Raw genomic sequence first — 144,179 nt, 5'->3', positions numbered from 1 at the left:
TTGGAAATATTTAGTCACTTTAACCTCCCAAAACAAATTTTAAACTTAGTTGAAAGGTCAGAACATACAATGTGGGCTATAATCATACAAAAAAGACATGTTTTTGTTTTTCAAGCAGTTTATTTTTGGCGTTTGTCCAGCCACCTTTTTAGTGTTTTGGTTAGGCAGAAATATCAATGGTAAAGGTTACTTCACATAATATAATAACATAAGTGTCCTTTTAAAACACTTACAACATTTGAGAACACATCATTGTGCGTAAAAGATAAATAAAATGCACATAATGTTTGGCACAATTACAAACTGACTAAAGACATCATAAACATCTTAATTGGTTTTACACACACAAAAAGAAAGATTTTTATTTTCAGTCAAATACTCCAATTGCCATAACAATCAATGTTGCATTTTGTTCAAACATGCTTGTTTCTGTTAACATTAAAAAACATCTTTGGAGTAAGTGACACAGTTACTGTGTTTTTTATTTTTTAAGGTCGAAATTGTATCTACATCTGTTGCCGTGTGTTTCTTGGTCTTGACAATTTGCAAATGTATGTAATGCCCCTTAAAAAACAAGGTGCAGGTTTTTATGGGGGTAGCCACAAAATATGGCCTGATTCTTGTTGTTTATACTCTGTTTTTCCAAAAACTACATTGTACACTAAATAATGTTGCCATTTTTGGCCTAGAGAAACAAATTTGTGGATACTTGCATACCTAACATTTAGAAAGACACTTTATGTTATTGTATATGTGTTAAAATTTTTCAAAATATATCACTCGACAGGTGCAACAGGACCTCCACGACTTGAAATATTCATGAAATATTCAATAAACTATGCGTGATGTAGTGTACAGAACATCCCACTCTATTGGAGGACAACTGCAAATCACAAAGGTAATAGAGCCCCACCTATACCAACCACTATGTTTTTTGTATTGTAGCTGATCATTGTTTGGAAATATGATTTGTGTAAAATGTAATACGGAAAGACATTAAGATGGCCACATTTGGCAATCATTGTGCATAAATAAACCCGGAGTATATTGTTTGCCAATGTTATGAAACAAAACATGAATGCCAACCCCAAAAAAGCACTTTAGTTTGTAAATACGCTTGGTGCATTCAATTTAGGGACAGATCTTTGTTCCAAATCTGCAACAATGAAGAAAGTAAAGCTAACATCCCAAAGAAGCATTGTGGGTTCTAAAAAATAAAATAACAAACTTTAAAGTGGACCATTAAAAGGGTAACACACAATAAAGTAGGCAAAGCCTTTTCAAGGTAAGCCAAGATACATTACTTGTAAGTCAAAAAATTTTAAGTTTCCTGGAGGCGACAAACTAACTGATCTGTTGTAAATCCAAAAGCAATAAATACTGTAATTTTGAACATTTCAGATACACACAAACTCACAATCAAGAAGAGGTGAAGAGGGACCCAGAGAAAACAAGACCACATCCGGACATCTTGGTGGTGATATTGTATGTTCCAAAGATTGTGGTGTCAAATGCCTCTTTTTAGGTGGAAGATTGGATGGACCTACAGAGCAACATTCACAGTGTCATTGTGACAATTACATGACTGTATATCTACAAACAACTAGTGGCTCTTAACTTACCAGCCTCCTCGGAGTCCTGATGCTGCTGTTGTTGTTTTTGTGGGTGCTGCTGTTGTTGCTGCTGTGGTTGATGTTGCTCATGGCGCTGATGGTGCTGATGGCGCTGATGCTCCCTTTGTGGTTCTGCTTTTTTGGACCTTTTTTTGGCTAGTTTAAAAAAGGATGAAAAGATAATCATAAAACTTAATAAAATGGCTTCAATAATGTGTGTTGTTGAGGATTGTACATCACCTTTACTTGATTAGACAAGCAGTGCTTTGTCAAGATAAAATCTACACTTGTATATCTTATATAGACATAATAAATATCAAATGCATTATTTGATTCTTACAAATGTGTTGTTGGAGTCTATGGGAGGTATTCAATTTGGTGTGAAAGGCCGTTTTCAGCATAAAGTATTCACCGATGACGTTATTTTCGCCGGTTTTGGTTTTACACCGTTTTCAATTTGGAAGACTTTTCTCCTAGACGGAAAGTCAATGCAATGTAATAGACGAATAAGGTTCGCCTATGAAAAGGTGGCAGAAAAAAGTGCAAATTTGGGGTTTTAGGGTGCAACGTTGCGGGAACACCCCTAAACCCTTCAGACAGTCCCCCAAAGGTAAACTGAGTCAAAAAAATGTTAAAAAAGAGTTTAGAAAAATAAAAAAAATCAGTTTAATTTTGGGGTCGAAAAATATAAAAATTGGGAGTCCAAGTTAAAAAAAAACTAACTTAGCTCTGGGGGGTGGGGGCAAGTATGCCCCAAGTGTTTTTTTTACTGCAGGTGTTTGTGGCAGCAGGATTTTTACATTTGGCAAAACATTACTTTTAAAAATGCTGACCCCCATTTTCAAGTAGGCCAAATTTGCTTGGACTACTTATTTTTTGCCATAAACCAACCAGAATACTATTCTTGACCACTTACTAAAAAATGCATTTTTGCAGCTATTAACCCGGTTCAAAATCACCAAATACCTTTAACAAGCCAAATTGAGGGGTACCATAGCTAACCTCCATGTCAGAGCATCTTTTGGGGGGTGTCAGGCTGGTTTCCTCAAATCTGACAGTGCTTTCCGCCTGTTCAAGTTTCGAGGGGCCCGTTTTCGCTTACTTTCAAATTGAATATGGGGATACGTGGGCACGCGCACTATACTTTTTCAACTGCAAACCTAGCAATGTTTTTGGAAACCCCGGGCCGTGAAAAAGTATCGCGGCTCGGCCAAATTGAATACGGCCTATATTTTAAAATGTACAACAACGTTTTTTTCTGCCATTTAAAAATGGCTAACCCATAAAAACACAAAATACACAACCAGCCAAGTGAAAACAGCAAAGACAATAATTTAGCTACTTGCCCACAGAAACTAGAAGAAAAAAAATGGTTGCTATTGGTTACCACATAACAAAATAAGCCAAAGACCAAAAAAACAAAACAAAAAAAACCTGTGGGCTCAGCAAATCCCCCGGGATTGATTCAAAAACACCAAAAAAGAGGAAAAACAAAGTTTACCAAATAATAAAAAAACAACAATAAGATACTCACAGCTCGGCATAGGTGCATCAGTGTCACGCACATATCTTTTGCGCACAACCTCAGGAGGAATGATCTCTTTCAGGGGTTCCTCATACTCCAAGTAAACGGATTGATATGGGGTGCCAGCGCCAGTACCCCTGGCATACTTCACTTCATCCACCATCTTCTCCTTCACATGCCGCTTAATATCTGAAAAGTGCTTTTAACAGTGGTTGGCATCACACTTAGTGGGACCCACTGCATTAACTGCATTGACTACTCCTGCCCAAATAGAACTTTTACGGCGGGCAGAGATGTGGACAGCCTGTCTCCCAAACAGCAAGTGCTGGTGCTTCCTGGTGCTTCATAACCTCAGCCACAAGTGCAACATTCTGGTCAAAGGAAAACTTGACATTTCTGCCTGTTCTTGTTTTGCCCCTGTAGCGTGCCTCTATCTCACTCTCCTCACTAGACGTGACATGAGGCTGGGTACCGGACACCTCCCCACCCTCAATCTCTCCCTTGCTCTCCTGTTGGGCAGACATCAGCATGTACACAAAAACACTGAAAAATAAAACACACACGAACACTAAAAACTACCACCAATACCAATCTACCACACACACACACACACACAGATGAACACTGACAGGACGAAATGAAAACCACTGTAGACAAAAATTAAGACAAATACACCAAACAAACAAGACTACAAATAGGCATTAGACAGAAAACACTCACCACACAGCAATCTATTATCCAAACTCCGCAATATAGACACCCCAAACTCCTCACTGACCCTCTCTCCACTAACTCCTGACACAAACCCACGAGGTACGGATGTCACAGGGCATATTTATATTATGTCTGAACATTCCAAAACATGTGAGCATTTCCACCAATCACAAACAATATGTTTGGAATGTTTACAAGCTAACCGGTGTTCACGGGCGAGTAATTGCACTAAATTAGACGCAACCGCCAAAAAACAAACATCCATTTCCGCCAAAAAACAAACTTCAAACAGAAGTGAGAATTCTCCCCCAAGTTAAAGAGAAACTGACATGAGAAATCTAGATTTGCTTCACCATCGGAAAACTCACTTTTTGCAAAACTCGCTTCTTAGTAAGACCAAAAAAAAAACCAGCCCGAGTTTAGTGGATGCAAATCGAGAATTTGCAACTAAAATCTCAACCAAACTCAATTCTTAGTAAATTTACCCCCAGTTCTTCCTTGTATTTAATGGTTGGATCACTCTTTAATAATGCATAAGTTGCTTCATCCTGTAACTGTCGTAGGCACTCCGTAGCATATGTAATTAGATCTTGGACAACTATAGATCCCCCTTATCCGCACTATGGATAATGATGTTCTTGTGGGCAGCTAATGATTGTAGCGCCATTTTCTCTTCTTTATTTAAATTATTGTGAGTTTTATATCGGGGCATAGGATGTTTGCCCTCCTCTTCCAATAATCTGGTAAATGTCCTAATAGACACGTTCTGTGTAGATGGATGAAATTTAGATTTTCTCTGTGTTTTCCGAAGCTGGAGTGGGATAGTTTCATTATCCGAGACATGTGTTGAAACTTTACCATATAGTCCTTCAGCCGAAGTGGTCTGTTGAATTTATGAGTATCAATTTTCCACTGAAACAGATCTGGATTGTTTGTGGGCACAGAGAAATAACCCTTTTACAGGATCCTATTTTATATTCCTTAGGGGAGTCTATGATAAATTCAATACTGTATTTTTTATTTGCATGGAGGCTTTTGCTTATGTTGCCTCGCCCTCCTCGTGTGCCGAATGGGGCTGTATGTTGTTGTACGGGTTTTTAAACCTAAAGGGAGTGTTCCCTCAGTGGATGTGGTTGGCAGTGATTCATTATCGCTGGCTGAGGTACTAGGGGTAATTATATCATGTGTAAATTGTCGTGGTTGTCTATATCTCTGTTGTGCAAATCAATCATTATGTATGTGCTGTTGTCCAACCAGGGGTAGACTCTAAGGTGCTCATAGTCTAAAATTACTTTTTGTTGTTTCATTTTGTAAAATTAATCAATTCCTTTGTATTTTGTTCCATTTGTAGTTGTACATGTATGAAATTGGGCTTATGTTTTTGTTCAAACTCCAGGAGTTTGTTTTTTTATCACATTAATTTCTCTGGTTGACTCTTCTATTACTAGCAGAAAGAGATCCATACAGCACTTATTAAGTAGGGCTATCCACTTTTGGCAGAAAGCCACATTATATCTGACAACCGTTGGCATATTCTTGATACGAAAGCCCCTTGGCAGTTGTTTGTTCTTGTAATAGTCTGATAGACTTATGCCGTGGTAGAGGAAGTTACATTCTTTTTGTTTGAGCTTTAACCATTGCCCATACATTACTTCCAGAGATGGAGTTGTTAAATCATCATCTAATTTCTGTGTATGTAGAATCCCTTCCGAGAAACTGAACATTTATTTGGTATCAATTTGTGCAAAATCAAATGCATTATCATTGTCTATATTAGAAGCTGCTATCATGGTGCAAATTGTAAACAAAAAAAATATTGTGCTTTGCTTGAGAAGTGTTTAGTGCAATTTTAAAAATAATATAGTCACAACTGGAACTATCAAATTGAATCCTGATGCATATATAACAGACAAAGTCAAATAGAAAAATAGGGTGCCTTGGTATAAGCAAAACAACAGTTCCTTACGAATCTGACGATATGCTCCATATATAACACATTCAATGCCCAGCACTCATTAGTAATGTTTCAAACAAATGATCCGGTGCCATCCTGGGGTGTTGGATAGCCCATCAATATGATACCAATGAAGGCAGCACTCAGGAGTCTGTTATTCGAGTGTTATAAAAAGTCCTTTAATAAGCCGATTTTTTCGGGAGTCACCCCATCATCAGAGACACAATAAATACAATGTGCATACAAACATATATATAAACCATCAAGTCTCAATCACACTAGTTCCCAATCTTACTCACCTGATTAACGCTGGTGCATGCCACCCCTCTGGTGCGTGCTGGGATCATGTGTTGCATCAGGATGACCTCACACATCAGTGCAACCAGTGTGAGCACGCAACAGACGGCTGAATATGATTACCTAGCAACTCGCCGTATTGTGATGATATATGGCACAACAGTAACAAACCAACAATTAAAAGCCACAAAATAAACAAGCACGAGTGATTAGTTGTTAGACTATAAGTAGCTAATACATATCCTAAATGGCTTAAAGCTCACAAAATATTTATAGTAATGAGTAATTCACATATTAACATATACAATAAATGTAATATCAATCGTATGAATATAAATATATTCCCAGTGGATCTCCAAACAAGGCTGTCTGATATATTTGCTAGATATATTTCTAACTACTAATATCCTAGTGTTCTATTTAAGTTTTTATCGCTAAACAGAGATATCAAATTACAGAACCTCATTATGTTCATTAATGTAAGCATTATTGGTTACTGACTGAATATATATGTGTCCAAAATCATCTTAAAGGGGACAGATGCATTATATCATAAAAAGCATTGGAGTCCTAATGTTTCGTTTAACCCCTTCAGAGCTAACGTATTTAATGTAAATATCCATTTACTTTCTTTTTGTAACAGGATTTTTGCTGTGTCTTCCCATCACTGAAGTACTGGAACATGATCAATCAATATAGCTCTTATGGTTGCCACCCCATGTTTGGCTACTAAACAGCGTGTTGTTTGTGTGCACATTGTATACATTGTGTACCTGAAGACGTGGTGACTCCCGAAACATCGGCTTACACTTGAATAACAGACTCCTGAGTGTTGCCTTCATTGGTATCATATACATATGTCATATATACAGTATATATAGAATAAACAATGCAGTCCGGCACTCCTCTAACTTGATATGAGTGGCCCAGGTGCCCTCTGTTCATTTTGTACATACTGTATTATAAGGGCACAGTCGTACCCTTATATTAAGGCTGCATCTAAAAATACGGATTTCTCCATAGAGAATTCCGGAGGGGGGCAGGGTGTTTTAAGGGGCTACATCTCAAAAGCTATTAGAGGTACGGATCTGAAATTTGGTTCGGCCGGGTAGAACTGTCACTCAGTGCTGCATGTCAAATTTCAAGGCAAAAACAAAAAAAATGAGGACATGGGAGTCAGGGCCGTAACTAGGGTAGTGCGACCTGTGCCATGGCAAAGGGCACTGCAAGACAGGGGGCACTGTTTGGTCCTGTCAAATTTCTGTTTATTATCATTCTCACGTGTAGCTTCCTCTTCTGTTATCCCCAGCATCTCCTGGCCTTCCATATCTCTTCCCTGGCCTTTCCCCATGAGGCCATGGCCCTTTTCAAGTGTGTTTCTTATGTCCCCTATTTGAAAAATGATGGGGGGGGGCACACCAATGCACATTCTGGCACAGGGCACCAAAAAGTCTAGTTACGGCTCTGATGGGAGTAATCTAAATGCTCAAACTGTCACTTTTTTCTGACATTCTCAGTTAAGACAACTTTTCTGCTATAGTCTATGGGGGATTTTTGGAAAGGCAAAACTCAAGTTAGAGGGCAAATTTAGGGGTTTGTTTTATTAGGTAGCTATTGTGCCAGGGTACGTGCTTTTGGGGTTCAGGTAAATTAGAAAGTTACAGTTTTTAAACTATTACCTCAAGAATGCGCCATTGAATAGATAGGACTTTCAACTTGTTGTGCAGCCGCAGTAGGAGCTTCCAGCGGGGGGCAGTATATACTGTGGCTTCATTGGGAACACAAACATGGCTGCCCAGCGATGACAGCGGAGACTCCAGGGCTATACATGTGGTAGGGAATATAGGAGCTCATTCAGAGTCGGTCGTAAGTGGCCACTTGGTCGTTAGCAGTCGATGTTCCCAAACCACGCATGCGTACGGTTAGGTGTGCGCTTGTGCGTACGAGGCCTTGCGATCCAATCTACTGTCGATCGTCCATCTTACGAGGAGGACGTGGCTTCTGAAAGTTGATTGACATGAAAGGCCTTTTGCGGGTGTTGACGGGAGTGGTGGTCTGCAAACGCAGGCGTGTCTGAGCGTTCGGACAGAGTTTTAGGGGCGTCCCTAAATTACCTGCTACGACCGACCTAGAAGGTCGCAAGTAGTAATACGTCACTCTGCGAGCAGGTTCGAGGTCTGGCTGATTGTACAGCTTAAGGTAGGGTACGTACTCCCGCAAGCCACACAGTAGAATCGATAGTAGCAAATGTAACTAATGTTAGGAGTGATGTATATATTTGGAACCACACAATGCAAGCAGCTATTAATCGTGTGTTGTAGCTAATAACACTACTAATTGGCTTCAAAATGATTTAGGTGTGTTTGCATTAGCGAAATTTTTAAATAAACTTTAATTGTTTGTGGATGCCTTAGTAAATGTTTGTTTTAGCTTAATTTTTATACAAATTGCATTTATTTGCAAGCACCAGTGATTGGAGATCCCAAGCTTTTTTAACCCTGTATACTTTGCAATGTAAATTACGGCACATTTTTGGTTTAAGGTACAAGTATTTTTTATTTATGTTTTTGCATTAAAGCCATGCAGATTGTGTTGCATTTTGAAGCATTGCCGAAAGGAATACAAAATCAGACATTTGTAAATATAATAAAATAAAAATAATTTCTAAATTAAATACAAAAAAAAAAGAGATGGAGACATTGGTGACAAGAAATATGGGGACTGGACATCAACAGGTGAGGGAAGAGAAAGCCAGGGCTATTTGTGCCATCTTGGACAGCTCGGCTGAAGAGGGTTGTTATGAACAGCCGACTGGCATGTAACTCGTCGACTGGCCTGGCCAGAGCTAGATGGAATTGGCTCTGGTCTAGGCATAGGGCTCTTCCGGAGGTGGCTGTTGGGCTGCCAGAGGTGGTGGTCCTTGGAGGAAGGGAGTCTCGCTCCATCATGGCAATTCAGTTTGCCTGCTCCTGGGCACCGGCCAAATGAATCTCGGCTGCAGCACAGGTCTCCAGGGCCTCCACCACCCTCAGCAAACTGCCATCTATCCTCACCAGAGTGATCTACATCCTCAGGAGAACAGATGTATTCTCCTGAGTTTGGTCGATCAAATCGGTGAGGAGAGACAATGCTGGGGCAGGTGGTGCCCCTGGAGTGGGCTCCACAGTGTCCGCCGATGGCAAAATTGGCTCATCCCCTGAAGAGTCTCCATCTGTGCTGGGCCCAGCCATCACCTCAGAAGCAGGCACTTTCTCCTCTGGGTCTGTAAAGAAAGAGGTTTTTTTGTTTATTGTTTTTAGGTTTTTTGAAGCACACGTTTATTTTTGTACCAAGCTTTTTTGCATTACATAATTACCTTCTATGCCATGTGGAGCATTAAAGTCTGCCATGTCAGTGTCCATAGTTGACACGCCGACTAACTCCTCTTCCTCCACACACCCCTAAGCCAACTCCTCCAAACGACTTAGGATGAGCACCTCAGGGATGGGTCCACCACCTGACTCCCCTGGCATGGTCCAACCTATTTCGTAACTTCCTCTTCAGCCGATATTTGAAGTCTGTCCATCTGTCAATGTTTACAGTTAATTTCGTGAGGTTAGTCCAGGAACATTTTGCAATTTAATTGTTAAACAACATCCACACTACCAATTCAGTACCTTTTGCGAGCCACATCAGTGCATCTGGGTGTGGTCCCCACAGCATTGACAGCCCTGGCTATATTCCTCCCATATGCTGTCCTTTTGTCCAGCCCCTATATTTCTAGGGGCATGGACAACATTGTCCATTGCCATTGACACCAATGTCTCCATCTCCGCCCTCGAAAATGGAGGCTTTCTACTCCTCCTCTGGCTTGGCCCAGCCTCCTCCTCAGCTGAAGTATCTTGTGTTTGGACACGTTCAACATGTTATTTTTAAATTTATTTTCTGATGCATGTGTAACTCATTAGCAATTTTAAAGTGTAATTTTCCAACCTTGTTAACCAAACTTAATTGCAGTGTTTTGGCTCTGGTTATCATGCTCCTTGGGATCCATGGTGCCAAAGATAGAGAAAGCATGAAGACTAGTGTTGTTTAGAGTTATGTTTATACATGAGAGCGCATCCGTGATTGGATGAGCTTCAATCCATGTTTCCCTATGCAGAATGCCGACCTTTACTGCATGAATCAATTACTGCGGGGGTTAGATGAGATGTGAGCGCATCCTAGATTGGATGGGCGTGCATCCATGTTTCCCTCTAATAATGCACACCTTTACTGCATGAATCAATTAATGCAGGGGTTGGATGAGTTGCGAGTGCATCCGTGATTGGATGAGCATCAATCCATGTCTCCCTACGCAGAATGCACAACTTTACTGAAATAATCAATTAAAGCGGGGGTTGGGCCCCTATTTAAAGGTAAGCTAAATGGTCCATTACTTGTGTGTTGTTGGTGGTTGGCGGTTGGCTGTTGGTTGGTTGGTTGGTTGGTTGGTAGCTTGGTTGGTGTGGTGAGGAGTTTTGTACAACACATCGTTGGCTGGAGAGTCGGGTAAGTGTGTCTGAGTCCGGCAAGTATCAGTCCATTGTGTGCATGACGTGTTGTGCCTTTTTTTTAAAGTAAATAGATAATTTTTTTCCCTAATTTTTATTGTGTTTAGGTGCATTCCTGCCCACTTTTTTGTTTTCCCAGGTAAGTGTCTCTGACTCCTGCTTGCTTCATTCCATTGTGGCCATGACATGTATTCATTTTGCAAAAATGTTTTTTTTTTTTTTATTTGGCCTAATGTAGTTTTGGTGTTTGCTTTTGTGGAGGTTAAGTCGTTTTCCAGCCCACTTTATTGTGGTTCCAGGTTAGTGTATGTTATTTTATTTTTTTTAAAATGTGCATTTTTGTGAGAAATATTTTTAAATGTTTTGACTATGATACTTTTTTTTGAAATGTAAATATATTTTTAATTCTATGTGTTTTGCAGCTATTTCATTTAATGTACGAGGGTTGTTCAAAAAATAATGCCTAAATGCTCACAACTCAAATTTTATTATAGATACAGATTTGAAAATTTGCAGTAAAATACTTTGAAGTCTTAGTAACAGAATGACTCTTCTCAAAAAATTCACCATCTACCCTCAAACATTTTCTCCACCTCTCAACCGAGGCTGTGAATCCACTTTTGAAAAATTCCAGTGGTTGGTGTTTGACCAAGGAACATATGGCATTTTTAACAACCTTTATGTCTTCAAAATGTTGACCACTGAGACAGTATTTGAGAGGGCCAACCGATGAAAGTCAGAAGGGGCCAAATCAGGACTGTATGGTGGATGTGGCATTATTGCCCACCCCATTTTGGCAATGGCCACAGATGTTGCCACCGAAGTGTGAGGTCTGACATTGTCGTGGTGTAAGATGACATTTGACAGTCGAATTGTTGACCTTTTTTTGTGGATGGCTTCTTTCAGCTTCTTAAGTGTAATAATGTATCAATCACTGTTGATTGATTGGGTTTGTTCCAAGTAATTGATCAGAATAACACTTCGGCAATCCCAGAATAATGTGGCCATGACTTTGTTTACGGATCGCTGTGATTTAAACATTTTTGGCCTAGGTGAACTTGGGTGTTTCCATTGCTTTGATTGGGCCTTTGTTTCTGGATCATAAAGGAATACCCAGGTCTCATCTCCTGTAATGACATTTTCCAAAAACGTCGTAGGGTTGGCTTCAAAGTTTGTCAAAAGGTCATTGCACACTTCCACCCTCTGGGCCTTATGATCCCTGGGTAATTGCTTTGGAACCCATTTAGCACACACTTTACGATATCCCAAATCATTGATTAGTGTTTCTATAGTGCCATGGCTACATTCCAGTTCATCACTGATATCTCTGATGGTCACACAATGGTCTTTCTGAATCATGGTTATCGACTTTGTGTCGGTTCTCTGCTGTCACTGCAGTTGATGGTCTGCCACCATGAGGTTTGTCGCAAATGGACGATTCTCCCGATTGAAAATGCTTCATCCACCTTTTGACATTGCTATAGTCAATTGTACACTCACCATACACTTTTTTCAGTCTTCTGTGGATTTCTGTAGCACTGCAGCCTTCTTTTTCCAAAAACTCAATGATGGCTCTTTATTTCATTTTGGATTCCATGGTATTTCTTGGACTACCTAAACAAAACTACATATATAGTTAGTAGACATATTAAACTACAAACTGACAAAGTTTCAAATAAATGTTGCATACTATTTCAGAGTTATGAGCATTTAGGCATTATTTTTTGAACAACCCTTGTATTTCCTTGATATACTGATGAGTTTTTTTGTTTTTAAACACATACAACACATGTAGGTATTTTGCAAGATGGCCCTACCAAACCCTGTAAGAATCTTCTACATTCTGACTAAGATAAGTGTTTTTTTAGTTTTTTGTGAAAGTTACATTATGTTGAACACTAATTTGTCCAAACACACATTTCAGAGAGACGTGGGTGAGCTCATCCTCGCCATGGTGCCACACCCTAACCTACCTCCTCCTCCTCAGCATAGGCATAGGAGGTGTGCAAGGCCCCAGATATATCGAACACATGTCACCCTTTTTGGAATGCTAGATGATGTGGTATTAAGTACTTACCACCTCCCAGCCACAATTATCCTAGACACTCTTTTATTAATAAAGAATGATCTAGAAAGTCAAATTCACATTCCTACATCAATACCACCACTAACACAGATGTTGGTGGTGTTACATTTCTGCCCTCACGGTCCTTCCAGACCACTGTGGGTCTGGTGGCTGGCATCTCCCAGCCATCATTCTCCAGGATCATGAGGTGTGTGATAAATGCCTTCTTTAAACTTCTTGCACAATTTATTAGTATGCTTTTGGATACGGAAGCCCTTGTTGTGGTAAAGCAGCAGTTTAGGGACATTGCTGGCTTTCCACATGTCATAGGGGTAGTGGATGGCACTAACATATTTTTTTGGAAACCAACAACACTTTTGCTGGATTGGACCACCATGTGACTGTACATTTGGATTAGTTCGTGATTTAGTTCATTGCAACCTTTGTTTTGACCTTGTGCTTGTTTAAATTGGAATGTTCTTTATGTGTTTTTTGGCTGTTTGGCAAAGCAAAAAATTTATTTTGTATACTTCACATACCAATTAATTTGTCTATAATGGGTTTTCAATTAGGTTCAACCCTAAAACCATGTTGTCCCATCTTTTGTTTGGCGTGTAATATGGTTTTTTAATAAAACACAAGTATGTAATTTTTTGTATATTATTTTTGTTGCAAATGTAGCTAACACAAACCAATAACCTTGCACACATTAAATGAAGGTTGGTAAGCATATGTGACATATTTCTGGAAATGGAACACTATGGAAAGTAAGGCAAGAAAATAAAAAAGGCATTTCAGACACAGGATTACACCGACAGTTATTGAAAAAAATGATGACTAAGGTAGTAAGTTTTAACAAATTTATTCCAAAAAACGATATACAATCTGATTATTATTATACTGCAAAATGGTCCAATGAGGCAATCATTCTGCCAAATGATCCATATATTTGAAGCAAATGGTGCCTCGATAACATCAGCTCCTCTTTGGATGAGCCTATGGGTATCTGTAGAGATGAGAATAGCAAATTTTAACAACCACATTTAAATACAGAATCCCACATTGTGAAATCCAACATTATTACATGCCCTACAAACTGTGGTGGTCAAAATTAAGTTGTGTGGTTTCCTATATGTAATTGTTACAAACCAAAAAAAAAACAAAAGGACATTTGTAGGCCTAGCAAATAAAAAAATGAAGCCCAGGGGGTTGGGCAAATTGTAGTAATGTTTGTTGGCTTGAGAACGCCAAACAATCATACAGATGGGTTATCCTAAAAAATGTACATTCAGAATGTTTGAGTTTGAAAAAGACACCATAAACGCTTTGCTACACTTAAAGGGGCACATTACACAGGGGACTGCAAAATATGTTGCTTAATAACTAATACATAGTAAAGTGATGAAAATTGCTAATGTTGCAAACAATATCACCTCCCCAAGGCCTGTGGCATGGCCTAGGTGAGAGAATATTCCATTTGTTTTTGGTCAATGCGAAAAGCTTAAAAGTTTGGGGACTATCAAAGAGTGCCTAAATCCACAAGGTATGAGACTTATGTGTGTATTAAAGAATAAAATATTATTTAGAATTGTTAGCCCAATTACAGTGTACACAAGAAAGTTGAGTCTACTAATATATAAATATTTTTTTTAAATTAGTTAAAGACATGAGGATGCTGTTGTCAATTTTAAAGGCCTATCGTTTAAAAATAGACACTGTATAATGTGTTAACAGTGATGTTACATTATGGGCGACTGTGTCGACATTTATGAAGTTTAAATTAGCCCCAGATTATCCCTTTGAATAATGCACTCAAAACAAAACCCACTACATGCAGGTAAACCAAGATTTGCATGACATTTGTGAAATCTATAAACACATTGCTGCACAGTGTTTTCATTTGGTAAACAAATAAACCATCATAAATCAGGAACAATAGGAATTTTTAAAGGTCACAGGATCAAAACCTAACATCAATATTATTGATACCGTTTGAACAGCATCGATATTAGAGAGATTTGATTGCACAGACCAGATTGCCCATACCTCCCATTTCAATATAAAATAACTTTGTCACACAGAAACAGTTTGCGGTTCCAACACACACAAAGGTACTATATTGTAAAAAGGGTATAATCAGCCTTAATCTATACAATGCAGCTATATACAGGATAAAGACAAAGATACAATTACCAATATTTTGCCATGCGGTCTGGATCCTAGACTAACAGCTGTCCATCAGGATTGCTGTGTGTTTCTTTAGGGTCAGGCAGAGAAAAAGGAAGGAAAGAAAGGGGTTGGGATCCAGACTGCATAGGAATTTATAGGTTTACAATTTCCTTTGAACATAAGCTGAATACTCAGAGGGGTTCCCTATTGGCCCTTTATTACTGAGTCACAATGGTTGTTGCTATGCATTGGTTAGTAGATGGTTGATGTCACTGGAGGTTGAACTGTGTTAGAATATCCCATTGTCCGAACATTTGGCATGCAACTCTACAGGGGATGTGTACAGTGATTTTTACAGTATAGAGTATAATTCTTGGCAGGTCTTCATAACTCGATAGTGATCCCTTCCATATTCATTCTGTTGGTTTCATATTCCTGTTGAGACAGAGGGAAATCGGTAGATACTACTCATGACCCATTTATCTTATTCCTAATCCCAGATATCATATAACTGCTATTTAACATGTAACATTCACTGTATACCTAATACTTAAAAGCTGGCTATGCGATTGAAACGCAAAACAGTATTTAAACAGTATTGCTGTACTAACTTTGTTATGTGTTTATGTAATGTAAAATGACGCTTAACCGTTGTGAGCACAGAAGCATGGCTCGCCATTCACAATATGGCGAGTTGCGGTGGCATGGGATGCGTGTGCATGTATAGCGAGCATGTGCAATTGCACGTGTGCAAGTGCGTGCGCGAATGCGGCGGGAGCGTGTGTTCGCATAAAATGGCCGTGGACGATCAAATCGTCAAATGGGTGTCGTGTTGCGATTCGTGCGCAATTAAGCGATCAAAACCTTTATACGGTTTCAACAGTCCACCCTTTGATAGCAATTATACGCTATCACCATACGCAAGCAACAATTAATAATTGGTTATCTGATTAGCCATACTATAAGACATTAGTTAATGTTATTGTTATGGGATGGCATGAGTTGTTAATTTACCCATCAATGAAGCGCTCTTGGGGGAAGGGGCATAAAACTAGCCTTATGTGCACACCACAGGCCAGACTGAAGAGGTCGTGACCATATGTTAGATGTGGGAATGCACCTAACCCATAAGGATAATTTTGAATTGTGTAGAGACTTCATTTTAAGATGTTTTGAAATAGCATTAATAACACTTTTATGCACTGCTAAACAAATCCAAATGATATCATTACAAGGTACGTGTTCTTATGGGACTTCTACAATCATTCGGATCTTATTTCATGTGGACACTGTATTATAAAGTATTGTTCAATGTTCTTAACGATATGATTCTGTGTGGTCATTTGAATCGTTGAATAATGCGCCCCTGGGGACATAAAGTAGCCCCTCGTAAGAATACCACGTGGACTCTAAGTCGAGGACCAATGGGGAGCTAGTGTGGGAAAGCACCACTCCATGGAAAGGACAACCTTGGAAGAAAGGGGAGATGAAGACTACATTTAAACTAGGGTGTTCTAAAGAAACATTGACAATACTTTATTATACATGGCAATATGCAAGCAAACATTAGATCGTACTCTCTAATTCAGGGTTATAATGTAGGGTATTAGTTACATTAGAATTCACAGCATCATGGGTAACTACCATCATGACCCATTTATCTTATTCCTAATCCCAGATATCATATAACTGCTATTTAACATGTAACATTCACTGTATACCTTTAAAACACATAGCATTGTGCGTATCTCAGTCAGTTTAGGGTTAAATGGGATATAAGTTTATTGTAAGGAAAGGCTGCTGTCCGTCGGGGTAAGGTTTCCGACAATAATACTTAAAAGCTGGCTATGTGATTGAAACGCAAAACAGTATTTAAACAGTATTGCTGTACTAACTTTGTTATGTGTTTATGTAATGTAAAATGGCGCTTAACCATTGTGAGCACAGAAGCATGGCTCGCCATTCACAATATGGCGAGTTGCGGGGGCATGGGATGCGTGTGCATGTATAGCGAGCATGTGCAATTGCAACGGGAGCGTGTGTTCGCATAAAATGGCCGTGGACGATCAAATCGTCCAATGAATGTCGTGTTGCGATTCGTGCGCAATTAAGCGATCGAAACCTTTATACGGTTTCGACAATATATTGTGTGACATGATTACTGTGCCTACATTCACACAGCCAAACTTTTTAAAAGGGCCAGTTTTGAAAATAATAGCAGGCCATTCGGAAGAAACACACCATGGAGACCAACACACATACATCCTATTTACATTAATTTACATATTTAAAATAAAAAAAAAATACCTTGACTTTGTGCAGGGGAAGGGGTAGTGTCGTCTTGAAATGGGGGAAGGGAGGGAGGGGAAAATGTTGCAAAATCAGAATAGGGAGGGGTAATTTGGGAGGGGGCTTCTGGGTCGGGAGGGGTGATTTGGGATGAGTGGGCAGGAGAGTGAGGGTTACTGGGGGAGTATAGGCCCAGGGAGGGAGGGTTACTGGGGGAGTATTGGGATGGGGAAGGGGAGGGGTTGGGTTCTTCGTTTTGGGCCGCATTGCGGCCATTTCTCTGGGCCCTTCTCCATCTCTGATGTTGGCTTAAACGTGAGATTTGCGGTTAGCATCTTCTAATTTGTTGCATTGTGTATTGTATTTTTATTAAAAAAAATATTTACTAAAAGTACACTTGACACATACTGTACAATAGGGTGAACATACATTACTGCTTGGTAACATATTTTACAAACTACAGAAGACGTGCTGAAATTTTATTGTTCAAACCTTAAAAAAAAGCAAAACCATACTTACACCTACGTATTTGCGCCCTTATATTTGCTAACATCACAGGCCGCCAGCGAAGGTCTGACCACGAGCGATCTAATTATGCGATGTTCCGCCGGTAGCCAACAGAACGAAGGGCCCTCCAGACCTCCGCATAGGCCTGTCGTTTTAATCAGTTGGAGATGGGGGGCTCCACATTTGTCAGTCTCCTATCGAGAATGTTGACCAGGATGGACAACTCCCGACGTGTGGATGCCGCGGCTCTCATGATGGCAATGGCAGGTTTTACAGTAAACAATAAATATACATGGGTGACATGAAAAATTATTGGCTAAAATATATACTGACTTTACATAAATTAAATTCTATTGGACAATGCTTTAATCATGTGACCCAAAATACCAAAAAATAAGCACATATCTGATTGGCTCAAACCCACAATGTGCGATTGCAAACTTAACAAGGCAAAAAAAACCCCCAAAAAATCATATAGTAAATTATAACATGCAATTAACAACAACAGAACATTTAGAAGAATTAAACATTATTTTATTTGTTTTCCTCTTAAAATAAACTCAAACAGGCAAACAACAGCATTAACGAAATGACATTTGAACAATAAAGTTTATTGACAAATTGCAAGATGGCTTGAAAAAAGAGCAGCAACACTTGAGCTCACTAATTACATAATTCACAACAAGCTAGTAACAAGCTGATTGATAGACCAGGGAAACATGACATGTGACCATCAATACAACACATACGGCCGCAACCATCATAACAAAATTAGCATACAGTGACTGACAGCGCCTGACTACGATTGACTCGATCACTCGCTAGCTAGAGGAGATGCATTGGTGACAAATGGGCATCACTTTGGTTGCAATCGACCGGCCGTATGATGGCTTCCATTTTGGATTTTATGATCGTTGGGCGTATGACCGAGCAGCCGCTTACGACCGACTCTGAATGAGGTCCATAGAGTGTAAGCTTCACTGGGGCAGGGACTGATGTGAATGGGCAAATACTCTCTGCAAAGCGCTGCGGAAAATATGTGTGCACTATATAAATAACCGGTAATAAATAATAAATAAAATAATATACAGGGCCAGGTCTGATGAGCCAGGAGAGCTTAGAGAAGGGCTCCCACCGCACCCCGCCCGGCGCCACAGGATCCCAATACCCCCTGCTGAGTGCCCCCTGAGTGCCGCCCACAGGGGACCCTGTATCCGGGGAGAGAGTGGGTAATGCTGGAGATCTGAGGCACCGTCCCTCCCCAGCAGCTGCCCTATGGGGGGGAAGCAGAGCTTGGCCTCCCACTCCCGGGCACAGTTTCCCGGGGTGTCCTGAGGACAGAGGACTCCTCTGATGACTCGGCCGTGTCCCCGGCCTCACACTTCGGAAATCCTGGCCACGCGGCGCCATGGGTCTGCATAGCCACTTGGGGAGCTACGTTCCCCGGCCTTGATCTCCCCATAGCCGGCCTCCCCTGTGGCCTCTACCGGGCTTGGAGAGCCGGGGGGCCTGTAACTGGGTCTACGGGCATCCCTCACTGACACCCTGCAGCTCACCCCGAGGTGGATCGGAGCACAGAGCGGTGAGTGCCTGGGAAGCCCTGTACCCCCCTACCCCTGTGTGTGTGACACCCTGTACAACCCTACCCCTGTGTGTGTGACACCCTGTACCCCCCTACCCTTATGTGTGTGTGTGTGTGACACCCTGTACCCCCCTACCCCTATGTGTGTGTGTTTGTGTGTGTGACACCCTGTACCCCTTACCCCTGTGTGTGTGACACCCTGTACCTCCTACCCCTATGTGTGTGTGTGACACCCTGTGGTGGAACTCCCAGAGACAATGAAGTAATTTGCCACCTGGCGCCAGCCCAGAAGGGGGCACCTGGCTCCATTGTCCCCCCGAAGCTGCATGGAGAAGGAGCGCTCTCCCTCCACTGGCCTAACTATGGAGGGTGCAGGGGTGCGGTCGCACCCCCTACACCCTCCATTTGCTGGGCACCCGCTGAGTGTGTTACCATCGGGCGCCCGGCTCTTGTTCTCCCCCGGGGCAGCAGCCGGAGGATGGAGCTCACTCCTTCTTCCGGGTCCCACAGTGCACTATGTGAGTGATTTCATGCCGTCACTCCCATAGTGCCGAGGAGCAGACACCACGGATGGATGGCAGCACAGGAGCGGGGAAAAAGGTAAGTGTTTTTTTCTTGTGGGGGGGCAACTACAGAGGGCTCATCACTACTGGGGGCAACTACAGGGGGCTCATCACTACTGGGGCAACTACAGAGAGCTCATCACTACTGGGGGTCACTACAGAGGGATCATCACTACTGGTGGCAACTACAGGGGGCTCATCACTACTCGGGGCAACTACAGGGGGCTCATCACTACTGAAGGTCACTACAGAGGGCTCATCACTACTGGGGGAAACTACAGGGGGCTAATCACTACTGGGGGTCATTACAGAGGGCTCATAACTACTGGGGGCAAATACAGGGGGCTCATCACTACTGGGGGCAACTACAGAGGACTCATCACTATTGGGGGCAACTACAGGGGGCTCACCACTACTGGGGGAAACTACAGGGGGCTCATCACTACTAGGGGCAACTACAGAGGGCTCATAACTACTGGGGGCAAATACAGGGGGCTCATCACTACTGGGGGCAACTACAGAGGGCTCATCACTATTGGGGGCAACTACAGGGGGCTCATAACTACTGGGGGCAAATACAGGGGGCTCATCACTACTGGGGGCAACTACAGAGGGCTCATCACTATTGGGGGCAACTACAGGGGGCTCATAACTACTGGGGGCAAATACAGGGGGCTCATCCCTACTGGGGGCAACTACAGGGGGCTCATCGCTACTGGGGAAATTACAGGGGGCTTATCACTACTGGGGGCAACTACAGGGGGCTCATCACTACTGGGTGTCACTACAGAGGGCTCATCACTACTGGTGGCAACTACAGGGGCTCATCACTTCTGGGGGCAACTACAGGGGGCTCATCACTACTGGGGGAAACTGCAGGGGGCTCATCACTACTGGGGGCATTACAGGGGGCTTATCACTACTGGGGGCATTACAAGGGGCTCACTACTGGTGACATTACAGGGAGCTTACTACTAGGGACTTATTACAGGTGTCTTACTACTGGGGGATTATTACAGGGGGCTCACTACTGGGGGCTTATTACAGGGGGCTTACTACTGGTTACTTATTACAGGGGGCTTACAACAGGGGGCTTACTGCAGGGAGCTCTTTACTGGGGGCATTACAGGGGGCATACTACTGGGGGCATCATATGGGGGCATTACAGGGGCCTTACTACGGGGGGCATCATATGGGGGTACTACAGGGTCCTTACTATTGGGGGTACTACAGAGGCCTTACTACTGGGGGCACTACAGGGGCCTTACTACTGTGGGTACTGCATAGGGGGACCACTACAGGAGGCACTGCATAAGGGGACCATTAATGGGGGGCACTACATTGGTGGGCATCGCATAGGGGGACCACTACTGAGGACAATACATAGAGGGACCACTACTGGGGCCATTGTATAAAAGGAACTGCATAGGGGGGTGTCGGCAGCTGCTGCTGGCATAGGTGCAGGGGGTTGTTCGTTTTAATTTGGGGGGGCACCAACAATTATCTTTCCTCTGGGCACCTAGGATGAAATTATGCCACTGTGTGACACCCTGTTCCCCAATACCCCTATGCCCCCCTACCCCTATGTGTGTGTGTGACACCCTGTAACCCCTATCCCTGTGTGTGTGAGACATCCTGTACCCCATACCCGTGTGTATGTGTGTTATCCTGTACCCCCATACCCCTGTGTGTGTGACACCTGTACCCCTGTGTGTGTGTCACCCTGTAACCCCCTACCCCTGTTTGTGATACCCTGTACCCCCTACCCCTGTATGTGTGTAACACCCTGTACCGCCTACCCCTGTGTGTGTGTGTGTGTGTGTGTGTGACACCCTGTACCCCCTACCCCTGTGTGTGGGACACTCTGTACCCACTACCCCTGTGTGTGTGACACCCTGTACCGCCAACCCCTGTGTGTGACACCCTGTACCCCCTACCCCTAGGTGTGTGTGACACCCTGTACCCCCAACCCCTGTGTGTGTGACACCCTGTACCCCCTACCCCTAGGTGTGTGTGACACCCTGTGCCCCCTATCCCTGTGTGTGTGACACCCTGTACCCCTGTGTGTGTGTGTCACACTGTACCCCCTACCCCTGTGTGTGTGTCACCCTGTTCCCCCCTACCCCTGTGGGTGTGACATTCTGTACCCCCCGACCCTATGTGTGCGTGACACCCTGTACCTACTACCCCTGTGTGTGTGACACCCTGTACCCCCTACCCCTGTGTGTGTGACACCAGGTACCCCCCTACCCCTATGTGTGTGTTTGTGACACCCTGTACACCCTACCTATGTGTGTTACACCCTGTGTGTGTGTCACCCTGACTACCACTACCCATGTGTGTGTGTGTCACCCTGTACCCTCCTACCCCTGTGTGTGTGACACCCTGCACCCCTGTGTGTGTGTGTCACCCTGTACCCCCTACCCCTGTGTGTGACACCTTGTACCCCCCTACCCCTGTGTGTGTGTCACCCTGTACCCATTACCCCTGTGTGTGTGTGTGAGAAACCCTGTACCCCCTATCCCTGTGTGTGTGACACCCTGTACCCCCTACCCCTGTGAGTGTTTCTGACACCCTGTAGCCCCTACCCCTGTGTGTGTGACACCCTGTACCACCTACCCTTGTGTGTGTGTGTGATACCCTGTACCCCCTAACCCTGTATGTGTGTGACACCCTGTACCCACTACCCCTGTGAGTGTGACACCGTGTACCCCCTAACCCTGTGTGTGTGACACCATGTACCCCCTACCTAGTGTGTGTGTATGACACCGTGTACCCCCTACACCTGTGTGTGTGTAACATCCTGTACCCCCTACCACTGTGTGTGTGTCAAACCCTGTACCCTCTACTCCTGAGTTTGTGTGACACCCTATACCCCTTACCCCTGTGTGAGTGACACCCTGTACCCCCTACCCCTGTGTGTGTGTGACACCCTGTACCCCTTACCCCTGTGTGTGTGTGACACCCTGTACCCCCTAACACTGTGTGTGTGACACCATGTACCCCATACCCCTGTGTGTGTGTGTGTGTGTGACACCCTGTACCCCCTACCCCTGTGTGTGTGACACCCTGTACCCCCTACCCCTAGGTGTGTGTGACACCCTGTGACCCCTACCCCTGTGTGTGTGACACCCTGTACCCCTGTGTGTGTGTGTGTGTCACACTGTACCCCCTACTCCTGTGTGTGTGTCACCCTGTTCCCCCTACCCCTGTGGGTGTGACAATCTGTACCACCCGACCCTATGTGTGCGTAACACCCTGTACCTACTACCCCTGTGTGTGTGACACCCTGTACCCCCTACCCCTGTGTGTGTGACACCAGGTACCCCCCTACCCCTATGTGTGTGTGTGTGATACCCTGTAAACCCTACCTGTGTGTGTCACACCCTGTGTGTGTGTGTCACCCTGAATACCACTACCCCTGTGTGTGTGTCACCCTGTACCCCCCTACCCATGTGTGTGACACCCTGCACCCCTGTGTGTGTGACACCCTGTACCCACTATCCCTGTGAGTGTGACACCATGTACCCCCTAACCCTGTGTATGTGACACCATGTACCCCCTACACCAGTGTGTGTGTATGACACCGTGTACCCCCTACACCTGTGTGTGTGTGTAACATCCTATACCCCCTACCACTGTGTGTGTGTGTGTGTGTCAAACCCTGTACCCTCTACTCCTGAGTTTGTGTGACACCCTGTACCCCTTACCCCTGTGTGAGTGACACCCTGTACCCCCTACCCCTGTGTGTGTGTGACACCCTGTACCCCTTACCCCTGTGTGTGTGTGACACCCTGTACCCCCTAACACTGTGTGTGTGACACCATGTACCCCATACCCCTGTGTGTGTGTGTGTGTGTGTGTGTGTGTGTGTGTGACACCCTGTACCCCCTACCCCTGTGTGTGTGACACCCTGTACCCCCTACCCTAGGTGTGTGTGACACCCTGTGACCCCTACCCCTGTGTGTGTGACACCCTGTACCCCTGTGTGTGTGTGTGTGTCACACTGTACCCCCTACTCCTGTGTGTGTGTCACCCTGTTCCCCCTACCCCTGTGGGTGTGACAATCTGTACCACCCGACCCTATGTGTGCGTAACACCCTGTACCTACTACCCCTGTGTGTGTGACACCCTGTACCCCCTACCCCTGTGTGTGTGACACCAGGTACCCCCCTACCCCTATGTGTGTGTGTGTGATACCCTGTAAACCCTACCTGTGTGTCACACCCTGTGTGTGTGTCACCCTGAATACCACTACCCCTGTGTGTGTGTCACCCTGTACCCCCCTACCCATGTGTGTGACACCCTGCACCCCTGTGTGTGTGTGTCACCCTGTACCCCCTACCCCTGTGTGTGACACCCTGTACCCACCTACCCCTGTGTGTGTGTCATCCAGTACCCATTACCCCTGTGTGTGTGTTAGAGAAACCCTGTACCCCCTATCCCTGTGTGTGTGACAACCTGTACCCCCTACCACTGTGTGTGTGTCTGACACGCTGTAGCCCCTACTCCTGTGTGTGTGACACCCTTTACCGCCTACCCTTGTGTGTGTGTGTGATACCCTGTACCCCCTATCCCTGTGTGTGTGACACCCTGTACCCACTATCCCTGTGAGTGTGACACCGTGTACCCCCTAACCCTGTGTATGTGACACCATGTACCCCCTACACACGTGTGTGTGTATGACACCGTGTACCCCCTACACCTGTGTGTGTGTGTAACATCCTATACCCCCTACCACTGTGTGTGTGTGTGTGTCAAACCCTGTACCCTCTACACCTGTGTGTGTGTGACACCCTCTACCCCTTACCCCTGTGTGTGTGACACCCGGAACCCTCTACACCTGTGTGTTTGTGACACCCTGTACCCCCTACCCCTGTGTGTTTGACACCCTGTACCCTCTACCACTGTGTGTGTGTCACCCTGTACCCCCTAACCGTGTGTTTGACACCATGTACCCCCTACCCCTGTATGTGTATGTGTGCGACACCCTGTACCCCCTACCCCTGTGTGTGTGTGACACCCTGTACAACCTACCCCTGTGTGTGTGACACCCTGTACCCCTGTGAGTGTGTGTCACACTGTACCCCCTACCCCTGTGTGTGTGTGTGTGTCACCCTGTTCCCCCCTAGCCCTGTGGGTGTGACACTCTGTACCCCCCTACCCTATGAGTGTGTGACACCCTGTACCTACTACCCCTGTGTGTGTGACACCCTGTACCCCCTGCCCCTGTGGTGTGACACCAGGTACCCCCCCTACCCCTATGTGTGTGTGTGACACCCTGTACACCCTACCTGTGTGTGTCACCCTGTATACCACTACCCCTGTTTGTGTGTTTCACCCTGTACCCCCCTACCCCTGTGTGTGTGACACCCTGCACCCCTGTGTGTGTGTGTCACCCTGTACCCATTACCCCTGTGTGTATGTGAAAAACCCTGTACCCCCTATCCCTGTATGTGTGACACCCTGTACCCCCTACCCCTGTGTGTGTGTCTGACACCATGTAGCCCCTACCCCTGTGTGAGTGACACCCTGTACCGCCTACCCTTGTGTGTGTGTGATACCCTGTACCCCCTACCCTTGTGTGTGTGTGACACCCTGTACCCACTACCCCTGTGAGTGTGACACCGTATACCCCCTAACCCTGTGTGTGTGACACCATGTAACCCCTACCCCAGTGTGTGTGTATGACACCGTGTACCCCCTACACCTGTGTGTGTGTAACATCCTGTACACCCTACCTCTGTGTGTGTGTGTCAAACCCTGTACCCTCTACACTTCTGTGTGTGTGACACCCTGTACCCCCTACCCCTGTGTGTGTGACACCCTGTACCCCCTACCCCTGTGTGTGTGTGACACCCTGTACCCCTTACCCCTGTGTCTGTGTGACACCCTGTACCCCCTAACCCTGTGTGTGTGACACAATGTACCCCCTACCCCTGTGTGTGTGTGTGACACCCTGTACCCCCTACCCCTGTGTGTGTGTGACACCCTGTACCCCCTAACCCTGTGTGTGTGTGACATCATGTACCCTTTACCCCTGTGTGTGACACCCTGTACACCCTAACCCTCTGTGTGTAACTCCCTGTACCCCCTACAACTGTGTGTGTGTGTGTGTGACACCCTGTACCCCTTACACCTGTGTGTGTGTGTGTATGACACCATGTACCCCCTACACCTGTGTGTGTGTGACACCCTGTACCCCCAACCCCTGTGTGTGTGTGACACCCTGTACCCCCTACCACTGTGTGTGAATCCCTGTATTCCCTAACCCTGTGTGTGACACCCTGTATCCCCCTTCCATTGTGTGTGACACAACATAATAACCTCCCCCGTACCCCCTACCCCTGTGTGTGATACCCTGTACACCCCTACCCCTGTGTGTGATACTCTGTACCCCTATAACCCTGTGTGTGTGAGACACCGTTTACCCCTACCCCGGTGTGTGACACCATGTAGTCCCTAAGCCTGTGTGTTTGTGCCACCCTTTACCCCCCTAACCCTGTGTGTGACACCCCCCTACCCCTCTGTGTGACACTCCGTACCCCCCAACACCTGTATGTGACACCCTATATGCCCCTACCCCTTAGTGTGACACCCTGTATCCCCCTAACCCTGTGTGTGACACACTGTACCCCCTACCCCTCTGTGTGTGTGTGACACACTGTACCCTCTTACCCCTGTGTGTGCCACTCTGAAATCCCTTTCCCTGTGAGTGACATCCTTTACCACCTACCCATGTTTGTGACACCCTGTAGTCCCTAACCCTGTGTGTGACACTCTGTACCCCCCTACCCCTGTGTGTGACACTCTGTACTCCCTAACCCTGTGTGTGCCACCCTTTACCCCCTACCCCTGTTTGTGACAACCTGTAGTCCATAACCCTGTGTGTGTGTGACACCCTGTAACCCCCTACCCCTGTGTATGACACACCTTTCCCCCTACCCCTGTGTGTGACACCCCGTATACCCCTACCCTTGTATGTGACAACCTGTACCCCCCTACCCCTTAATGTTACAACCTGTACCCTCCTACACCAGTGTGTGACACCCTGTATGCCCCTACCCCTCTGTTTGTGTTTGTGACAAGCTGTACTCCCCTGCCCCTGTGTGTGACACCCTGTACTCCCTTACCCCTTTGTGGGTGTGTGTGTGTGTGTGTGTGACACCCTGTACCCCCTTACCCCTGTGGGTGTGTGACACCCTATACCACCTAGCCCTGTGTGTGTGTGACACCCTGTACCCCCTACCCCTGTGTGTGACACCCTGTACTCCCTATCCCCTGTGTGTGACACTTCGTACCCCCCTACACCTGTGTGTGACACTAGGTCCCCCCCATACCCCTGTGTGTGTGTGTGAGACACCCTGTACCCTGGTGTGTGTGTGAGTGACACACTGTACCGCCCTATCACTGTGTTTGACACCCTGTACCCCCCTAACCCCTGTATGTGTGTGACACCCTGTATTCCCTACTCCTGTGTGTGTGACAACCTGTACCCCCTACCTCTGTGTATGTGTGACACCCTGTACCCCCTATTCCTGTGTGTGACACCCTGTACCCCCTATCCCTGTGTGTGTGTGTGTGTGTGTGTGTGTGTGTGTGTGTGTGTGTGTGTGTGTGTGTGTGTGTGTGACACACTGTACCCCTTACCCCTGTGTGTGTGTGACACCCTATACCCCCTACTGCTGTGTGTGTGACACCCTGTACTTCCTACTCCTGTGTGTATGACACCCTGTGGCCCCCTACCCCTGTGTATGACACCATATACCCCCCTACCCCTGTGTGTGACTCCCTGTACCACCTACCCCTTTGTGTGTGCGAGACAACCTGTACCCTCCTACCCCTGTGTGTGACACCCTGTACACCCTACCCATGTGTGTGACACCCTGCACCCCCTACCCTGTTGTGTGACACCCTTTACTCCCTAACCATGTGTGTCTGTGTGTGTGAGACACCGCGTACCCCCCTACCCCTGTGTGTGACACCCCATAACACCCTCCCCCTGTGTGTGACACCCCGTACCCCCCTACCCCATGTGTGACACCCCGTACCCTCTAACCCTGTGTGTGACACCCTGTACCTCCCTACCACTCTGTGTGTGTGACAACCTGTACCCTCCTACCCCTGTGTGTGACACCATGTTCCCCCTACCCCTGTGTGTGACACCCTGTACCCCCTTACCCCTTTGTGGGTGTGTGTGACACCCTGTACCCCCTTACCCCTGTGTGTGTCACACCCTGTACCACCTACCCCTGTGTGTGACATCCTGTACTCCCTAACCCTGTGTGTGACACCCCGTACCCCCCTACCCCTGTGTGTGACACCCCGTACCCCCCTACCCCTGTGTGTGACACCCTGTACCCCCCTACCCCTGTGTGTGTGTGAGAGACACCATGTACCCCCTATCAATGTGTGATACACCATGTATTCCCTACCCCTGTGTGTGTGACACACTGTACCCCCTACACCTATGTGTGTGTGTGTGTGTGACACCCTTTACCCCCACTCCTCTGTGTGTGACACCCTGTACTTCCTACTCCTGTGTGTATGACACTCTGTACCCCCTACCCCTGAGTATGACACCCTGTACCCCTTACCCCTGTGTGTGACATCCTGTACCCCCTACCCCGGTGTGTGACACCCTGTACCCCCCTACAGCTGTGTGAGACACCCTCTCCCCACTACCCCTATGTGTGTGTGTGAGAGACACCCTGTACCCACTACCACTGTGTGTGTGTGTGTGCGACATGCTGTTCCCCTTACTCCTGTGTGTGTGTGAGACACCCTCTACCCCCCTACCCCTGAGTGTGACACCCCATAGCACCCTCGGCCTGTGTGTGACACCCTGTACCCCCCTACCCCTGTGTGTGACACTCTGTACCCCCTACCCCTGTGTGTGATACCCTGTACCCCCCTACCCCTGTGTGTGACGCCCTGTACCCCCCTACAGCTGTGTGAGACACCCTGTACCCACTACCCCTATGTGTGTGTGTGAGAGACACCCTGTACCCACTACCACTGTGTGTATGTGTGCGACATGCTGTTCCCCTTACTCCTGTGTGTGTGTGAGACACCCTCTACCCCCTACTCCTGTGTGTGTGTCACACGGTGTAACCCCTACTCCTGTGTGTGTGACAACCTGTACCCCCCTACCCCTGTTTGTGACACCCTGTACCCCCATACCCCTGTGTGTGTGTCACCCTGTACTCCCTAAACGTGTGTGTGACACCGTTTACCCCCTACCCATGTGTGTGACACCCTGTACCCACCCTTCCCTCTGTGTGACACCCTGTACCCCCCTATCCTTATGTGTGTGACACCCTGTATTCCCTACCCCTGTGTGTGTGACACCCTGTTCTCATTAACCCTGTATGTGTGTGTATGTGTGACACACTGTACCCCCCACTCCTGTGTGTGTGACACCCCATAATTCCTACTCCTGTGTGTGTAACACCCTGTACACCCTACCCCTGTGTGTAACACCATGTACCCCCCTACCCCTGTGCGAGACACCCTGTACCCCCTACCCCTGTGTGTGTGACACCCTGTAAACCCTACCCGTGTGCGAGTGTGTGACATCCTGTACCCACTACCCGTGTGTGTGTGTGTGTGAAACCCTGTACCCTCTATCCCTGTGTGTGTGTGAAACACTGTACCCCCTACCCTGGTGTGTCACACCCTGTACTCCCTACCCCTGTGTGTGTGCATGTGACACCCTGTAACCCCTACCCCTGTGTGTGTTTGTGACACCCTGTACGCACTACCCCTGTGTGTGTGTGAGACACCCTGTACCCCCTTCCCTTGTGTGACACCCTGTACACCCTAACCATGTGTGTGTGACACCATGTACTCCCTAACCCTGTGTGTGACACCTTGTACCCCCCTACCCCTGTGTGTATTTGCCACCCTGTATTCCCTACCCCTGTATGTGCGTGACACCCTGTAACCCCTACCCCTGTGTGTGTGACACCCTGTACCTCCTACCCCTGTGTGTGACACTGTGTACCCATGCTACTGTGTGTGTGTGACATCCTGTACCCACGACCCCTGTGTGTTTGTGTGAGACACCCTGTACCCCCTACCCCTGTGTGTGGCACCCTGTACTCCCTAACCCTGTGTGTGACATCCTGTACCCCCATACCCCTATGTGTGACACCCTGTATCCCCTACCCCTGTGTGGCACCCTGTACTTCCTAACCCTGTGTGTGTGACACCATATACCCCCATACCCCTATGTGTGACACCCTGTACATCCTACCCCTGTGTGTGACACCCTGTACCCCCCTACCCCTGTGTGTGACAACCTGTACCCCCTTACCCATGTGTGTGAAACCCTGTACCCCCATACTGTGTGTGTGACACTCCATACCCCCCTACACCTGTGTGTGACATTAGTTCCCCCCCATACCCCTGTGTGTGTGTGTGAGACACCCTGTACCCTGGTGTGTGTGTGAGTGACACACTGTACCGCCCTATCACTGTGTTTGACACCCTGTACCCCCCTACTCCTGTGTGTGACACCCTGTACTTCCTACTCCTGTGTGTGTGTGACACCCTGTACCCCCTATCCCTGTGTGTGTGTGTGTGTAACACACTGTACCTCTTACACCTGTGTGTGTGACACCCTATACCCCCTACTGCTGTGTGTGTGACACCCTGTACTTCCTACTCCTGTGTGTATGACACCCTGTGGCCCCCTACCCCTGCGTATGACACCATATACCCCCCTACCCCTGTGTGTGACTCCCTGTACCCCCTACCCCTTTGTGTGTGCGAGACAACCTGTACCCTCCTACCCCTGTGTGTGACACCCTGTACCCCCTACCCATGTGTGTTACACCCTGCACCTCCTACCCCGTTGTGTGACACCCTTTACTCCCTAACCATGTGTGTGTGTGTGTGTGTGAGACACCCCGTACCCCCCTACCCCTGTGTGTGACACCCCATAACACCCTCCCCCTGTGTGTGACACCCCATACCCCCCTACCCCATGTGTGACACCCAGTACCCTCTAACCCTGTGTGTGACACCCTGTACCTCCCCACCACTCTCTGTGTGTGACAACCTGTACCCTCCTAACCCTGTGTGTGACACCATGTTCCCCCTACCCCTGTGTGTGACACCCTGAACCCCCTTACCCCTTTGTGGGTGTGTGTGACACCCTGTACCCCCTTACCCCTGTGTGTGTCACACCCTCTACCATCTACCCCTGTGTGTGACACCCTGTACTCCCTAACCCTGTGTGTGACACCCCGTACCCCCCTACCCCTGTGTGTGACACCCTGTTCCCCCCTACCCCTGTGTGTGACACCCTGTACCCCCCTACCCTTGTGTGTGTGAGAGACACCATGTACCCCCTATCAATGTGTGAGACACCCTGTATTCCCTACCCCTGAGTGTGTGACACACTGTACCCCCTACACCTGTGTGTGTGTGTGTGTGTGACACCCTTTACCCCTACTCCTCTGTGTGTGACACCCTGTACTTCCTACTCCTGTGTGTATGACACTCTGTACCCCCTACCCCTGAGTATGACTCCCTGTACCCCTTACCCCAGTGTGTGACATCCTATACCCCCTACCCCGGTGTGTGACACCCTGTACTCTCTAACAATGTGTGTGTGTGTGTATGTGTGTGTGTGTGTGTGTGTGTGTGAGACACCCCATACCCCCCTACCCCTGAGTGTGACACCCCATAGCACCCTCGGCCTGTGTGTGACACTCTGTACCCCCTACCCCTGTGTGTGATACCCTGTACCCCCCTACCCCTGTGTGTGACACCCTGTACCCCCCTACCCCTATGTGTGTGACACCCTGTATTCCCTACCCCTGTGTGTGTGACACCCTGTACTCATTACCCCTGTATGTGAGTGTATGTGTGACACACTGTACCCCCCACTCCTGTGTGTGTGACACCCCATAATTCCTGCTCCTGTGTGTGTTACACCCTGTACACCCTACCCCTGTGTGTGACACCATGTACCCCCCTACCCCTGTGCGAGACACCCTGTACCCGCTACCCCTGTGTGTGTGACACCCTGTAACCCCTACCCGTGTGCGAGTGTGTGACATCCTGTACCCACTACCCATGTGTGTGTGTGTGTGTGAACCCTGTACCCTCTATCCCTGTATGTGTGTGAAACACTATACCCCCTACCCTGGTGAGTGACACCCTGTACCCCCTACCCCTGTGTGTGTGCATGTGACACCCTGTAACCCCTACCCCTGTGTGTGTTTGTGACACCCTGTACCCACTACCCCTGTGTGTGTGTGAGACACCCTGTATCCCCTTCCCTTGTGTGACACCCTGTACACCCTAACCCTGTGTGTGTGACACCATGTACTCCCTAACCCTGTGTGTGACACCTTGTACCCCCTTACCCATGTGTGTATTTGACACCCTGTATTCCCTACCCCTGTGTGTGCGTGACACCCTGTAACCCCTACCCCTGTGTGTGTGACACCCTGTACCTCCTACCCCTGTGTGTGACACTGTGTACCCATGCTACTGTGTGTGTGAGACACCCTGTACCCCCTACACCTGTGTGTGGCACCCTGTACTCCCTAACCCTGTGTGTGACATCCTGTACCTCCATACCCCTATGTGTGACACCCTGTATCCCCTACCCCTGTGTGTGGTACCCTGTACTCCCTAACCCTGTGTGTGTGACACCATGTACCCCCATACCCCTATGTGTGAAACCCTGTTCCCCCTACCCCTGTGTGTGACACCCTTTACCCCCCTACCCCTGTGTGTGACACCCTGTACCCCCCTACCCCTGTGTGTGACAACCTGTACCCCCCTACCCATGTGTGTGAAACCCTGTACCCCCATACTGTGTGTGTGACACTCCATACCCCCCTACCCGTGTATGTGTGTGACACCCTGTATTCCCTACTCCTTTGTGTGTGACAACCTGTACCCCCTACCTCTGTGTATGTGTGACACCCTGTACCCCCTACTCCTGTGTGTGACACCCTGTACTTCCTACTCCTGTGTGTGTGTGACACCCTGGACCCACTATCCCTGTGTGTGTGTGTGTGTGTGTGTGTGTGTGTGTGTGTGTGTGTGTGTGTGTGTGTGTGTGTGTGTGACACACTGTACCTCTTACCCCTGTGTGTGTGACACCCTATAACCCCCTACTGCTGTGTGTGTGACACCCTGTACTTCCTACTCCTGTGTGTATGACACCCTGTGGCCCCCTACCCCTGTGTATGACACCATATACCCCCCTACCCCTGTGAGTGACTCCCTGCACCCCCTACCCCTTTGTGTGTGCGAGACAACCTGTACCCTCCTACAACTGTGTGTGACACCCTGTACCCCCTACCCATGTGTGTTACACCCTGCACCCCCTAACCCGTTGTGTGACACCCTTTACTCCCTAACCGTGTGTGTGTGTGTGTGTGAGACACCCCGTACCCCCCTACCCCTGTGTGTGACACCCCATAACACCCTCCCCCTGTGTGTGACACCCCGTACCCCCCGAACCCCATGTGTGACACCCAGTACCCTCTAACCCTGTGTGTGACACCCTGTAGCTCCCCACCACTCTGTGTGTGTGACAACCTGTACCCTCCTACCACTGTGTGTGACACCATGTTCCCCCTACCCCTGTGTGTGACACCCTGTACCCCCTTACCCCTTTGTGGGTGTGTGTGATACCCTGTACCCCCTTACCCCTGTGTGTGTCACACCCTGTACCACCTACCCCTGTGTGTGACACCCTGTACTCCCTAACCCTGTGTGTGACACCCCGTACCCCCCTACCCCTGTGTGTGACACCCCGTACCCCCCTACCCCTGTGTGTGATACCCTGTACCCCCCCTACCCCATGTGTGTGTGAGAGACACCATGTACCATGTATCAATGTGTGAGACACCCTGTATTCCCTACCCCTGTGTGTGTGACACACTGTACCCCCTACACCTATGTGTGTGTGTGTGTGTGACACCCTTTACCCCCACTCCTCTGTGTGTGACACCCTGTACTTCCTACTCCTGTGTGTATGACACTGTGTACCCCCTACCCCTGAGTATGACACCCTGTACCCCTTACCCCTGTGTGTGACATCCTGTGCCCTCTACCCCGGTGTGTGACACCCTGTACTCTCTAACAATGTGTGTGTGTGTGTGTGTGTGAGACACCCCATACCCCCCTACCCCTGAGTGTGACACCCCATAGCACCCTCGGCCTGTGTGTGACACCCTGTACCCCCCTACCTCTGTGTCTGACACTCTGTACCCCCTACCCCTGTGTTTGATACCCTGTACCCCCCTACCCCTGTGTGTGACACCCTGTACCCCCCTACCCCTTTGTGAGACACCCTGTACCCACTACCCCTATGTGTGTGTGTGAGAGACACCCTGTACCCACTACCACTGTGTGTGTGTGTGTGCGACATGCTGTTCCCCTTACTCCTGTGTGTGTGTGAGACACCCTCTACCCCCTACTCCTGTGCGTGTGACAACCTGTACCCCCCTACCCCTGTTTGTGACACCCTGTTCCCCCATACCCCTGAGTGTGTGTGTCACCCTGTACTCCCTAAACGTGTGTGTGACACCGTTTACCCCCTACCCATGTGTGTAACACCCTGTACCCACCCTTCCCTGTGTGTGACACCCTGTACCCCCCTACCCCTATGTGTGTGACACCCTGTATTCCCTACCCCTGTGTGTGTGACACCCTGTACTCATTACCCCTGTATGTGAGTGTATGTGTGACACACTGTACCCCCCACTCCTGTGTGTGTGACACCACATAATTCCTGCTCCTGTGTGTGTTACACCCTGTACACCCTACCCCTGTGTGTGACACCATGTTCGACCCCTACCCCTGTGCGAGACACCCTGTACCCCCTACCCCTGTGTGTGTGACACCCTGTAACCCCTACCCGTGTGCGGGTGTGTGACATCCTGTACCCACTACCCGTGTGTGTGTGTGTGTGTGTGAACCCTGTACCCTCTATCCCTGTATGTGTGTGAAACACTATACCCCCTACCCTGGTGTGTGACACCCTGTACCCACTACCCCTGTGTGTGTGCATGTGACACCCTGTAACCCCTACCCCTGTGTGTGTTTGTGACACCCTGTACCCACTACCCCTGTGTGTGTGTGAGACACCCTGTACCCCCTTCCCTTGTGTGACACCCTATACACCCTAACCCTGTGTGTGTGACACCATGTACTCCCTAACCCTGTGTGTGACACCTTGTACCCCCTTACCCCTGTGTGTATTTGACACCCTGTATTCCCTACCCCTGTGTGTGCGTGACACCCTGTAACCCCTACCCCTGTGTGTGTGACACCCTGTACCTCCTACCCCTGTGTGTGACACTGTGTACCCATGCTACTGTGTGTGTGTGACATCCTGTACCCACGACCCCTGTGTGTTTGTGTGAGACACCCTGTACCCCCTACCCCTGTGTGTGGCACCCTGTATTCTCTAACCCTGTGTGTGACATCCTGTACCCCCATACCCCTATGTGTGACACCCTGTATCCCCTACCCCTGTGTGTGGCACCCTGTACTCCCTAACCCTGTGTGTGTGACACCATGTACCCCCTACCCCTGTGTGTGACACCCTGTACTCCCTATCCCTGTGTGTGTGACACCCCATACCCCCCTACCCCTGTGTGTGACACTCCGTACCCCCCTACACCTGTGTGTGACACTAGGTCCCCCCCATACCCCTGAGTGTGTGTGTGAGACACCCTGTACCCTGGTGTGTGTGTGAGTGACACACTGTACCGCTCTATCACTGTGTTTGACACCCTGTACCCCCCTTCCCCTGTATGTGTGTGACACCCTGTATTCCCTACTCCTGTGTGTGTGACAACCTGCACCCCCTACCTCTGTGTATGTGTGATACCCTGTACCCCCTACTCCTGCGTGTGACACCCTGTACTTCCTACTCCTGTGTGTGTGTGACACCCAGTACCCCCCTATCCCTGTGTGTGTGTGTGTGTGTGTGTGTGTGTGTGTGACACACTGTACCCCTTACCCCTGTGTGTGTGTGACACCCTATACCCCCTACTGCTGTGTGTATGACACCCTGTGGCCCCCTACCCCTGTGTATGACACCATATACCCCCCTACCCCTGTGTGTGACTCCCTGTACCACCTACCCCTTTGTGTGTGCGAGACAACCTGTACCCTCCTACCCCTGTGTGTGACACCCTGTACACCCTACCCATGTGTGTGACACCCTGCACCCCCTACCCTGTTGTGTGACACCCTTTACTCCCTAACCATGTGTGTGTGTGTGTGTGTGTAAGACATCCCGTACCCCCTTTCCCCTGTGTGTGACACCCCATAACACCCTCCCCCTGTGTGTGACACCCCGTACCCCCCTACCCCATGTGTGACACCCCGTACCCTCTAACCCTGTGTGTGACACCTTGTACCTCCCCACCAATCTGTGTGTGTGACAACCTGTACCCTCCTACCCCTGTGTGTGACACCATGTTCTCCCTACCACTGTGTGTGACACCCTGTACCCCCTTACCCCTTTGTGGGTGTGTGTGACACCCTGTACCCCCCTACCCCTGTGTGTGTGTGAGAGACACCATGTACCCCCTATCAATGTGTGAGACACCCTGTATCCCCTACACCTGTGTGTTTGTGTGTGTGTGTGTGACACCCTTTACCCCTACTCCTCTGTGTGTGACACCCTGTACTTCCTACTCCTGTGTGTATGACACTCTGTACCCCCTACCCCTGAGTATGACACCCTGTACCCCTTACCCCTGTGTGTGACATCCTGTACCCCCTACCCCAGTGTGTGACACCCTGTCCTCTCTAACAATGTGTGTGTGTGTGTGAGACACCCCATACCCCCCTACCCCTGAGTGTGACACCCCATAGCACCCTCGGCCTGTGTGTGACACCCTGTACCCCCCTACCCCTGTGTGTGACACTCATGTTCCCCCTACCCCTGTGTGTGATACCCTGTACCCCCCTACCCCTGTGTGTGACGTCCTGTACCCCCCTACCCCTGTGTGAGACACCCTGTACCCACTACCACTGTGTGTGTGTGTGCGACATGCTGTTCCCCTTACTCCTGTGTGTGTCTGAGACATCCTCTACCCCCTACTCCTGTGTGTGTGTCACACGGTGTAACCCCTACTCCTGTGTGTGTGACAACCTGTACCCCCGTACCCTTGTTTGTGACACCCTGTACCCCCATACCCCTGTGTGTGTGTGTCACCCTGTACTCCCTAAACGTGTGTGTGACACCGTGTACCCCCCTACCCCTATGTGTGTGACACCCTGTATTCCCTACCCCTGTGTGTGTGACACCCTGTACTCAATACCACTGTATGTGTGTGTATGTGTGACACACTGTACCCCCCACTCCTGTGTGTGTGACACCTTATAATTCCTACTCCTGTGTGTGTTACACCCTGTACCCCCTACCCCTGTGTGTGTGACACCCTGTACCTCTACCTGTGTGGTTGTGACACCCTGTAACCCCTACCCATGTGCGCGTGTGTGACATCCTGTACCCACTACCCGTGTGTGTGTGTGTGTGTGTGTGTGTGAAACCCTGTACCCCCTATCCCTGTGTGTGTGTGAAACACTATACCCCCTACCCTGGTGTTTGACACCCTGTACCCCCTACCCCTGTGTGTGTGACACCCTGTAACCCCTACCCGTGAGCGAGTGTGTGACATCCTGTATCCACTACCCGTGTGTGTGTGTGTGTGTGTGAAACCCTGTACCCTCTATCCCTGTGTGTGTGTGAAACACTGTACCCCCTACCCTGGTGTGTGACACCCTGTACCCCCTACCCCTGTGTGTGTGCTTGTGACACCCTGTAACCCCTACCCCTGTGTGTGTTTGTGACACCCTGTAACCCCTTCCCTTGTGTGACACCCTGTACACCCTAACCCTGTGTGTGTGACACCATGTACTCCCTAACCCTGTGTGTGACACCTTGTACCCCCCTACCCCTGTGTGTATTTGACACCCTGTATTCCCTACCCCTGTGTGTGCGTGACACCCTGTAACCCCTACCCCTGTGTTTGTGACACCCTGTACCTCCTACCCCTGTGTGTGACACCGTGTACCCATGCTACTGTGTGTGTGTGACATCCTGTACCCACGACCCCTGTGTGTTTGTGTGAGACACCCTGTACCCCCTACCCCTGTGTGTGGCACCCTGTACTCCCTAACCCTGTGTGTGTGACACCATGTACCCCCATACCCCTATGTCTGACACCCTGTACCCCCTACCCCTGTGTGTGACACCGTTTACCCCCCTACCCCTGTGTGTGACACCCTGTACCCCCCTACCCCTGTGTGTGACAATCTGTATCCCCCTAACCATGTGTGTGAAACCCTGTACCCCCATACTGTGTGTGTGACACTCCGTACCCCCCTACACCTGTGTGTGACACTAGGTCCCCCCCATACACCTGTGTGTGTGTGTGAGACACCCTGTACCCTGCTGTGTGTGAGTGACACACTGTACACCCTATCACTGTGTTTGACACCCTGTACCCCCCTACCCCTGTATGTGTGTGACACCCTGTATTCCCTACTCCTGTGTGTGTGACAACCTGTACCCCCTACCTCTGTGTATGTGTGACACCCTGTTCCCCCTACTCCTGTGTGTGACACCCTGTACTTCCTACTCCTGTGTGTGTGTGACACCCTGTACCCCCTATCCGTGTGTGTGTGTGTGTGTGTGACACACTGTACCCCTTACCCCTGTGTGTGTGTGACACCCTATACCCCCTACTGCTGTGTGTGTGACACACTGTACTTCCTACTCCTGTGTGCATGACACCCTGTGGCCGCCTACCCCTGTGTATGACACCATATACCCCCCTACCCCTGTGTGTGACTCCCTGTACCCCCTACCCCTTTGTGTGTGCGAGACAACCTGTACACTCCTACCCCTGTGTGTGACACCCTGTACCCCCTACCCCGTTGTGTGACACCCTTTACACCCTAACCATGTGTGTGTGTGTGTGTGTGAGACATCCCGTACCCCCCTACCCCTATGTGTGACACCCCATAACACCCTCCCCCTGTGTGTGACACCCCGTACCCCCCTACCCCATGTGTGACACCCCGTACCCTCTAACCCTGTGTGTGACACCCTGTACCTCCCCACCACTCTGTGTGTGTGACAACCTGTACCTTCCTACCCCTGTGTGTGACACCATGTTCCCCCTACCCCTGTGTGTGACACCCTGTACCCCCTTACCCCTTTGTGGGTGTGTGTGACACCCTGTACCCCCTTACCCCTGTGTGTGTCACACCCTGTACCACCTACCCCTGTGTGTGACACCCTGTACTCCCTAACCCTGTGTGTGACACCCTGTACCCCCCTACCCCTGTGTGTGACACCCCGTACCCCCCTACCCCTGCGTGTGACACCCTGTACCCCCTACCCCTGTGTGTGTGTGAGAGACACCATGTACCCCCTTTCAATGTGTGTGACACCCTGTACCCCCTACCCCTGTGTGTGTGACACACTGTACCCCCTACACCTGTGTGTGTGTGTGACACCCTTTACCCCCTACTCCTCTGTGTGTGACACCCTGTACTTCCTCCTCCTGTGTGTATGACACTCTGTATCCCCTACCCCTGAGTATGACATCCTGTACCCCCTACCCCGGTGTGTGACACCCTGTACTCTCTAACAATGTGTGTGTGTGTGTGTGTGAGACACCCCATACCCCCTACCCCTGAGTGTGACACCCTATAGCACCCTCGGCCTGTATGTGACACCCTGTACCCCCCTACCCCTGTGTGTGACACTCTGTACCCCCTACCCCTGTGTGTGATACCCTGTACCCCCCTACCCCTGTGTGTGACACCCTGTACCCCCCTACCCCTGTGTGAGACACCCTGTACCCCCTACCCCTATGTGTGTGTGAGAGACACCCTGTACCCACTACCACCGTGTGTGTGTGTGCGACATGCTGTTCCCCTTACTCCTGTGTCTGTGTGTGAGACACCCTCTACCCCCTACTCCTGTGTGTGTGTCACACGGTGTAACCCCTACTCCTGTGTGTGTGACAACCTGTACCCCCCTACCCCTGTTTGTGACACCCTGTACCCCCATACCCCTGTGTGTGTGTGTCACACTGTACTCCCTAAACGTGTGTGTGACACCGTTTACCGCCTACCCATGTGTGTGACACCCTGTACCCACCCTTCCCTGTGTGTGAAACCCTGTACCCCCCTACCCCTATGTGTGTGACACCCTGTATTCCCTACCCCTGTGTGTGTGACACCCTGTACTCAATACCCCTGTATGTGTGTGTATGTGTGACACACTGTACCCCCCACTCCTGTGTGTGTGACACCCCAATATTCCTACTCCTGTGTGTGTTACACGCTGTACACCCTACCCCTGTGTGTGTGACACCCTGTACCCCCTACCCCTGTGTGTGTGACACCCTGTTCCTCTACCTGTGTGGTTGTGACACCCTGTAACCCCTACCCGTGTGCGCGTGTGTGACATCCTGTACCCACTACCCGTGTGTGTGTGTGTGTGTGAAACCCTGTACCCCTATCCCTGTGTGTGTGTGAAACACTGTACCCCCTACCCTGGTGTGTGACACCCTGTACCCCCTACCCCTGTGTGTGTGCGTGTGACACCCTGTAACCCCTACCCCTGTGTGTGTTTGTGACACCCTGTACCCACTACTCCTGTGTGTGTGAGACACCCTGTACCCCCTTCCCTTGTGTGACACCCTGTACACCCTAACCCTGTGTGTGTGACACCATGTACTCCCTAACCCTGTGTGTGACACCTTGTACCCCCCTTCCCCTGTGTGTATTTGACACCCAGTATTCCCTACCCCTGTGTGTGCGTGACACCCTGTAACCCCTACCCCTGTGTTTGTGACACCCTGTACCTCCTACCCCTGTGTGTGACACCGTGTACCCATGCTACTGTGTGTGTGTGACATCCTGTACCCACGACCCCTGTGTGTTTGTGTGTGACACACTGTACCCCCTACCCCTGTGTGTGGCACCATGTACTCCCTAACCCTGTGTGTGACATCCTGTACCCCCATACCTCTATGTGTGACACCCTGTATCCCCTACCCCTGTGTGTGGCACCCTGTACTCCCTAACCCTGTGTGTGTGACACCATGTACCCCCATACCCCTATGTGTGACACCCTGTACCCCCTACCCCTGTGTATGACACCCTTTACCCCCCTACCCCTGTGTGTGACACCCTCTACCCCCCTACCCCTGTGTGTGACAACCTGTACCCCCCTACCCATGTGTGTGAAACCCTGTACCCCCATACTGTGTGTGTGACACCCTGTGTTCCCTACCCCTTTGTGTGTGTGTGTGTGATACCCTGTACCCCCTACCCCTGTGTATGTGTGACAACCTGTACTCCCTACTCATGTGTGTGTGTCACACCCTGTACTTCCTACTCCTGTGTGTGACACCATGTACCCCTACCCCTGTGTGTGACATCCTGTACACCCTACCCCTGTGTGTGACACCCTGTACCGCCTAACCCTGTGTGAGACACCCTGTACTCCCTAAACCTGTGTGACACCCTGTACCCCTACCCCTGTGTGTAACACCCTGTACCCCCTACCCGTGTGGTTGTGACACTCTGTACTCCTTACCCACGTGTGCATGTGTGACATCTTGTACCCACTACCCATGTGTGTGTGTGTGTAACCCTGTACCCCCTACCCTTGTGTGTGTGTGACACCCTGTACCCCCTATCCCTGTGTGACACCATGTCACCCCCTACTCCTGTGTGTGTGTGACACCCTGAACCCCTTTACCCCTGTGTGTGACACTCTGTACCCCCAACCTGTGCGGTTGTGACACGCTGTACCCCCTAATCGTGTGTGCATGTGTGACATCATGTACCCACTAGCCCTGTGTGTGTGTCACACCCTGTACCCCCTACCCCTGTGTGTGGCACCCTGTACCCCCTAACCCTGTGTGTGACACCCTGTACTCCCTAACCCTGTGTGTGTCACACCCTGTGAGGACATGAGATGTGTGTTACAAATGTACTGGCAGCATCTCAGTCCTGGCAGGGATCAATTTACTTTTTAGTCCTTTTGTGTCCCCCATCCGTCGCCTAGTGTATGTGTGATCATTCTCAGGACACATATTTCCATTAGCATGTATATTATGTACTGTAATAATGTAAGTAATTGTAATGTTTAATACTGGATAAGCCTTGATGTTAGCCTGGTCCATATGTCTGTGTTATTCGTAACCACTAGAGCAAGGTGACACCTCCCAGAACAAAAGACCCTCTAAGTTAATTCCCACCTCCCCAGGGGACGCTCAGGATTTACTCCTCCTTCCATTTGCCTGTTTAGTGTCTCACGTGAATCTGGTAGCCCGAACGGAACCATCCCAGCAGGTGTTCGTCAGGGAAGTAATACCCAGAGGAGGTAGGAGAAAGTGACAGCATAAGGGACCCGCACCAATCAGGAAACGGTGCAAACCCCCCTGGGTGGTAACAATATCATGGGAAATTGGAAGTTTTCAAAAGAGGTCACCGAAGGCAACTCCAGATGTTAGTCGCTGACTTTGGCTAAGAGGCCTCGCTCTGCCAAGGTGCTAGTGGAATGCATCACCAGTTCTCTGTGGATTTATACTTTGGAAATTCTGCAAGGACCTATATGCTATTCATTGCTGTGTGTTCTGTGATTAGCTTCTACTGTATGGGGTCCTGGAAATGCTTGATTGTACCCAGGGACTATCACTGCTGTGTGATCTCTGATAGTTTCTATGTGTGGGGTCCTGGAAGCGATTGAGTGGACATACGCTATGCACTGCTGTGTGATCAGTGATAGTTTCTACTGTGGGGACTGAGGGTCTCTAGCTATTTTGTGGAATTGTTTTGGGACATTATACTCTATTGGGACTGCCTCTGCCTGGACTGCTACCTGTTTATTGCCCGTTCACTGGATTTACTGCTTGTCCTGACACATTATCTATTTCTGTGTGCTGTGGAAAAATAAACTATCACGTTGGTTTCATCTGCTCGGTGTCTGGGTGATTGAGAGAACCCCGTATCCTCACACACCCTGTACTCCCTAACCCTGTGTGTGTGATACTCTATACACCCTATACCCCCCTACCCCTGTGTGTGACACCCCCGTTTCCCCCCCTACCCATGTTTTGGACACCCTGTACCCCCCTACCACTGTGTGGTATGACACCCTGTACCCCCTACCCCTGTGTGTGTGTGTGTTACACCCTGTATTCCAACCATGTACCCCCTACCCCTGTGTATTTGTGTGTGTGTTACACATTGTCCCCCCTAACCCTGTGTGTGTGACACCTGTACTTCCTACTCCTGTGTGTGTAACACCCTGTACCCCTACCCCTGTGTGTGACACCCTGTACACCCTACCCCTGTGTGTGACACCCTGTACCCCCTACCACTGTGTGACAACCTGGACCCCCTTACCCCTGTGTGTGACACCCTGTATTCCCCTACCCCTGTGTGAGACACCCTGTACCCACTACCCCTGTGTGTGTGTGTGTGAGAGACACCCTGTACCTCCTACCACTGTGTGTGTGTGTGTGTGTGTGTGTGTGTGTGTGTGTGTGTGTGTGTGTGTGTGCGACACGCTGTTCTCCTTACTCCTATGTGTGTGTGTGAGACACCCTCTACCATCTTCTCCTGTGTGTGTGTCACACTGTGTAACCCATAGTCCTGTGTGTGTGACACCCTATACCCCCCTACCCCTGTTTGTGACACCCTGTACCCCCTTACCCTGTGTGTGACACCCTTTACCCCCTACCCCTGTGTGTGACACCGTGTACCCCCCTACCCCTGTGTGTGACACCCTGTATCTCCCTACCCCTGTGTGTGTGACACCCTGTACACCCTACCCCTGTGTGTGTGTGTGTGTGTGTGACACCCTGTACTTCCTACTCGTGTGTGTGTGACACCCTGTACCCCTACCCCTGTGAGTGACACCCTGTACACCCTACCCCTGTGTGTGACACCCTGTACCCCCTATCCCTGTGTGAGACAACTGTACTCCCTAACCCTGTATGTGTGACACCATGTACCCCCTACCCCTGTATGACACCATGTACCCCCTACCCCTGTGTGTTACACCCTGTACCCCATTACCCCTGTGTGTGACAACATGTACTCCCCTACCCCTGTGTTTGACACCCTGTACCCCCCTACCACTGTGTGTGACACCCTGGACCCCCTTACCCCTGTGTGTGACACCCTGTATTCCCCTACCCCTGTGTGAGACACCCTGTACCCACTACCCCTGTGTGTGTGTGTGAGAGACACCCTGTACCCCCTACCACTGTGTGTGTGTGTGTGTGTGGGTGTGTGTGTGCGACACGCTGTTCGCCTTACTCCTATGTGTGTGTGTGAGACACCCTCTACCACCTTCTCCTGTGTGTGTGTCACACTGTGTAACCCATAGTCCTGTGTTTGTGACACCCTATACCCCCCTACCCCTGTTTGTGACACCCTGTACCCCCTAACCCTGTGTGTGACACCCTTTACCCCCTACCCCTGTGTGTGACACTGTGTACCCCCCTACCCCTGTGTGTGACACCCTGTATCTCCCTACCCCTGTGTGTGTGACATCCTGTACATCCTACCCCTGTGTGTGTGTGTGAGACACCCTGTACCCCCTACTCCTGTGTGTGTGTGACACCCTGTACTTCCTACTCCTGTGTGTGTGACACCCTGTACCCCTACCCCTGTGAGTGACACCCTGTACACCCTACCCCTGTGTGTGACACCCTGTACCCCCTAACCCTGTGTGAGACACCCTGTACTCCCTAACCCTGTGTGTGTGACACCATGTACCCCCTACCCCTGTATGACACCATGTACCCCCTACCCCTGTGTGTAACACCCTGTACCCAGCTACCCCTGTGTGTGACAACCTGTACTCCCCTACCCCTGTGTTTGACATCCTGTACCCCCCTACCACTGTGTGTGACACACTGTACCCCCTATCCCTGAGTGAAAAAAAAATCTTGCAGCAGAGCTGTCATTCAGGTAGTGGTGTCCTTAGGGGACACTACTTATGTCCGTGGGACTGGTTAATTCATTTTTTTATTTTGCCAACACCCAGGATTTGCCTACTTTGGAATGAAGAGAACAGATCTAAGCCTAGGAGGAGGTGAGTATGGAATTTTTATTTACAGGTACACCTTTGTATTACCTAATGGATAAGAGGACAGATTGGCTTCAGGGATACTAGGTGAGTATGTGAGATAGTGTGTGCATGTGTGAGTACATGTGTGTGTGCATGTATGTTTTAATAAAATTATACTTTTTTATGGTGTGTCTTGTTTTTTTTTAATATTGCTTTTGTTGTGGAATACAGTTACCAGCACAACCGTAATGCCCCGCATGCTGGTACTTGTGGTTCTCCAAGTACCAGCATGCAGGGGGGGCTTGCTGGGAACTGTAGTTCCACAGCAAAAGCCAATATTTATATTTTCAAATGCACCACACTTGACATAATCAACCCAGCACCCACCGCCCAGGGGTGCTGGGGATAGACCCAGACTATCAGTCTGGGGTGCCCTGAGAAGGGGGACCCCTTTATTGGGGGAGTCCCCAACTCCCCAGGGATCCCCAGCCTGGGCTGACTAGCGGTCAGGGGTGATGCTGCTGCTGGGGGGGCCCGGTGAAAGGGCTTCCCTGACTGTGGCATCACCCCCCGGCTAGACAGAGTCCGCTGCTGGTTCTGGGAAATATGGGGGGGCTCTATGCCTTTTTTGCCCCTGTATTTCCAGAACCAGGACCGGCTCAGAGCTCTGTGCTGGTTGCACTCAAAACAGGGGACTCCTACGTCATTTGTTCCCCGTATTTTGGCAACCACAACAGGTTCTGAAAAGCCTGGTGCTGGTTGTGCTTAATACGGGGACCCCTACATTGTTTGTCCCCTGTATATAGCACAACCAGATCTGGGGCTCCAAAGCCCGGCGCTGGTTGACTTCTACGGGGCGGGGCTAAGCCTTTTTTTTTTTACACATTCAATTTTTCACAGATGCGTAGATGGATCTCACTGCTGCATTCATGCATCTGTGACTTATTGATTTGATTTTCTCAGGTGCATATACAGTACCAATGAGCCCTCTGTCGCTCACTGATGCCCCCTTTGTACTGCACCGCTGCCACTGCTCTGCACCACCACTGCTGCCGCTACCCCACACGCCTACAGCCGTCTCACACTCTGCACCTTCCAAACCAACCTCCTGTGTGCTATCCCCTCTTCTACCTGCGTTAGAGTACCATTTTATTGCCCTTCTCCCCTGCAGGTGGCCCGGTTTGCTACTCCAAACCCTGATAGTTAATACATTTTAAAAAAAATTCCATAGACAAAAATATTTTCAATATGTCCCATTAGGCTGCTTAGACATGATCTGAAAATTCCCAAAACCTAATGATTTTATGCCACTCAAACTTCAAAAAGCAATGAAATTATGATAATTAAGGCTGATGCGGTCTAACGTGCTAACATGCACTATTTATTTTTTATCTCCTAATTCTGTGTCTCTTAATAAATTGTTTAATATTTATATATATTTATATGCAACAGCACTTCATTTCTTTGAATCACACTATGGGTCTATCTATATATTTGACAATAATATTGATATGTGTCACACTTATATTATTAGTGCACTTTAGCAAACTGGTCGCTCTGCAGTCAACCAATTTGTCACACACATATATATATATTAGGGATGTGCAGGCTCGGATTTACTAGGTTCTTATCACCAGTTCGGATTAGTTTGGATTTATTTTATTGGCTATCCAAAACACGTGATAGCCGATAGCCAATAAATTGCCATTTTGAGATCTGAGAAAATTCAAGTAAATCCTAACCGGCTCAACTCTAATATATATATATATATATATATATGTATATACCAATGTCCGCACTCCAAGCCAAATCTAATCAACAATGTGGTACTCCTCAAGGGTCCAAATAGCTATTACGAATATAGAAAAAAACAGAGAGGAAGGGAACTCACCAGCTATTGTAGTAAAAAATAAAATCACATATTTATTTCTTATCCTTAAAACATAGAAAAGGTTGACGCTTCACTCCACATCAGGACTGTCTTCAGGACATACACACAAAGAGATTATGGGCCTTATTCAGACCCACTCGCAAGTGGGCGTACGTACGTTCGGAGTACGTAAAAAAAATATTTAAATTCAAGCACTCGCTCGTATTTTCGTACGCAGCAAAAAATCCGCCCCAAACTCAGCCGACCCCTCCTCTAACTAACGAGCGTGCCAAATAGCGAGAGTACATCCCCGAAATGGCTTGAAGGGAACGCACGCACAAGTACAAACCGGAAGTGGGAATGTCAGATTCCGATGACCTGCTCGTTTTTTCTGCCTACCTCCCTCAATCGTATCATGCCAATCAATGTATCAATTAGCTTAATTGTTTTTTTTTTTAACACAATGCAATAAACTTTAATCTTGTCCGTGTTTGTATTTGCTTGCAGAATACGTACGGCTGAAACCTTCGCTTTTATTGTTCAAAAGACATGTTAGCCCCAATTAAACAATTGTTCTATTTGTTTGTCTCCCCACAAATTTTCTGTGGTTCATTTCATAATTTAAATTTGCTTACGCATGTCACTGCATCAAGCCTATCATAACTCTCAAGAGATTTGTGGCCCTGTCAAACACATGACTCATACACTAACCAATAGAATTTGTCCTGTTAATTTCCCAAATACATTAGCCAATCAAATTTTATTTGGGTGCTTTATTAAAAATATTTTGCCAAAAAAACACCAATGCCATCATGAGATCCGCCGCATTCACCAGGCGCGAACTGCTGGTGCTGACGGAGGTGATGGACAGGCGGATCACCAGTCAGCCTCCACCCATCTCAAATAGGTGAAAGCGTTCCGCATATGCGGAGGTACGTCGCCGCCTGCGCTCCTTCGGCTCGCGCCGACATATTGGCCAGCTGGAGCGCAGGTGGTCGGACCTGCACCGGCGGACGCCCCGCTTGCTTGCATGCTTTCGCATGCAGATTGCGGAAAGTAAGTGTTCTGGACTGTGGTTTTCAAGTTTATCTTGTGGGCCCTAACTGCGTGTGCATGTTTTCATGTCTGTCCTATTGAGTCATTGTAGTCATATCTGCATGTGCATGTTTTCATGTCTGTCCTATTGAGTCATTGTAGTCATATCTGCATGTGCATGTTTTCATGTCTGTCCTATTGAGTCATTGTAGTCATATCTGCATGTGCATGTTTTCATGTCTATCCTATTGAGTCATTGTAGTCATATCTGCATGTGCATGTTTTCATGTCTGTCCTATTGAGTCATTGTAGTCATATCTGCATGTGCATGTTTTCATGTCTGTCCTAATGAGTCATTGTAGTCATATCTGCATGTGCATGTTTTCATGACTGTCCTATTGAGTCATTGTAGTCATATCTGCATGTGCATGTTTTCATGTCTGTCCTAATGAGTCATTGTAGTCATATCTGCATGTGCATGTTTTCATGTCTGTCCTATTGAGTCATTGTAGTCATATCTGCATGTGCATGTTTTCATGTCTGTCCTATTTAGTCATTGTTTTTTTTTTTTTTTTTTTGGATTCCTGTTGAAACTAACCACAATATTTTTTTCATTTTTTAGGGGCACAGCAAAAACTACGGCGGCATCGCCAGACAAGACGCCGGTCCCGGCCCCTCTCTCCAACCCCCAATTCCTCAATTACCCCCTCCTCCCCAGACCCTGTGGCCGACATTTCAGGTCTACTTCCCCTCCAGCCCAATTCCCCCTCTCCTCCATCTGTCCCTCCTCCAAATACCCCCTTCCAGGATTCCGCAAACACCCTGCCCCTAGGTTTGGGGAATGTAGCCACCTCCGAGGTGGTCCAGGGAGTTGTGGCTTCTGGCTTGGACGTTTTGGAGAACGATATGTTTTTACATTTTCTTTTGGCCACCACAAACTGTTTGTATGTAATCATGTGTCGTCCCCATTTTTGATGGCTTTCTGTCGCCTTAGGGTATTTTTGGGGGTTGTCTTTACCTGTTCCTGCTGATGTCACCATACACATATCACACCTGTGTGCATTTTTTTAGGGCCCTTGTATTTTTGGCCTATGACATTTTGGGGTGCTGGGTTTTATCCGTGTAATGTTTTTTTTGCCCACAAGCTTTTAAGTTTTGGTTTGCTTGTTTTGTGTTTTTTTAGAATGTTGCTTCATTATCGATTTATTAATCCCCAAACTTTTGTCACCCACAGAGGAACAGAGGCGTCGGGAACAAATAATTTATTTTTGTGGGCCGTATGCGGGAGCAGGTCGCCGGGCTTCTGCAGGGCCTTGACCATCTGTTGGTCCTCCTTAGGAATTAGTATTTATTTTATTTTTTTTTCAAATTGTTTCATAATAAATCAGTTTTAAATCAAGCTCTGTCTCATGCGTTTGGAGTAAATCCAAGATTCTTTACACTGACATAAGTAGACTCTTCAAGCAAGGATTGCCACAGAATCTCACTACAGATTGTGTGTTGTATTTTGAATGCAAACAGGCACAAGAAACACCTCCCAGTACCAATGTCATTTTCCTTTTTTGTGGTGGTCAACATGATAGTTTACACCATTTTTCAGGTTCCTATTTGGTGGCCAATCTGCTTAGGACAATCTTACGAAGGCAACTGATTGTACAGGATTCCTTGGTGTGTTGGTTAGTACCCCGAAAACATATTACATTTTAGCTCCACTTGCTTCATTACTGGGTTACCCCTTAGGTAAAATTAACGTTTGGGAGTTTGTTTACACTTGCTTCTAACGTGCCCAAAAAGGAAACAAATTACACTCTCCAAATATTTATTCACAACAGCAATCAAATTACAAAGTGGTCACTCACAAACAAAACACACAGTGATAATCAGAAATACACCACATACCAAAAACACGAAACAAACACACAACAAATCAAGAACTGGTTGACGAAGGCCCATGCCCACATGATTTAAAAAATATGGCGTTGTAATATCGGTGTCAGAATATATTCCAGAAGTTTCCACATAAAGGTTTTTGAAGGGTAGCAGGAAGTAGTCATCGTGGGAGTGCCAAAGATTATGCAAACAAACAGAAGATGGTGCAAGAATTAATATAAAAAAAGATGAACGCTAAAAAACTGTAACACATTGGGTATACACACTGTTGTTTGGTCAATAATTACCTAAAATATCGGGCCACCACATCATCGCGTATGGCCCCCCCACACACTGACCTCCGACCAACCTCGGGGGGCCATCCTCAGGTAAGGCATCATCTGGCTGCATTGGAACACCACTCCTTATGGCGATGTTGTGAAAGATCCCACACAGGACCACAATTTTCAAAACCATATCCGGCAAATACATGAGCTCGCCACCAGAGCGGTGGAGGCATCTGAATCGGCCTTTTAAAAGGCCGATACAGCGCTCCACCACTTGCCTGGTGGCTGTAAGTGCGGTATTAAACTCACTTTGTGGACCTGGTGTGAGAGCCAAATAAGGAGTGAGCAGCCAGGGCATGCAAGGGTATCCACTGTCTCCTGTGAAAAAGAATAGACAACATCAGGATCACTGTGTATCAAGCTTAACATTGTTATGTACTAAAGGTCTACACTTACCCAGAAGCCACGCATCACCAGCTTGGAGGTTGTTTAATTTGTGCCATATCCCTGATTGCCGGATGATGAAGGAGTCATGTGCACTTCCTGGTAATTTTGCATTCAGGGACAGGATCTGGAGGGAGGCATCACATACCACCATTACATTCAGGGAGTGATAGTGTTTTCGGCTGCGAAATATTGCCTCCAGCCGTGCTGGAGGCTGAAGTGGTATGTGAGTACCATCCACAACCCCTATGATGTGTGGGAAGCCAGCTATTTGGTAAAAATTGGCCTTGGCCACACTAAGGGCACCCATATCCAAAGGCATTTGAATAAAATGATGGAGGTGCTTGAAAAGTGCCTCCATCACTGCCCTCAGGATCCTGGAAAAGGAGGATTGTGAGATGCCCACCACTATTCCCACCGTTGTTTGAAACGATCCTGAGGCACAGAAATGTAACACCGCCATAAATTGCGTAAGTGGTGGTATTGCTGTTGGACTGTCAATTTGCCGCTCAAGATCACTCTCTATTAATGAGAGAGTGTCTATGATGATTTTGGGAGGAAGACGGTAGCATCTTAAAACCTCATCATCGGGCATTCCAAAAAGGGTGACACGTGTTCGAAATATCTGGGGCCTTGCACGCCTACGATGCCTACGCCTGGGACGAGATTGAGGTTGCTCGGCTTCCGGGAGCATGGCCAGAACAATCCGCCCAAGATCAACCAGAAATGGCAAGATTGGAATGTAAGGCTTTGGACCCACCCCAAAAGAAAATTAAGAACAACTTAGCTTGATGATACCATCCATTGCTGCTTACATGCCGGGGTATTGTCATGATACGCCCAAACTGAAATTAATCCCAAAAATAATTTAAAACATTTTAGTCTGTGCATTTATGTTTCTAAATTTTGTGCTAGACAAAACTTTAAATATGCGAAACACACATTTGGCCAAAGAGCAAAACGACATTGCACACAGTACATCAAAATGGGTGGAAATGTAAGCCAAAAAAGCGAAAGGGCAACCACAAAAAATTTTACAGGATTAATAAGCATTTAAAAATGCGCTAATTAGTTTGCAAATACAAGTTAATAAACAAACTGAGAAAAATGCGCTAATTAGTTCGCAAATACAAGTCCCTATACAAACAGAGAAAAATGCGCTAATTAGTTCGCAAATACAAGTCACTATACAAACAGAGAAAAATGCGCTAATTAGTTCGCAAATACAAGTTAATAAACAAACTGAGAAAATGCGCTAATTAGTTCGCAAATACAAGATAAAAAATGGGCTTACCAAGAGCAAATATATAAGATTCCTAATCAAAAGGTCTTTGGGTCCGAAATTAAAAAAATGCTAAAAGATATGAAATTATGGATCACAAAATTAATAACAAGAAGAAACACAATGAGACACCAATTGAACCAAAGTTAGACTTCACAAAACTTACCAAATCAAGAAACGAGGCAAAAAAAAAATATACAAAAAAAGCGAACGGAAAATAAAATCGCAAATCGAGAAAATAAAATAAACTCCAAACGCCAACTCCTTAATCCGCAAACAAGAAACTCCAACCAAGGTAACCTCCAACAATCCAAAAACGCCACCTCGACTCGAGACACACCAAGCCATAAATAGTGTTTCGTTTCCCGCACAAATTAAGGAGGGATCATAGGAACGCACAATCAATGATGCGGCCGCAAAATAAGGACGCATGTATAAATACGTCACGAAAACACATTTAAATTCTGGTGTATTTCTTGTTTGGACCTCAGACATGGCTACAGACCAGGGAAACAATGCCCAAGAGTCAGGCGGTAAGTCTTTCATGCATTTTGTATCAATGATTAATTTGAAACATAAGATTGGGCAAGTTGTGAATTAGAGAAATCTGAATATTTACACAAATAGGTGAGGAGGATGACATGGAAGAGGCTGCTGGGCCCAGTATTCCGGCCAAAGCTGCAAAAAAAAAAAGGCAGCCACATTTCACAAGAAAGGAGATGGAGGTTTTGATTCAGAAGTGTGTGGACATCCTGCCACAGGCAGACAGGAATGTGAGTATAAGCCAGAAGTGGAGAATGTGGGAAGAGGTAGCCGTTGCTGTCAATAGGGTGGGTGATTATGTCCGTCTAGCCCGGGATGTCAAACGGCGGTAAGTAAACACTTGCCCCCCCTAAAAACAAACACCATTTTAAACAAAAGGATAATGGCTTCCATTTTTTCCCACAGATGGGGCGACTTCAAATATCGCCTAAAGCAAAAACTCACGGACAGGGCTAGGCATGCAAGGGGGACAGGTGGGGGTCCCACCCCTGTGTCATTGGAGTTGACGGATTTAGAAGAGCTGGCACAGGGGTGTGTGCAGCCTGTGGAGTTGTTTGGCGTGTCCAACATGGATACGGACATGCCAGACTTTGCGGCTCCTCATGTTGTCCCAGGTAAATCTTGTGATGTCACCAACTCTGAAATGTTAGTGGGCCAATATGTAGATTCTAATGTGAGTCTTTTCTCATTTTTCCTAACAGAGACACAGGCGGATGAGTCTGCTCCAGAGGGGAGCCTTGGCCGCCGAATTTCTGCTGGCTCTGCAGGGGAGGAACCAGTACATCCGGCTGAGGACCCTGCAGAAGCCAGTCCAGGGCAATCCCCCTCGCAGGCAGTGGCCCTCCTCACAGAACTCAATTTCAAATCGGATTTCCATACGGAGATTCTGCAGAGGATGGACGCCAGTCTGCTACGGGTGGCTGAGGCCCTGGAGCAAAATGCTGCGGCCAACGGGACCATTGGTCAGGCCCTGGCGGAAAATACCAGGGCCAACATCCGCATCGCCAATGCCCTGGAGCAGCTCATTCGCCAGCACATGGTGGAGCCGACCTCCCTTCCTGCCGGAACATCAGGATCCTCCACCTCTGGCACAACATCAGCCAATCCTCCAAATGTGCCTAGCCCTGTGCCTAGTCCAGAGGCCACAACATCTGCCTCTGGACAGGCCAGCCTGATGACATCCCGGACCCGGTCTGGCGCCCTCCCTCCCCCAGCCAAACGGGTGAAAAAACGGTGACAGCAATGGCGACTTTTCCCACACTCCTTCTGTGCTTGGCTCATATTCCTTTCTGGTCAAAACTTCCCTCTCCTTTCTTGTGAATTGTTTTTAATTTTGTGTTCTACATTTCATAAATCTTTTATTTTGGCCCAATTATTGCAACTTTGGAATTGAACCCTGCAAAAAAACTTTGGCCAAAAATGTTTGAATTGTGATTTTTTCTTTGAGCAATAAAAAATAAATAAAAAACTGACATTGTATTCTCACATTATTGTCACAATGGATTACATTTAATCCTGGGCCAAAAGGCACAAACTGGCAAGAACCACATTTTACATGGCCCCCCAAAAAAGGGCTCTTTAAGAAACGTTTCAAATTTAACATATTGAGGCAAATTCAACAGGCCAAAAGAAAAAGGGAAAAACCAAAAAAAACATGATGACATTATTGTTACAATAGGCCCTAACCAACAAATTGAGCCCCAAAGAAAATACCACAAATGTACGTAAATTGATTGTGTAATCATCACATTAGCAGCTATGATTTCCACCTGCGTACGCTTTTGTGCTAACACAAAAAACTACTTTCAATACACATACCAAGCCGGTTTTCAATCCACCACTAATTGCTGTTCAGACCACCCGCGATTAATCGCAGCAACATCGAGGAGTGTCGGGATGGAGGTGAAGGCCATCGCCAATGTGGTCGAGTAATCCAGACCCTAAGCTGTGTGAGCATTTTGAAGGGAAAGAGGATCATCCAGTATGAGTCGGTCCGTACACATTTTACGCTCGCATCTGCTAATGTATGTACGCCCCAAAAACGCCTCGCCACGCCTGCGTTTTTCCATCTTCACCCCCGTCAACACACAAAAATGCCCTGTTCTGTCAATCACATTTGACATCACTTCCTGTATGCTATTTGACGAACGAGACCAAAAAAACTCGCAATCTGCCGTACGCACATGCGCAGTGTTACACCGACGCATGCGCGGTTAGTCAACATCGGAACGCAACGAGCATACTGCTGTTTGCGAGTGGCTCTGAATGAGGGCCTATGTATATGTGGAGAAATCTCTTGGTGTGTATGTCCTGAAGACAGTCTCGATGTGGTCTGAAACATCGACCTTTTCTATGTTGTTTTAATGATAAGTAATAAAGATGTGATTTTATCTTTTACTACAATACCTGGATTTTATCTTTTACTACAATACCTGGTAAGTGCCCTTCTCTTCTGTTTTATCTATATATGTACACACACACACATATATATATATATATATATACATATATATATATATATATATATATATATACTAGGGGTGAGCGGGTTCGGATTTCTGAAATCCGAACCCCCTTGAGCCCCCCCGATCCGAGGCCGATCCGAGTCCGGCTCGACTTTTTCCGCCTGACTCGGATCTGAAATCGAGGCAAAACGTCATCATCCCGCCTTCCGGGTCTCGCGGGTTTTGGATCCTATATAAGGTACCCGCGTCGGCGCCATTTTCTCTCTCGGCTGTGAACAGTGAAGAGGGAGGGTGGGAGTTAGGGCTGGCTGGGCTGTGTAGTGTAGTGTAGTGTTGTAGTGTAGTGTAGTGCAGTGTAGTGTTGTACTGTGCTGTGCTGCGCTGTGCTGCTGTTGTCCATAGGGGCTGTGTCCACTACTTCAAAGTCCATAGGGGCTAGCTGGACTGTGTTGTGAAGTCAGTTGTCCATAGGGGCTGTGTCCACTCCAAAGTCTTGTGCAGTGTCCCAGTCCTAAAGGGGTGCTGTAGTGTTGTCCAGGGGGTGCTCTGTCCGTCAGGGGTGCTCCCCCCAAGTGCTAAAAAAAATATATTTTTTCTGTGTTTGTGAATTGTGTGCACTGTGACTGCACGTGCATCAACAAAGGAGCAGCGCCAAGCGTGCGCCTGTGTCCCATAAGTAAAAGGCCGGCTCGCTTGTCCGTTAAAGGGTGCTGTAACCCCCAAAGGGCACTCCAAAGAAAATAAAAAAGTATATTTTTTTGTGTTTGTGAATAGTGTGCGCAGTAGCCGCACGTGCATCAACAAAGTAGTGCCAAGCGTACGCCTGTGTCATAAGTAAAGGGCCGGCTGGCTTGACCGTTAAAGGGTGCTGTAACCCCCAAAGTACACTCCAAACAAAATAAAAAAATATTTTCTGTGTTTGTGAATTGTGTGCGCAGTAGCCGCACGTGCATCAACAAAGTAGTGCCAAGCGTGCGCCTGTGTCATAAGTAATGGGCCGGCTGGCTTGTCCGTTAAAGAGTGCTGTAACCCCCAAAGTACACTCCAAACAAAATTAAAAAAATATTTTCTGTGTTTGTGAATTGTGTGCGCAGTAGCCGCACGTGCATCAACAAAGTAGTGCCAAGCGTGCGCCTGTGTCATAAGTAAAGGGCCGGCTGGCTTCACCGTTAGAGGGTGCTGTAACCCCCAAAGTACACTCCAAACAAAATAAAAAAATATTTTCTGTGTTTGTGAATTGTGTGCGCAGTAGCCGCAGGTGCATCAACAAAGTAGTGCCAAGCGTGCGCCTGTGTCATAAGTAAAGGGCCGGCTGCCTTCACCGTTAGAGGGTGCTGTAACCCCCAAAGTACACTCCAAACAAAATAAAAAAATATTTTCTGTGTTTGTGAATTGTGTGCGCAGTAGCCGCAGGTGCATCAACAAAGTAGTGCCAAGCATGCGCCTGTGTCATAAGTAAAGTGCCGGCTGGCTTGTCTGTTAAAGGGTGCTGTAACCCCCAAAGTACACTCCAAACAAAATAAAAAAATATTTTCTGTGTTTGTGAATTGTGTGCGCAGTAGCCGCAGGTGCATCAACAAAGTAGTGCCAAGCGTGCGCCTGTATCCCATAAATAAAGGGCCGGCTGGATTGACCACTAAAGGGTGCTGTAACCCCCAAAGGGCATTCCAAACAAAATAAAAAAATTTATTCTGTGTTTGTGAATTGTGTGCACTGTGGCTGCACGTGCATCAATGAAGGAGCAGCGCCATGCGTGCGCCTGTGTCCCATAAGTAAAAGGCCGGCTCGCTTGTCCGTTAAAGGGTGCTGTAACCCCCAAAGGGCACTCCAAACAAAATAAAAAATATATTTTTTTTTGTGTTTGTGAATTGTGTGCGCAGTAGCCGCACGTGCATCAACAAAGTAGTGCCAAGCGTGCGCCTGTGTCATAAGTAAAGGGCCAGCTGGCTTGACCGTTAAAGGGTGCTGTAACCCCCAAAGTACACTCCAAACAAAATAAAAAAATATTTTCTGTGTTTGTGAATTGTGTGCGCAGCAGCCGCACGTGCATCAACAAAGGAGCAGCACCAAGCGTGCGTCTGTATCCCATAAGTAAAGGGCCAGCTGGCTCATTTCTTAAAGGGTGGTGTAACCCACAAAGTGCACTAGTCTCCAACAAAAATAAAAAAATATTTTCTGTGTTTGTGTGCGTCTTAGCCGCACGTATATATCAATATAACATAAATGGAGGACCAAACTTTCTCCGATAAAAATAAAATAGGGAAAGATCAAGAACCACTTCCTCCTAGTGCTGAAGATGCTGCCACTGACATAGACGATAACATGCCATCAACGTCATCTGCCAAGGCCGGTGCCCAATGTCATAGTAGAGGGCACATACAATCCCAAATGACAAAGTTCAGGAAAATGACCTTGAAAAAAACATTTTAAATCATCTGAAGAGAAACGTAAACTTGCCAATATGCCACTTACGACACGGAGTGGCAAGGAACAGCTAAGGTCTTTCCCTATGACTAGTGGATCAGCTTCACATGACGATGGAAGCCCTCCTCCCGCTAAAAAAATCAAACGAGTTAAGCTGGCAAAAACACAGTGAAGAACTGTGCGTTCTAAGAAGATATCACAAGTCCCCAAGGAGAGTCCAAGTGTGGTGGCGGTTGCGATGCCTGACCTTCCCAGCACTGGACGGGAAGAGGTGGCTCTTTCCACCATTTGCACGCCCCCTGCAAGTGCTGAAAGGAGCACCCACAGTCCACTTGCTGATATGCAAATTGAAGATGTCACTGTTGAAGTACAACAGGATGAGGATACTGGTGTAGCTGGCACTGAGGAGGAAGTTGGCGAGGAGGATTCTGATGGTGATGTGGTTTGTTTAATCAGGCTCCGCGGGAGACAGTTGTTGTCCATGGGATGAAAAAGCCCATCACGGTCATGCCTGGGCAGAAGACCAAATATTCCACCTCATTGGTCTGGCAATATTTCTATCCAAATCCGGACAACAACTGTCTTGCCATATGTACCATACGTAAAGGTGAAATAAGTAGGGGTAGAGACGTTAACCACCTAGGAACATCCTCCCTTATACGGTACCTGCAGCAAGTTCATAAAAAGTTACTGTCAAGTTCAGAAACTTTGGCTAAGACCGTAAGCAGTCCAGGGACACCTAAATCCCTTTTTATTGTTTTATCCAAGGAATCGTTGGATGAGGAGGATGAGGACGACATCTTGCCTCCGTAGAGCCAGTTTGTGCAGGGACACATTAATTGCCAGCTTGTTTTATGGGGGCCCAAACGAACCAATCATTTCAACCACAGCCATGTGGCAGACCCTGGCGCTGAAATGATTGGTTTGTTAAAGTGTGCATGTCCTATTTATACAACATAAGGGTGGGTGGGAGGGCCCAAGGACAATTCCATCTAGCACCTCTTTTTTTTCTTTGCAGTATGTACTGTTTGGGGCCTAGTTTTTCAAATTGCCATCCTGTCTGCCACTGCAGTGTCACTCCTAGATGGGCCGCGTGTTTGTGCCGCACACTCGTGTCGCTTAGCATAGTCATCCATCTACCTCGGTGCAATCTTTTGGCCATAAAAACAATATTGTGAGGTGTGAGGTGTTCAGAATAGACTGGAAATGAGTGGAAATGAAGGTTATTGAGGTTAATAATTGCATAGGAGCAGAAAAACCCACAAATTCTGTGATTTAAGCTGTTTTTATGCTTTTTTAAAAAAAAATACAGATCCAAAACTCAAAACCCAGAACCCAAAACACGGAAGGGTGGTTTTGGCAAAACCAATCCAGATCCAAAACTCGAAGAAAGATCCAGATCAAAACCAAAAAACAAAACACGAAAAGTGGCCGGTGCACACCCCTAATATATACACATACACACAAGGAGCTATTCCTGTTAGGGCAAGGGATTGATAACTGCTGTTAGCAGAGGGATCCTGGTGACCAGCCAGCACCATAAAGGACAATATTGCCAGGTCTTCTGCAGGTCAGTGTCTGTGCCCTATGCTCCGGGTCCTCCACGTCCTGCCAGAGAGTAAAACTACAGTAACACGAGAAAACAACCAAAGAGGCAGATTGCTGTGGTGGGCCCTTGGAGATATTTAGGCTGAATATGTTGCCTTGGGACCAAGGATATTGCCAATTTTGCCTCTATCACAATGTGCTACTGCTCAGAAGGGACTGGGGTTTCTTCACACAGGTAATACATATGCTCCCATTACTGCCAACATTGGCAAGCAATAGCTGCTTTAGCCTCAGGCAGATATTGTATAATGTATACAGTTCTTATTTATTGTTTCACTATTTTTCATTTATCACAATGTTTATGCATTTTATCCACTTGTATAAAGTTTTGTGTACCGGCATATACATGATTAGTTTACTGTTCTTCTGAACTGTGGGTCTCATTCAGACCCACTCGCGAGCACTGTACGCTCGCAAGCGGGTCGATGGTGCCCAAGTGCGCATGCGCACGACGGAGGCTGCTCTGTTGTGCGCATGCACGAGACCCGGTGAGCGACGGGGAAGCCATCGCTCGGGGTCTCACACCAAAGGGGGCGTGCTGTCGATGGTGAGTGACCCATGGGAACGCCTACCGTCTGGGGCCGGCCCCACTGACATCATCACTAGTGATGTCAGTGGGAGTGCTTTTGGCTCAGATAGAGCCAAAAGCAATCCTGGGCTTGCGGCAGCGAGACCCTACCACAGGGTCTCGTCGCAAGCCCGATGGTCGTGATGGTCTTGACCATCGCGACCATCATCATGGCCGTTCGCTATAGCTGTGGGTGGCCACCCACAGCTATGCGAGCGGCCAGGAGGCCGCACCATTTTCAGCTAGGAAGGCCCTGATTCAGAACGAGTGCTCTGGTCAGAGCGTCCGGCCCTGAATCAGGCCCTGTGTTTACTTTTTACTATACTGTAAGCTTTCATTTTGACAAATTATATTTAAAAATAAATTTTTACTACTTACATTTTTACATTAAGAAATAATTTGTCACCCTGGTAGTGGGAAATCTAATGTAAGTTGTTTGCCCATTAATAAATTACCCATTTGCTTAGCTGTAAATAAAATAATGACAGCTGTCTGGTGTTGGACAATATTCTGCACAGAACCATTGCAGTAGAAGACCCCCAATGCCAATGTTCATGTAACTCAGTATTTTTTTGCATTTGCACAAGTGCAAAAAGTAGAGATGTGCCCTGACCCCCGTGTTATGGTTTTGGTTTTGGACCTGTGGCCCTGATTCAGAGCCGGACGCTCTGACCAGAGCGCTCGCTCTGAATCAGGGCCCACCTCCATAAATATGGAGCGTCCTCCTGGACGCTCGTATAGCTGTGGGTCACCACCCACAGCCTATATGAGCGTGCAGGATGATGGTCGCGATGGTCTTGACCATCGCGACCATCGCCAGTGCGAGCAGAAGCCTGCGGTTGAGTTTCTCAACCGCAAGGCCAGGAGTGATTTTGGCTCTATCAGAGCCAAAATCACTCCCACTGACATCACTAGTGATGTCAGTGGGGCCTGCTTCTGACGGTAGGCGTTCCCTTGGGAATGCCTCCATCTGGCAGGCACGCCCCCGGCACACCCACCAAAGGGGGCGTGCTGTCAATCAACATCGACAGCACGCCCCCTTTGATCAGACACAATGAGCAAAGGAAAGTCCTTCGCTCGTCGCGTCTCGCGCATGCGCACCATCGACCCACTTGCGAGCGGACAGCCGCTCGCAAGTGGGTCTGAATCAGGCCCTGTATCTCCTTGTGTTTTGGATATTGATTTTGCCAAAACTGCCCCTTGCATGTTTTGGTTTTGGTTTTGGATCTGTATTTTTTCTAAAAAAAATATGTATGTATGTGACCAATATACATAACTAATTTTTGTAGTAAACATATTCACACTTTATTGCACACATCCTGGCAGGAAGATGATCTGTGCTGCTGCTCATATTTGCCGACCCCATCAACTTGGTGGTTCTGAATTTTCTTTAAAAAAATGAAAGGGGCATACAGGAGATGCTGTCTGTGGCCATTAACATTTCTGGACATTCATAAACCATAAAATTAAAAATGTCAGGCAGCATGCCCCAAACAGCACATAATTCAAAAAAAGAGGTGCAAGATGAAATTGTCCAACCCACCCTTATGTTGTATATATGAAACTGGACATTCACAGTTTAACAAACCAATCACTTCAGCAACAGGTACTGCCACTTCTTGCTGAAATTATTGTTTTGTTTGGACCTCCATAAAACAAGTTGCCAATGCACAGTGGACATTGGTGGCAATGATCCCATACACTAACTGGATTTACAACACAGGTAAGATAAGATGTCATCATCGTCATCGTCATCATCATCCCCATCAGTGTGTACATCCTCTTCTTCACACAATATTAATTTGTCCCCGCTGGAAACCACCATAGGTGCCTCTGTATTTTTTTTTACTTAATTGCTGGTAAAGGTCTTCCTCATGGAATTTATCATTTATTTTGATGAACATCATCTTTTCCACATTTTGGGGAAGTAACCTCCTACGCTGATAACTGACAAGGTTCCCGGCTGTGCTGAAAAGTCTTTCAGAGTAAACACTGGAGGGTGGGCAACGTAAGTAAAGCAAAGCCAGTTTGTGCAAAGGACTCCATATTACCTCTTTTTCCTGCCAGTAGTGAAATGGACTGTCTTACTTACCTATTTGGATGCTATCCCTAAAATAATCATCCATCATACTCTGAATGGACAAAGTCATGGTAGACATGTCACTAATTGTAGGCAGTTATTTCAGACCCAACCAGATGTCATTAGGTTTTGCTGACTGATCAGCATCACCACCAGCAGTGGGTCTCTTAGGAAAATTTAGTTTTTTTCTGGCAGCTGCAGAAACTGAAAGAGGAGATGCTGCCATGTCATGTGCTGCTTGAGCTGACAATTTTTTCACCAACAGCTCTTTGCATCTTTTCATATTTATGCACATGGTATGGCTTAAACCTAGGATCAAGTATGGTCGCCAAAATATAGTGATCTGATTTCAAAAGATTGATGACCCTTGGATCCTGGAGAAGCAACTGAATGGCTTGATATACAAGTCTGACATACTTAGCAGAATCATTATGTTTCAGCTCCTCCTTCAGTTTATCCAGCTGATTAGGGGAATGACCTGACTCAAGCTGGCAATGTCTGAACTAACTTCACATGTGGCAAGTTAAAAGGGTTTGAGAACATTGCACAACATGGAAATTATTCTCCACTGCCCTTGACTAAGGTGCATTCCACCACCTTTCCCTATGTCATAGGCCGTTATGTAGCCTTGGATGGCCTTTTGCTGCTCCTCCATCTGCTGAAGCATATAGAGGGTAGAATTCCACCTAGTTACTACCTCTTGCTTCAGCTGATGGCAGGGCAAATTTAACAGTACTTGCTGGTGCTGCAATCTTCGACACGAAGTTGCTGAATGTCGAAAAATGTCCTGAAATTTTTTGGGCCACCAAAAGCTTCTCCTGTACGCCCCTGTCATTTTTAAAAAATGTTGCACCACCAAATAATTGTGTGAGCAAAACATGGGATGTGTTCGAATTCACCCAGGTGTAACACTCACACAATATTGGTGGCATTGTCAGAAATCACAAATTCCAAGGAGAATCCAAGTAGGGTAAACCATTTCACAATGATTTCCCTGAATTTTTCTAAAAGGTTCTCAGCGGTATGCCTCTTAGTGAAACTGGTTATACACAGAGGAGCCTGCCTCTGAATGAGCTGGCATTTGTTAGATACTGCTGCTGTTGCTGTTTGGACTGTTCGAGGCAACACATCTACCCAGTGGGCTGTCACAGTCATGTAATCTTTAGTTTGCCCTATCCCACTTGTCCACATATCTGTAGTTAAGTAGACAGTGGGCACAACGACATTTCGGAGGACATTAATAAGGTTTTTTTAATGTCCTTATACAGACTGGGAATTGCTAATCTAGTGAAGTGGAATCTAGAAGGGACATGGTAGCAGGGAAACAGGACCTCAATTAACTGTCTAAAACCCACTGCATTAATAAGGGATACTGGATGCACATCTAATACCAGCACAGCTGATATGGCATCAGTAATCCGCTGTGCAACTGGGTGTCTGCTGTCATACTTGTTCCCCAATGCAAAGAATTGTTTAGCAGTCAATTGCTTTGTTAAACTTAAAACACTTTCCAATTTTACGAATGCACTGCAAGTAACGTAACAGGGAAGAGGTTACTAGATGGCTAAGGTCCTTACCTCTACTCACTCTTGCTTGGCAAAGGTTACAGATGGCTTCAAAACTTTTGTCCGGATTTGGGTGGAAATAATTCCACACATGAGAAGTGGATTTCTTTGTCTTTTGCCCCGGCATAACAGCAATGGGCTTTGCCTTTTTCCTACCATGGGAAACAACTGTTGCCTGATTTACACAAACAACATCCTCTGCATCAACATCCTCATCATCATCATCAACATCCTCATCATCCTTGTTAGCACCAACTACAGAAATATCCTCCTCATCGCCCTGGTGCAATTCCACAGAAGCATCCTTGATTTTTACGTCAGCATATTGACTTGTGCTGCTCATCCAAACATTTGCAGGATGCAAACAACTGGTGGAAGGAGGATCCTCTTCAAATACAGTATTAGAAAGGTCAGGCTCACACATGGCAACTGCAGACACACTTGGACTCTCATCGGGGATCTGTGACTTTTCTGAGCACACAGTTGCTTCATGTGCCTTAGCGATTTCAATTTTTTTTGACACTTCTACAGGGAGAAGGGCTTACATCATCATAAGATGCAGAACCACCAGTAATAAATAAAGGCCAAGGCCTTATCCTTTCCTTGCCATTTCGTGTAGTAAATGGCATATTGACAATTTTTTCTTTCTCTGCAGCTAACTTAGCTTTTCATTTTTTTTTAACACTGTAAAACATTGCTTGTTTTATTTTGACTTAAGCCCTTGGACATTGGCCTTCGTAGATGACGTTGACGGCCTCTCATCGTCACCATGACTGCTTGCAGTAGCTGCAAGACTGGTATGTGGTTCCTGCTCTCCTCTCATTAGATCGTCCTCCATATCAACAAACTAACACTGCAGTCTGACTGGCAGTGTCACCGAACAATATTTTTTTTTGACAATGAGGAAGAGCACCCCTCAATGAGGCAGCAGCCCCTTGATGAACTACACAGACAGCAGCCCTTTTTGATGGACAACAAAGCATCCCTGCCATTGCAGACAGACCACCTGCAGAGTCACAAATACATGGACGATAAGCTATTAACCGTACAATAATAGCGCAGCCAAGTTGCTAATGCACACACACAAACAAAAAATATTTTTTTTTTTGTGGATTGATATTGATATTATTAATTTAATTTCACTTTTATTTTTTTGACACTGGGGAAGAGCACCCCTGAATGTGGCAGCAGCCCCTTGATGAACAACACAGATGGCACCCCTTTTTGATGGACAACAAAGCATCCCTGCCGAGTGCAGACAGACCACCTGCAGAGACACAAATATGTGGATGATAAACTGCAGCAGTGTCACCGTACAATAATAACGCAACTAATGGAGCGTACACACGGTCAGATTTGTCAGACTTGACAGATTTGTCAGATGAACGACTGAACGATTAAACGATTTGAAAGATTTGAACGATTTTACCAAAGTTTTGAACGATTTGAACGATTTGAACGATTGAACGATTTTTGACTGCATTAAAATGAATAGAATCGTCCAAGTCTGACTGCAAACCCATCAGATGTCAGATATCGTTATCTGACAAACGGGAACGCGCATCGTTGATCGTCCGTCGTTCAGGCATGTCAGATATGAACGATTTTCCTTCAGATATGAACGACTGAACGATTTTTAAATCGTTATCGTTCATATCTGAAGGAAAAATCTGATCGTGTGTATGCACCATAAGTTGCCAACGCACACATACACAAAAAAAATAACTTTTATTATTATTTAAACTGGGGAAGAGCACCATTAATTGGCAGAGCAGCTCCCCTGGACAACACTGCACCCATTTATGGACTGCAGCCCTAGCCTGATGGACAGGACAAAAACACAGCAGCTGCCACAGTTAATATACAGGACAAGTTACACAGCAGCTGCAGTACCCAATGAAGGAAGCCCCCCTTTATATACTGCAGCCTAAGCCCCTTTATGGACAACACAGCAGCAGCCTTCAGGCCGAGACCCCGACTGGACACACACACTTAATGACTGACAGTGACTGACTATGTCTGCTAGCTTTTCTCTCTACAGCCAGATTGAAAATGGCACCGATCGCGGGGACCTTTATATAATCCAAAACCCATGAGAATCTGACAGCAGGAGGATGACGTTTTGCCTAGCTTTGAGATACGAGTAAGGCAGGAAAACCGAGTCGGACTCGGTTCTCATCTCGGATCTGGAAGTTCAGGTGGGTCCATTTCTTAGAGAACTGGACCCGCTCATCTCTAGCAAAAAATTCTAAAAATTCCTCTGGTGCATGCATCACATGAGAATGTACACAAAGGTGTGGTGCGATCGAGACAGAATCTGAGATATTGTATAGAAGTGGGGGTCCATTAAGTGGGTGCATTATGGAAATGTTACGGGCATGTCAAAGCAAGCGGCTGCATTCTCAGACACACAGCTGCAGGCATAGGAAGCCATAGTCAGATGGAGAAACTGTAAGCTAACATACAGTAGGACTGCTGCAAGTTTGGATCGATGGAGGTGTATAAGGATGCACCAATCATTATTATATGGTATTATGGCATAGACATTAGTAGTGGGAATCTCAGATCTTGTACATTCGGCTGCACAGATACACACAAGGGAAGGAGTTTGTAGCACCATTTGCATAATATTACTATTTCTACTATTACTACTACTCATACATACCTACCCTCCCGGAACTCGCGGGAGGCTCACGATTTTTCGGGTTACCCCCCCACACCCCAGGAAGGGTAGCATTTCTCCCGCATTTCTGCCCACTTCCTAATAAAGTAGGCAGAATGGGGAGCATTTTCACAGCGATCATGGGTCTCCGTGTAGGGGGCAGGGCTTAATGACATGATTCTTCACGAATTGCGTAATTTGGCTCTGCCCCTATATAAATTTGAGCCAATTGCGGCAATTTACCATTATGGGGCATAGCTTAATGACGCACATCCTCAGGCCCCGCCCCCCATCACCACCCTCCTGCTTCTCTTACCCAGGCTTCTCCCAAGAAGAGAAAAAAAAGGTAGGCAAGTATGCTACTACTACTACTGCTACTACTACTACCTCTACAATAATAATAATAATAATAATAATAATAATAATAATAATAATAATAATAATAATAATAATAATATGCAAACACTTGTCCAAGCTAGGAAATCTTAGTTAGAAATGCATTTAAGTAGATGCATAGGGAGGAAAAAAGCAACAGCAACACCTACAATTGGACTGGAGCAAGGAGAGTGATTTACTGTACATACACTTGTACTGCAGTGTAAAAAAGTACAGCAAGCTGGGATAGTGTGGGCAGGGCTGCAATCAGATATTCTGCTTCTCAATACAAATGAATTTTTTAAAAATACTAAATATTTTGTAAAGCTTTTAATATTTTTTAAATATGGTAATACAGTGGTACAGATACCAAATACTGCTTTGATACATGTCAAGGTCACATTATAGGTGGTGGATGACCCTGAGTAACTAACCTGTGGGCTTCTTTACTAATAAATTTGTTGAACACACCATTATAAGAATTCTTACTTTTTCCAAGCAGGTTGGTGAGGCTGCAGTCCAGTTGCACAGACATTGGATGCAGAGCACTGCTCCATTGTTGCCCAGGAGCAAATACAAGATGTATTAATTATTCCTAGCTGTCTGGAGAGGCTGCATTCCAGACACACTAATATTGGATATAGAATGCTGTCCAAGCTAACTTGCTGGACAGTATTTTTAGATGCAGAAAAATCCAAATGTTCGATTTAAACTAAATAAAAAGTGACACCATCAGCTATGATATTTTAAATTGCATCTCTATAAATCAGAAAAATCATAAGTATCTAGTAAAACTCCATTAAAAAAAATTATTTTATAGCAAAGATCAAAAAATAAAGCAACTGCATGCACAGGCTGCTCATTTAATTTCTGTGCTGTATTCCCAGTTTACTTACTTTGAAATGATACAAAGGGCTCTATTTACTACAATCCGCATATTGAATGCGGATTGTAGTGTGATATTACCAAGTGAATTCGCATTGCGAATTCAGGCAATATCACAGGGATTTACTATAAATCCCTTGCAGGGACAGAGCTTGCGATAAAGCTCTGTCCCTGCGGATCCCATCCGCACTCTAGTCTCGGTATTTTCGGAAAAAATACCGCAACTAAGAGCCCGCGCATGCGCCGACCGACCACAGCTACTACCCCCCCCACCGATGCTAAGCCCCGTCCCCACGATCATGGACCCCCGTGACCCCCCCTCCCCCCCCTTGACCCCCCCCTTCATTACACTTACCTGCATCCTCCTGGCCTCCGGTGATCTTCTCCCGGCTTCCTGATCAGGTGATCTCCCATACTGCACTGGGACCCGATCACCTGATGACCGGGCCCCAGTGTACTATGGGAGACCAGCTGACCGGAGAGGAGCCATCACAGGAGGCCCGATCACCGGTCCCTGGATTCAGGTAAGTAAACAAAATTTTTTTTTTTTTTACAGCAATCAGCTTGCGGTCTGCTTAGACCACATAGCTGATTACCGGTACCGGCTCCCGCCTCTGCTATCCCCGTTAGAGCAGAGTGGGAGCCCGGTAACCAGGTGGCGTTAATATCACAGGGCTTCCCCCGGTATTTTTTTACAATTTATTTTTAGTAACTTAGGTCGGATAACATTTCCCATTACAATTATGGGAAATGCGATCTGCTTTACTAAAAATAAGTGATACTGGGGGTTGGAGTAGAATTTTACTAATTATACTCCAATTGCCCTGTCATAACTACAGGTGAAACTAAAATAATGTTAAAAGAGTGTGAAAACTTTATTTTAGTAAAAATAATGTTAATAAATAGAGCCCAAAGTCTCTATTCTACATCACACACACCAGCAGATGACTCAAACTATGAACAGCCCAGATACTAAACCATTTTTGGTGGTCAGGGGCGGATTGGGCCACCGGGACTGCGGGAAGGTTCCCGCTGCGCCGGTCCCCTCTCCCCATCTGCTGGGCCACTTTAATCACTATGACTACTAGCAGGCGGCTCTAACGGCCGCTACCACGATCGGAGTTCAACTCCGAACGGGCAGCGGTAATGAATGAGCTTCTGCCCATGTGTAGAAGCTCATTCATCAGTGAGATGGCTGAGGGAGGGCTGCTGTACATGCTGAGCCGCGGCAGCTCCTCCCATGGGCACGTGAGTGACACCTCACGTCTCCGCCTCCAGCAGCCACCTGACCAGCCAGCGCAGTACTCAGGAGCGGGGAAGGGCAGAGGGGCAGGGCAGCAGGACTGGAGGCAGAGGCGACTGGCACCGACACTGTGAGTCACACAAGTTCTGTGTTTAAGTGTGTAGACCATGACTGTATTCATATGTGTCACAACCTATCCACGGTGACATAGAACTATATATATATATATATATATATATATATAATCACATTCCACAAGTTGTGATTATTTAGGTGATGCCTAGGATGTAATGTTATCATATTATTATGCATCACCTAAATAAATATCACAACATGTGGGATGTGAGATGTGTGTGCATATATATATATATATATATATATATATATATATATATATATATTATGATTTTACTGCTAACAGAGGGAGGCATACACTTCATTGGACTGAATAGAGTTTTACACTTGCTTGGCACTGAGTCTCATCATTTTTACACACTGGGAGTATATGATGCATCTTCATATTTAAATTGCTATTAAGGAATTTGGTTACATTTATTGGTTGAGAAACATCCAACTAATCGCTCCAGTAAAATCTTTATAAGAGCTACTTGGCTTTTAAAAGCCTATATAGGAATTTCTCCCTATCAAGGGACAGAAAATAAGCTTATACTACTGAGTGTTCTAACCAGTTCCATATCATCAAGTGTTTATTCAGACCAGTTCCATTTTTGTGTTTACCCCTGATGAAGTCCCGTAGGTGGACGAAACGCGTAGGAACATCGCTTTGAAAAACCTGCACCTATCACATAAGAAGTCCACCTAAGAGCTCACACCTGTAAAGGTGTAGGTGGCAGATAACAACATCTATCCTTCTGTACTGGGGCAGGTTTACTAAAAGTTGTTTAATGCGATTTATGTATTTATTTGTATTATAAATTGTTTATATTTTTACCTCTGTTGATATACCAAGAATAAAATATTCAGGTATAAGAATTATGGTCTACCATAGGGTTTTTATTTTAGGAACAATATCCAAAACATAAACTTATGGTGATTTGAAGACTAACTAGAGGGTTGTGTTTGACCAACAGCTAATATTGCAATAAATCCCCCTAAATGGTGGAAATTTCTTCTGTTCAATTAATACTCAAAGTTGTAGCGCACCAAAGGTACCCCTTCTCTTCCATATATATATATATATATATATATATATATATATATATACTTAATACTCCTTTTACGTCACACTGCTTACTTCTCCAGTACTACATAGTTATGACAATTAACTAAATATTCTATGTATGTGTGTTATATATATTTTTCAATGTTGGCTGTAACAGCTTTTATTTTCTTTCAGTATTTAATGTCTTATGTATTTGGCTTTTATATATTATGCAGCATAAACTAAATTATCCGGTTATTAATGTACGTATAAGGGATGCGGTTAAGATACATACTGATTCCTTTGTAAGTATGTATGTATGTATGTAAGTAAGTAAATATGTATGTATGTATGTATGTATGTATGAAGTACCTGAATGCAGTTTGTCTATATGGCAGGTTAGCTCACCATCTTAACCCCTGGCGCCAATTACACTTAGCTGTTTTCTGCTTACGGGTAGAATAATAAACAGACAAACTATCACAACATGTGGGATATGAGATGTGTATATATATATATATATATATATATATTTGTGTGTATGTATGTGTGTGTATATATATATATATATACTGTGTGTATATGTATGTATATATATATATATATATATATATATACATATATAATGTGTGTATATATATATATGTATATATATACTGTGTTTGTGTAAATATATATATATATATATATATATATAATATATTTAAGGTGTCCTATGCGTTTGTGTTACTTCTATATCATGCACGCTGACATTTATGTAGGTTGCGCATGTAGTAATTAGTTATTTAGAGGTGATTATACTATTTATAGAAAATGTGTGTCAATAGAGAGATCTGTCTGTCTATAGAAAACAAATAGTGCACTAATTCTGATCCTGACAAAATGTGAAAATGGAACAGGTCCCAGAATTGATTGCTTTTGGTGTGAACAACTCTCCTTCAGTTGAAACCACCGTATCAGTCCTAGGACCAAAGAATTTTGTGGCTGGCGTCTCTCCAAGTAATTTAGCCGAATCCACTATAGTCACAGGAACGTCACTGCTCCAAGCGCGGCTTGGTGTTGTGACGCTGACGTGTTTGCCCAAAGAAGCCTGGTGTATTGTTGGTGGTATCTCTGGTTGTCTAACCCTGACCCCTTATCTTCCCCCTAATTCACCTTTCCTGCAGCCTAACCCTAACCCTTCCCCTCCACAGCCTAACCCTGATCCTTCCACCCACAGCCTAACCCTAACCCTCTTCCCCGCAGCCTAATCGTGATCCTTCCGTCCACAGCCTAACCCTGATCCTTCCCCCCACTGCCTAACCCTGATCTTTCCCCCCCAAAGCCTAACCCTGATCCTTCCTCCCCCACAGCCTAACCCTGATCCTTCCCCCCCAAAGCCTAACCCTGATCCTTCCTCCCCACAGCCTAACCCTGATCCTTCCCCCCCACAGCCTAACCATGATCCTTCCTCCCCCACAGCCTAACCCTGATCCTTCTGCCCGCAGCCTAACCCTAAACCTCTTCCCCGCAGCCTAAATCTGGGTACACATTAGACAATGTGTACCCAACATGATCTCATAAGCAATGGGACCCAGCGGGGGTGCCGGCATTGGTAAGTGCATACACACTTGCCAATGCTTGCAGCGACGGAGCAACGGCAGGGGGTAGCGGAAGCCATGCTGCATTCGGCACCATAGCATCGCTAGCAACATCCTCAGATCTTTCTGCATGTATAAAAGATCTGAGAATGCAACGGATGACCAGCGGGAGCGCTCATTGGCATTGTGCATTTACACTGGACGATATGAATGGTTTGTTGTTCCGATGAGGTGGAATCTGCCAAATCACTTAAGATATTGTCTGGTGTGTATGCAAGTGAATCCCAGCCTCTCTCTCACAGCCCAACCTTAACCCCCCCAGCCTAAACTTAACCCTCCCCCCTGCAGCCTAACCCTAACCCTGCCCCCCCGCAGCCTAACCTTAACTCTCCCCCCCTGCAGCATAACCTTAACCCTCCCCCCACAGCCTAACCTTAACCCTCCCCCCTGCAGCATAACCCTAACTTTCCCCCTAGTGCCTAACCTTAAAACTATCCCTCCCCCTAAACCTAACACCGTCGGGATTGTGGCGGTATTATGAGCGCCGGCATCATGACCCCCGGGATGTCAACTACATCCACTCTGTATGAATTTAATATACTAGTTGTATTTTCAACTGCCAATATTGGTACGCATTCCGTATTTCAGTGTTTTATGATTGCAATAAATTATTTTACTCTTTGATGCACAATGTGGCACCCCTGTCTTGTGCTTTGGTTTTAGAATATATAATAGTTGCGTCCAACTCAGGATCAGGCTGTATGAGGAGGAATCCTGCTCCCCTCGATAGTACCTGCCCCCTCATCAGACCACGCCTCAATTAGGGCTGCTTCCAGAAATTTCCCGGGCTGGTTTTCCATCCCAATCCACCCCTGGTGGTGGTTTATTGAAGATAGAACAGGTACTGATGTATTTAAATGGAACAGAGCAAGAGTTTCATACATCTCACCACCAGTTGAGTGGATGCTGCTAGTGGGAAGCAGCAGTGGCATCACTTGGGTCGGTGACACCCATTATGCCAAAATAGCTCCCCAATCAGTGAGCATGTCCAAAAAAGGTGTGTGGATTTGTGGGGAAGGGGAATGGCCTCACATTACACCACATGTCCACATGTATTTTTGTGACTCCATCCCATGTATAGAGTACACATATTACTCTACACTTTAGAATGTAGTACCCATGACTCTCTCTATATCATCTGGGTTTGAATCTGCACTTGGGTCTATAGTGAGCTTCCACAATTTTTCTTGCTTCTAGGTTGATTCATTCTTTGCACCTTTTAGCTGCATTCATACTTCTTACATACATAATTGTGCAGCTACTGTACTCTAATCAGCTTCACTGCTGCTCTATTGCACTGGAAACACTCTGTGCTGTCTTCACCCTGGGTGTTTCTTCTTATGCAGCCTGAACTACACATGTGCATCAGATGGTGTCTGTTTGGTGCTCGGGCCCATAACCTTTTTTAAATTATGTGTGTACAGGTGTTGATGTTGCAAAACAGCCTAGTTACTTATGCAGTTGTGGTGGTTTATTGATGATAGAACAGGTACAACTGTACTCATTGTTGTAAACAATGAAATATGGAGTGGAGCTTAAACAGAGTAGGGTTTCACAAAGCTCACCAGCCAGTGAGTGTGTCCACAATGCTGCAACAGCGTTAATGCAAGAAATTTTAGGTGATTGAAGGTCTCTATATGGAACTAAGTAGGAGACATCCATGTAAAGAGGTGTGTCCTATGACATGAGATCTTCCAGTGGCACTCCTCACTGATGACACATAATCACCTTGAATATAATCAAAATAAAGTCTTTTGAAAAAAAAACCCAATGAAAACAAAACAAACTTAATTAGTAATCACTTTCAAACAGGCATAATCTGTCCACATTAATCATAAAGAAAGAGATTTTACATAAACAATAGGAGGTAAATGTAATAGGGTATGAGTTTGGCAAATGTGCCATTGTGAGGATACAACTTGTCCAATGTAATAGAGTGCAAGTTTTTAACTCGTACATTATTACTGAACTACAGTAAAACTCATTAAATAATAGACCTGCTTCAGGCTAGTGAGTATAGGCTGGGCAGGTGCGAGCTACACAGAAACATGCATAGATCAGTGAGATCTGTGCATGCTTCTATGTGTAAAAACCCTGGAAAGTGTAAAAATAAAAAAATTACGTGGGGTCCCCCCTAAAAGCACAACCAGTGTATCTAAGGATCCGAGTGCCCCTGGCAATGTAATGGACTGGCGCCCCCCATAATTTCTGAATAATTACACTATTCATTAAATAAATACTTAAAATGTTTCCCCAGCTACCCCCCTTCTGTCTCCCCAGCCAGCCCACATGTTTCATCAGCCATCACCTCTGTCTGTCAAACTAGCCATCCCCTATACAGTGCCCCCATTAGTAGTCCCCTATGCATTGCCCCCAGTAGTAATCCCCCCTATGCTGCATTGCCCCAGTAGTAGTCCCCCTATACAGAACCCCTAATAGTGATCCCCCCCAATGGCGGCTGTGTGTTTGTTACTTTGTTACTGTGTAGGGCAGACCACTCTCACTGTGGTCTGCCCTAAACTTGTGGGGCCCGGGGGACAAGCGGTGGCTGCTGTGGTGGCTATGGGCCCCTGCACCACAGCGGGCCCCGATGCAAGGCACCAGATGCACCGCTGCTAGTTCCGGTCCTGGTAGTCCCGGCTTGATTCCACCCCTTGGCTGCTGGTGGCACTGCCATCCTGGCCAATGGGTAGATATGCCCCTGCCAGGCTTTTCTGAGCCAGTCCCGGTTGTGAAAATACAGGTGAGAAAAACATAGGCTTCCCCTGTATTTTCATCAACTAGCACCAGGCTTAGTGAGCCAGACCTGCTTGTGGAAATATAGGGGACAATATGAGTAGGGAACTCTTTCTAGCAATGGTGTAATGCCGCAGCCAAGGGACCCTTTCACCAGGTACCCCCGCCAAAGCATAGATCATATCTTGCGAGTAAATAGGGAAAGGGGAAAACGGGAAAATCGCCGCACTGATCAAAAAGGTGCTACTATATAAAGGTGTGAATTAAATTATAATTATAAAATGACCATCCAACTATATTGCAATTACCATGTATCGGTATTTCATACAGTATTCATTTATGGTGGTGCTATCCAGAGCAAAGAATAATCTAGAAAAAGGGATGTTTGGTTGATGGAGCAACCAAACAAAAGAACTCTGTGTGGATGCACTCACGAGTGAGTAAAGAAAATTATCTAATGTCTATGGTCTAAATGAAACAGTAGATCTATAGTGATTCTTCCATCCACTTCCATTTTTGCTATTTCATGTTCATTTATCATACATTATATTTAATATTTAATATATCCTTTTTTAATGTCAAATATATGTGTACTTACAGCTTCTTTTTTTAGGAGAAGGTGGGAGACTGTGACTTTATCAGAGTTGGTCAGATCTGTTTTCATTACAATGTTTTTGATATTTTTACCCTTCGAGAAGAAGGGCATCAATCTTTTATTATTCAAGGAGTAAGTGTAACAACAGTAAAATCGGTATTAATTATACTACTCTAGGGGTAGGAATATAAAAAAAATCCTTGGTACTACTGCTGATAATAGCAACTATGTTTAGTCATTAAAAAAATGTCTGTGCATTACACACAGAGGGGACAGGTTCTTTCTTATGATGCATGATACTGTAAATAATCTACAGCAATTTCTATACAGGTTCCTTTAGGATCAGTGGTTATTGCCAGTGATAATAAGCAGAGAATCAATAAGAAAATATCCAGATCATTAGACAAAATCATTTCTGTCAAAAGAATTCTTAAACTGTCATTAAGAAAAACCAGGATGTATATTAGAGATTTGCTGGCACTGTAGAGGCTGCGCAATACTGGTTATTACTGCCAAAGTGGGGCGGCAGAGACTTTAGATCTAGATGAATTTGGCTCATTTATTATACAATTACTTCTTCCTGCTATGCAGGGGCACAATAACAGATCCACCAGCAGATAAAGCTTTGTTTAATGTACTTATTCACTATTTACTTTTTATATAAGTTGTCTAGTGAGAACCTACCATTAACTATTCAGTGGCATTGTCATAATTTTTCAGGAATGGTCCCAGGACCTGTGTCATTAATACTATGACACTAGCTTCTCCTAGGTGAGAGGAGCTCCCCTGTTTTGGCTCTGTATTTTTTTAAAAATTGTTCAATACCACTAAAATCACATAGTTGTGGCCTGTTGTTGTTCCTACATTATTATTAACCTCAATAACATTAAAATTTTCAGTTATTTCCAGTCAATTATGACGACCTCACAGCTCACAATATTTTTTTTCACTTTTCACCAATATAGGTCAAAGGCTGCAGTGAGCTGAAGAACAGTGGAACAAACACACAGCAGTTAAAAAGAATATAGGGCATCTATGAAACATTGTGGAAGACAGGAGGGCAGTTTAAAAACTATAAAATGTCAGGTTGCAATGCCACAAACCAAGCTTAATGCAAAGAAAAGAGGTGCAAGATGGAATTGTCCTTGGGTCCACCCACCCACCCTTATGTTGTATATTAAACAGGACATGCACAATTTAACAAACTAATCACTTCAGCAACAAGTGATTGGTTTATTTGGGCCCCAAAAAAACAAGCTACAAATGGACAGCTGACACTGGTGGCAATTATCTCTCTGTACAAACTGGCTCTACAGAGGCTAGGGGGTAAATTTACTAAGAATCGAGATGGTCCTGATTTTAAAAGTGATTTATCTTGCTGGAACTTGCCAAAATTGGGTGATTAAATCCCCTTTATTTTAAAAATCTACCAACAGGCGATTTTAGGCTAAACGAGTTTGCCGATGGTGAAGCCGAATGAGATATCTCTCCCGAGTAACTCATTTTGCAGGAGGTCACTCACCCAAGATTTCAGTGTTTTCTCTCTGCAAATCTCTCCCAAGCTAGCAGCCAGCACATATCAGTAAGATATGTACTTGCTGCTTGTGTGATAAGCCTTGTAAAAAATAGATAAATGTTTTAAAAATAAAATGATGTGAGGTCCCCCCCCCAAAACACTCAACAGCCTCGGGCTTGCCAGCCTGTCCTGGTTCTTTACATTACAGGGAAAAAAATGTGTAGGTATCCAATGTAATTTAAGAACCAGCACAAGGCAGCAGGAACAGAGCTGGTTTTGAATATACATTGAAATAAATGACGTGAGGTTCCCCGTATATTTAAAACCAGCCCTGGACCCTTTCTAATAGGGGACTGATGCCACAGCCAGTGGTGTCTTTTCACCCGGCCCCCAGCCGCTGCATCAGCCCTGACTATTAGTCAGCCCAGGCCAGGGATCCCTGGGGAGTTGGTGACCCCCCAATAAAGTGGTCACCCTCTCCAGGGCACCCCTGGCCTAGGCTGATAGCCCAGGGCTATCACTGCCACCCCTGGCTGGTGGGTGGGAGGTTGCTAGTGTTAGGTGTAGTGTAAAAATTAGATTTATCATTGTCATTACAGTGGAACTACAAGTCCCTGCAAGCCTCCCCCGCATGCTGGTACTTGGAGAACCACAAGTACCAGCATGCGGGGCATTAAGGGCCCACTGGTACCTGTATTTCACCTGTACAGAAATGGTTAATAAAACATACAACACACAGTGAAAATAAAGCTTTATTGCATACATACATACACATACATACTCACCTGTTTCCAGATGTTCCAGCCCTCTTGTCAACGTAAAGTATCCCATCGAATTACCTGTACAAAAAAATCCAATACTCACCTTTGTGTCCCTCGATGTTCTCCGCAGAAATCCCGGATACAGTGTAACAACATGCTTCTGCATGCTGTTACATTGCGCTAATGATAGCTCGTGAGGAAGAGCAGACTTCAATCCTGGGCCACCGGCCAATCAGCGGCGGCTAACATTAGTGTGTCACGGCCAGGGTTTCTCGGCATGGTGGTCAGCGGGTATTTCCTGTGAAGTCACTATGGCTGGGGGTGTCTGGCGGTGGCGCTGGTGTTTGGCGAGGGGCATTGGCTGCGCGTGGTTCTGTGCGGGCACATTGTCACTCAGGGTTGGTGAGGTCTGGTGGTGTTTCCGTTCTGTTTGGCATGGGCACCGCCATCTTGCCTTCTGACCATGTGATTCAACTGCCCAATCCTGGTGAGTCATGTCCTCCTTCCTGCCAGTTATAGCGTGGCATGGTGTATTTAGGAAGGTCAAGAGCCTTCCTTCATTGCCAGTGCAACATGTATCTCAGCCTAGCTGAGAGGGAGTTCTCTGTGCTCACCTCTGGTTACCTGTGTAAACGCTACCTGCCAGCCTGCTTGTCAGCTCCAGAAAACCAGCTGGTCTACCCTGCATCCTCCACTACCTTTTCCCCTGCCTGAGCCTGCTGACACCCTGCACCTTGCCTCCAATTCACTCCCAGCTGGACTCATCACCTCTGCCTATGTTTTTTTTTCCATTTCAATCCCAGCTGGACTCAACAACTCTGCCTGTGTTTTTTCAGCTCACTAACCTGCATACTGGACTGTTCTCATCTGCCACTATCTGGACATTCTCCCATTAACCTCACTGCAGTTTACAAAGTCCATTTTAGTGCTAAATCTGGACTTTTTGCTTTTACCATTCCCATGTCTGCTAAATCACATATTAAAGAATCTACCTTTTTTCAATCCGCTTCTGTGTCAGCTCCTGTCACCACCCCGGGTCCACAACTAAACCAGAACATTACAGGGAGCATGGACATCTTCTGCTTTTACCCAACATCGCTCTTCAGGTCCATAACCTCTCCAGTCCAGCAAGTATTGGAGCTGACCATAACAAAAATGAGAGTCTAAGACCAGTTTGTCGTCAAATTCTTTGCCCCTCTCAGTAAGGACTTTGGGGGAGCGTGGCATGGTTTTGCAAAAGCGATTCAGGATAAGGTGCTTCAGTAGAGAAATATGGAAAGAGTTTGGTATTCTGAGACAGGACGGGAGTTTCAGTTTGTAGGTCACTGGGTTGATCATTTTAATGATGGGAAATGGACTGTTGAAGCGGGGAGTAAACTTCATTGACGGGACTTTAAGGCGAAGATTATGAGTCGACAACCACACCAAGACACCTGTTTTTAGGCTGGGCACTGCCCTCCTTTTCTTATCGACCCCTAGTTTATATCGGACAGAGGTTTTCCGTAAGACGGAGTGAACTTAGCGTTAGCGTTACTGCCTCACAGCACTGAGGTCGTGGGTTCGATTCCCACCACGGCCCTACCTGTGTGGAGTTTGTATATTCTCCCTGTGCTAGCTTGGGTTTCCTCCGGGTGCTCCGGTTTCCTCCCACACTCCAAAAATATACTGGTAGGTTAATTGGCTCCCAACACAAAATTAACCCTAGTGTGTATGTGTGTGTGCATGTGATAGGGAATATAGATTGTAAGCTCCACTGGGGCAGGGACTGATGTGAATGGCCAAATATTCTCTGTAAAGTGCTGCGGAATATGTGTGCACTATATAAATAACTGGTAATAATAATAATGACTTGTGTCAAAATTTGTGAGAATTTCTGTAGTGTAGAGGTCACTGCTGGTACAACGAAAGCTGGCAAGTCTTTGAACTCTGGTAGTCTGGGATGTAGGCCAAATACTACAAAGAATGGGGTTTGCCCAATAGATGAATGATAAGAGCTATTGTGAGCAAACTCAGCCAAAGGTAGAGTGTCTGCCCAGTTGTCTTGGGATGAAGACATATGAATTTGTAGAAAGCTTTCAAGGTCTTAATTGACCCTCTCTGTAGATCCATTAGACTGAGTGTGTAAGCTGTTGAGAATTTCAGTTTGATTTGGAAGATGGAACAGAGGGCTCTCCAAAATTTTGCTACAAACTGCACACCTTTATCCGAGATGATTTCGGTTGGGAGACCATGAAGTCGGGAGATATTATCAACATATAATCGGGTCAACTCAGGAGCAGATGGTAGTTTCTTGAGAGGAATGTAATGTACCATTTTAGAGAACCGGTCCACCACTACCCAGATGGTGGTGAACCCATTGGAGACAGGTAAGTCAGTTACAAAGTCCATGGATAGGTGCATCCAAGGATGGGTTGGTATAGAGAGGGGTTGCAGTGTGCTGGCAGGAGCTTGTCTGGATGTTTTGTGCTGAGCGCACTGTGGACAGGAGGAAATGAAATCTACAACTTCAGTCTTCATGGTGGTCCACCTATATGAACATTGCAAAAACTCCAAAGTTTTACGTGTGCCTGGATGTCCAGAAAAACAAGAAGAATGAGCCCACTTTAACAGCTGTTTGCACAAATCTGGAGTCAGAAAGGTCTTCCTAGGAGGAGGTTGAATGCGGGTGGCAGCAAATACTCTGGACTCCAGAACTGGGGTCTCCTTGTGATCACTGAAAGATGTATCGGGAGAGAGCAAGCAGGAGAGAGCATCCGCTTTTTGAATCAGAGAGCCAGGACGATAGGTCAAAACGAAGTTGAAGCGAGAAAAGAATATTGCCCACCGAGCCAAACTAGAAGTGAGACACTGGATATTCTTTAGATATAAGAGGTTCCAATGATCTGTATAGATAGTGATGGGAAACGTAGCTCCTTCAAGAAGATAACGCCATTCTTCAAAGGCTAATTTAACAGCCAACAGTTCCTGTTCTCCAATAGGGTACTTTCTTTCAGCCGGGGAGAATTGTTTATAGAAGAAGCCGCAGGGATGAATTTTGTTATCTTCGAGTTTTTGGGAAAGAACCACACCTACAGCTTCAGAGGAGGCGTCTACTCCTAGAAAAAATGGGTAATTGACGTTGTGGTGTCTCAGTACCGGAGCCGAAATAAAGGCTTGCTTTAAAAGCTGAAAAGCGGTTTTGGGCTTGGGAGGCCACAGGGATGGATTAGCCCCCTTGAGAGTCAAGGCAGAAATTGGTGCCATTATGGTCGAGTGGACCTCATTCAGAGTCGGTCATTGCGGAAAGGGGCCGGATATGCAAATAAAGCGATCACAAGTTGTGGTGCTAAGATGAGATCGTTAGCTGAACGACCGAGGGTAAGAAGCAGTCATAAGACTAAATCACATCCCCTTCTTGATCACAACACACGTCATCTCCTGGGATATAAGGATTAATCGCGACCATCGGGACCCATCGGAGCTGATCGTAGAGCTTAAGGCTGACCATACCCTCTCTTAAGCACTACAATCTAGTCAGTGCAATAACCACATGTCACGTGTACCATGACACTACTTTGTTAATTATGCACTCCCATTAAACGCCGTTCGCATAATCAGGCATGCCTGCGTTCGTACCTCCACTCCCCCGTTTTCAAGCACCTTCCCCTGTTACCACCCACAAACGGTTCATTCTGTCACTCAAACTAACGACCTTGCTATATTCAAGGAGAGAGAAATTTCTGATTGTAACAGCTAGGTTGTGCACGCGCAGTGCGAACTTTACGCATGTGCAGTTTAGCGAACATCGGCTGCGTAGGACCGTGCGGCCGCAAAGACCGACTCTGAATGAGGTCCAGAATTCTTTAATGAATCTTCGGTAATAGTTAGTGTAGCCTAAAAATCTTTGTACCTCTTTCAATGAATTTGGTCAAGACCAGTCCAAGATGGCCTGTACCTTTTTTGGATCCATTTCAAGGCAGGAACCTGAGATGATGTATCTTAGAAATGGGATGGAGGCAACTTCAAATACACATTTCTCTGCTTTACAGTAGAGGTGATTTTCCCATAGACGGGTCAGGACTTCCTTGACTTGAGACTGATGCTTGTCAATATTGGAGGAAAATATCAAAATATTGTCTAGATAGACCACCACTGAGACGTATAATAAATCCCGGAAGATCTAGTCGACGAAATTTTGAAAATAGCAGGAGCGTTACAAAGATCAAAGGGCATTACGAGATATTCGAAATGACCTTCCCGAGTATTAAATGCTGTTTTCCACTCATCACCAGCACATATCCTAATAAGGTTGTATGCCCCTCTTAAATCCAGTTTGGTGAAGATAGTAGCTCCTTTTACTCGATCGAACAGTTCGTTAATGAGGGGTATCAGGTAGCGGTTCTTGACCGTGATGTCGTTTAAGCCCCTGTAATCGATACAGGGACGCAACCTGCCATCCTTCTTAGATACAAAATAGAAGCCTGCACCAGCTGGTGAAGAAGATGGTTGAATAAAGCCTTTTTGCAGATTCTCCTGGATGTATCCGGACATGGCCTTGGTCTCGGGCAGGGACAGTGGGTAAGTACGACCACGTGGAGGAGTCTTGCCAGTGATCAATTCTATGGGGCAATCCCACTCCCAATGAGGAGGCAGAATATCGGCTCCTATCTTACAGAAGACATCAGAGTGGTACTGGCTGGGAATTGGCATAGTGTTTCCAATGTAGATTTCTTTAACATGTTTAATTTGAGGTAGGCAGGACACTAGACAAGCTTCTCCCCAGGACAAGATTTGCATGATACCCCAGTCTATATTAGGAGAATGCTTGCATAACCAGGGATATCCGAGGATAACCCATGAGAAGCCTTGGGAATCACCAGAAATTGGATAGTTTCCGAGTGGAGAGCCCCAACACGAACCGACACCGGTTGAGTGCAGAAAGACACAATTCCATTGAGTATCTGGGAAATATCAACTGCAGACAAGGTGACTGTGTGATCGAGGGAAGACATGGGAATCTGGAATCTCTGGACGACCTCAGTGGTAATAAAATTTTTGGCAGCCCCTGAATCAAGGAGAGAGAGAATAAATTCAGAACCGTGGCATAACTCTAAAATAATGGGCAAAGTAGACTCAGTCTTAGATGGAGACGAGGACATCACTCTTAACCTAGTGTCTCCTGGGAATTGGTATGAAATACCGCTGGCCGCATGGCCGGCGGTTCTATTCCCGGCAGCGGCAGCCCGACATCAGCAGAGATCCCGGCAGTGGAAGCCCGACAGCGCTGGAAATCCCGATTGTGGATAGGTAAGTATTGTCTAACCTAACCTAACCAACCTAACCCTAACCCTCCTTAGGGGTGCCTAACCCTAATCCCCCCTCTAAGTGCCTAACCCTAACCACCCCCATCCCCGCTGCCTAAACCTAAGTCCCCTGGGGGTGTGCCTAACCCTTAGTTCCCCCTGGGGGTGCCTAACCCTAACCCTCCCTCCCCCTAGCCTAACCCTAACCCTCCCGGGGGGCTGCCTAACCCTAAGTTCCCCCCAGGTGGCCTAAACCTAACCCTCCCCCCCCCTGCGGCTGTCCACTCATGGCACCTGGCATTACTACGATCAGGATGCCGGGCGCCGGTCAGCTGGCATTGGGGAAATGCTGGGCATCTACATCTAGATGCCCGGCATTTCACCCTTGCCGGGATATGACATTCGGGAAGCCAGCTGCCGGTATTTAGGCAGTCAGCTTCCCGATTGCATACCGTCTCCTGTACCGGTTAGGATCGGGAGTTTCCCAGATGATGAGGACAGGCAGCGACCAGATGACCGGTCTCCCCGAAGTACATACACAGGTTCTCCTGCCGGCATCTTTGCCGCTCCTCAGTGGTAAGATGAGCTTGATTAATCTGCATCGGTTCATCACCCACTGGTTCAGACGGAAGGGTGGTTGGAGATGTGGAAGGCCGAAATCTAAAATGATCTCCCCAATTTTTCTCACTCTGCCGTTCACGATACCACAGTCCACTTTGTTACAGAGGGAGCTGAGATCATTGACGGTAGCAGGAAGATCTCGTGTGGCAAGGTTGTCTTTTATTCGGTCAAACAGGTCACTTCAAAAGGCAGAAATCAGTGCCTCCTCATTCCATTTCAGCTTCGATGCCAGCGTTTGGAATTGGATGATATACTGGCTGACCGTCCGGTTCCCCTGACGAAGGTGCAGAATCTCAGCTGCTGCAGAGGTAGTTCTCCCGGGCTCATCAAAAATTCTTCAGAAGGACATGAGGAATTCGGAGTAATTCTCCAATAAGGGGTCGGACCTCTCCCAGAGGGGTGAAACCCAGTCTAGAGCAGAGCCGGACAGTAGAGACACGATATATTCCACCTTTGATTTTGGAGACGGGAAGTTTGTGGGCTGTAACGTGAAGTGGACATCACACTGATTGAGAAACCCTTGGCACAATTTGGGGCTTCCGTCAAATTTATTTGGAGTCGGTAGATGTAGGTAGGATGGTGCGGATGGAGCAGGAATGGCAGGGACCGCTTGCTGGCTCGTGGAAGTGGGAATATTAATGGTAACCAGGGAGGCTTGTAGCGTATCCTGATGGAGAGACATCTCCTGAAGAAACTGAGCCATTTGATGCTGTGAAGCTTCTAATCCCTCTAGACAACTGGCGATACCTTGGAGCAGGTCGGCCCTCAAGTCCTGTCCACTAGCTGAATCCATATGGACAGTGCAAACTGTCATGGCTTTGCGAGCACCTGGACCCGGAGTGCAATCGGATGCTGAGTAAGGGTTCGTTTGCTGATACTGGAAGACAGCTGGCTTTAGAGGGATGTGACTAATGGAGAAAGAGGTACACACGAGGGTGAAGAAAGCTGGGAAACACTGGTGGTCCTCTATAAAGCGGGGTTGGCTGGATGGATGGCAGGTTGCGGGTAACAGGAGATGGGCAGTAATAAGAGCTGGACCGCACCACGGTTGAGAGGTGAAACTGTAGCAACTCACTGGAGCTATGGCACTTTAAAGGAGCAAGGGAGCACAGAGAACTAGCTCACAGCATAAGCTGTGATAAACGTTGCACTGGCAACTAAAGAGCCACTTGACAGCCCTTTAGTACACTCAGGTAGTGCAGGATTGGCTGCTAGCACTTCCAGCCCAAGCTGTAAGCAGATTGGCCCAAATCAGACATGTGACCAGAATCCAAGATGGCTGTGCCCAGTGGTCACAGTGCAGAAGCGCTGCTATCCTTACCCTCTCTCACCTGCCTCCAGATGGAAGCCCTTGGTCTACGGAGGCTCACTGTACCCAGCGCCACTCTCCATGACCCTGCACTCCCTGCCGGAAGCCCTGCGCCACAGCGCCCGAAGCGGAAAGGAGCGCGATCTCAGCAGCCTGTCAGCCCTGATCGTGACACTTGATTTCTGATAACACTACAATTGTGGGAGCATTACAGCTGGGTAAATTCAAACATGTCCCATGTTTTTCTCACACAATAAACTTGGTGGTGCAGAATTTTTTTTTTAAAATGACAGGGGTGTGCAGTAGATTCTGTTCTTGGCCCAAAAAAATTTCAGGACATTTTTGCCATTCAGCAACTGCATGTAGAAGATTGCAGTGGGTGCAAGCAAAGTTAAATTTACCATGACACTAACTGTATCAAGAGGTCGTAACAAGGTGGATTTCCACCTTTTATATGCTTCAGTGAATGGAGGAACAGCAACAAGCAATCAAAACCTACACAGCATGCCATGACAGGGAGAGGAGGGTTTAAGTACCTTAGTCCATTGCAGTGGAGAACACTTTCTGTGTTGTGCAATGTACTGAATCTATTCAAAGTAGTCACCTCTTAAGTGAAATCAGACATTGCCAGATTAAGTCCGGTGATTCCCCTAATTAGACTTTTGGAAAAGCAGCTCGAAATCCTTAAGGAGATGAAATGAATCAATTCTGCTTAGTATGTCCTACTTGTAGATCAAGTTCTTTATTTGGTTCGCCAGGATTTAAGGGTCAACATTTTAAAATTGAATCACTACATTTTGATGACCATACTTGATCTTATTGTAAAGTTATTTGTCTTGTATTTTGGTCCAACTGACAGAGATCTTAAAGGATGAAAAGAGCTCCTGGTGAGCAAGTTCTCAGCTCAAGTTGCACATGAAACAACAACATCTCCCAATTTCACCTGCAACTGCGGCTGCCAGGAAAAATAATAGCTTTTCCAAAAGACGCATTAGGGATGAGGATGAGCCAACACAACATTTAGACATCTGGTCATGTCTAGAATAGTTGCCCAAAACTAGTGACACCTCTAACTTAATACAATCTGATACAGTCAGCATCCATAGAATGGTGGAGGATTATTTTAATGACAGTGCACAAATAGACATGTTAGACTGTCCTTTTGACTACTGGGAGAAAAAAAATGCATTTTGAATGCCCTTGTACCTGATTGAAAAGTAAGGGGACTGCCTCTTTTTTTGGCTCATAGGTAGATTTGGCAATACTATGCTGGTTATTGTGTAGCTCATTCATTGATGTGTCTGAACCTGTTGTTGAACTGCCATAGCCTTCTTTGTTTGGTCACAGCGAGTGGATGATCTTTGTACATTTCCTCATGGCTGATGAGGAAGACGTGTCTGTGAGATCATATCAGACATGTGTGATTGAATTTTGTGTCAAACTTGTAAAAAGTGGAACTGAAACTTATGAAATGTTACAGCAAGCATACTGTGGAGAAACAATTAGTCATGCTGCAGTATGTTGGTGGTGGAAGCACTCCTAAAAGGGCAATATGTGTATGACTGACGAAGCACATTCTGGATGACCATCCACTGAGGTTACAGATGTCAACAGCTGCAGAGATGTTGCAAAAATGTACAATATTTTCCAAAAACCAAGGCATTCATATATCAGCGTGTGATCACACACACAAGAGTGGTAAATTTATAATATATATATATATATATATATTGTGCACATATAAGTCCAGCACTTGTCAAGGATTTTATTGCCCAGGTGCCCTCCAAAATAGAGTAAAGGAAAATTGTATAAATCTGAACCATTGGACTGGGCATCTGCTGTGACAAGCACTTGATTTGTATTTTGAAGGTTGCGTGAGTGCAGCCTAAATAAAATCAGTGCATTATGAAAGTGTAATCTTATCTATGAATGGAGAATTGCTGGCACACAAGTACTGTCTGCTTACTGCCAATACAGCTTAAAACAGTATTTCTGACCATTACATACGCCAATGATTTGGACACATTCCAGCATATGATGCCAACCTCATGTGTTTGATGTCAGCAACTTTTACTAATATAAAAGCAGGAGCCTCTTATTGGCTGCAACATATCCTGTGTGCTGAACTCAGGTGTCTGCAACATGAAGCTCATCACACTGTTTATGCTGGTTGGTGTAACCCTCTGTCAGTGGGCAGGTATGTATGTAATAGGATAAAACAACATATGTAATTACAACTGTATAGTGTTTCTTTTCCATCATCAGTGAATAATAGTGTTTCTATTCCATCATCAGTGAATAATTTTTTTCATTATAATACAATAGTTGTTCAAGACAACTATAAAGACAATGCATCCCCTGATAATGATCCAGAATGCCTTATAAACATATTTGTAAGTATTATTGTATCTTTATGAAATTGTGAATTACTTCTGTCTTCATTCCCTCTCCTCGCCTGTTTCTTTTTTTCCTGCAATCACTTACTCTAATCTACATTATTTCCTTCTCTCCATGGTTTTATATTCTTATTTTCACCAACTTTACACTCTCTCTCTCTCTCTCTCTCTCTCTCTCTCTCTCTCTCTCTCTCTCTCCCCTCTCTCCCTCTCTCCCTCTCCCTTTCCCTCTCTCTCTTTTTTTTTCCTTCCAAGTATCCAGATCCCTTCTCCCCTCATATAGTTGCATATTGGTTTAGTTTCTGTTATGAACCTCAGGGAGTTTCACAGTGGAATCATTACCAGGAATCTGAAGCTAAATAAAGAACAGTTGATTGATCAAAAATCATTTGATAATAGATACTTGAAGAATCACTTGATAAAGACTTGATTGATAAGAAATTGTGAGGACAAGATGGCTTCTAGTTGAAATGACCTTCAGGGTTGAAATGTACTTGGCAAGTTGCAGCCTTAAGGACTGATAAATAATTGGCAGGTTGCAGTCTTGAGGACTGATAAATACTTGATGGGTTGCAGCCTTAATAGCTGGTATAAACTTGGCTAGTTGCAGTCTTGAGGACTGGTATGCACTTGGCTAGATACTGCCTAAATAGCTGGTATGCACTTGACAAGTTGCAGTCTTGAGGATTGGTATGCACTTGGCTAGTTGAAGCCCGGCATTATTTTCTCCTAGCAATGGGTCTTAGAAAACCACCCGAAGCACCATTGTCAGACAAGTCGCAGCAGTGGCTTGTGACAGTTTTACATTTTGAACATTTCTCCTTATGAAGTTTTTTTTCATTATTTTTGATTATTACGAGAACTGCATCAAAAACGTATGGTGCTTGGGGAAAAATCACAGTGAGGACCCTTCCCCAAACCTGAACATCCCTCCTTGCCCCCTTCTCCTTTTATGTAACCTCTCCATCAACCCCACCTCCCTGTCCACCCATCTAAGCAACACATTTTCAGCATAGTTTGTTTCAAGCATTGATTTTATATTCACTTACAGAAAGGTGTCAGGGAGGGCTACAGAGAGCAAGATAGACTAAGGGATATTGGTAAAACAAACAATTGTACAGTATTATCTGCCAAACATGAAAGAATCTTGTCTTTGGATTTGTAAGACTTAAGTAATGTTGACCAATAGCAAAAATTTCACCATGATAACGATATTAAGAAATGTATCAAATGTAACAATATATATCACTTATATTATCCAGCAAGTAAAAAATACATAAAAACCACTCCATAAAAGTTTATATTGCCCAAACTATTTAGTGCATTTAACAATTTTAAAATTAAATAAAAATAGATTAATATTAATAAAATTATTCTTTAGCAAATTAATGAGACATTTCACATAAAATCTGCAACTATTGCACCTAAATATATAAGAACATAAGAACATTCTCTATATTTCCATTTTGTATTATTCTAAGCATACTTTATTTTGCACTCTTGATTTTATAATAATTCATTATCATATTGTGAGTTTTTATGCTTGTTAACATCTCCTTGTATGTAGTCATTTAAATATTGTATTAATGTTGTATTTCTGATTGTATGTTTCAATAGCAACCTGACGGTTTATGGAGAAAACTTCTAGTCTACCTTTGTGCATGTAATGCTTACACGGTATTGTAAATAATCTTTATATATTTTGCATGTACATATAGATGAAAATAAAAAAAAACACAATACATACATGTAGCAAATTCCTGCCAACATTCCCAATTGGAAAATTAAGATAATTTAGCCCATGCCTGTGATCCACACAAAAAATGCCTATTTTGGACAGGTTACACACCTTTACAAGTAGTTAGAAATACATTATACACCATTTACACAGAATAAGAAGTGTGAGAATTAGGAATAAACTTTTGGTTAACAAGAACTGTATGAATTTATCAGAAGGAGAGAATGGGATAGAGATTATTAATATATTGTCTAACTCATGTGCATTATGCTGAGTGTGGTCATCATTTAAAATAGATAAGGCATGTGCTTATCTGCATCATACTGACATTTAAACCTTTCTGGGATAGTATCAACAAAGCAGCTGAACATTTGTTCATTTGTCCTGAAATTATTTTTTTTAAAGTGCATAAATAATTATATATATAATTTTTTATCGCCACAATACAAAAAAAATCAGCCTTATTGCTGTAATTAGGATTGAGTTAGTAAAAAGAGTTATTGGTCAGTTAGTCAGTAAAGTAGTTTTAGTCAGTAAGTAAATTGCAAGATTATTAATAGTCAGTAAACTATATTGAGTCAGTACAATGTTAGTTAATAAAACAGTAATGTATATTTTGTCAGTTTGCTGTTAGTCATTTGTCAGTCTATTATTTACACCTTGTCAGGCAGTTTGTTACAAATCTGCAAAGGATATTTATTTAATCCATCAGATTACCTACAGAGAATCAGTTAAAAAATGAAGCTATATTTTCTAAATGGCATTATTTCAAAGCTGACGATTGTTTGTAGTTTTGTCCACAGAATTTGAATGGCAATACTATTACATGCAATATTACAGGTAACACATACTATGCTTTGCATTTAAGATTTTTCTTTTTTTCAATTGTGTTATCCATATCCATCTGAATAGTAATGCAACCAACATAATGTATTAGTTGATCATATTTTAATTAAGTTATTATTCCTATTTGTTACAGGAAGGAAAAATTACTAATGAAAAATTTAAAGATTTGACTAAAACGATATATGAAATACTTGTAAGTACAGTACATGTTTCTGTATAAACAGCTATTAACACTAAAAGGGGTATTCAATATGAAACGTTAACTTCACTGCCGAAGTTAACGTTTCATATTGGAGTTTTTTTCTGCGTTAAAGTATCGGGCGCGTATCCCCGTATTCAACTTGAAATCGTCGAAAACGGGAACCTCCGAAGTTGGATTTGCGTAAAGTTACGATTTTTTCCATAAAAAATTTGTAAGACCCCCCTAAAGTTGTAAAAACATGGGGGATCACTATGGGTACCCCCGTTTTAGCCTTTAAATGAAAGTCGGGGATTTAAATAGCCGCAGCAGGTGTTTTATTCCGACATTGAAGAAGTGTTGCAGAAGAGCACTTAGGTTATTTTTTTTTCTTTTTTTAAGTGGTCCCATCAAATTTGGGGTACATGAAAATGGGTACTAGCATATTTTTAAGTCCCTAAAGTAAGTTTTTAAAACTTCTGCATTTGTGCACCTGCCGCTATAAATCTATTCTTCAAAACATCTGCCGCATACTTGCAGAATAGCCCTGAACCTATTTCCCTATTGTTAAACAATTTTTTCCCATTTATTTTTTTTCACCCCAATTTTTAAATTAATTTTTTGGGGTGTCCCTATTTTTTTTTTAAACCCAAATTTATTTTTTAAAGGGTGTCCCGATTTTTTGTAGGACATTTTTTTTGAACATTTCCTTTTAAAGGGACATTCCCAAAACTACAGGCTATTTTTTATAAGCCTACACCCCCAAACCCCTATTCTGCATTTTTTTTCACTTGCTATATTAGTGCTTAGAAAAATTATCCTTGTTTTTCAAAAAATGACCCATGAGCCCATTTAAGGAAAAAAACGGGAATTTTCGGGAAATATGCCTGGGACCCCCCCTAAAGATGTCCTGACATGGGGGATCACTATGGGTAACCCCGTTTTTGCCTGCTTAAGAAAGTCAGGTTTTTAAATAGCTTTGCAAGGTGTTTTTCCCTGCCGCGGCTATTAGAAAGCCTGACTTCCTTCAGGAGTTAAAAATGGGGGTACCCATAGTGATCCCCCATGTCTAGACATCATTAGGGGGGTCCCTAGAGTATATCCCGGAAATTCCCATTTTTGTTAACCTAGAAAAAAAATGACATAAGGTCCCCCCCCCAAAAGCCAAACCAGCCCCAGGCTAGCCAGCCAGTGGTGGTTTCTAAAAATACAGGGAACAAAATGTGTAGGGTTCCACCGTATTTTAGAAACCAACACCAGGCTGCAGGGACTAATACTGGTTTTAAATATAGAGGGCAAAAAGACGTGGGGTACCCCCTTTATTTAAGACCAGCACCAGACCCAACCAACCGGGGTGTAATGCCACAGCCCAGAGACCTAATCACCGGGGCTCCAGGTCCAAAGCATTACACCCCAAGTCGGTCAGCGCAAGCCGGTGATCTCGGGGGAGTTGGGCACCCCCCCAAAAAGGGTCCCCCCTCTCCCGAGCACCACAGGCTTACGCTGAAGCCTGGGGCTCATCCCCATACCCTTTGAGCGGTGGGTATGGGGGTAATAGGGGGGCCAAATAATGTAAGACTATTGTACTTTACAGTGGAACTACAAGTGCCAGCATGCCTGCCATTTTGTACTTGTGAAACTACAAGTGCCAGCAGACATGCGGCACCTGTAATTTCACTGTAAAATAAATAGTTAAAAAAAGACAAAACACACACACCGTGCCCAGTATAAGTTTATTACATACACCTACCCATTCATACATACTTACCTATACCAGAAGTTTCTGTCCCCTTGTCCAGTAGATCCTTACAACTTGGCCCTGCAAGTAAGATTTCATACTCACCTACATCCAGCGCTGGTCTCCGCAGTAATCCATGGCTGTTTTAAAACAAAAAAAACGTGTTACCCGATCCATGCTACTAGCTATGTGTATGTGTGTTGTCACACATACACATAGCTCCCGAATGGCAGCTGCCGGGACTTCACGGGGCATTGCAGTCCCATCAGCCAATCAGCGGCAGCGCTGACTGTAGCACGGCCGCTGATAGGCTCCGGCAACTGACAGTTCCCACGTGGGTGAGTCACATACACATAGCTTGTAGCGTGGATCGGGTAAAAGCGTTTTTTTGTTTTAAAACAGCCATGGATTACTGCGGAGACCAGCGCTGGATGTAGGTGAGTATGAAATCTTCCTTGCAGGGCCAAGTAGTAAGGATCTATGGCAGGGTTCCACTACAAGTGGCAGGCATGCTGGCACTTGTAGTTCCACTGTAAAGTATAATAGTCTTACATTATTTGGCCCCCCTATTACCCCCATACCCACCGCTCCAGGGGTATGGGGATGAGCCCAAGGCTTCAGCGTAAGCCTGTGGTGCTCGGGAGAGGGGGGACCTTTTTTGGGGGGTCCCCAACTCCCCCGAGATCACCGGCTTGCGCTGACCGACTTGGGGTGTAATGCTTTTTACCTGGAGCCCCGGTGATTGGGTCTCCGGGCTGTGGCATTACACCCCGGTCGGTTGGGTCTGGTGCTGGTCTTAAATATAGGGGGTACCCCACGTCGTTTTTGCCCCCTATATTTAAAACCAGCACTAGTTCCTGCAGCCTGGTGTTGGTTTCTAAAATACGGTGGAACCCTACACATTTTGTTCCCGTATTTTTAGAAACCACCACTGGCTGGCTAGCCTGGGGCTGGTTTGGCTTTTGGGGGGGGGGACATTATGTCATTTTTTTTCTAAATTTTAAGAAATTTTTTTTTTTAAAGCTTAACAAAATGGGAATTTTCGGGAAATATTCTAGCACATCACCAAGCTCTAGGCACGCTCCAATGACATGTGCCATGCTTCAGGTACATACTTTCTTGATTTGCTCAGTGGCAATGTGGGGAGATATGGATTCAGTGTAATGTACAACTAACATCAGCTGACAGGTCAGCCACTGATAGGTGCAGACCACACTATGGGGTCTATTTACTAAACTGTGTTACGAGATAAAGTGAAGGATTATAAGGTACCAGCCAATCAGCTCCTAACTGTCATGTCACAGGCTGTGTTTGAAAAATGGAAGTTAGGAGCTGATTGGCTGGTACCTTATCACCGTTCACTTTATATCCTAACACAGCTTAGTAAATACAGTAGAACCCTATATCCATCAGCACTGACAGGCAGATGCATCTGAGATAGATCTCCCAAGGAGTTTCCTGACACATGGGAAATAACTTATTGCTGTAATCATTGTGATGTCACATTATTTTCTGTTACAAACAGGGAAAATCAATCTTCCCCATTGAGCTGTACAACCAATATATTTAATTAAAGGAAATCACAATATATTTCAATTGAAATAGACCTACTACAAATGAAGGTTAAGGCCACATGAGACAGTAGAGCATAATCCATGGTGTCATATACAAGACAGAGTACTGTAAGTTCCACCTTTAAAACTGCAAATGTCACACAACAAATGTGCAGAAGGACTATGATAATACTCAGTACAGACGTGAAGGTATGTGTGATCAGACCTATGAGTAGGTGACACTGTGCATATATAGATGTGCTGCATGGTGCTTGCCTTGTGCTATCTAGGACTCTGCTAGGTTATAACATAATGCCAGTCCAAGAGTAATCTGTATTTGGGTGGGCATCCTTTAGAGGATTACCATTCCTTAGTGGGTAAGGTCTTAAACCAGACTTAATGTTGGGTGTGTTCTCACGTGCCTCAGGGACAACATAATGTAGGATTAGTACCATTCCCATTAAATTTCTCTGAGGTCCTTGAATTACGGGGAAGGAGGTCCATAGTTGGAAAGTATAACATCACTAGGTCCCCTAGTTTAAAACTCTGCCAATACTCCATAGATTGGTCTTTGCTGTGTCTAAAAATTTCATACATAGAAAGACTGGAGAATTGGGTAGCAAACTTATTGGATCAGACAATGGCTCGCCACACCAGTAGTGATGAACATCAGAGATGAGAACATAGGAACAAACCAAGTGTGGTATCTATTGGAATGGTTCCTATGGGTTATTGTCAAAATGTTATTCAGGCTGAAACGTATCTTGAGCAAATGGGGACAATAAGCATAGGTAGTTTTGTTAAAACTTTATGTGATATTGGCAGGATTGTAATAAACCTTATGTCCTCCCAGATAATGTATACTATGTTTGTGGAAGAAAGGCTTATTCCTGGTTATCTCCGAGTTCCAAGGGTTTATGTTTTATAGACAAATTGGTCCCAGAGGTAATGACCCTTACAATTGACAAAATGATTGGTATCCATAGAACTGCATCACCTCCATACATACACACGCAGTATGAACATCATGACAAAAGATATATGATCACTGGTGAAGAACATGTAGCCACACAGTTGATTAGTGAAATGACTGGCTTCCAAATTTTGGTAGCATTAGATCCCACCAGGATCACTAGGGGAACTTTAAATTTTAGGTATATCCAAGACCTGGCTAAATTGATAGACAATATCACCGAGATGTACGATGACACATTCAGGTATACAGGTAAGGAGCTACAGGCTTATAAAAAGGAGCTGGTACAACAGAGGCTACTAATAAACTATCTGACATCTATTACTGGTGTATATTGTGTGACTTTGGCCACCCAATTTGGTGTCAAGTGTTGCACATACTTCACCAATAATACTAATGACCCCAAAGAGGTGATTGACCAGAGAATGGACAAAAATTTACAATTGAAATGGGAATTTCGGGAGGATCATAATTCTTCATTCTCTGAGATGAAGGAAGAAGTAGAGGAATGGTTCTCATGGTTGAACCCTGTAAAATGGGTCTTTGGTCTAGGAGAGTGGGCCCAGGAAATGATAGCTAGTGTAGTTAAGCTCCTTATTTTTATACTTGTTGTCATTTTAGTAATTGCTTTATGTGTCAGATGTGTTCTTACTGTGTTGAAGTGTGGGAAATGTACCACCAAAGTAAACAGTGAAAATGAAACCATAATGGTAGTGAGTAGTAGTAATACAGATATCAAGGTCGATAAAGAACTGCGTTATGATCCTGAAATTGAATGTACCATCAGATAATAAAATGTGAATAGGCTTAGTCATGTATAATAATATGTATTATAAATGTTACATTACACATCATAGATAATGTAGTCTTAATTCCCCCAAACTTCATTTATAGGTTAGATGAGTTCCCACATCCTACCAATCGTCCCGTATAGATCTGCTGAGTGCATATAAGGGTTGTTTTACCCTTTCCAGAGGTGCATTATTGATGGTTCAATGACCTATTTGTGTCATACCGTATAGATTATTACATAATAATTTATTATGTCTGACTAAATAGGTTAAAAATAGAATGTGATAGTGTTATGTTTGCTATCAAAGGGTGGACTGTCAAAGTCAGATGATTGGATGAGATCAATATTACAATTAATATCTATCGATGCCATCGTCCCTTGTCTGATAGTGTGTGATGGCATGCTACTGTATGCCGGTGCGAATCTTAAACACACACATGCAGATGCACATATGCGACCGCACACATACATATACATACAAACACACACACACATGCACACACTTATAAAATGGTTCCCACACATTATATTTAATAACCAGAGTTATTAAAGGTATTGTTAGCTATTAATTATGATGCAAGATGCATGTAATGTAGATCTAAGGTTCAGAATATAATAGACATGTCATGTTTGGTATCATACTAAACCCCTATTTATTTGCAGACATCCGTTTCTATCGGCAAAGAAGTCACATCATGCATCCGCTAGTTATGGATGATAGGGAGTTATTGATTGGAATGCTATTTTATGTATGTAGTGTTGTAGCCAGTTTTAAGCTGTTCTTCGGTGGGAAGATACACAATGGAACCATTGGAAGGCTGATCCTGACCCTGATGACACTGTATGAACTGCCCTATGACCGGTATCATACCAGACTGACCTGAAGCAAGAACCAATCAAAACCTGGCTATTCGACTTTTTGTTATCTCTGTAACCTGTAAGGTGTATAGGCTTGTGCTGTGGCTGTGGTATACAGATATCTTCTTTGCGACTGCAGACTTCAGGACTGAATGACTGTATACTGGGATCAGAGCGCTTGTATATGTATCGACTGTACTTATTGTATATTTCTTGCTTTTTACGCTAATTGTTAAACATCTATCGTGTTACTTTTTTTTCTAGATAAAATAACTTTTTGTGCTTTGGAACCACACGATTAGACTGGAAAGCAATTATTTCTCATTAGCGACTAGACAGTATTCATACTGCCTAGAAATTGCTACTGATCATTCCAAGCTGAATCATAAGTCTTCAAGTTCACTAAAACAAGAGCTCTCCTCACAAGCCCTTTTATGCTGGTCTGATAATTTGACAGACATAAAGAAGGACAAGGTGAGCCCAGCACCAACACACCAGAAACAAGCACACAAAAGGACAATGAATCAGCAAAGCAGTTGTTAACTCCTGGCACATGCTTCACCCAGAACATTATGTGTAGCTGCAATTACAGAATCAACAACCTACTAAGCAGCCACAACACAAAGAGGCAAGAAGCCCTATGATTATTAATGGTGTGAACTGCATAAAAGTTGTCACACAAAAAATATTTTATTTGTCCTTCAATGAGGGGGTGCAATGATTGAACATTATTCAATAGAGACAATTTGCAGTAAGATATTCAACTTTCTAAGCTTGGGGCCAAGATGCACTGATGGGGAGGTCCAAATCAGTACCTAATTAAAATCCTTAAGAAAAAAGCACCACATCCTCAGGTCATTCTTGATTTCTTCTGATAACTGAACCATTTGAGGCTTGGTCACTCTGTAGTAGGGATGTGCAGGCTAGGATAAGTTCGAGTTTGCACGTTGAGTTCGGATTTTTCCCTCCAAAAAAACGGAACTCAGAAAGAGGCTAAACGTCATCTTACATGGACGAACATCATCATTCCTGGACTTTTTGAAACTAGGGATGTGCAGGCTCGGATTTACTCGGATCTCAAAACGGCATTTTATTGGCTATCGCCTATCATGTGTTTTGGATAGCCAATATAATAAATCCGAACTTGCGGTAAAGTGGCGATATGAACCGAGTAAATCTGCGTAAATCCGAGCCTGCACATCCCTAAATGAAACATTAGAAGAATTAACTAAATAGTTTAAACCATTCACAGGATATGGTACATCCCTTCAGCTAGCATCTATGAACAAAGTAATCACAACCAATGTAGAAATCCATACATTTGAAAGTCTTAGAATGTAAAGAGGGAAGTCAAAAAGCAACTAAATGTTGACCTAGACCAGGAAATCTCCCACATCAATTCCCAAAATTAGATCCGATGCCTCCCTGATTTTAAATCCAGCATAAAGCTAGATCAAGAGCATTATTCATAAATCTTCCTGAAGGGTAAGACAGGTGTTGGATAAACTTGAACTCCCCAGGCACCAGACTAAGCAGAGAAACATAAAACTCCTAATTTTTCTGGTAAGGAAAAGGGCAGCTCATGCTCCCCATTTCCACTTCAACATCAGCTTGTACCTTCAGCTTCATTATCTCCGGGAATTCCTAAGTGGATTTATGGTTCCTCCTAAAGTCGATACAAAACAATACTGCAAACAGGTCAATGAATACCAAAACTACAATTTTAAGAAGAAAGGTTGCATCCTCGCTAAGAGAATAATGATACAGCCAGCACTTTAACTCTGAAAAACAAACAGGAGACAAGACCTTACTTATCAGCAGGCCTGCCTCTGAGCAACCTCTGGTCCAGAGGCAGAGCCTCTGGGGCACTGTTTTGCTGGGTACTTATCATCACAGATTGAACACAACTGTCTGTATTAGCACAAGGCATCAAGGGAACACTGCATGTTGTTATATGTTTAGCCATTGCAACAAAATGGTGGCAGAACCTTGACTTTCATGTAATTAAAGGAAGGCCATCATGTTGAGACACCTTCAACAAGTCCTATAAATTATTCACCACAAAGTAAATAAGGGGAGCACATTGCATTTACACTGGAATTCTTCATCATACAATTTTCAAACAATACCCTTGAGTTTTACATATAATCTGTGACTTAAATGAATGCATAAATCACTTTAATATACTTTTCTAGAAAGGACTGCAGGTACAGTAGCAAAAATAAAAACCAGCATGAGCAATAGCCAATTAGAATAACTTCTAAAGGCCTTCTCACCAATTTCCCCTGAACTCTTTGCCCACTTCAAAAAGTATACCATCTCAACAGACTCACACACTAGAGCTATGTGGAGAGATATCAGCAATCTTGCCTATTTTACCATTACCTCTTACATTCTTAAAATGCAAGCACTTACAAAGACATGAATCAAAAACTAAAGGGTCACTAGAAGTGCTAGAAGAGGTTAATAGGGAAGGTAGAAGAGATATGTTCTCACTTGATGTGGATGCATGGGGATCAGAAACTTCTTGTAACGAACCCACCATGATAGGCACATCAGTGCTGATAAACTGGGTCTGGACTAGGGAATCCTGTTGACTAATGCGACAAACATCAATAGGTGTTATAAAAGCTGATTAGGAAAAATATACAGCTTTAGAAGGAGGAGATAACACCTCCACAACAGAAACAGCATCATCAGATGCAGTGACAGCAGGAGAAAAATGGTGAAGAGGAGTCATCACATGTGCAGTCAACAGTATGAGGAAGAGAAAGAGAATGGGACCCTGCTCCAGAGTAAGAAAAACTCCCTTTAAAATGATAGCCACTGAGAAAGAAAGTCCATCGACTTAGCCTAACCCCATGCAAGGGTAGGAAAATTGGGGCCTCCAGTAAGGGTAAAAATCAGCGTCCACAGAAATAGATGATGTAGAATAATAGTTAACCTTGCAGAACTGAAGTGGGAAGACTGAGAAGTGAATGCTGAACACAGAGAGAGACAGGAGTGGCAGGAGATTAAAGGGAGGCAGATGTAGGTGTGGGCAGGACAGAGGCACAGAAGCACTAACACAAGGATTGAAAAACACCTGGGAGAAGGTGAAAAGCGAATAAAGATTGCTGATGCATAGAAGGGACAAAATAAATTGAGCAAAATGAGGACATCATGATAGAAGAGGAAGGGGTAATAGCAGCAGAAGTAAGAGAAGAAACAGATAGCAGGTTGGAAAAGAGAAAGTAAGGAGTAACCTGAGAAATAACACTGGGAATAGCAGGGGAGCAGAGGCGACATGAGAAAAAACAGAGGCTTATAGAAAGGAGGGGAAGACAACTGACTTCATATACTGTGTATATATATAAAGAGCTATGACTGTCAATACAAGGGATTAATACTACTACTACTACTGCTCACAAGTGACTGGGGTTTCTCAGGCTGTGCACTGGTAATACTCAGGCTCTCATTACTGCCAATATTGAACAATAGGTGCTATAGCCCCAGGCATATGTTGTATACACTTCTCATTTAATATTTCACTATTTTTTTTTTTTATAGCACTGTTTATATACTTCATCCATCTGTATAACCTTAGTTGACTGTTCTTATGAATTGTGTTTACTTTTTAATATAAGCTGTCATTTTGACAAATCATATTCAATATTAATTTCTCATCCTGGTACTGGATAATTTAATGTAAGTAGTTTGCCCATCACTAAATTGCTCATCTGCTTTGCTGCAAGTAAAATAACAACAGCTGTTAGGTGCTGGACTGTTTTCTGTGCAGAACCATTGCAATCTGAGGCCCTCAGAGTACTAGGCAACATTGTCTTGTCTGTCTCTACTTCTTCATCTCTTCTATTATAGGGATGAAAATTGACCACCAGTGGTTAACAACTGTCAATGGTTTGCCACCGATGGTCAATGATCAGTGCTGGAGATCCAACAGTTTTCTACCATAGATGGCATGAGGCAGCAATGCTTGATCCCAGTTACTCATTAAGCCCATTCCTGGATTGATCCGCTGCCTGGTTTTGCCAGAGCAGGAATATCCATCCATTGGTGCTTTTTTCAACTGGCATTGATGTTAAACACTAGTAGCATCATCTATGGTTACCATTGATGATTAACCCACCAATGGCTATGCTTTTTCAATTATGAATGCATTTTACAATAATTCTAGATGGCAGTCTGCATGTTTTATCTTCAGTTCACAGGTCCCAGATTGTCCAAATCCAAACCATTAGGCCCCAGGTTGTCCAACTCCAAACTATTAGGTCTAATAACACATGCTATTGCATGTTCAGTGTAAATCAATACATGTTTGCTACTTCTCTCTGTTCCTTGTCTAATTTACGTTTGGCTTCACTGACATCCTGCATCTGGGCCTGATTCAGGGCAACATACAATGCCATTGTTCACGTAGTTGAGCGATTTTTGAGCTCCTAAAGGCTCCTATGGCACATGCGTCACACATAGTATACACACAAAGGTACTGTTGTAATTGAGACAGACAGTATCACAAATGTTGTGGAAAAGTTGTGGGCATTCGTGGGCGGTAACTGGAGGTGGCTAGAAATGCACGTGTCAGTGGATATGCTATGGGAGTATCACAGGTGTGTTCATAGATGCACAGCTGCAGGCATTGGAGGCCGCAGTCAGATGGACAAACTGTAACCTAACATAGGGCTGATGCAAGTTTAGATTGATGGAGAGATATAAGTGTTGGAAATATGTGTGTACAGGTTGGATGATGTAGCACACACCAGCGGATGCCCTGAAACAATGAACAGCCTTGTTGCCTAACAAGTGGAGTGTTTTATTGATGTTTTATGAGATATAGTTGTACTTACTGTCATACACACTGGTTGGATGGAGTGGAGCTTTGGTGTCATACAGGATCACTGAAAAGCTTGGAGATCACAGGTAATCTCTCAGATCTCAAGGAGCTAATTGGAAGACTTGTGTCTCCTACTGTGGCTCTCTAACACAGTGACCAAGATGGTGCCACGCATGCACAGTAGTATCCTCAGTGGCCATCTTGGAATGCCTCCCTGGAGGAGTAATATGGAGTCTGTGCATTAACGCTTATCATCTTCAATACCCCATCTCGACTCGAAGCTTCTCCATGTTGCACTAACATTCAATTAAAGTTTCTTTGTAGCAACCTGAAAGGAAAACAGGGTTAAACACATAAGAAGACATCAACATCTGACCAGGGCTGGTTCCAGGGTAAGGAACTAAGGGGGGAGGGTTAGGTTTAGGGTGCGGGGATGGGGAGGTTAGGTTTAGGCACTATGGGGGAGGTTAGGTTTAGGCACTAGGGGGGAGGTTAGGTTCAGGCAATGGGGAGGGATGGTTAGGGTAGGGAGAGGTATCCTAACCCTGTTGGTATGCAGGCAGCAGGATTCTGACCGCCGGGATCCTGAGTGCTGGCATCCTGTACCCATCCTATCTGTATATTCCTTATAGTGACACCCCTTGTCTGTAATTTCCTTATAGTGATCCAGTTATCTGTATTTCATTTATATATGATTTAACTCCATAACCATGTGAAGAGGTTCCTGCCATGACTGACTTGGTAACACGCAGCCTCATTGATGTCACAATGTGACACATTGTCACCCTTACTGTTTCAACAAGATACAATATAAATAAAGTTTTGTTTTTTTTAAAACAATGAAAACAAATCAGTCCTAATTAGCAAACCACTTTCAAACAGGCATACTGTAGGTGTCTATACATTATCACTTAATTTCTACAAAATTAGGAGAAAATTAACATTTTCACCTACCTTTGCATAAATTGTCAGAACTATTCATTATAAAGGTAACACAGTAGATATCACAGATATATCCTGCATACCTTTCAACCCCGATGTGGCCCTCCTTCCCCATACACTAGTATGGGAACCAGAATTCATCAAACTCCAAAAATATAATAATTTCGTAGTTTGACTGCTGGAACTTATACCATCTTCAGAGGGTGTTTGTTCCCAGACTACAGTCTTGCAAAGAGGGATCCATCCGGTTCCCTCCAGCTCCTTCCTCTGCAGGTCGTGCATGCGCAGTAGCACTGCCGAGTCAGACATGGCAGTGCTAATATTCACTGCTGGGGAAGCAGGATTTCCAGATCAGCTGTCTCTTCACCAAAGCAATGTTGAATTGCTCCAGTGGCTTTGTATCCACCGCTGTTGCTCGAGTTGGATACCTAATTATTGGAGGCTGTCTGGCACCAGATAATTAGTATAATGAATGCATCCCATAATCTGTAGACATTAATCCTAAATAAAGCAATGTTACATAAGCATTAGTTGTGCACAAAGCACGTCATACAAATATATTACAGGATGCATTACATGAACCTAATTCATATGGTTACAGGCAGCAACATTAGGCATCCCCATTCAGGTCACAAATTTGGCATTCATTACAATTAACCTGTACTTCTAGATTTGTCATATATGTATTGGCAGGGCTGACAAGAGCTGCGCCAGGCCCAGGTGAAGGGGGCGTGGCCACATCCCCTTAATAAAAAAAAAAAGAAAAAGAAACATTGTTGCAGTGCTGCTATGCAGCTCTGCATGCTGGGGAGAGCAGTCTCCCTTTGCAGCTCAGTACACAGCAGCGTGTGCTGGGTTGCCTAGCTGACAGGGAGGAGGGGGCCCCCGCCAGGCCCCTCCAGCAAGCCCGGGTCCGGGTAATTAGTTCCCGCCCCCCCCCCCTCTCGGCGCCCCTATGTTTTGGTAAGACCATGTGGCCTCTGCTATGTCCAAAAGGCAGTGAGGCACTTTCAAGACAAGATGACTACATGGATCACTGATCTGTGCAAAGACATCCTCTGTGGTACCAGACATTTTTCTGCTTGTTCACATCCATTACAATTATTGGTTATAAAACCATGGGTCAGGTCCCTCCCCTTATAAAGTATTAACATTGTTAAGTATTAACTTGTACAAGTGAAGGCTAGCTGCATATTTTGACTAGATACCATAATACCCAGAGGTCTAAATGAAAAAGTAGGTCTATAGTGTTTCTTTTACAGATCCTTACCTAACCAATATTTTTACTATTTCTTATTAATTTATCATACAACATTATATTGAATATATCCTTTTTAATGCCATACTTTACCTACAGTAATTAAATCTGTCTATACACCTTTATTTCAGCATACTGACTGTGTTCCGTTATTAAAAGCTTGTATATACAAATTAATTTTTCCTTTGGTATGAAATTTTCCTATATTGTACATTTACAGCATCCATTTTTTAGGAGAAAGTTGGAGACTGTGACTTTATCAGAGTTGGTCATATCTGTTTACATGACAATGTTTTTGATATTTTTACCCCTAGAGTAGCAGGACATCTATCTTTTATTATCCAAGGATGGACATTTTAAATCTGTATTAATTCTACTACTCTAGGAGTAAGAATAATAATAAAAAATTTGCACATCCTAGGCACAGTACTACTGCTGCTAATAGCAAATATGTTTAAATGCCTAAGCATTGTTACGCATTACAAACTGAGGGGACAGGTTCTTCCATATACTGTACAGCAATTTATATGCAGGTTCCTTTAAGATCAGTGGTTTTTGCCATTGATAATGGGCAGAGAATCAATAGAAAAATATTCAGATCATCAGACAAAATCGTTTGTGGCAAAATAATTCTTAAACTCTCATTAAGAATAAAACAGGATGTATTTCCTGGCACTGTGGAGAGGGCACAATACTGGGAATTGTTGCCAACACTGGGTGGCAGGGACTTTAGATCCAAATGAATTTTATGTGCTTGGCTCATCTATTATACAAGTACTTCTTACTGTCACGCATGTGTATTCTATCAGGCAATAATAACAGATCTACCAGCAGCATAAGCTTTGTTTAATGTTCTTATGCTCTATTTACTTTTAGCTATACTTGCTTACTCTCCTGGAATGGCAATTAGGCTCCTGAAAATCAGGTAGCACTCCCGGCCACCTGGAAAATAAGTAAGTCTCTTAAAAACAGCTGTCAAACCCCCATAGCTGCCTGCAACCCCCTTTCCCCATAACCACTCACTAACTAAGCAAGAGTGGGCAGTACAGTCGTGGAGGCAATGATGAGATTCAGCCTGATATGCCCCCACCAACACCGCCCACCTATGGTCATGCCATGCCCCCACTGCTCCCAGAGGGGGAAGCCAGAAAGTTGGTCGGTAAGTAAGCTTTTAGTATAAGCTGTCTAGTGAGAAACTACATTTAACTCTTCAGTGGCATTGTCACACTTTGTCAGGAATGGCCACAGGACCTGTGTCATTGAATCTACGTCAAGGTAGTCTGCATTGTCACTCAACTACAGAAGCTGCTTGTGCTCTGTATAGTTGCTTTCTGTAAACATGGGGGGAGTTTGAAGGGAAGGCCACCGTTGAACTGTTGAGAAACCCTCTCACATTCCAACAAGCAGTTGAGGCGCATGGATTTCTGGCATCTTATCCTTTTGCATACTATGAGGCTCAGCATTACATTAGTCAGGTTGTTCGTTACTTTGCTGTCCAAGACTGGAATAACTTCTTTGATTCACTGTTAGCCAAAACACCACCCTCTTACAAGGCCAATTCTATACATTACATATTTCTATGTTACATGCTAGATTAATGGGAGGATCAGGACATGGTTGCCACTATGGCTGCATCATTTTTTAGAGTATAACACAGATGGACTCATATCATTCCTGATATATATTCACATAAGGAGCTTTTTTAAATATTTTCCACAGAACATATATTAGTCTTCACCGAGGTTTCCTGATGGGCTCGTCTTCCTCTCATAGATTCCACTGTTGTCAAGAAGACAATGCAGATTTGTTTCATTATTTTTAGCTTGTACTCTAGTAAGGTCCTTTTAGCTAATTGTTACACATTTTGGCCTAGATCATGTGGTTAACTACTTACCTTGTCCTGCAGCCTGGGCCATATTGGGAATGCTGACCAGGGACCAAAGGATTTATAGTGGAGACCGAAAATCACTTATTGCCTTGAGTGCATCTGCCAAAAAAACGAATTCAAGATGAATTTCAACCAAAAACACTTTAGATTTTAATTGTTTAAAGAAAATTATTCTATCTCTTTTTAATGGACTGATTGGAAGCTTCTCTACAAAAAGAAACTAGAGTTGGTAAATGTTTTGACGTATGGGAAAGGTTTTGTTTTTCAAAATCTGTTTTTATTTATTTAAATCTATTTTATTTTAAATCTGTTTTATCTGTTTTATTGATTTTTCAAGCGAAAACAGATTTGCACCTCAACATCAATATATATGACAATTTTGTCAAGTAAAGAAATAAAACAACCAAATGACAAAACATCAAAATGCAGGTATCTAATAAATACAAAGATATCACAAACATGGTGTCCACAGCCAGCAAATATAATGTGAATGCTAGAAATAGTATAAGAATTAGAATTAAACATCCAAACACCCTAACTGGAAATGTTAAATAAGAACCTGCATATGTCTGGTTGCAAATTTACTTATAAAATATCATTATTTAGAGATTGCACTTTTTGGAGCTCATTCAGAGCCGCTTGTAAGATGCGATTTCTCGCTTGGCAAAAGGGGCTGGGTATGCAAATCAAGCGATCACTCTTTGCGGCACAAGGACGCCCTCTATATCTTAGCGAGAGATGGCAGTGAGCATATGCTGGTCTATAAAACCTCCCACCTGTCACTCGCTGCACACGTCATCTCCAGGAAGTGTTTGAATAATCAGGAACATCGAGGGCCATTGGAGCTGCTCGCAGCACTTGTGGTTGCCTTCCCCACCGCAAGTATTGCGGGCAGTTCAGGCTAAAATGCACACCCATTAAACTCTGTTCTGATGGTCAGGCATGCCTGCGTTCGCAGCACCACTCCCCCGTTCACAAGCACCTTGTCGAAGCCGGATGATTGGCAGACAGGGTTTGCATGACACCATCTTGCGAATGGTGACAAGACTCCATTTTAGAAATAGGACACACAGCGCCATTTTGTCAAATCCACATAGTACACAAAACACAACACTAAATTTCTAATTAATAGCAATTTAACACTTTTAACAATCTTTTACAAACACATACCGGCACTGTTTAACATTCAGAAAAATGACTTTCCAACACATTAAAATCTACACAGACTCAAATACGAACAGCGCAAAATAGTATCATATTAGTGGTGTTTTCCCTGCATTCACAGTAACACATACACGCGATGTTAAACAGTGCACAACGCAAAATAGCTAATCAATAGCAATGGAACACTTTTAATAATTCTTCTCAAATTCGTATTGTCAGTAGGGATGTGCACCGGACCATTTTTGCCGGATTTGGATTTGGATTTGATTCTAATTCGTCGTCCGGCTTTGGATTTGGATTTGGATTTGCCAAACTGCGGTGACTGGCTTTGGATTTGGATTTGGATTTTTTTTACAAAAATGTACAAAAAAAGCTAAAATCACATAAATTGGTCTTTTTTTTCTTCCTAGAGTATTATTAACCTCAATAACATTAATTTCCAGTCAATTTAGACCATATTACAGCTTATAATATTGTTTTCAACATTATTGGCCAAAGGTTGCAGTGAGCTGACTGGTTACTAAGCGGCACAACGACACAGACACCACAGTATAAAGCACATCTATGACACATTGCCACACAGCAGTGGCAGAAATGAAAAGTAGTGCACCCACCAAGTGGGGTACAGCCAGCAGAATCACAGTACTTGTTTACATAGTGGGCTACGGCCCAAGGAGTCACAGTGCACAATCTTATTCACATTACACCGCACATAGGGCCTGATTCACATTACACCATAAAGTAGTGTCTCTTATTTATGTTACGACACACAGTAGTGCCCCTTTTACACAATGCCCACAGTAGTGCCCCTTTTACACAATGCCCACAGTAGCGGTGTCCCTTACACAATGCCCCCAGCAGTGGTGCCCCCTATGCAGTCCCCTTAGTAGTAGGGTCCCCTATGCAGTGCCCCCAGTAGTATGCCCCCCAGTAGTATGCCCCCAATTAGCAGGCCCCCCCAGTAGTCTGCCCCCCATTAGCATGCCACCCAGTAGTATGCCCCCCATTAGCAGGCCCCCCCAGTAGTATGCCCCCCCATTAGCAGCCCCCCCAGTAGTATGCCCCCCATTAGCAGCCCCCCCAGAAGTATGGCCCCCCCAGTAGTATGGCCCCCCAGTAGTATGCCCCCCCAGTAGTAGGCTGCCCCAGTAGCAGGCCCCCCTCAGTAGTAGGCTGCCCCAGTAGTAGCCCCACTGTAGTATGGCACCCCCGTTGTATGGCCCCCCCAGTAGTAGTAAGCCCCCCCGAGTAGTATGCCCCCACAGTAGTATGGCCCCCCAGTAGCAGGCCCCTCAGTAGTATGGCCCCCCAGTAGCAGACCCCCCCCAGTAGTATAGCCCCCCCCAGTAGCAGGCCCCTCAGTAGTATGGACGCCCAGTAGCAGACCCCCCCAGTAGCAGACCCCCCCCCAGTAGTATAGCCCCCCCAGTAGCAGGCCCCTCAGTAGTATGGACCCCCAGTAGCAGACCCCCCCAGTAGCAGACCCCCCCAGTTGTATAGCCCCCCCCAGTAGCAGACCCCCCCCAGTAGTATAGCCCCCCCCAGTAGCAGGCCCCCCCAGTAGCAGACCCCCCCAGTAGCAGACCCCCCCAGTAGCACCCCCGGCCCTTGCACAACTTTCACAAGTAAAAAAAAAAAAACTTACATGATTCCTGATTCCCCGCTACCGCGCCATCCGCTCTGCTGAGCCTGTCACACACTGCGGAGGGAACCGGAAGACGGAGCTCATGTGTGAGCTCCAGCCGGCTCCCTCCGTGCAGCAGCCAATGAAAGTCTTTGTGACTCTCATTGGCTGCTGTGACAAACACACAGCTGCCGCTGGCGGCTGTGCGTTTGTGTCTGTGTAGGGCAGAGCACTATCACAGTGCTCTGCCCTACACAATAGGAGCCCTGATGTCGGATTCTCTAGTGAGAATCCGACATCAGGCGGCCGCCGTTCGGCCCCGAACGGGGATCCGAGTCAGGCGGTGAACACCCGAACAGGGTTCGGGTGGACTCGGATCCCCAATGTTCGGAGCGGTTCGGATTCCACAGAATCCGAACCGCTCATCTCTAATTGTCAGTATTCAAAACACCTAAGGATAACATTCCAGCACACTGTAACAATCACAGGCTTATTGATACACAGCGCTAGTTAGCGCTATTCTCCCTGCTCCTTCAGCAAACACATACCCTTGAGGTTAAAAACCAATCTCATAATGCAAAGAAAATAATGTAGTTAAATTGCACTGTGCATCTGAAATGCAATAGAACACTTTATACAGTCCCTATACAATCCATACTGACTTAGTCTCACTCACACAAAAGTACCTTTCCAGCCCAGCGCTGCTCGCTAAGTACCCCACAGACTCCTAAGCGGACAACGCTATTTAGCATTGTCTTCCCCTGCATACATATACATAAGCAATGGTTCCGTACTGCAAAAGGGTTATTATTATGCGATTCATTCGCATCACCAGCATGTGAAGAAATGACTGTTTTCTTTAACTAAGGTCTAGAAGGACATCATGTTCGGTATGGTTCTAAATCCCCTTGTCTCCACATATGCATGTTGTGTTAATAAACTGCACATTATAGAGTTATTGGTTAAAAATACTGTCTGTTACTGTTTTATGATAGTCAGTTTAAACTGGTTCAGAAGCGGGAAAAGTTACACAAAGGAACCTTCCATGGGTTGAACCTTCCTAAGACATCATCAGACAAGTTAACCAATAACGGACATCGTGACAACAAGAAGAAGCCCAAAGACCAATAATAGCATGCTGATGTAATTTGTTGTCTAGGCCTGGCTATGTTAGAGTATATATATGCTAGCTCCCTGAACCAGCTCCAGTCTTTATCGATCTGATGAGGACGGAAGTTATATATATTGATGAACTGAGACCTGGACCAGGGCGCTAGCGTATGTATCGGCTATTACCTTGATATTGTATATTTGTGCTGCTTGTAATAGATTGAAGTGTGTAGCTTTCATTTTATGCAATAATAATTTTGTGCTTTGGTACCACAGTTACGTTTGGTCTATGCAAATTATTCTTATTGGGTAAGCGATTACATTGCTGAGTCTATTTCAATCTTAGAGGTATAGGTCAGGTAGGACACAATCCTAGAGGTATAGTTAGCCAGGTTCAATAGTATGGGGACTTGTGAGTTAGAAGTCACATTTTCACGATATTGCACGGTAGCACACAGTGCACGCTCTCACAACAAAGGGTGGAAGGCACCATGTGGGATGAACGCATTTGGCCTTCAACCTGCGCCACTCAGTGTTATGAGCAGTGCCCCGTTATTGTGTAATTTCAAGGAGTGCTGACTAGAACCTGGGGCGGGAAAGAAAAGCCTGTTTTCTTTTGTAATCTGTCCCAACGCTAACGTGCGATTCGCACAATAGCGTAAACATGTTTCAGGTATTGCTGCCACGTGTTCAAACAAAGCCGTTGAGATTGCATTGTTGTATTGATAACGTGATTACATTGTCTTAAGTCTCCTAATCATACTGCTGTATCTGGGAAATTGTTTATTTTTCTGTGCAGGAAAAGGTGCATGATAGTGAACGAGTGGTTGTGAAGTGAATAGGAACTGTGTGTCAGACCTATTGAGGAGGAACTGTTTGGCAGACCTCGGTCTAGGAATTGTGTGGCAAACCTAGATCATACACATAGCAGGTGTATTATAGAATAGGGTTTAGTGGTAGGAACTGTGGGGCAGACCTACCAATAAATTGTAGAATAGGACTAAGGAGTAGGAACTGTGTGTCAGACCTACCCATTTTCGGCTCTCAGTGTGATTGTAGGATTCATTGATCAGTTAGGGTCTCTGGGTATTGCGATTGAACCGCGCAGTTGGGGCAGACTGATTGTGGACTTAGCTCAGGTGAAAGAAATCTTCTCTGGTGAAGCTAGTGAGTGTTTCCTAGCTGTAAAGGAGTTGTTAAGTATTCAAAAAGGGTTAGAAGTTAAGTAATGTCAAGATTTTGTATAGGCAGTATTCTGGTTGTTCGCTGTGTAGATTAGCGGTACCGATTAGCGGGTTAGTTTATACAGCGGGTAATAGGTGTGTGGAGGCAGCCTGGTTAATTAATCTAAAGGTGTGTGGGCGCAGCCTGACTAATTCATTCATAGGTGAGTGGAAGCAGCCTGACTAATTCTTTCACCGGTTTAAATCTTTATTAAAAAGTTTAGCGTTTTTCCAGATGGGTGCTAAACAAACAGTAAAGTTGTTAGATGATGTGCTGCTTGTGGAAAGGCCACTTGGGTCGGCACGGCATATAATGTATACCAAGTAAGGTGCGTATGCTACTGCGCATTGTCAGGTATGGGTTAAGATGATGAGAAAGTGTGCAAAACCTTTTCCCAAGATTGGTAGTTTTGGCATAGAGATATTGAACAATGTTAAGGATTGCATCTGTTTGGTGAAATATCAGAGTAAAAGAGTAGTATATAACGATTGTTTGAAACTATGGCTGCTTGAGGGAAACACGTGGGTTAGTGGTGTGCACACGCTGCAAAATAGCGAGCACGCACAGCACGGAAGTTTTACCGGAGGTAATACTAGTAGCACAGGCACACTCACCCCACCTTATGCGGACGTGAGTGAAGGTATAGCAGATCATAAAAATTATAAAAATGTAACAAGTAATTTGTACCTGGTCCTGAGTAAGTATGATGAAAATGTGTTTGATGCAGCTGAACCTGCTGTAATGTCCGCCATTTCTCATGCCCCCAGATGCTAACATTTCCACCACAGCAGGCACACATAGTAGCATCCAACATACAATCAGCAGTGATGGCTCCACCTATGCCAGAGGTAGTGGTATCTCCAACAATGCCCGCGGTAGAAGTGGTCCCATCAATAGCAGTACAGGAGGTATTAACACCCTCTGTGACAATAGAGAAAGTTCCTAATGCCATACGTAGCAGTGCTAGACTGAATCCCCCACAAGGTAGCAAGGCCAAAGGTAGTGGTGTGGCAGGCATACATCCCGTCTGGACGATAACTGTTCCCAATGGGAATCCGGACGCGAATGGTGTCATGACCACAGGGGGTGTAGCAATGCATTGTCCATGGACAAGATCAGAGCTACGTTCCATTATGTCAGAATTCCCTGACCCTAAGAAAGAGTTAGCTAAATGCCAGAAGTTCATTAAGGATTTAGGTAAGTTTAGGTAATGCTCATGACCCAATAAGGATTGGCAAGTGGTATTACGGGCCTGTATGCCACACAATACAAATGTGAAAAGGTTTATCATGGCCTGTGCATTGGAAGGAGATTGGGCCTCATTCAGAGGCGGTCGGAGGATGCAAGCGGTCGCTCAGAAACTGGGCGGCCGCTTGCATCCTGACCATCCACCTCTGTTGCGGTCGTTAGGCTGTGGGTTAACACCAACAGCTCTAACGAGCGCTCTGGTGATGGTCGCGATGGTCAGAGACCCTAGGGTAGGGTCTCACTTGTCATAAGCCCCGGAGAGCTTCTGGCTCTGTCAGAGCCGGAAGCTCTCCACTGACATCACTAGTGATGTCAGTGGGGCCTCCCCCAAACGGCAGGCATTCCCATGGGAACACCTCTGTTTGGGCTGCCACCCTCCCGGCCCACCTTCCAAACAGGGCGAGCTGTCAATCAACATCGACAGCTCGCCCCCTTTGGAAAGAGACCCGCTACGACCAGTGCTGTCGGTCATAGCGGGTCTCACGCATGCGCATGAAGGAGCCGGCTCCCTCGTGCACATGAGCACTTGACAAACATTGAGGCGGCCATGCGGTCATAGACCGTACGGCCACCTCTGAATACAGCCCATAGTACCTTAACTGATTAAAGTAATCAGGGCAACATTACACGCATCCTCACCCAATTGGCTATATTTTTCCCAGTGGTAGGTAACTGGGGTAAAATCTTCACAATCAAGCAGAAGGAAAGTGAGTCTGCAGAGGATAACTTCATTAGGGCTCTGCAGACTATCACCCAGAATATGGGTGTAGAGGACATAAAAGATAATACAAACCACAGGGAAATGGTCATCACCATACTTATAGACGGCCTTAAGGACATACTGAAGACTAGGGTTCAGACCTCACAGCCTGGGTGGAGGGGAGTTAATGTGGACACCCTCAGGGAAACTGCCATTGAACACGACAGAAACATCTCCAGGAAACATGAAGCACAGAGCGAGAGGCTAATGGCTGTTAGCATTCATGCTATTGAAACAACACATCCACAGCCAACAGACATCCACTCACCTGCGCAGGTGCAAGCTCTTAACACATACCCTCCTGCACAGCCTCAAATTACACAACCACACAACACTTATCACACACAACCACAATACACTTACCCTTCACTAACTCATAACCAGTATCCACATCCTCAACCACAACCTTTCTACAATCCTCAGTACATACCGAGAAAACCTACATATGACTCTCGCAGGTGTTACCTCTGCAACCAGAGAGGGTACATAGGTAAAGACTGTACGGTTAAAAGGGTGGTACCGTCCAACCAGGGAACTCCCAGGTACCCACCTAGAGGACAGCCCCAGAATGTAGAGGGTTTCCTTCAGTCATTTGCTAAGGTTGTGGCCCTGAATGCTGTCTTAGAGACTGATAGTCAGCGCTAGGGGTCAGGTCATACCTGTCGTCTACAGCCAGTCAGGATAACTGGAGGTCCTAGGGAAGAACCTGAAATGATGATTGATGTAGCTGGTATTAACCCTTATTTTCTTGTAGATGCAGGGGCGACCCCATCAGTACTAAAATCTGCATCTAACTTACAGGTGACCGGTGAGACCATACCAGCAGTGGGAGTGATGGGTAAAGTGCAACATTATCCTTTGACCAAATCTACAGAGGTTACTATTGGGCCATTGCATACCAGGCACTCCTTTCTCCTGGCAGCAGCGGCTCCTACTAACCTACTGGGAAGGAATTTGTTATGTAAAATGGGATGTGTCACTTATTGTACCCCTGATGGTATATTTTTAGACATCCCTGAGAGAGTAGGGCATGAGGTAAGGGATATACTTGACACTCCCCAAAGGTTAATGTTTCACTCTACCATTTTAGAGTGAAGTCCATCTCAGGTACAGGAAATGTTATCCCAGATACCGGGTTCCCTTTGGACCAAAGATGGACAGGACACTGGATTGATGGCAAATGTAGCTCCTGTAATGATAAATTTAAAGGTGGGAAGACAGGCTCCTAAAATCCCTCAGTACCCTTTAAAACCAGAGGTGGAGCTAGGGGTGTATCCCATAATTGAGAGATTGCTCCAGCAAGGGATTTTAGTCCATACAGCTAACTTAGCCAACAGCCCCATCTTTCCTGTGAAGAAGAGTGGGAGGGGTTATAGGCTAGGGCAGGACCTTAGAGGTGTTAATAAGGTCATAGAGAGCCAGTTCCCTTTAGAGAGAAATCCAGCTGTCATCCTCATGCACCATGTTCTGCTTTCTTCTCTATCCCTCTCCATCCTGACTGTCAGTACCTCTTTGCCTTCACACACAGGGGGGTACAATACACATGGACATGATTTCCGCAGGGCTTCATAGACAGCCCTAGTATCTTCTCCCAGGCCTTACATGACTGTCTGCAATCTTTTCAACCTGCCAATGGATCTGTTCTGATACAATATGTGGATGATTTGTTGTTGTGCTCTGATTCATTTATGTCATGTTTAAATGATACTAAACTTTTGTTGCTTCATCTCTCGCAAACAGGGCACAAGGTTGCAAAGGACAAATTACTGCCATGCCAGTCCAGGGTTAGATACTTTGGACACTGCCTAACCCAGGGGCTACGACATCTGACCACTGACTGAATAGAGGCCATACAGACCATGACACTGCCGCAAAATCAACAGCAAATCCATACCTTCTTGGGAATGTGTGGATACTGCAGAATGTGGATCCCAGGTTTTTCTATTGTGGCTTTACCATTGCAGGAATTAGTCTCGTCTGCAAAGCCCATTCATGTTGTTCACACAGAGGAAACAGAGCAGGCTTTTCTTAATCTTAAGGATTGTCTGAAAAGGGCACCTGCACTGGGAATACCAGGTTATGAAAAATATTTTGAATTATATTTTACGGAAGCAGATGGTTATGCAGCAGGTGTCCTCACACAAAAACACAGTGATGCCAATAGACTGGTAGTATACTAAAGTGCCCAACTGGACACTGTGGCAAGATCACTCCCAACATGCTTAAAAAGTGTAGCTGCAACTGCTCTTCTGGTAAACAAGAGCGAAGATGTTGTGTTAGGCCATACAGTTGTTTATACTCCCGATGCAGTATCTGCTTTGTTGAATTCAACCCAAACCAGACATGTCTTCTCAGCTAGGTTCACTAAATGGGAACTAGCCTTGATAGCACCTGCAAACATTACCATCAAGCAGTGCAATACCTTAAATCCAGCAATGTACTTACCATATGTGCACAGGGATGCACAAAGGGTGGAAGGTAAGCCTCTGGTAGCAGGTGAGTTTTGCAGGGATACTGATACTCATGACTGTATGGATTACTTGAATCAAACTTTTACAGCTAGGCCTGACATACGTGATACACCTTTGGAAAATGCAGATTTGACATTTTACATGGATGGGAGTTGTCATAGACAAACTGACACAGGAGAGTTATGCACAGGTTATGCTGTTGTAAATGACGAAGACATCATAGAAGCCAAACCTCTTGGTCCCCCTCACTCAGCCCAAGTGGCAGAGTTAGTGGCACTAGGAAGAGTGTGTGAATTAGCAAAAGGCAAATATGCTAACATTTACACTGACTCTATGTACACCTTCGGGGTCATACATAATTTCGGTGTACTATGGCATCTTAGAAATTTTATGACAGCAGCAGGCACACCAGTCGCACATTTATGACACATAAAAGGATTGTTGATGGCTATTCAAATGCCAAAGCAGTGGCGGTCATAAAATGTAAAGCTCATACATGTGAAGACGACCCAGTGTCACTGGGTAACAACCGGGCAGACGAAGTTCCCAAGTGGGCAGCAGGGTTAAAAATTGATTTACCTATAAACCAAATGATGTTATTTCAAACTGTTGACAATGCGAAACTAATTGAGATGCAAAATTTGTGTTCCATTCCGGAAAAGGCAATTTGGAGATCCAAGGGATGTGGGCAAGAGTCCTCTGGACTCTGGAGAGATAGACAAGGTAAGCCAGTGGCCCCCAAGGCATATTACCCAAGCCTAGCTGAGGCAGCACATGGCCTGACTCATTTAGGCAGACAAGGTATGTGCAAGTTGGTGAGGGAATACTGGCGTGCACCAGGTTTCTCATCTCAAGCAGAAAAGAGGGCAATGTCATGTTTGACCTGCTTAAGGAAAAACATTGGGAAAACAATACCAGATACCAATATATCAATACAGAGCCATCCCACATCCCTCCAACAGATGGGCCTTTTCAGGTAATACAAATTGATTTCATCCAATTACCACCCTGCAGGAACCTCAAGTATGTATTAGTTTGTACAGATGTGTTTTCTTATTGGTGTAGAGGCATATCCAGCTGCTACTAATACTGCTGCGTTCACTGCTAAAAAGATTGTGCTGGAGCTTGTTTTCAGGTACGGTATCCCTAGAATCATTGAGAGTGATAGGGGTACCCATTTCACAGGGGATGTTTTCCAGAACATGTGTAAGTTGATGGGTATTAATAGTAAACTTCACACCCCCTATTGACCACAGGCCAGTGCGAAGGTGGAGAAAGTGAATTGTACTATTAAAAACAAACTAAGCAAAATCATGGTTGAAACTGGCTTGGGGTGGCCGGAAGCTTTGCTATTGGTCCTTCATAGTATCAGGACCACCCCCAGGCCACCTCTTAATCTGTCCTCCTTTGAGATACTGTTTGGTAGGCAACCTTATTTGATTGTGAGTCCACAGGATGATTTGAAAGGTAACAATGAGGTTACTGTGTAGTACCTCATCAAAATGAGCAAACAGTTAAAGCAACAACAACAGAAATTGAAATTGATATTGCCTGACATTCCTGATGCCAAATGGCATGATGTAGAACCTGGAGACTATGTAATGATAAGGAATTTCTTATGTTCAAGTTGTTTGACTGATTGGTGGGAAGGACCGTACCAGTTGCTGATAACAAGTACAACGTCTCTAAAGGTTGCGGAGAGAGATACGTGGGTCCATTCCATGCACTGCAGAAAAGTCAGCCATCCAAAGGAGGTGCAAGGTGGAGGCAAAACAGACAACGCAGATCTGTCAATTGAGAGCATGTTCCAGGAGAGCTAACAGCTGCAGTGACAGCACCTGAGTATTAGGAAAAGAGCAGGGTTTTCATTTCCAAAGATGGAGTTGCTAACTATGTTTTTTTGTCCATTATGTTCCAGAGTTCTACTAATGCTGATGTGTGTCGGGATGTCCTGTTTCTGTGTTGGAGGGCAGATCACCGAGGGAGAAGCTGATAGCAGTATCGATCAGATGGAGTCAGAGGAGGATATTATACAGTTATCAGTGCCACCTATGGTTGATCTTGGTTTAGATGTTGATAAAGTAACTGGTACTCTAGAAACTCGGAGAAACTGTGAAGAGTTATCGTCTGAGGAATATTGTATTTGTGAGTTTTGTGGGTCCGTAGCCAGTGAGAAATGCATCCAACGTTGTCAAACAAGGTATAACCCATACCAGGGTGGGCATCCTTTAGAGGATTATCATACCATGATAGGTGAGGTCTTGAACCAAACTGACTGTTGGGTGTGTTCTCACATACCACAGGGACAACATAATGTAGGGCTTGTGCCATTTCCCCTGAACATCTCTGAGGTTTTAGAACTCTAATAAGGGAAAGCACTGGATGGAAAATATCTTAAGTCCGAACCACCCCATTTTAAACTCCACCAGTACCAGGTAGACAGATCACTACTGTGTCTGAATATCTCCAGCTCTAGACAATCAGGAAGTTGGGAAGTGACGGGGAATAACCAGATGATGACTTTTCACATAGAGCTGATAATGAACTGGTTGATCACAAACTTGTACGCTTCATTAAATTAAGTGGGAGACATTTCAGATATAGATATGCATTGAGTAAAACTACAGAAATGGTTCGCAAGGTTCCAGAAGGGTATTGTGCTAAGGTCAAACAACCAGAGACGTGTATGACCCAGATGGGAGAACCTGTAGTAGGATTGTTTGCTAGAGAGTTGTGTTTGACAATAATGAAGTTTTCTATTCCTTACGTTCTCCCTGATGATGTATATTTTATATGTGGTAGAAAAGCGTACAAGTGGCTCTCTCCGAGTTCAGAAGGGTTATGTTACTTGGGAAGAGTACTCCCAGAGGTTATGATGCTTACACAAGGTTGAAATGCTTGGTATCCATAAAGACATACCATCTCCATATCTTCACACACATTATTAACACAGAGACAAGAGTAGTATGATACCTGGTGATGTACATAGAGCCACTCAGTTAATTAGTGAGACCATTGGCTTTCAAATTCTAGTAGCATTGGATCCCACCAGGATCGCTCGGGGTATTATAAATTTTAGGTACATTAGAGATCTTGCCAAATTGATAGATAATATCACAGAGCTGTATGATGACATGTTTAGGTACACAGGTAAGGAGTTACAGGCCTACAGGAAAGAACTGGTGCAACACAGGTTAGTGTTGAGTTATTTGACTGCAGTTACTGGTGGGTACTGTGTCACCCTGGCAACTCAGTTCAGAGTAAAATGTTGCACAAACATCACCAATAACACAAGTGATCTAAGGAGGTGATAGACCGGAAGATGGACGGAAGTCTGCAGTTGAAATGGGAATTTCATAAGAACCATAATGCTTCAGTAGCTGAAGTAGCGGTAAAGGTCGAGGAGTGGTTCAGTTGGCTGAACCCAGCAAAATGGCTCTCTGGTCTAGGAGAGTGGGTCCAGGAGATGGTCACGAGTATAGGCAAATTCCTGTTCTTAGTATTGATTATCATCTTAGTAATTGGCTTATGTGTCAGGTGTGTTCCTGCTGTGTGGAAGTGTGGTAAATGTACAAAGGTTGATAGAGAAATGGAGATAATGATGGTTGTAACAAACAGTAATATGGATACCAAGGTAGCAGAAAGACTGAATTACAATCCTGAATTAGAGTGTACCAACAGGTGATGGAATATGGGTCAAGTTTGGTCATGCATTGATGTATTGTTAAGTGTTATTTATAACATCCTAGATAATGAAGTCTCCATCTGCTTTTTCAAGGCTGTTCTCTCTATGGAATGGTGGTGCCCCACGCCAGCTCCCCACTGGTCCTCCCCTTTAGAGTCCACGCGGTGTGCGTACGAGGGACTGCCTTATGTCCCCACCAGAGGTGCATTATTTAAACGGTTCAAATGACCACACTGAGTCATAACATCTGTAACACTAAAACAGTATACTCCTATGCATGGCTAAATAGATCTAGAACAGATTGTGATAGCACTTGGTTGGCTAACAAAGGGTGGACTGTCGAAGCCGGATGATTGGCAGAGAAAGTTTGCGCGACACCATCTTGCGAATGGCGACAAGACTCCATTTTAGAAATAGGACATACAGCGCCATTTTGTCAAATCCACATAGTACACAAAACACAACACTAAGGCCCTGATTCAGAGCCGGACGCTCTGACCAGAGCGCTCGCTCTGAATCAGGGCCCTCCTCCATTAAAATGGAGCGTCCTCTTGGACGCTCATATAGCTGTGGGTCACCACCCACAGCATATACGAGCGTGCAAAAAGATAGTCGCGATGGTCTTGACCATCGGACTTGCGAGGGAAACCCTGCGGTCGGGTTTCCCAGCCACAAGTCCTGGAGTGATTTTGGCTCTATCAGAGCCAAAATCACTCCCACTGACATCACTAGTGATGTCAGTGGGGCCGGCTTCAGACGGTAGGCGTTCCCATCAATCAACATCGACAGCACACCCCCTTTGGTGTGAGACCCCGAGCGATGGAAAGCCCGCCGCTCGCCAGGTCTCGCACATGTGAGAGAGAAGGGGGAAATGATGGGTACCCCAGAGAGGGATGCAAATAGGTCAACCTGGAGGATATCCATGAGTAGTAAGTATAATGGAATAACAGGTTATGTATAATATGAGAGGGGATATCTGAAGATTTACTGTGTAGAAGAGCGCCTGGTGCAAATGGGAAAAATAAAGCTTTGTCAAACTTAGAGCGGGATGCAGTACGCATCACACTCACGATGCATTCTGCCTGACAATGCATGCATGCTGCCATTGGTAAAGCCGGTATGCATGACGGTCCCTGCAAAGGACCGCTCTGTCGGTAAGAGTGGCCCTTTGTGATGGAGTGACTTCCGGGTTTATGTGCGTGCCATAGAGGGTGCTGAGAGGGATCCAATTGGATCACTCTATCCGCACTCAGTGGACAGAAGCCCATAGGCTTCTATGGGTAAATCCATTACGAAGATAGCGTTACCCACTGCAACCAAGTCCCGGTGCATATGAAAAATGCGGTGAAACCCATATTTTTGAGGTAATATAATATAAGCTTGTCCAAAGCAGTTTTAAGTTTTTTTGTTTGCCAAATTAACTACGTCATGGTTTTCCTCAGATGTTTGATATCTCACATGGACAAGCTAATGGGCAACATTTCCTTCAGATAAAATATCTTGGGAAAAATAAATACTCTTAATGACTGTGATTCATCCAATAACTGAAAATGGGAGGAGTTTCCAATTATCTAACAAAGTTATAATTTTTGTTATTGTTGGAGAAAAGTTTTCATGATATAATTTAGAGAGATCATTTGTAATCTGAACACCCAAATATAAAGTCTTGGAAGAAAGAACTCTAAAAGAAACGGAATTAGAGATTATATGGATAGTTGTCAGAGCATTACAAAGAGGGAGAATCTCAGACTTAGTGATGTTAAAATGGTATCCCGCTTTCGCCTCAAATATTGAAATTATCCTTGAAATTTCAGGAATAGAGTTAGAATCTGAGACGAATAATAGCATGCCATCTGCAAAAAGGGCTATTTTTAATTCAACATCACCAATTCTGATGACCCAACAAATTGAAGAGGCTTGTAGTGCGATTGCTAAGGGTTCCAGAACAACTGTGAATAGGAGGGAATGAGGGCATCCCTGCCTTGTTCCTTTATAAGTGGTTATTGTGGATTATAGAAATCCATTGCAGGACACTTGGGTCTGGAGATGAGAATAAAACAATTTTAGAATATTTACAAATCACTCATGGAAACCAAAACATAGGAGAGTCTGAAATAAATGGTCCCATTCAACTAAATCGAAGATCTTTTTGGCATTTAAGAATGCCAGAAAGAATCAAATTAGATTGGGCCATGAGGCCATGGCCCTTTTTCAGGTGCATCTTATGTCCCTCTTGACATAAGACGCACCCGTGCGCCAATGCTCTTTCTGGCCCAGGGCACCAAAAAGTCTAGTTACAGCTTTGCCATGGAGGAGAATGATTAGAGGGTACAATGGAGGAACTAAAACTAGCACCAAGGTGTTGATGAAGACCCAGAGCAGGGTGCGGGGTTTTACACTACCAGTGGTCTTCGCCAGGGAATCCCACAAGGGAATATGGGCTCAGCTGCACCGTTGGGCCAGTCGTGGCCCCCTGACTGGGTCACCTGAGCTAGAACTAAAAGGGATAACTGAGAAATATCATCTTAAACCAATGACTGAAGGAATATTGGACTTACTGAATACTGATGACTGAAGGATATCAGAATTGCTCCAATGACTGAAGAATATCGGACATGCACTGATGACTGAAGGATATTGGACTTGCACCAATAGCTGAGGAATATCGGACTTGCACCATTGGTTGAAGGACTATTTGACTTGCACAATTGGTTGAAGGACTATTGGACTTGCACCAATGACTGAAGGAATATCAGACTTGCACTAATGACTGAAGGATATCAGACTGGCACCAATGGCTGAGGTATATAGGACTTGTACCATTGGTTGAAGGATTATTGGACTTGCACCAATGACTGAAGGATATCAGACTTGCACCGATGACTGAAAAATATCGAACTTGCATCGATGGCTGGTGAATATCAGACTTGCACCGATGGCTGGAAAATATCAGACCTGCACTGATGGTTGGAGAAAATCTGACGTGCACCGATGGCTGGAGAATATTGGACATGCTTCGATGACTGTGGCTAAGGAGCCAAGTCAGAGTATAACACTAACGGAATCGCTAACAGGCAAAAAGCAGCAGTCAGGATCAACTGGAACTGTCTGTGAATACAGAAGAGTACAGCTACAAACAGGGCCGGATTAAGATCTGTGGGAGCCCCTTGGCAACAATTGTGTAGGGGCCTATATATATATACAGACACACACACACACATATATATATATATAGATATATATATATATATATATATATGTATATAGACACACATATATATATTTATGTAGACATATATATATATATATATATATATATATTCCATAGACAAAAAATTTTACGGTTTCACATGGGGGAGACAGAGTATGATATTTTTAAAAATAAGGGAGCTGAACATGTATTCTCTATTAGATAAATGTATGCAGTGAGAAGGATGTTGGAAGCCAGTGAGACTGTTTGGTGATCAAATGGGAAGATTGTGGGCAGTGAGTGGGATGTGGGAAGCACATAACTGCTTAAACCTCAGTTGCAAAGACTGCATGTGTGTATTACAATGAGCGCACAATTCTGTGAATTAGCAGCTCCACCATTTTGTGAGTGACAGCAATTTCATTCTGTGAGAGTGCTGAATCTGCAGTTAACCACAGGGTGTGATGGCATACCATATCTGTATTGCGCAAGGAACATGTCCATTAAGGCGTCAGCCTTAATGATTGGAATTTCATTGCTTTTTGAAGTTTGAGTGGCAGAAAATCAATAGGTTTTTTGAATTTTCAGATCATGTCTAAGCAGCCTTAATGGGACATGTGAAACCGTAAGGTTTATTGTCTATGGAATGTCATAGCTTTTTTAAAATGTATTAACTATCAGGGTTTGGATGAGCAATCCGGGCCACCTGCAGGGGAGAAGGGCAACAAAATGGTACACTAACACAGGTGGAAGAGCGGACTGCACACAGGAGGTTGGTTTGGGAGGTGCAGAGTGCGAGACGGTAGGCATGTGGTGTAGCGGCAGCAGCGGTAGTGCAGAGCAGTGGCAATGGTGCAGTGCAAACGGGGCATCAGTGGGCAACAGAGGGCTCATTGGCAGTGCGTATGCATCTGAGAAAATCAAATCAATAAGTCACAGATGCATGAATGCAGCAGTGAGACGCATCTACGCATCTGTTAAGGGCCCCCCCGTATTTCCCAGAATGAGCACCAGAATCGTTCTAGCGGGGGGTTATGCCACAGCCAGGGGAGCCCTTTTACCGGGCCCCCCAGCCGTAGCATCACCCCTGACCGCTAGTCAGCCCAGGCCAGGGATCCCTGGGGAGTTGGGGACCCCCCAATAAAGGGGTTCCCCTCCTCAGGGCACCCCAGGCCAGGCTGATAGCCCAGGGCTATCCCCAGCACCCCTGGGCACACAGAGGCAGATGGGTACAGGGAATCACACACACACGGGGGCAGGGGGGTACAGGGTAACACACACACACTGGGGCAGGGGGGGTACAGGGTGTCACACACACACAGGGGTAGAGGGGTACAGGGTGTCACACACACAGAGGGGTAGGGGGTTACAGGGTGTCACACACACACAGGGGTAAGGGGTACAGGGTGTCACACACACAGGGTTAGGGGGGTACAGTGTGTCACACACACAGGGTTAGGAGGGTACACGGTGTCACACCCGCACAGGGTTAGTGGGGTACAGGGTGTCACACACACACAGTGGTAGGGTGGTACAGGTTGTGACACACACACAGGGGAAGGTGGTACAGGTCATCCTGGGTAGTCATTGCTCCGTGCTCCGATCCACCTCAGGGTGAGCTGCAGGGTGTTGGTGAGGGAGGCCCACGGACCCAGGCACAGGCCCCCCTGGCTCTCCTAAGCACCAGATCTGCCTCCTCTGTCAGTTTTGGGCCCAGCCCGGTAGAGGCCGAAGGGGAGGCCGGCTGTGGGGGGGATCCAGGCTGGACACAGAGCAGCTACACAGACCCATGGCGCCGCCTGGCCGGTAATGTCCGAAGTGTGAGGCAGGGGGCACGGCCGAGTCATCAGAAGACACCCCGGGGAACTGTGCCCAGGAGTGGGAGGCTGAGCTATGCTTCCCCCCATAAGGCAGCTGCTGGGGCGGGAGGGTGCCGGCACTGCTGGGGGGAGGGCGGCTCATATCTCCGGCATCACCTACTCTCTCCCTGGATACAAGTTACCCTGTGGGCGGTGCTCTGGGGTCACTCAGCGGGGGGTGCTGGACTCCTGTGGCCCCTGGCGGGGTGCATTGGGGGCCCTTTTCTCAGCTCTATGGCCCATCAGACCTGGCCCTGTATAGCCCTGGAGTCTCTGCTGTCATCGCTGGGTACCTCCCGGAGTTCTAATCATTCCCGCCCTGACAAGCCACGCCCCAATTCAAATGTCACACTGCAAGCCACGCCCCCATTTTCGCCATCATATCTGATGTAGGTGGGTCCATTCCACGAAGGAGAAATAGTTACTATCCAACAGGAACAGAGTGTCAGCTCTGGGGACAAGGAGCCTCCATCACCTCTCTGTCTGGGCCCCACACAAAGGGGTGAGTGTATGCCCCATTACCCACACCAGTAGCAGCAGTAGGAACAGGAAAAATCAGCATCAGGGAAGGGACCATCTATTCGCGCTAAAAGGCAGCCATGTTTGCCTTCCCAAAAATCCACCATAAACTGTAGCAGAAAATGGTTCCTAACTGAGCATGTCAGAAAAATGTGACAATTGGCGCTTTAGATTACTCCCATGTCCTCATGTTTTTACCTTGAAATTTGGCATGCAGCACCCAGTGACAGTTCTACCCGGCCATGCCAAATTTCAGATCCATATCTCTAATAGCTCTTGAGGTGTAGCCCCTTGAACACCCTGCCCTCCCCATCTGGAATTCTCTTTTTTAGATGCAGCCTTAATATAAGGGCACGACTGTGCCCTTATAATATACACATACATATATATATATATATATATATATATATATATTTATATAGACATTCACACATATATACATATATATTTATATTTATATATAGACATACACACATATATACATATATATTTATATGTAGACACACACACACACATATATGTATATATATATATATATATATACATATGTATATATATATATATATATATATACACACACACATACACATATATATATATATATATATATATACATTATACACACACAAAGACACACACACACACACAGAGACATAGAAACGGTACACATATACATATATACATTACTTATTTACCGCATCAGAGGCAGGGAAAGGCATATTGGCCATCAGCAGCAGAATGGGGCGGAGCCATATATCGAGGGGCGGGGCTTAATCGTGGGCCGCGGCTGCCGGCTCCGATTACAGAAATAAAATAAAAAATACAGTTCATCTTGGGAATTGGACTGGGCACACTGTGTGGGGGCCCCTATGTGTGGGGGCCCCAGGATGACCATCTCTGTCACCCTCCCTATGATCCGGACCTGTCTACAAAGCTCACACGCACAGCTGTGTGACTTGTGTCACTGACAACCGTAGCCATGTTGACCTGGTAGCTTTATACTCATGAGTAGATCCGGATTGGCTGGGAGTGTGAGCTGATTACCTGCCTGAACAGGATTGGCCTGGACTTGATCACATGACATTGGGCAAGCAAGATGGTGCCGTCCATGTTGCTGACCTGGTAGGAACAATGCCATGAGGAACGCCAGCACTGCACCCCAAATCCTGTACAGAGCGCACATGTGCAGCGACATTGGGACTTGCGGAGTCCGCCATGGAGACCACCATTCTGTAGTGTGCTTGAGATGCACACCTCCTGGTCGCCAGAGCATGACGACATCTGACAAGCAGCAGGACAGGTAAGAAAGAGGGCCTGGTTTTGGGAACATTACCCGGAATCATGACAGCCAGAAGGGTAACTTAGATATAATGTACCAATGTACCATACACAAAGAGGCCCCTTAAAGAGACCCACTTACTACCATGACAACTGCACTCACCTATCCATAGGGGTTTATTTATCTAGACCGGGACTTACCCTCTGTTAGAATTCTGAAGGTTGTTACACCAGAGGTGCTCTTTGAGGGTGACATAGTACTAATGGTATTATGGATAGAGACACTGTAAAGGAGCCAACTAACTTCCCTAACAACCACTCAGACTACGGTCACATTTATATGAAGTTGTAGTTTTGTCTACTGGAGCATTATGTTTCCATATTAATAAGCAATTTACTATTTACTCCTGTCATCCACCCAACACACCTATACATCTTTAAGTTTACAGCTTTATACTATTCTTCCTATACCTCATCACGCTCACCATCACAGAGGTGAATGCTAAGTGCAATTTATACCTTTGTTTCTACTGTGTTATGTATGACTTATTTGCTCCTAATAAGCCTACTGAGCTTTGTTATATTTGATGTCCGGTGGGATGAGAAATCAGAGCAGAATTACTTACTTGCGTGAATAAGGCATCGACATTCAAAGACTTATAGATATACAGTATATGTATATACTGTAATGTAACTAAAAGATCTACACTTCAACTGATATATATTAATAATTGATCTCCGATTTCAGTAATCTCAGGAGTGATGATACAGGCAATTTGTCACACACTTACATATATAGAGAACTTTATGGAATAATATTCTATAATACACATACAAATAAATACACAGAGGGACATCCTTTTGTTTTTAGGCACTTACAGTATATTTATTTCAAACACATTAGGATATGTCTATAGTATCCAACACTCTTTTTTTATATATATTTTGCTGGCTCTCATTAATGAATGACTTTTTATTGACATGAAATAAAAGTTACATTTTAAAGTACAGTGCATTACTACATGTCAATACAATCCCTTTTCTTTTCCTTATTCACATAGAAAGCATCCACGCAGAGTGTTGTTTGGACATGAAAATTTAACAGAGGAAAGTTATGCTCATATTAGATGGATGTACTGTATATGGAGCATAAAACAAAAGTAAGCCTGCAATGCACCATAACAATAAAAGACATTATCAAAGGATTAATGGTTCATCTTACCGGTATTTTAATATGTGTCCTCATACACTGTCATGCATATATATATATATATTTATATTACTACTCCTTTTTTACTGCAGGACTGGTGAGTTATCTGCTTTTTCTTATGTTTATATGTTTATATGCTGGAGATCTGCATAGGTCACTTGCTGCTACTGGATGCACACAGGCCCGCCGAAAGCCGCGACTGGGAGTGAGCAAAAGGGGGCATGGCCTAGTCGTGGGAGGTGTGTCCATGTCCCCTATGAGGGGGAAAAAAGTTTTGCAGTGCTCTGAGTCCCCTCAGCCCGGAGCATAACCATTGGGGGGCGCGATCAGCTTGATCACTCCCCCACAGGCATAGTAGACTGCCGTGGCTGATTTATAGCAGCCACGAGCAGTCTCCCAGTGCAGCCCAGCACACTACAGTGTGTGCTGGGCTGCTGTCATGTAAGAGGGGGGGGCGGTGCTGGACCCGGGTCCCTGTGGGCACCTCCAGCAAGCCTGGGCATGAGTCATTTGTACACGCTCCCCCCCTCTCAGCGCTCTTGGAAGTACCACACTGACAGATATATAATATATAGGCCGTCAACAAATCTGACAGGGTCAGATACTGGGGGTGATGTTTGGTCAAATAAATGTTTCACTGTCTGATGTGCGGCTGCGCTACTATACAAGCATGGCCAGCAGTAGTGGGCAGAGCAGTGTGGGCAATGACTGCCCTGGAACCTCACCAGGCCCCTCCAAACAGCCCAGGCGCAGGTAAGTAATACCTACCCCTCTCTGTGACACATTAAAAACTAGAGATGTGCACTGATTATATAACTTTGTGTTCGCCCTTATGGGTTTTGGTACTGTGTTTTTTTTACATAAATGGTAAAAACTGCCCAAATCACATAATTTACAGTAGGCCTGTTTTTGTTCCTACGGTATTAGTAACCTCAATAACATTTATTTCCAGTCATTTCCAGTCACTTTTGACCACCTCACAGCTCACAATATTGTTTTCTTTCAGTTTAGGCCAAATGGTTGCACCGAGCTAGCTGGCTGATTAAGCTAAGTGACAGCAGTAGGCAGCACACACACGTAGCACTTCAACTTCCAACATGGCACATCTAGGAAAGAGTGGCACTGCAGTGGCAGACAGAACGTTTAATAAACTATAAAAATGTTTGTTGTCTTTGCAAAAATACAGATTGTGTCACACAGTGGCGCTAAAGATTAAAAGTACTTTCCAAGTTCTTTAATACAAGCCAATTCCCAGAAGAATTCTGTTTCTCAGATGGGGAATATTGCTGAGATTTCTTCCATATATTAGATATCTCAAAGAGAAGAGGATAAAAAGACTAATAGTGCAATATTGTCATAAAAATTTATCACACATTTATTTATACATAACAAACTCACATTTGAATATAAAAAACCAGCATATATCACCAACTGGTGAATTCTTTAGTGGTCCACAGGATAAAGGTGTTGCCAGGATCCCCTTTAGATCTCATTCGTTTTAGGTCTTCCACAGCATGTCCCGGAAACCTGCAGCAGAGTTCCAAAAACCGGGGGTTGCCAGCTTTTCACCACCACCTGCGGAGTCCTTGTATCCTTAAGTAGCTTAACGCGTTTCAAACCGTTAGGTTCTTCCTCAGAAGCTGTATGGATACTATCACAAACAAACCCCCCTATATACCCCTTCTAATCACCTTAATTAGCAGTTAGAAAGAATCTTCCGGCCATCACCCGACCGGAAGTTCGTTACAGCGGAATTCCGTCACCGGAAGTTGCGTTATGCGTTCCACAGACATCGAGGTGGAACGCAAACCGGAAATCCATTGCTGAATATACAGATAATCATTTAAGGAGCCGGATGTTCATATATTTCATTTCTACTCAGCGCATCCTTCCAAAACGCATCCATTAATTGTCCGCAAACACAAATCTATAACCAATAGCTGTATCATGCGTTCCATATAATAAAACGCAAAACGGAAGTCCATATTCACAATAAACACTGATGGCTTTAAAAATCTAACAAGACAGAGATAGGTATTAGGTTAATAAAAATGTTCCTATTCATAAAGGCTCATTTTAGTAGTTCATAAATCACAGGTGATAAAAACAAATAAGAAGCATATAAAAGATATATTAAAAGAATATTAAAATATAATAAGAGAGAAATCCATAAATAAAATTATTGCATAAAAATTATAAGAACCATTTAATCTCAAAATCACTATTTAACCCTTGGGGGACTAGGGTTTTTAACTTATAAATCCAACGCATCTCTGATTTAGCAAGTCTAATTTCAGTATTTTTTTCTTTCCATGTTGGATTAGTTTGTTCTATCCCCCAAAAGGCTTTAATATTACAAGGGTTGGAATTATGTAATTGCTTAAAGTGTGCAGAGACTGTATGCGTTTCAAGGCCTTGTTTAATATTATAAAGGTGTTCGGCTAATCTTATCTTAAGGGACCTACTCGTTTTCCCTATATATAAAAGTCCACAATTACATTCCAGTGCATACACAATATTTTAGAATTACATGTTATGAAGTCTATTATCTTGTAAGTTTGACCCCTAACCTTAAATTCCTTTAATTTACTCTGGCCTTTAACAGTCCGACAAATTTTGCACAGACCACATCGGTGGAAACCCTGACTCCTTATACTACTTCTTTTTTGGTCATCCAGGGCACTTCTCACAATTTTATCTCTAATTGATGGAGCACGTCTATAAATAAAAGATGGTTTCGATATAATTTTATCCCCAATCACTGGGTCCTTTTGTAAAATCTTCCAGTGTTTAGGGAAAACACTTTCTATTTCTTTGTAGTGATAATTAAAACCACTAATAAAAGACCATTGCAATTTATCTCTCTGATTCTCATTTTTTATAATATCCTTCTCTTTCCTTTGTAGCAAGTCAGAACGGTCTATCATATCAACCTTACATTTTGCATTTTGAATGCAATCATTATTATAACCTTTATTAAGAAATCGTTTACTCATAAATGCCACTTGTTCATTATAAACCTCTGGCTCACTACAATTGCGTTTTATCCTTAAAAATTGACCATAGGGGATTCCATCAAGCCAGTTATGATGATGCTGACTTGATTTATCTATATACGCATTTGAGTCAGTAGCCTTCTTAAACACTCTCGTGCATATGCTGTAATTTTTTATATAAATCCATAGGTCTAAAAAGGATACTTCTATTTGGCTTATATTAAAAGACAATTTAATATTAAAATTATTATTACCCAAGGATTCACAAAATCTATTTAGCTCATCTTCAGTGCCTGACCAAATAAATAACACGTCATCTATAAAACGTTGCCACGACACCAGGTTTGCCCCAAGTATACCATCCGACCAGATGATGGACTCTTCCCAATATGCCATAAATAAATTCGCATAACTTGGAGCAAACCTGGTGCAAACCTATTGTAGTGAGCCAGAGGTTTATAATGAACAAGTGGCATTTATGAGTAAACGATTTCTTAATAAAGGTTATAATAATGATTGCATTCAAAATTTTTTATGCAATAATTTTATTTATGGATTTCTCTCTTATTATATTTTAATATTCTTTTAATATATCTTTTATATGCTTCTTATTTGTTTTTATCACCTGTGATTTATGAACTACTAAAATGAGCCTTTATGAATAGGAACATTTTTATTAACCTAATACCTATCTCTATCTTGTTAGATTTTTAAAGCCATCAGTGTTTATTGTGAATATGGACTTCCGTTTTGCATTTTATTATATGGAACGCATGATACAGCTATTGGTTATAGATTTGTGTTTGCGGACAATTAATGGATGCGTTTTGGAAGGATGCGCTGAGTAGAAATGAAATATATGAACATCCAGCTCCATAAATGATTATCTGTATATTCAGCAATGGATTTCCGGTTTGCGTTCCACCTCGATGTCTGTGGAACGCATAACGCAACTTCCGGTGACGGACTTCCGCTGTAACGAACTTCCGGTCGGGTGATGGCTGGAAGATTCTTTCTAACTGCTAATTAAGGTGATTAGAAGAGGTATATAGGGGGGTTTGTTTGTGATAGTATCCATACAGCTTCTGAGGAAGAACCTAACGGTTTGAAACGCATTAAGCTACTTAAGGATACAAGGACTCCGCAGGTGGTGGTGAAAAGCTGGCAACCCCCGGTTTTTGGAACTCTGCTGCAGGTTTCCGGGACATGCTGTGGAAGACCTAAAACGAGTGAGATCTAAAGGGGATCCTGGCAACACCTTTATCCTGTGGACCACTAAAGAATGCACCAGTTGGTGATATATGCTGGTTTTTTTATATTCAAATGTGAAATTGTTATGTATAAATAAATGTGTGATAAATTTTTATGACAATATTGCACTATTAGTCTTTTTATCCTCTTCTCTTTGAGATATCTAATATATGGAAGAAATCTCAGCAATATTCCCCATCTGAGAAACGAATTCTTCTGGGAATTGGCTTGTATTAAAGAACTTGGAAAGTACTTTTAATCTTTAGCACCACTGTGTGACACAATCTGTGTGTTTACGGACTATTATTAAGTTTGGTGAAGGCTTACTCTGTGCCACACGGGCAGCTTGTGATTTGTATTGCGCAATTTTTGGATTCATTTTTATTTTTCTTAAATCTTTGTTTCTTCACTAATATTGATCTGAGGTGCTGCATAAAATGTTTTCTTTTAGAGAAAATAGGAGAGAACTCCTTAAAGATTTATTTGGTAATAGTACCACAGATGTTAATACAAGTGATGAAGATTTAAGTACAGTATTACTCCAATTGGAAAAAGCTGTACTTAAAGAGAATCGCCTGTGGTGGGAGATCATCACGTTAGAATGGTACCAACTGGAGAATCTGGTTCCTAAAGGCCTAAAAATCCAGAAGGCACCCTCATTTAATTCTAAAAATATTGACTTTAAAAAAGAATGGGACTTAATTCTGCATCAATGCTCAAGTAAACTTATTGAATTAATATTAAGAGAGCGTAGACAGAATATAAAAGTCCTAAATGAGGAAATTAATAATCTCCAGTTGTTGATAGAACCATTTAAAGATTTGGAGGCATTCAAGGAATCAGAAACTGAGATTGTGAGAAAATTAAATAAAGAAACTAGAGAATTAAAGGAAAAAAAATGGAAAAAGTATGAGAGAGACACGAAAAAAGACTTGGGTCAAGGTGAGGAGGATGAGAGGATTGAAAAAACAAACAGAAATTTATCAATAGAGAGAGAAAGTGATTTGGAAAATTTAGCATTAGAACCATCATGGCAGAGGGTTGATAGAAAGAAACCGAGATATAACCAAAATATCTATAGATGGAGGAAAGATAAGTATAGATATAAACCCAGAGGTAGTTATGAAAATAATCAATATTGGAATAAACAAAATTTTCCATTTGAAAATAGAAGGCCAAATAACAGTCATTATGAAATGAATAGATTTCAAGTATTGGATGAAGTAAATGAACCAAGATCTCCTTTTTTAGGATGGCGCCCAACAAACTGGAGAAGACCATAGACAAAAACATAGATAAAAACAAAGAAGTGCCTAAAATTAATAAGAAATATAAAAGAGGAAAAAGGGGGGGTAAAAAAAGTAAAAAAAGACAGAAAAAAATGAGGAATATATCAAAAAAACATAATGATAATCACGATAGCTCTGATGTTGCTAAGATTTTTAATCTGAGTGATAAAGTACTATCAGAGGCAGAAGAAATAGTTCTTAAGAAAGGATTAAAATTTGCACCAACCAACCAACTTGATCCTTTCCATTTTTATATTGATCTACAAAAATTCATACGTAAATTAACGGTAAAAAAGTTTTTTCTTAATAAAAATGAGGATGATAATAGATTAGAGGAAGCCAGTGGACCCTCTGGATCCTCTTTTAAACCAAAATCCTCTTTTTACCCTTCATACCAAAAAGGCAGCTTCATTGATTGTTTTGGTAAAATGGTTTTGGAAGAGGTGGAATCAATTTTAAAGAAGAAAAAGAAAAAATTTAATTTGACAACCAAAGAATGGACAGCATTAAAATCATTAAAGAATGATAATGAGTTGGTAATAAAACCTGCAGATAAGGGTGGAGGAGTGGTCTTAATGAGAATAAGTGATTATCTATCAGAAATAGATAAACAATTAATGGATGGTCTTACTTATAAAAAATTAAAATCTGACCCATTATTCAGGATAATGAAGGATCTAGTATCCCTCACTAATGAAGCTTTATCTAAAAAGGTTTTGAATAAATCTGAATATGAATATATAAATATACAAAATCCTTCAACACCGACCATTTATATTCTGCCAATGGTGCATAAAGACCCCCTCCACCCGCCAGGGAGACCGATTATTTCGGGAACAAATAGTATAACATCCAATCTCTCTGCAGTCATTGATTATTATCTGCAACCACTTGTAAAATCAACAAGGGCTTATTTGAAAGACACGAATGATGTTCTTGGGAAATTAAATAATGTGAAATGGAAAAATGGATATTTCCTTATAAGTGCAGATGTGTCGACATTGTACACTATCATTGAGATGGATAAAGGTCTTCAAGCCGTAGCATATTTTTTAAACAAATCAGATTATTCAAGTGAACTTAAATTATTTATTTTAGAAGGTATTAAATTTATCTTAACTAATAATTATTTCTTTTTTAATGGTTTTTATTATATACAACAAGTGGGAACGGCGATGGGCACCAGGTTTGCTCCAAGTTATGCAAATTTATATATGGCATATTGGGAAGAGTCCATCATCTGGTCGGATGGTATACTTGGGGCAAACCTGGTGTCGTGGCAATGTTTTATAGATGACGTGTTATTTATTTGGTCAGGCACTGAAGATGAGCTAAATAGATTTTGTGAATCCTTGGGTAATAATAATTTTAATATTAAATTGTCTTTTAATATAAGCCAAATAGAAGTATCCTTTTTAGACCTATGGATTTATATAAAAAATTACAGCATATGCACGAGAGTGTTTAGGAAGGCTACTGACTCAAATGCGTATATAGATAAATCAAGTCAGCATCATCATAACTGGCTTGATGGAATCCCCTATGGTCAATTTTTAAGGATAAAATGCAATTGTAGTGAGCCAGAGGTTTATAATGAACAAGTGGCATTTATGAGCAAACAATTTCTTAATAAAGGTTATAATAATGATTGCATTCAAAATGCAAAATGTAAGGTTGATATGATAGACCGTTCTGACTTGCTACAAAGGAAAGAGAAGGATATTATAAAAAATGAGAATCAGAGAGATAAATTGCAATGGTCTTTTATTAGTGGTTTTAATTATCACTACAAAGAAATAGAAAATGTGTTCCGTAAACACTGGAAGATTTTACAAAAGGACCCAGTGATTGGGGATAAAATTATATCGAAACCATCTTTTATTTATAGACGTGCTCCATCAAATAGAGATAAAATTGTGAGAAGTGCCCTGGATGACCAAAAAAGAAGTAGTATAAGGAGTCAGGGTTTCCACCGATGTGGTCTGTGTAAAATTTGTCGGACTGTTAAAGGCCAGAGTAAATTAAAGGAATTTAAGGTTAGGGGTCAAACTTACAAGATAATAGACTTCATAACATGTAATTCTAAAAATATTGTGTATGCACTGGAATGTAATTGTGGACTTTTATATATAGGGAAAACGAGTAGGTCCCCTAAGATAAGATTAGCCGAACACCTTTATAATATTAAAAAAGGCCTTGAAACGCATACAGTCTCTGCACACTTTAAGCAATTACATAATTCCAACCCTTGTAATATTAAAGCCTTTTGGGGGATAGAACAAACTAATCCAACATGGAAAAAAAAAATACTGAAATTAGACTTGCTAAATCAGAGATGCGTTGGATTTATAAGTTAAAAACCCTAGTCCCCCAAGGGTTAAATAGTGATTTTGAGATTAAATGGTTCTTATAATTTTTATGCAATAATTTTATTTATGGATTTCTCTCTTATTATATTTTAATATTCTTTTAATATATCTTTTATATGCTTCTTATTTGTTTTTATCACCTGTGATTTATGAACTACTAAAATGAGCCTTTATGAATAGGAACATTTTTATTAACCTAATACCTATCTCTGTCTTGTTAGATTTTTAAAGCCATCAGTGTTTATTGTGAATATGGACTTCCGTTTTGCATTTTATTATATGGAACGCATGATACAGCTATTGGTTATAGATTTGTGTTTGCGGACAATTAATGGATGCGTTTTGGAAGGATGCGCTGAGTAGAAATGAAATATATGAACATCCAGCTCCATAAATGATTATCTGTATATTCAGCAATGGATTTCCGGTTTGCGTTCCACCTCGATGTCTGTGGAACGCATAACGCAACTTCCGGTGACGGACTTCCGCTATAACGAACTTCCGGTCGGGCGATGGCCGGAAGATTCTTTCTAACTGCTAATTAAGGTGATTAGAAGGGGTATATAGGGGGGTTTGTTTGTGATAGTATCCATACAGCTTCTGAGGAAGAACCTAATGGTTTGAAACGCGTTAAGCTACTTAAGGATACAAGGACTCCGCAGGTGGTGGTGAAAAGCTGGCAACCCCCAGTTTTTGGAACTCTGCTGCAGGTTTCCGGGACATGCTGTGGAAGACCTAAAACGAGTGAGATCTAAAGGGGATCCTGGCAACACCTTTATCCTGTGGACCACTAAAGAATTCACCAGTTGGTGATATATGCTGGTTTTTTTATATTCAAATGTGAGTTTGTTATGTATAAATAAATGTGTGATAAATTTTTATGACAATATTGCACTATTAGTCTTTTTATCCTCTTCTCTTTGAGATATCTAATATATGGAAGAAATCTCAGCAATATTCCCCATCTGAGAAACGAATTCTTCTGGGAATTGGCTTGTATTAAAGAACTTGGAAAGTACTTTTAATCTTTAGCACCACTGTGTGACACAATCTGTGTGTTTAAGGACTATTATTAAGTTTGGTGAAGGCTTACTCTGTGCCACACGGGCAGCTTGTGATTTGTATTGCGCACTTTTTGGATTCATTTTTATTTTTCTTAAATCTTTGCAAAAATACAATTATCAATGCCCCAAACAGTGCATATTGCAAAGAAAAGAGGGAAAAGTGGGAATTGTCCTTGGGCCCTTCCACCCACCCAAATTGTCCTTGAGCTCTCCCGCCCACCCTTCTGTTGTATATTAAACAGGACATGCACAGTTTAACAAACCCATCACTTTTGCGACAGGGACTGACACTTGTGGCTGAAGTGATTGGGTTGTTTTCCAATCGCAGCTGACACTTCTGGCATAATCTCTACGTGCAAACTATCTCTACAGAAGCGAGATGTCGTCACCATTATTGTACTCATCAGTGTGCACATCATCTTTACACAATATTAATTTGTTCCTGCTGGAATCCGCCATTACAGGTGCCTCTTGAGTTTGGTTAAATTGCCAGTAAAGGTCTTCCTCATGGAATTTGTAGTTCACATTGCTGAACTTAATTTTTTCCACATTTTTAGGAAGTAGTTTCCTACTCTGATTGCTGACAAGGTTCCTGGCTGTGCTGAAAACTCTTTTTGAGTACACACTGGAGGGTGGGCAGTTTAAATAAAGCAAAGCCAGTTTATGCAAGGACCTACAAATTGCTGTCTGACATGCCTATTTGGACACCATTATTAAAATAATCCTCAAAAATTCTTTGAATGGTGACAATATCAGAAGGAGTCATGGTAAAGGTGTCACTAATTTTAGGCAATTGCCTCATTTAATCTCTTTCAGTTTCTTGAGCTGCTTTTCCTAAAGTCTATTATGGGAATCACCTTACTCAAGCTAGCAGTGTCTGAACTCACTTTACAGGTGACAACTTAAGTGTTTCAGAACCTTGCACAACATGGAAAGTATTCTCCACTCTCCTGGTGTAAGGTACATTCTCCCTATGTCATGGCTTGTTTTGTAGCTTTAGTTGGCTTTTGCTGTTCCAACATCCACTGAAGAATATAAAGAGTAGAATTCTACCTTGTTACTACTGCTTGCTTCAAATGGTGGCAGGGCAAATTAAACTGCTTTTGCAGGTGGTGCAATCTTGTACATGCAGCTGCTGAATGCCGAAAATATCCTCGGCCCACAGACAGCATCTCCTGCACAGCCCTTTCATTTAAATAAAAAAAATTGCAACACCAAATTGATTGTGTGAGCAAAACATGGGACGTGTTGAAAATCACCCAGCTGTAATGCTTTCACAATATTTGTGGCATTGACAAAAATCACAAATCCTAGGAGGGTCCAGGTGGGGTAAGCCATTTTGCAAGAGGTTGACACCGGCATGCCTCTTGATGAAGCTGATGATACAGAGAGCAGCCTGCCTCTGAATGAGCTGGCATTTATTAGATGCTGCTGCTGTTGGTTCTGCTGTAGCCTATACACCCACCCAGTGGGCTGTTACAGTCATGTAATCTTTAGTTTGCCCTGTACTGCTTGTCCACATATCTGTTGTTAAGTGGACAGTGGGTACAACAGCATTTTGGAGACCACTAAATATGTTTTTATTAACATCCATGTACCTTCGAGGAATGGTTTTTCTATATGGGATTTGGGTGCTGGAACACAGAACCTCAATTAACGGTCTCAAACCCACTTCATTAATGGTGAATATTGGATGCAGATCTAATACCAGCATACAGTAGCTGTTATGGCATCCTCTGTGCAACTGGGTGACAGCTGTCATACTTGCTTTCTCTATCAAAGGATTGTTTAACAGTCAATTGTCTTTTTAAACTTTTACTAGTAGTAGGCTTCTTGGTCTGCTTCTGGGTTAAAGATCCAGCTAGTAGCAGCAACAGCAGAAGTAGTTCTAGTGCTCAAGGATTCTTCTGAGGAATCCTGGAAAGGGGAGGACTCAGTTAGAATTATCAAATTGAATGCAGCACTACTTCCAATCATAATTGAGGATATTGATGATGATGCTTGTATCTAGCAGAGAGAAGGGAGCTAGCTAACGTTGGACTGCTTGGTGTTACTTTTTAGCAAAAGTTTCTGATTTTGACAAAAACTTTTAATGCATGCGCTGTAAATAACATAACAGGGAGGAGGTTCCTAGATAGTTAAAGTCCTTACCTCTATTTGCTATGGCTTTACAAACACTATAGATGACAAGACAATTGTTTTCAAGATTTGGGTAAAAATAATTCCAAACATAAGAGAAGATTTTTTAATCTCATGGCAAAGCATGACAATGGCTTTCTTCTTATCATGGACAAGAACTGCATCCACTGGTGCCTCATTTACACAAACAAGATCCTCATCAACAATATCCTCATTAGCACCTGCATCAGCTACACAAATATCCCCCATTCTGTTGCACTTCGACTGTAGCATCCTCAATGTCTAGGTCAGCAACTATTTGACTTATACTGCTCGTTTCTACATGGGCAGAGGGTGCTGAAATGGAGTACAGAAAGGTCAGGCTCACACATAGCACTTGAGGACACACTTAAACTCTCCTCAGGGATTTGTGACATTACACAATTTATCCTACAGCATTAGTCCAGTTTTCATGCTTTTGACACCTCTGCTACACTCTGTGTGAGATGGGCTTGCATCAACATGAGAGGCACAAGATTATGCCTTTCTGACAGCAGTTGCAGAAGCACAAATCATAAATACAATCCAAGCCCGGAGCCTTTTCTTGCTATTGCATGTGTTGAATGGCATGTTTGCAATTTTATGTTTTTCTGCACGTAACTTTCCCTTTACTAGAGGTGTTTTTTTCTTTACCACTGTAAAATATTTTTATAAGCTGATCATCAACTTTAGTAGATGACATTGAAGAGCTAGTGCTTAGTTACTGCTCCTGCTGTTCTGTTTATTGATAGTTGTGTTCCATATTAACAAAAAACAACATGCCCACCGACTGCAACACACTGTGCACATACTGTAGTATTAGCAGTGGTACTTGACATACTGACCATTACTGACTGTCTCACAGACAGAGTATCATGGCCAGAATTTTTATTTTAGCACACAAAATACAAAACATATATTTTTTCCAAGAAAATATTGTGCCCACCGACTGTGACACACTGCGTGGTAGCCCTTGACCTACTGACTGCTACTGACTGTTATATCAGACACAGTATCACAGCCTGAAGTTATTTAAATAAAAAAACTTTTTTAAGCCACACACAACAATATTAATTATTATATTAAATGAATTTCCTGCACTATAAAAAAAACATTGACTTGCTTACTACCTATCCACAAAACAAATATTACCTTGGGGACTGTGGACCTGATTCAAACCCACTTGCAAGCGGCCGCTCTCTTGTACGCGGCCGAGAGTCTACGACCATGCATGTGCACGCTTCGTTGTGCGCATGATGTGCAAACGACTCCTTGCAGTCACATATTCCTACGCTTGTATGGGCTGCGAGCAAGGAGTGACTCCCGATAGTTGATTGACAGGAAATGACATTTGTTGGTGTTGACGGGGGGTGGTCTAAAAATGGAAACGTGCCACAGTGTTCACACTGTGTTTTAGGGGCGTACATGAATTACCTGCTGCGAGGGAGATCAAAGTACGGAAGTAGTAATACGTCACTCTGCGAGCATGTTTCAGGTTGGAATGATCGTCCAGCTTATGGTACGGTATGGGCTCCCACAAGTCTGATAGTATTTTCGATACTACCTAATGTAACTGATGTAACTAGTGAAGTTGCTATTTCGAAGTCCACAATGCAAACACCTAATAATTGTCAAGTTGTTGGTAATAACAGGGATAATTGGCTGCCCTATTGCTCAGGTGTGTTTGCAGGAGCGAATTAGCTTAATTAACCAATTTATTTTTGCTGGATTCCCAAACATGTTTTTTTTTAATACATAAACTAGTTTTTTGTAAATTGTTTAACCAAATGTTTTTTTGTAAGCAATTACCTTTTAGCTGGGATTGTTAACCCTGCATATTTTTTACGTATAATAAAAATGTATACAATGAAATGTAGACAAACACGTATGTTTTTTTTTTATAATTTATAAATTTAATTTTCGCTTTTTGCCCATTTACATTCATGGGGCCTTAAATTAAAAAAACATTCAAAGAAAATGCAATCAAATTAAAATAAAAGAAACTAAAAATGCACAAAGAAGCAGATGGAGGTTTGGGTTGCAAGAAATATGGGGACTGCACAGGAATGGATGAAGTATGAGATAGCCAGTGCTATTTTCTGCATTTTTTACACCTCGGCTGAAGATGAGTCGACTGGCGTGTAACACACTGACTGGCCTGGCCAGAACTGGATGGTATTGGCTCTGGCCTGGGCATAGGGCTCGCCACAGGTTGGGGGTTGGCTGATGGGCTGCCAGAGGTGGTGGTGCTCGATGGATTTGCAGGATGGGAGGCTCGCTCCTACATGGCAAGTCAGTTTGCCTGCTCCTGGGCATCAGCCAACCGATTATGGGCCACAGCAGATGACTCCAGTGCCTCCGCCACCCTCAGCAAAGTGGCATCCATCTTCACCAGAGTGGCCTCCATCCTTAGCAGAACAATTGTATCCTGCTGAGTGTTGTCGACCAAGTCGGTGAGTAGGGCCACGGGCTGTGGGGGTGGGGCCCCAGGAGTGGGCTCCACAGAGTCCCCAGATGTATTAATTGGTTCATCCCCTGCTGAGCCTCCAGATTTTCTGGGCCAAGAGCTCTCCTCAGGAGCAGGCTCTTCCTCCTAAGCAAATAACAAATAATCATATTGTGTATGGCAAGGTTTTTTTTGGGGGGGGGGCTTAAAATTAAACAATTACCTTCTCCACCATGTGGAGCTGCAAAGTCAGGCATGTCTGTGTCCATATTGGACACGCTAACCATCTCCTCTTCCTGCACACACCCCTGAGCCATCTCTTCCAAAGATGTTAAATTGAGCAACTCAGGGGTGGAACCACCACCTGTCCCCATGGAATGGCGAGCCCTATTTGCGAGCTTCTTCTTCAGCCAGTACTTGAAGTCGCTGCATCTGTCATGGTTTCTTTATTTTGTTTTTTTACTTAAAAGGCAAATGTTGTTTTTAAAATAGCAAAAAACATTTCAATTCTCAATAATGTACCATCTTTTAACCTCCACAGCTATTCTGCGGATGGTCCCCTCCACGTTCACAGCACTGGCTATTTCATCCCAAATACTGTCCTTCTGTGCAGCCCCCATATTTCTTGGTGCATGGACAATATTGTCAATATTGGCACCAAAACCTCAATCTCCTTCCTTGTGAATGGTGGCTGCCTCATTCTCTGCCTCTCTTGGAATGGCCCAGCCTCCTCCTCACTCGCTTGTGCATCTTGAGGGTCTACACATTGAAAAAGTAAATTTGTGTTTACTTTGTGAAGCATGCATAATTCATACTGTCATTCCTTTTTTCCTTTTTGGGTCAAGTGCAAACATTGAGGTTGAAACTTACTTAATTGTTCTGTTCTCTGGTTTTCCTGCTCCTGAGAGTCCATGATGTGATTTCTGTTGAAAGCATGAGTAATAGTGATGTTTGATCCTTTATTTATAGATGCTTATGCATCATGGGTTGTGCGCCATTAGCTGTGTTTCTGCATTTTTTTGGGGGGTTGGGAGTTTGCACTCTATTTGAGGTGTTTTTGGCCATTAGATGTTGCTTAGTGGCTGCTGGTGGTTGTTTTTTCTGTATGCACAATATATATTTGGTATTTTGCCCAGGTAAGTACATATGAGTACTGCATGCTGCTCTTGTGTTGAGGTTGCCTTAGCCTGCGATGTTTGTCACTATTCCAATGTCTAGTCATCTTCTTTATTAGATGGCCATGTTTACCAGTGTTTTTACATTTTTATTTTCTTTTTCATTTGTAGTAGTGTCTTATCTTAGGAATTTCATTTGATAGACTTCCCCTTTCCTAAAGGTTTTTGTTTGTGGGCCAGGTAAGTACATATAAGTACTGCATGCTGCTCTTGTTTTGAGGTTGCCTTAGCCAGCCATGTTTACCAGTGAATGTTTTTTATTTATTTTCCTTTTAATTTGTAGTAGTGTCTTATCTTAGGAATTTCCTTTGGTGGACTTCCCCTTTCCTAAAGGTTTTTGTTTGTGGGCCAGGTAAGTACATATGAGTACTGCATGTTGCTCTTGTTTTGAGGTTGCCTTAGCAGGCCATGTTTACCAGTGAATGTTTTTTATTTATTTTCTTTTACATTTGTAGTAGTGCCATATCATAGGAATTTACTTTGGTGGACTTCCCCTTTCCTAAAGGTTTTTGTTTGTGGGCCAGGTAAGTACATATGAGTACTGCATGTTGCTCCTGTTTTGAGGCTGCCTTAGCAGGCTATGTTTGACAGTATTCCAATGTCTAGTAATCTTCTTTATTAGCAGACCATGTTTGTCAGTATTGTAATTTTGGTTGTTCGTTTTTTTTAGCAGGTCCTGTTTTCAACAACAAAAATGTCATGTTTTCTTATTTGTTAGCAGACCGTGGTTTACTTTTCTTTTCCATGTTTTTAATTTATCACTAATGTTTTTTTTTTATTTTTTATTTTTAAAACATGTAGGAGCAACCCAAGATGTCCCTTCCCAACCCTGTAAGATTATTCTACATTCTGCTGAAATTAAGTTTTTAGCTGCATTTTTACATTCTCACCAACATTAAAAATGTTTTTACAAATTTCAGAGATCAGTTGAAGATTTGATAGTGGCAATGCTCTCACACCCCTACTGTACCTAACTGATCATCCTCCTAGGCATAGGTAGAGGAGGTGTGGAAGGCCCCAGATATATAGAACATGTGTCACCCTTTTTGGAGTGCCAGATTATGTTGTGTTAAGAACATACCGGCTCCCACCCAGCATTATCCTAGACACTCTCTCATTAATAGAGAGTGATCTAGAAAGTGAAATTCAAATTCCTACAGCAATCCCACCGCTAGTGCAGTTGTTGTTGGTGTTACATTTCTGTGCCTCAGGGTCCTTCCAGACCACAGTGGGTGGAAAGCCATACTTTTCGAGGATCCTGAGGTCTGTAATGGATGCATTTTTTAAACACATCCATCATTTTATTAGTATGCCATTGGATATGGTAGCCCTTGGTGTGGTAAAGCAGCAGTTTTTTTTAAATTGCTGGCATTCCACACATCATAGGGGTAGCGGATGGCCCTCACATACAGGGGCTGGCTGGCAACTTTTAGCCTGGGGGGCAAGTACAAGACAGTGGCCCTAATTTACTGATAATCACTCCACTCTGTAAACATTCGATATTGCATACAATTATGAATCAGGCCCTCTGCTAATACTCTTATGCAGGTCTCCAGTAGTGCCCCCAGTATTGATCCCCCTATGCAGTGCTCCCAGTAGTGGTCCCCCCTGTGCAGTGCCCCTTCTTCCCCCAGTAGTAAGTCCCTTATATAGTGCCCCCAGTAGTAGTCCCCCCTATGCAGTGCCCCCAGTAGTGGTACCCCTATGCAGTGCCCCTTATATAGTGCCCCAAGTAGAAGTCCCCCCCATGCAGTGCCAACAGTGGTACCCCTTATTCAATGCCCTTTAAATAGTGGCCTCAGTTGTAGTCCCCCCTATGCAGTATCCCCAGTATTGCCTTTTATATAGAGCTCCCAGTAGTGGTCCCCCGATGCAGTGCCCCTAGTGGTAGTTCCCCGCCTATGCAGTGCCACCAGTGATAGGCCCCTCTATGCTGTGACCCCAGTGGTAGCCCTCCCTCTATGCAGTGCCCCCAGTGGTATCTCCCCCTCTATTCAGTGCCCCTAGTAGTAGTCCACCCTTGTAGTGCCCCCAGGAGTAGTCCCCCCCTTGTAGTGACCCCAGTAGTAGTCCCCCCTCTTCTAGTGACCCCAGTAGTAGTCCCCTCTTGAAGTGCCCCTAGTAGTAGTCCCCCCCTTGTAGTGCCCCTAGTAGTAGTCTCCCCCTTGTAGTGCCCCTAGTAGTAGTCCCACCTTGTAGTGCCCCTAGTAGTAGTCCCCCCTTTGTAGTGCCCCTAATAATAGTCCCCCCTTGTAGTGCCCCTAGTAGTAGTCCCCCTTGTAGTGCCCCTAGTAGTAGTCTCCCCCTTGTAGTGCCTCCAGTAGTGGTGACCCCCATGTAGTGCCTCCAGTAGTGGTGACCCCCTTGTAGTGCCTCCAGTAGTGTTGACCCCCTCTTATTGCCCCCCCCAGCACCCACAGCAGATACACATGTAATAAAATAAATAAATAAACACTTACCTGAATCCCCGCTCCTGCTCCCGCCACCACCATCCGCTCCTCCATCCATCCTCCCGGGCCGGGCAACTCTGCATTATGGGAGAGATGTCATGACGTCTCTCCCATTACCCACTGCAGGAGCCGGAAGATGGAGTCCAGCTCCGGCAGTGGACGCAGCAGTCAATGAGAATCTGTCAGACTCTCATTGGCTGCTAAATAAAAAAAACACACAGCTGCTGTCACCGGCGGCTGTGTGTTTGTCACTGTGTAGTGCTGACCGAACTTTGTCCAGTCAGCACTACATGCGCAGTGCAGCTGTGTCTCAGAGACACAGTCTGCCCGCGGCCCGGGATAGAATATGGCGCTGCAGCCCAGGAGGCACATGGCACCCTCCCCCCAGCCCAGCATGCATCTGCTCACATGCCACTTCAGCCTCCTGCAGTGCAGGAGGCAATATAAAGGAACCGGAAAGACTTTCATTCATTGAATGTAATGGTGGTATGTGATGCCTCCCTCCAGATCCTGTCCCTGAATGCCAAGTTTCCAGGGAGTGCCCATGATGCATTTATGATTTGGCAATCAGGGCTTTGGCACAAAGTATCCACCCTGCAAGCTGGTGATGCGAGGCTTCTGAGTAAGTAAAATATGTTGATGTGTTGGTCAAATGAACTTGATGTCACTGTTTGTTTCTGATAGGTATATTTACAATTCATTTTGTGCAGGAGACAGTGGATATCCTTGCACGCCCTGGCTGATGACTCCTTATTTGGCCCCCCTCATCAGGGCCACAAACTCAATATAATGCCGCAATTACTGCCACCAGGCAGGTGGTGAAGCGCTGTAATGGCCTATTAAAGGGCCAATTCAGATGCCCCCACCAGTCTGGTGGCGAACTCATGTATTCACCGGATATGGTTTCCAAGATCGTGGTCCTGTGTGGAATCTTTCATAACATTGCCATAAGGAGTTGAGTCCCAATGCAGCAAGGGGATGCCTTGCGGGAGGATGGCCTCCCTGAGGTAGGTGATATGGGAGTGTCCCGTGGGGCCATCCGAGATGTTGTGGGTGCTTGTTTTTTCAGGTAATTTTTTTGATTTGTGGCATATATGATCTCTTTTGTGGGCCATATTTTGGCCATTTATGTTTAGATGTTTAGCAATGCTTTGAATTTGAAATGATGGCATGTATGGTAATGTTTTTTTTTTCCTAAAACCTTTCTTCCCCTCAAAAATACATAATTGACACATTATCAATACCATTGTATGTTGCATTTGGAAAACCCACACTTTGGATGGATTGGACCAACATGTTGTGATGCTCCATCTTCTCCCAGCTCTTGATGTTTTTTGGACGAACATTTGTTTTGTGTTTTCCATTGTTTTAAATAAATGTCATTTTTCTGTATCTTTTTTGTTGTTATTTTTTTTTTAGTTTTTTGGCAGTGCACATTCCTATCTCCCATTTTTTGATTTTGTAGTTTAAACCAAAATAACATACAGATCCATTTAATTTTTGTGTGCGTGAATGCGTGTTTGAGTTAATTATGATTGAACTTTTTAGAAAAGTGCAATAAAACGTAAACATCCTTTATTGCATTTTTAAATTTTTTTGCCCTTAGGCCCAATGTAAGCAAAATATCACAACCAGGGTTTCGTGGCTGGAGGTTGTGATCCTTGCTGATGGGGGCACTGTGGCATGGTCCTTTCAGTGAGGGAGCTGGCACGTGGAGACTGGCATTGTGTGTGTGTTGGGGGTCCGCCAGCATTGGGCCATCCTGGCAAGGATAAGTCTAGCAGTGTCTCAGCATCACAGGTACATGGGAGCGGCCATCTTGCCTCAGGTCATGTGAAATAGTGGGCTTATCCTGATGCGTCAGGTTATCTCTCCAGCCACTCACGCTCTGCCGTCGGGTACT

This window comes from Taudactylus pleione, unplaced genomic scaffold, assembly GCF_031769625.1.
Source record: "Taudactylus pleione unplaced genomic scaffold, aTauple2 ptg000151l, whole genome shotgun sequence".
Classification (NCBI taxonomy): domain Eukaryota; kingdom Metazoa; phylum Chordata; class Amphibia; order Anura; family Myobatrachidae; genus Taudactylus; species Taudactylus pleione.
This window is presented reverse-complemented; position numbering follows the sequence as displayed.